This window comes from Beta vulgaris, chromosome 7 (assembly GCF_026745355.1).
Source record: "Beta vulgaris subsp. vulgaris cultivar EL10 chromosome 7, EL10.2, whole genome shotgun sequence".
Taxonomy (NCBI): domain Eukaryota; kingdom Viridiplantae; phylum Streptophyta; class Magnoliopsida; order Caryophyllales; family Amaranthaceae; genus Beta; species Beta vulgaris.
Genome location: NC_079208.1, coordinates 13,135,909 through 13,280,087, shown reverse-complemented (window position 1 = coordinate 13,280,087; position 144,179 = coordinate 13,135,909). Strand labels below are relative to the sequence as shown.

The 144,179-nt window shown below is 35.3% G+C and overlaps 3 protein-coding genes, 4 long non-coding RNA genes and 1 pseudogene across 8 annotated transcripts in view; 4 read left to right on the top strand and 4 right to left on the bottom strand.

Moving 5' to 3' along the window:
• The window catches only part of LOC125499625 (uncharacterized), a 2,671-nt gene extending 918 nt beyond the window's left edge, over positions 1–1,753 (top strand). Inside the window, exon 2 of the long non-coding RNA XR_008970472.1 lies at positions 1–1,753. This exon is cut by the window's left edge and continues 271 nt beyond it. This is a non-coding gene — a long non-coding RNA (uncharacterized LOC125499625).
• A 9,306-nt stretch (positions 1,754–11,059) lies between these two features.
• On the top strand, positions 11,060–13,062 carry LOC104908897 (hypothetical protein). Of its 2 annotated transcripts, XM_010698069.3 has the most exons (4): positions 11,060–11,212; positions 11,705–11,997; positions 12,675–12,748; positions 12,883–13,062. In XM_010698069.3, the coding sequence occupies exons 2-3, from the start codon at positions 11,736–11,738 to the stop codon at positions 12,707–12,709; spliced, it is 297 nt and encodes a 98-aa protein (XP_010696371.1). In that variant the 5' UTR covers positions 11,060–11,212; positions 11,705–11,735; the 3' UTR covers positions 12,710–12,748; positions 12,883–13,062. The 2 variants fall into 2 exon arrangements, with proteins under 2 accessions (XP_010696371.1, XP_010696370.1); XM_010698068.3 differs by lacking the exon at positions 12,883–13,062 and having other exon boundaries at positions 12,675–12,844.
• An 11,294-nt stretch (positions 13,063–24,356) lies between these two features.
• On the top strand, positions 24,357–25,715 carry LOC130589466 (uncharacterized). Its single transcript, XM_057390733.1, has 3 exons — positions 24,357–25,181; positions 25,264–25,407; positions 25,506–25,715. The coding sequence occupies exons 1-3, from the start codon at positions 24,558–24,560 to the stop codon at positions 25,713–25,715; spliced, it is 978 nt and encodes a 325-aa protein (XP_057246716.1). The 5' UTR covers positions 24,357–24,557.
• A 20,803-nt stretch (positions 25,716–46,518) lies between these two features.
• Positions 46,519–54,979, top strand: LOC104908898 (L-ascorbate peroxidase 2, cytosolic). Its single transcript, XM_010698070.3, has 10 exons — positions 46,519–46,664; positions 48,555–48,685; positions 52,875–53,049; positions 53,162–53,227; positions 53,472–53,520; positions 53,636–53,718; positions 53,812–53,891; positions 54,000–54,102; positions 54,296–54,354; positions 54,777–54,979. Exons 2-10 carry the CDS (start codon positions 48,567–48,569, stop codon positions 54,793–54,795), a joined length of 753 nt encoding a protein of 250 aa, XP_010696372.1. The 5' UTR covers positions 46,519–46,664; positions 48,555–48,566; the 3' UTR covers positions 54,796–54,979.
• Positions 54,980–55,207: 228 nt separating this feature from the next.
• On the bottom strand, positions 55,208–57,837 carry LOC130592230 (uncharacterized). The gene is made up of 3 exons (XR_008970493.1): positions 57,360–57,837; positions 56,765–56,822; positions 55,208–55,420 (listed from the first exon to the last, which is right to left on the bottom strand). It is a non-coding gene; the product is annotated as an uncharacterized LOC130592230 (long non-coding RNA).
• Positions 57,838–63,205: 5,368 nt separating this feature from the next.
• LOC130592229 (uncharacterized) lies at positions 63,206–65,599 on the bottom strand. Its single transcript, XR_008970492.1, has 3 exons — positions 65,415–65,599; positions 64,816–64,873; positions 63,206–63,450 (listed from the first exon to the last, which is right to left on the bottom strand). It is a non-coding gene; the product is annotated as an uncharacterized LOC130592229 (long non-coding RNA).
• Positions 65,600–71,174: 5,575 nt separating this feature from the next.
• Positions 71,175–77,902, bottom strand: LOC125491846 (uncharacterized; annotated as a pseudogene).
• Positions 77,903–97,051: 19,149 nt separating this feature from the next.
• On the bottom strand, positions 97,052–113,707 carry LOC125499613 (uncharacterized). The gene is made up of 2 exons (XR_007276563.2): positions 112,238–113,707; positions 97,052–97,452 (listed from the first exon to the last, which is right to left on the bottom strand). It is a non-coding gene; the product is annotated as an uncharacterized LOC125499613 (long non-coding RNA).
• Between the last annotated feature and the right edge of the window lie 30,472 nt (positions 113,708–144,179).

Here is a 144,179-nt window from a genome sequence, read left to right as displayed (position 1 = left end):
ATGGCTATTGGAAGTTATGAAAGTACATTAGTAGTCTGACTTTTCTTTGATTGATTCTATATGAAAACGTGTAAGCTCAATGCTGTCCCTGATTCAACCAATCCTCAAGCTACCAGTTCAAAACTTCAACATGTTTCTTTGATAAAAGAATTCTAACTATTGACTGTGGAGATATAAATATCTGAATATACAAGATATTTGAATGAGAATTGATAGAGAATATACATATTCTCACAAATGATAATATTTAAATATAATACCTAGAAATCTCAGAAGATCTTTTGTCTTCAAAGTTGACTTGGTCTGTTGATCATATTGTTAGACCGAGCTCCTTCTTCCCTACAAAATGATGCAGTAACAGTTCAGATTTTTTTTGTAGTCTCTTACTAGCTATACGATAGTATCATGCTGGTACTGCAGTAAAATTGATTTTTTTTTTCTCTTTAGAGAAACACTTTTACTTGTTTCAAAATAAATTTGGTTCCTAGATCTCCACTTATTACTTGATTATCCATGTTTCTGATGCATCCTTTTTTGACTTTAAATTAACTTTATGCTTATATTTTCTTTTTCCAGAAAAGGGTGGCAGACAACTTCTTAGGTAAGTACTAGTATATGTCACAGCTTCCATATCATAATTTTCTGCTGCTAGCCAACTTTGATCAGTATGAAAACCTGCAATCTCCTTCAATTCTTTCTAAAAACGAGCATAAATCACAGATGTGTATAAAATTATGATGAAAACTAGATTTGGTAGTAACTTCTGTAAGGCGTATCATGTCTCATCATAATTCAATATCATGTGTTCATTGATTGCATTGAAACTCGAAACGTGAAACACCTTGTCCAAATGATGATTCAGCTCTTTTTGTCAATAAAATTCTTGGATCTGATTGAGGGCATGAAAGATCTAATTGTGTTTTATCTGAATTAAAATAATATGCTACCATCTGGTGTAACTTCCTGTGAGAAGATATGTTAAATTCATTAGTAGTTGTTAGATCTGATAAACTTCCCAAATTACCTTCAAGTAAAGCAATGGAAACTAGCTCGATCTGCGACAATCATAAAAAGATAGTGTTGGTCAATACAAGAGATCTTTCTGCCTTTAGGAGAGATTGTTGTGAAGACTACTGGGTTTGTGCCTCTTTGAAGGTGGTATATTATTTCAGTTGCTTTAACTATGTACGTTGGTTCTTTATTGCTTTTCATCAGTAAATACAATATGTTAGGATGAATGAGTAGTGAAAAATTATAGTATCTCTACCTCCTTATAAGTGCTTCTAAAATCAATAGGTGATGAAATTATAATTAGCTAGAAAAGTTGACATAATCTTATATAGCACAAATTAATATTTGTCTAGATATTATAATTGGCTTGAATGCTGCTCGTTTGAGTATTTCATCATGCAAGTTTTCTTGAGTATATTCTGCCTTGGGTGCCTGTGTATTTAGCCTGTTAATTTCTTTGTTTTTGTTGATTTGCAGGGTTATGAGATTTGTGTTTGAGTTCCAGATTTGAAGTTGGTTTCGATCCAAAAACCAGATTTAAAGTCCGTTTTGGTTCCAGATTTTTGTTGTGGAGTTTAAAGTGTACATGTAATTATATGAGATTTGTATTAGATTTTGTTTGAAGTATAATAGAATTTAGTTGTAGATTTTTTTTTTTTCACTTGTAATTACATTTATTATCAATAATAATTGAATTGATTAATTTGTTTGCCTTAATAAAAGAATTATGGTATTTGCATCATTCCATATCTTATTATATTTAATATCAATTAATTAAAAGCAAAAAGCTATTACATTTAATTCTAGTTAACCAAAAGGAAAAAAAAAAAGAAGTGCAAATGTGTATCAAAAACAAAAAAGAAAGTGCAAATGCGAGAAATGTAATAGCTTCTGCCCAGGCTAATTAGCGACTGCCAAGGCTAATTAGCGACGACCCAGGCGGTCGCTAATTAACGTCTACCCAGGCGGTCGCTAATTACGCCCAGGCGGTCGCTAATTAGCGTCAGCAGTTGAAAATGGTCGCTAATTAGCGACTGCTTAGGGAACGGTCGCTAAATATGAAATATCAGACGCTATTTGGAGAATTAGCGACCAAGGGTTTTGCATCAGCCTTTTAGCGTCCGTCGTCGGACGCTAATATATTTAGCGTCCGATTCCGCGTTTTTAGCGTCTGATTGTTGCGGACGCTAAAGGCTGACATTCTTGTTGTGAAACCCCTTGGGGGGTGGTGAAGGCGGTATGTACCCGATCATGCTCTGCCATCGGAATTTGATGATAGCCTGCATTGGCATCCATGAAGCTTAAGAGGGCATGACCAGCCGTAGAATCGACCAGCCTATCAATTTTGGGCAGAGGATGGTTATCTTTCGGACAGGCCTTGTTCAGGTCTGTGAAATCCACACACATGCGCCAAGTCCCACTCGGCTTCTTTACCAGTACAACATTGGCTAACCATTCCGAGTACTGGCATTCTTCAATGAACCCTGCTTCGAGTAGCTTCTTGACCTCGACCGCCGCAGCTTTGCATCTTTCCGGTCCTTGATGCCTTAGCTTTTGTTTGACCGACTTGTACCCCTCCTTGATGTTGAGTTCATGGCACATAATTTTGGGATCAAGACCGGGCATTTCTGAGGCTTCATAGGCGAACACGTCTTGGTATTCCCGGAGCACCTCCACTACCTGTGCTCTTGTTTCTGGGTTTAGGGCCTTGCCCACCCTCACAGTCCGACCGGGTTCCACCCCGATCACTATCTTCTTCGTCTCCCTCAGCTGGCTGAGGTCGTTCGTACTGCTTGGGGTTCTCTGTGATGTATACCCCCAGATTTTTTGGCGAACCTTCTCTTTTCCTCTTCTTCAAGTCCTCTTTGACGTCGACTTCAGTTCTGCTCTTCAAGCTGTTAACATAGCATTCTCGCCCGGCCTGCTGATCCCCTTGTATTTTTCCGACCTTCCCCTCATCTGTTTCGAACTGCATGAGGAGTTGGTAGGTGGAGATAGCAGCCTTTGTTTTGTTCAGAGTGGGTCGTCCCATTATTATGTTGTATGGTAGAGGGATGTCGACCACTAGGAAGTCAATGGGTAGGCTTCTTCCCTTGCCTTTCTCACCCATCCGAGTGGGGAGCTTTATCGACCGACAGGCTGCACGGAGTTACCCCCGAATCTATGAGTGGCTGGTCGAGGGGTGCGACATCCTTCTCACTGTATTTCAGCTTCTTCAGGCATTCCAAGGTGATGATGTCGGCTGACGACCCACTATCAACCAACACGCGCTTTACCCGGGAATTGACTACCTTGAGTTCGATGACCAGGAGGTCATCATGAGGTACACAGACCGACCGGCGGGATTCCCCAAACGTCATTACGGGGCAGTCCGACCGGCTCGGCTTAACTTCCAACACTTGATGCTTAAGGTTTTGGAGGTGCATGGGCTTTCCTAGCCCGGCCGGTTAGGCCTCCTGAGGCGAAGCCACCAACGATGACCCCGATGAAGCCCTCTGTATCCTCACTATTTGTCTGGCCGACCTTTTGCTTCCCTTTCTCTTCGCTAATGTTCTTTAGGTAGCGGTTCAGCTTCCCCTGGTCAGCCAGGTTATCCAGTCCTTTCTTCAGCTCTCTGCAATCTTTTGTGGTATGACCACATTCTCGGTGGTATTCACACCACTAGCTTTTGTCCCGCCGATAGGCTGAGGTCCTGATGGGTGGGGGTGAGGCAGCATGGACCTATGCTTGATATCTAAGTAGATTTCTCTCCGGTTCTTGTTGAAACGAGGGTCGTTTCCATGGTCTGTAAATCTGTCCGACCTACCGCCCGTTTTCTGCTGCTTGGGCTGATCTCTGTTGCTGCCCTCTTCCTTTCTCTTCTTACTTCCTTCTTCCGAGTGACGACAGATGTCCGCCGCTTGGATAAATCTTTGAGCCTTTGCCATGGCCTCGAAAAATGTTTTGACTTCGCTCTCTGCCAATGTCCATCTGAGCCGGCCAGGCTGCAATCCGGACATGAGAGCAGCGAACGCAACTGCATCCTGTAGATCGGACACTTTTAGAGATTCTTCATTGAACCTTTTTATGTAGTCGGCTAGACTTTCGTTCTTCTCTTGTTTGACTCCCATGAGATGCAAGCTTGTCTTCTTTTGCCTCTTTCCGGTCACGAACTGATGGGTAAACATGTCCTCGAGTACCGCGAAATCAGTGATGATTCCGGGCGGTAGTTCTTGGAACCAATTCAGCGTGAGCCCCTTTAGGGTGGTGGGGAAGAACCGACACCATGTGGCCTCGCAGCTGGTCTGCACACTCATCTGAGCCTTGTATTTGGCCATATGATCTTCCAGGTCGGTTAGGCCCACAAATTGCTCGATCAGCGGTGTTTTAACTTTCCCTTGGGTAGGGGTGTCAATGATCTCTCGACCGAACGGGGTCATGAACTTCAAGCTTCCGTTGCCCAGTCTCAGAGGCTTGGACTGCGCCGAGTCGCCTTGTCCTTCTCGCTGAGCTACCTTGCGATCTAAGAACTGACGGGCGTCATACCCCTGACTACGACGCTTCTCGTTAAGAATGTTCCTAGCATCCTCCCGCTTGCGACCATGATTTCCCCTCGGTGACCTGGAGGCGTGAGTCTCTTCTCTTCGGAGGGCAGTTTCCCGATGGGCTGACCTCTCCCCAGGTGGAGGGCGCTCATCTTGCCGGGAGGGTGCCCTTTGAGACCGACAAGGCTCCCGAGCTGCTGACCTTTGCCGGTTTGGCTGGCCATGGTTAGAGCGAGGATTGCGTTCTTCCCTACGAGATTGTCTTTAGACATTGTCATCGCGTTGCTGGAGGTTGAGTTGATTCTGACCTTGTCCCTGTTGGAGGGTAGTCAGCATTTGCATGAGGCTTTGTTGTAGGGTTTGTTGCAGTTGAGCTGCTATGAGTGCTATATCAGCTGTGAGCAAGGGTTGGGGGTCAACGTGTTGTATTTCTCGAGAGGGGGATGGTTGCTGCTCCTGAGAGAGTTCCAGGTTAGGGTCCAGCGTATGAACTGAGGGGGATCGGGTTCGTGCTGATCTCCTCTGTTGTGGTGAGGGTTCTCTCTCGGACCGTTGGGGTTGAGCAGATTGTTTGTTACGGGAGTTCTTGGATGGTGCCATAGCTGAATAGCACTAGGGTCAAGTCCTGCTGAGTAGCGGATGAACTTTTCTAAGTGGTGGCGAAGTAACTTTCTGTACAATCCCCACAGATGGCGCCAAACTGTTTCTGTCTAGAAATTAAGGTTAACGGTCTGTGCTGAGCAAGTTCTCAAGTCTGAGCAGAGCTGGTTATCAGTTCACCGGAATCCTGCAAAACACAGAAAAACTACCCCGAGGGTTGTTCCGGGATCGCCCCTCCGACGCTCAAGTCAGTTGATGATTGAGGTAGAGAGAGAGAGTCTAGAGTGAGAAACTCAGGTTAGTTAGGTGAGAATCCAATACCTTTGCATTGATGTGACAAGAGGTATTTATAGTAGTGGGAATTCCTAGAAAGTGGTGTGCTGGATGGGACAGCTCACCTAGGGATTGGTGATACCTTTTCAAGAATGATTCCTGTGGGACCCATGGATCCCCAAATGCTTGTTAGCCCTGGTGTAGTTGATGGGACCCACGGAGCTTAGGTGGCGGTGCCACATGGCGTAAGACTCTTGGGGGGTTTCATGGGCCCAAACAATGAATAATTGTTGTGCGATTCATTTTTCGTCCGCAATTTGCTCAAAATCTGATGTTCGTTCATCTTGATAGCTTGTTCGTTGGTCTGATTCAGATTACCCATCTGCCTGTACCAAACCCACCTAATCCCTCTCTCTCCTCCACTACCCCACTCCATCACTTTCTCTCTCCTCGACCACCCCCATCTCGCCTGAGTTTTCACCTTCTTTTTACCTATTTTGGACCGAAATCAAGAGAAATGGAGAAGAGAGTTCTTCCAGAATCAAGTGGAAATCAATCAATGGAAAAATAAGTTCTTCGACGCAAAATATGAGAAATGAGCAGTAAGAGAAGATGAGCAGAGAATATTTTCCATTGTTGACCAGTATGAGAAAACGAGTAGCGAAAAACAAAGAAAACTATCATCACGTGAGCTTTTAATGAGCTCATGTGACTAGTAACCTGTTGCAGCAGATTAGGCAACCTACAAGGCCCGATCAAAATTACACCCCTACAAAGTTGGGACCTATACAGATAATCAATAGTTGATACCTTTATAAAATGTTCGGTCTTAGATGGGACCCCTGACGTCAATTTTTCCAAACAACTTTGTTGTTCAAGAACAGGATAAGACTTAAGAGAAATAAGGAAAAAGAAACGGAAAAGAAAATATAAAGAAGAAACATAGGAAAGAATAACTTTTGTAACCCTAACTCTTCAAATTCCAATCTGTAAATCGTGGCGGACCTAGAAGGGGACATGGGGTACCCCAAATTCAAAAAAAAAAAAAAAATCAGTTAAAAAAAATAAATAAAAAAAATAATTCGCGCAGCACTGCTAAGCGTTTCAACTTTCATTTTCACGCTGAAACTCCTCTCTCTTCTCTCTCTTACATAAACGAACGGCCGACGCACGCTGCCTGAGCCAGACGCCGGTGGCCGCCCAAATCGTCTTCTTCGGCAGTTCGGCCAGTTGGCCAGACCGCCAGAATTTGGGGATACTCGAACGAATTTCGAAGCTTGTAACTCATTGTAAGTTTTTAGTTTAAACTTTTGTGTTTTAATTTCATATTTTTCAACTTTTCTAAGTTTATATATTGTTAGATTCTTAATTTAATTGAATATTTAGATGTAAATTGTTGAATTTGAACATTGTTGATTAATTAGTTTGGGTTTACTTATTGAAATTCGAAATTGAATTTTTGACAATTAATTTTATGAATACATTAGGAAATGACAAATGATACACCCAAGTCAAGTAAATCCAAGGAAAAACAAATATTTAGATGTAAATTGTTGAATTTGAACATTGTATGACTATGGATATTTTCGTTGTAAGACTTATGTATTGAACTTTTTTTTATGAAATTTTTTCTACTATTTGTTGTACGTTCGTAACTCCAGATCCCCATATTCAAATTCCTGAGTCCACCACGGTCCATAAATTTGCTGCAATTACAACGGAATCCCATCTCTCTCTACCGACTACAGATTTCGTTGTTTTCTGTCTAATTTCGATATTGAAATTTGTATGCGCAGATATAGTGTAAGTTTTAAGATTTAAAGTTTGTAGTTTAGCATTGAATATCTGAGTAAGAATTTATTTAATTTTATTGACTAGCATGCGAGCTTATAAATATATAATAGAAATCCAGAATATGGGGGTTCAGTTGAATCCACCGCCTTGGATCATAAGGTGTTCGACGAATTGCCTGAATGAGCTCAAAGCATTTTTTTAATTATATGTGACTTTGTTATGTTTATATGATCAAAGCTTTTCTTATTTGTGCCTAAATGATTCTTCTTGATTCGAGCTTATGCAGCCCCGTTTCTGAGATTTTGGAGGCCCAAGGGCGAGCCTACATATTAGGGCCCTGATTAAGTTCAAGTTTTTTGAACGTTTGTCTAGACCAAAAAAATAAACAATTTTTTGGTCCGAAATTTTTGAAAGAGACGTTAAGATAAGGAGGTAAGTACATGCACAATTAAATGATTAATAAAGAAATTTCAAATAAAGTTACAACCATCGAAAGACCAAAGGCGGAAAAATTTAACCTGGACCGAAATAAAGTGATAAAAAATAATTGAAATTTATATTAATAATATCAAAATTTTATTAAAAAAAATTATGGATTAAAGGTCTATTCTTTTAATTAATTTGCTTTGCATTATTTTAATTAAATATTATGAACACTCTAAACTTATTCAGAACAAAAAACAATAGGGATAAAATTAAATTTATCATTTTGTTAATAGTTTAGATTACACTTATTAATTAGAGTAAAAAGACCCGTTTCTCTGTGGATTCGACCCTACTTCCCTACTACTTTAATTAAAGATTTAGGTTATTACTTTTGATTGGGTTATATGACTTTAGCATGTCAGTTAGCAATACTATATTTGCTACATAAACATCTTATTCACGCCGCTTAATGGATTAAATTTTTTATCAACTCATAAGTGAGACAAGTAGGTTGCAGTTGCTTTTTTTATCACTTAACAAAGACAATGGAGGAAGAATATCAGATTGGACAACGTGGAATATTTCTTGTCCAACACAAGTGCATACTCACTCTCTAACTATCTCAATAAATCCACAATCTAGTGGCTGTTTTGGCCTCCATAGATTAAAACTCTATGAGAACTACTCACCAAGTAATGGCTTAAGGAAAACTAATAGTCTAGATATTGCAATTTCACAAATCAATATGCTAACATAAACCTTCTCCATATCAAAATAAGATTCCAACCAAACTCTAAATAAAATACACAATCTGAAGATAAACCCTAAATTATCAACAACAACCCCAGAATTACTTCGAATTATTTATATTATTAAATTAAATGCACAAAACAATACATAAAAACATAAACCAAACCACAGATTTTACAAGAAATTACTTCGAATTTGTGTTTATAACAACCAAATAAACTACTACCAACAATATCAAATCATCATAAACTGCATTTTTGAACAATTTCAACCAAAAATTTCAAGCAAATTAATGTACTTCAATTTAATTAATGTACTTCAAATTCGAACAATTTCACACAAATTCACAACAATTTCGACCCATTTCAACCAAAACACAACATTTTCGAACAATTTCAAGCAAATAAATGTACTTCATTTTCGAACAAATTCAAGCATACATACAACAATTTCGTTCCAACAATTCAATTGGTAAACCCGCACTCACAATTTCGAACCACCAAAATTCACCTTCTTCAGATATAAAGGGTTGCCTGCTTTCCACGACCTACTTCTGAACGCCACTAGCAGCAACGTGCTTCGCCAGCTCATTCTTAAACTAAAGAGATTTTGTTTATAAAACCTTAGTTTTATTGCAAACCATGAGAAAAAACGACTTAGATGATGAAAACAAGAACCTACTCCCAAAGCTCTTATTGGCAAAGCTCTTGCCATGGATAATTTGTTGCATAATAGGCATAAAAGCGAAGTAGCTGAAAGGTGAAGATTAATAGCAAAAGCAAGTTAGAAATAATTGTTTTTTAACAACAATAACAACAACGCCCCAATGCACATGTAAATTATTGTTCATAAACCACCTTTCCCACTCTTAAAAGGGTAGGATGATGCATAGTTTATAGTACTACGTACATCTTTTTTAAGTTGATACTCCTTGCAACTATACAAACGTTGTTCAGTCCGCCTTTTTACGATCTCCAACCCATCATATTATTGTTTTTTATTAGTAATTGATAAGATCTGCAACATAAGAAATACTTAAACAACACATTTGAGTATGGAGGTATTATCACTAGTCTAAACAAAAACTAATAAGAACAGTAGAGGAAAATAGAATCAGATAAAATAAATTGACAAAAATTTAGAAGTTTGCAAATTAATAACTATCATCAATGTTAAAAGGCATACGCACCTAAGGATTGCATCTACCAACTCCATATATCCGCCTAAGATTAGATAAGTAAGGTAAAAAATAAGATAAAAGTCATAAAACTATTTCTAGAACCAAAATTATCTTTTTATGCATCAATCTTATTTATATTGCCTCTCTTTTTTACTCTAACCATTTGACCTTCACCTGGAGCAAATGAGAATCATTGGGATGTCCTTCTATAATACCCTCAGGGGGTGTTTGTTTAGGGGATTACGGGGTGGGAATGAGATATTATATCCCCATGGGTAGATATCCCATGTTTGTTTGAGGGATATCTAAATTACCATGTGAAGGGGAATGAGATTAAAACCCTCTTATCCCACCAATAAGACATGGGAGGGGGCAGGTATTAAGGAGGGAGATTATTTCTAGTTATGCTAAAAGACGAATTTACTCTTCATTAAAATATACTTCACCAATATTGTTTGCTCTTATTTTACTATCCTTCATTAAAATGGGTAAATTTGTAATTTAGCAATATATTCCCTACTTAAGTACCTCATACCAAACATGGGATAATAATATTCCCAACATAATCCCACTAACATACCAAACAAGGGATTGGGATATATTTAATGAATTCCCACCTTCTAACTCCCATTCCCAATCCCATCCCTAATCCCAAACTCCCAATCCCTCATACCAAACGCCCCGTCAGATTCACCAAACTCAGTAAAAAACCAACTCGGAGCCCGTCACAATGGGTTTTCCTTCACAATTCTTCAAAAAAACCTCAAGGATTAGATAACCACCTACAGGAATTACACCCCTTAGCATAGCAAACAACGGAAAATGAGAGGAAAAGGAAAACTAATTTTCATGGAAAATATTTTACATACTACCAAACGGAGCATGAATCCAACTGATTGTAACTGAATTGAAAATAAGATGGAGAGAACAGGCTAGGAATAATAATCCTATCTATATGATAATATTTAGAATTCTAACAGATCATCGATGTACAATACACTATTACTAGTCTTATATGCATAAATTTATGTTAATGTATAAGTTCTTACTTTTTTAATTGTTTGAAATTGCTTTAGTTAGATTAGTTTCATTTTCAATCAAAAATATCTCTTTTAAGCATATTATTTTGGAAAATATTTTATGTGTACATTATATCTTATTATAAATTAAACAATCTTAAGTTTCCTTATTTCTATATTACACATAAATATAGATCAAAAAAGAATTGAATATTTTATAGTTAGCATTTTTTAATAAGTAAAGGGTAGAACAATAATTTTACAAGACGACACCGTAGCTTATCACTTTGCTTATATAATAGAGATAAACTCATCAATTTATGTTACATTTTCGGATGTTGTGCATAAAAAAAAAAAATGAGTTTTGCTATTTGACGCCCTAAATTTTTTACTAACACCCTAAATACATTGTATTTTTATACGGTATTTAGTACTTTACCTTTTCTGTTCCTTACTCGCATATAGTCTTAAACTACATAGGTATATAGCCTATATCCGAGTACGGAGTAACACTCCAAAAACGCTCACGGTGCCGGTGCCCAACTCATAAGCAAATTGAATTCCTTTAGAACCTCTGGAATCTGGAACCTCTCATATGTGATACGCAAAGCTCGAATTGCAGAAGCTCGTTCCAGGTTCTTGTTTTGTTCCTTAGATGAATCTACTTGTTTTGTTGCGGATTTTGGTGTGGAATTGCGATTTTTGAGACCTACTTCATGTGATTATTCATGCGATTGGTTTTATGCTATTTGTTTCATGAATTCAACTTATTTTTTCTTTCTCATACATGCTATCTCATGTTTTAGTGATGATATACATGTTATAAACTTATGACTCGAGCTTCTGGTTTAACTTCTTATCTCATCTTTGTTTCATGGAAGTAAATGATAAGAAAATTTATGTTACAATTTGTAGATGCGCACATTTGTGTTCACTTGTTCTTGTTTAATTTCATGAGATTAATTTTTCTAGTGTTGTGGCTGGAAATCAGTAATGAATGACCTGTCATCCCCGGGCCCAGGGCGGCCGCCCCTCTTGCCCTGGCTCAGGGACGGGCCTGAGCTTATGTTAAATCTTGCAAATTCTAAGTCTAAAGCAAAGTTTGTTGGGATTTATGGTGATTTTAGGTTTAGTTTGAGGCAATTTTGTATTATCATCATGTCTATGGAGGAGGCAAAAGATCCATTGAAAGATGTAGATTGGAAAAATATTAGTGGAGTGAATAATGCTGATAATAAAGTGGAAACCGGCGAAACAATAATCAAAAAGCGGCTTCCGAAGAAAATTAGGCAGATCCCGGAATGTTATTTCCTTCCCAGGAAATCTTTACCCTCTGCAACTGCATTTTATGGCTCTTTTATCTTAGCTGGAGTTGGTGCTGGCATGCTTTTGGAAGTTTGGATTAACAAGAAAGTTAAAGGTTTGCAATATTTTTGTACTACCTTACATAGTTACATTATCTGACTTCATATTCATCTGCATAACAAAAGTAAAATTGGATGTTGTTATGGTTAGTTGTAGCATTATGAGACTATACTCGAATGTGAGTATGGGTTTACTCAATGACTTGCTGTGTTACGATGAAAATCCCTCTTTCGTTTTGGTGAGTGAGATGATATTGTGGTCTATTGTCAATAATATTGGGTGTTGGATTTAAGTTTATGTGCTTATTATATGTTTTGAGTTATGAAGTACCAAAAAGGGTAAGGCTTTTATGTAAATCTAACTTATTGCCTTCTTTATTCCATCTTTGCTTGCTCTTTAGAGGCTTTGGAGTAATGCTATGTAAATCCAGCCTACGGACCCCTGTATCTGATCTTGGGTGGCTCTTTTGAGGCATTGGAGTAATGTTGATGTTGAAGTTTAAGTTGAGGGAATAAGCATGAAGTTTAGCTTAATGAGTTATATTACTAAGTATGCCTTTCTTTGCGGATGCTCTCTAGATATCACTGCATTGTAGACGTCATTTTATAGCTTGACAAACCATGAATGCATAAAGCTGATGATATTGCTCAAACTCATAAAATGCTGCTAGATTATTAGTTACTTTTACAATGACCTTTTCCTGGAGAAGCTAAGTCCTTGAAATGATTGCAGAGGATGGAGGCGTCATCTGGGAGTTTGGCAAATGAAGAAAAAGAAATCCAGAAATCTTTTTTTTTTAACTTCATGTAGGCAATTTCTGAACTTGCTGAAAGGTTTTCCACCTGAAATGCGGTTATATTGTCTTTGATTTTTTCTCTTAAATGTGATCTTGATTTCTTTCATTCTAGTTGATTCTTGATTCTTTGTCTATCAATTACAGAATACCAAAGTTCATAGAGGTTAGTCTCGAGTAGACGTCTGGTTCTATGTCTATGGAGACTATAAATGTACAACTTTCTCCACGTTCAATGCATTAAGCTAGAATTGAGATATTACCTAGCTTGCACCTGTCTTTTTCTCCAAATTGATCAGACCAATTATCTACGCATTTTTTCTACTAGTTTATGATCTTTTAATGTGCTTCCGGATAGAACCACTCTGCAATATTCCAATGACTGGAGCTTCTTGCATCTCTTCTCGAATAAGATACAGTGTCACCATGATTTCCTACTTTGGTTCTTTAAAGTTTTATGCATCATTGCTCTTTGTATGCTTCAATTGGTTTTTGTTTCGATGCTCATATGCAATGGTCAATATGTATCAATATCATAGTTCTCTAAGTTGTCAAATTTAGTGTGTGTAATAGGGAGAGGCCCTCGTTTACCTCTTTCCTTCCTAACTTTTCTATCAGGGACAAAGGGGGTAAGGAAAATGTCTAGGAGACGAGTTTTAATATAGGGGTGTTCTCTTCACTTGAAAAACCTATGAACTTATCTAAACTAAATTTATTATAACTTATTGGACCTAATCGAAATTTATTGGACTTGATTGGAATTTAAGAGAGCTAATTAGACATGATTGAAACTTATTTGAACTTATTAGACCTAAAACTTATTTTCTTTGAGATGAATACAATGCACCCTTAGGGGTTGGGATGAGGATGGGGCTAGAAGGGTTGTAAGTTCGGTTTTCGATTCTATTTTAAGACAAAACCAAATCAAATCGAAACAAATTTGGTTTTAACATTTCAAGTCCAAATCGAAATTCAACTTAAACCAAACCAAACGGAGATTAGAAGATCAAAACCGGGACTGATCCAAACCAAACCTAAATTTGTTTTTGTTCCAAAATCAAATCAAACCGAAATCATAGAGAACACAAATCGTAACTTTAGCTATCATAATTGTAACTTCTTACAAAGATTAAATATTTTGTAACTTTATAATAGTTGTAAGCTCTTGATATTTTTAAATAACGAAATATTTGTACATTTATAACATTGTAAATAACTACAAGAACTAAATTAATTGTACATAATAATGAAAAACGGATGTTTATATATAATTATCTGTTAGATCTTCGATCTTTAAGCGACTGTTGTTGAGCAAACATTCTTCGATTGCTTGTAAGTGTCCCCAGAAATAGATTCAGAATCTGCAAGTTGAGCCTCGTCAGTACCGGCGTAGGCACTCTAAGCAACCAAGGTGGACAAAGTGACCACCGCTGAGAGGAGTGAGAGACAGAGAAATAGAGGAGAAGAATAAATGTAGGAGAGAGAGACACAGAGGAGAGGGAGGAGTGGAGGGGAGAGTAATAGAAGAGAGTGAGAAATGGAGGAGAGAGAGAAACGGCTGACGGAGTAATGACTCTCCTTACGATTTGGCTGTGAGAGTGTGCACAGGGTTGTTTGAAAATCGCCCTAATGTCTTCTTAAAGCATCAAAGGCCTATATCAGTATATCAAATATGTCCTTCGGTTTAGTTTGGTTTTTTATTTTGGGTTTTCAATATAAAAACCGAACCAAACCAAAAACTGAATTAGAATTTTTTTTTAATCCAAACCAAACCAATTTATAAAAAAACAAATCACTAATTCGGTTTTGATCGGTTTGAATAACTTGCACCCCTAGGGGAGAGGAGATTAGTAGTGTTAGTATTTGGTGGAAAAGAGAGGATGATAGATGATGGTGTGAAAACTAACAAATCTATAATACTTTCTATGTTTTCTTATTACTTATAATGTTTGTAGATGACACATGAATCAAGGGAGAAGGAGAGAGAATGAAACATGTTATATATGCTTAGATAGTAAAATGATTTCTTTTTATAATACTTTACCAAAAAGAGAAATGTTGTAAGTAGACATGCCCACAAGCTGGTTCCAGATCGGTTTGTAGGTCGAGCCAGTTTAGCTAGGCATGAACTTGTATTGGACTAGTTAGCTGACCTTTTCAGTCTTTTTCGGGTTGGGGTTTTCTTAAACCTGAATCGGTTCGTGCCCGGTCAAGGACTCGCCCCGATCCAGGTTTGATCCACCGGTTCAATTTTTATGCGTAAATGAAAATGTATTTTGATTTTTAAATTTTAACTACATATGCTCTGCTATGTACAATAAATAAGTGTCAATACCGTCCATACTAGTATTTTTGTTAACTTCACCAAGGATGAAGAATTTTTTTGCATTTTTTCAACTGATTTGACGGTTTGATTTAGGGTTGAGTACGGTTCACGGTGAGGTTCAGAGATGAGTGCGGTTCACGGTCTGGTTCAGGGTCGAGCCTGTTCCTCACTCATCAATTTGGCCCACAAAAACCCTTTTGATTATGCGATTTCGGGTGGGTTCAGGACCGGTCATCTGCTAAACTGGCCAGTTTTCTTGTGGGTCAGTTCCTGACTGGGTTAGGTTAGGCCCGCCTAATGGCCACCTTTAGTTGTAAGTATTGTAAAACATTCTAAAATGGATTATGTGCAAGTGTTAAGACGAATGTGGAAGTATTTTCCATCATGGAAAAAGTGAAAAACTTAGTCTATTCTTAACAAATCAAACAAAAAGAATAGGACAACCACTTTTATGGGATATGTTTTGCTCTTTATCCTAATTATTTTCGTCTTGATCATAACTCTCTTAGGAGCTGTTTGGTATAGAAAACTCTCGTTTAATGCATAAAGTTTTTTTTTTTTTTTTATTTTTATAATTTAAATGCATAAAGTTTGAAATGAGTAAAATTCATACCTAACATTGGTTACATTTTTTAATCTCAACACTCAAAGGCTTAAACCTATTAAGTAGGAGTTTACTATTTACCATCCGTATTTACGAGACACTATCCATATTTCTATAGGTTTTTTGTAGTTCTTTTCTACATCAAAAATATTAATAAACCCAACCAATATTTCGTTTCCACCATCATGTTTTTCGGCTAAAACAAGGTCAAATGGAAGAAAATTTCGGTTCCACCGTGGAGGAATCAAATTTTCTTTCGCTTCCATGAAGAAGTGTGAAAAAATTCAAAATTTTAGAACAGAGGAAAAGGAACAGAGAAAGAGGAAGAAGATGGGGTGGGGCTGCACGTGGGGGATTGCGGAGGGTCTAGCTTACGTGTTGTGACTCTAGTGAATAAAATCTTAAAACTCACAAGTTAACTGATCCAGTTTTTTTAAAACCGGATCCGTTACAAAAAACTGATTCGGTTCCTCAAAAATCGGATCGGTTATTGCCAATTTTTGGGGCGAAAAATATCAAAAATTAAACTAATCCGGTCCACATGAGGAACCAGATCAGTTTTGCTCGCCATATTATATAAGCGTGGGCTCGCGACCCATTTCACCCTTTTCCCCTGACTGGGCTATCTCCTCTCAAATACCCAAACCGACATACCCTAACTCCTCACTCCCATTATCTTTCCCAGTTCCCCTCACTCCTCTTCTGATCTTCTTCCACCTCACACGCCTTTCAACAAACCCTAATTCCCCTCTCCTCCCTCCCATAATCTAGCAACCACGAACGATCACCCATTAGTCCCTCTCTCCTCAGTGACGAATCAACCTCCTCTTTTGCACTGTTTGTTTGTTTGTCGATCTTCACCTCATCATTCATCAGCGAAGACAAACAAAGCCATATCTTCACCTCGTCATTCATCACCTCGTAGATCTTCTCTTAGCCCCTCTACGTTCATTTCGCCAACACTTCTCCTCTCCTCCCTCGTCGTTCATCTTCATCCCTCCACTAGTTCCAGATTTCGAGGTTTTTCGTTTTTAGTTATTGATTTTTTTTTCCGTATTTTAGTCTCGTTGTAATTTTAGATTTAAGTTAATAATTTTCGTTATTTTATTTTCGTTTGTAATTCGCAGATCTAAGTCAAATTTATTTCTTTTTAATTATATTGAAACAATTGATTTTCGTCTAATTTCTCTAGGTTTTTCGTTTGATTTCTTTTTTATTTTCATTTGTATATTCGTTTTCTTGTATTTTCGTTCGATTTAATTTTTGATTGATTTCCGTTTAGATCTGGGCTTTGTAATCTATTTCGATTTTAATTTTTCGATTTTAGGGTTTATGTTTCTTTTTTGTGTAATTTTGTGTGTTTATTGTAATTTATGTAATTTATTTTCTTAATTTATGTAATTTGTGTTTCATTTTCGTTTTTTTGTTCATGTGTTTTGTATAACATATGCTGTTCTGTTTTGATTTTTGTTTTTAATTTACATTTTTCCCCAGGTACCCTGTGGTTTTTCAAAATACATGGGGTACCCCTGGTTTTAAAAAAATGCAACAGGTACCCTTATTATTTGCACAAAATGCATGAAATGCCCTTAATAACTAACGGTGTCAAGTTTCCGTTAGTCATTAGGGTGAATTAATCCTTCTAACTCCTCTAACCCAAATTAAACTATCTATACCTAACCCTAACCCTAACACTAACCCTCTAACACTTCAACCCCACCCTCCCACCCCCGTCCCCCACCCTCCCACCACCCTCGTAGCCGCAGCTCCCACCACCCACAGCCGTCGAATCCCCCCTCCATAACCAAACAGTTGGGCTCATTATCTTCCTCAACAAAATCACTATCTATTAAAGACTTTGAATCATGTAAGATATTAGGTGATTCAAAGGTAATTTTGAAAGGTGAATTGATTGGGTGTTGTGTATGATTTGAAACTATTTTCAGTTTGTTGATGAAGGCATAAAGTTTGCACATTGAGGCTGAAACTAAATTGGCATTGTGTTGCTTGTTATTGTTTTGGGAATTTTAGGTTCAACCTTTTTACAGAATGTAGTCTCTTGATAATCATGAATGTGCGATTGTCAATTCTACGTTCTATATCTATGCTCGAGTGTATGGTTTTTTCAGTTCATGGGATAGGGGTACCAGTTCACAATCTGGTGAAAAAAAATGGGAAGGAAAAAAAATTTCGACCTTCCATGACACTCAAAATTCTACTGCAATTACTACAGGGGGTCGGGGGTTTCGACAGCGGGTGGGGGAGGGTGGGGGAGTTGCGAGTATGGGGGTGGTGGGAGGGTGGGGTGAGTGGAGGGAGGCTGTAGCGTGGGTTAGGGGAGGGGGGATGTCGAGGGTGGTGGTAGGATGGGGTGAGTGGAGGGCGGCTGTTGGGTGGGTTAAGGGAAGGGGGCTGCCGAGGATGGTGGGACGATGGGGGACCGGTGGTGGGAGGGTGGGGCTACTGGGGTGGTGGGAGGATAGGGATGCTTGGGGTGGTGAGAAGGTGGGGGAGGGTTGGTGGACTGGTGGTTAGGTTAGGCTTAGGGTTAGAGTTTAAGGTTAAGTTTAGAGGGTAGGTGTTAGAATTAAGGTTAGGATTAGGGTTTAAAATAGAAAATTAGGGTTAATGACTAACAGAAACTTGACACCGTTAGTCATTAAGGGCATTTCATGCATTTTGTGAAAATAATTAGGGTACCTGATGCTTTTTTTTACAACCAGGGGTACCCCATGAATTTTGAAAAACGACAGGGATACTTGGTGAAAAGACCCTTTAATTTATATGTTTTGTATGATCCACTTCTATTTCTTTATTGTAATTCACATGTTTTTTTTTTACTTTCGGATACTGCGTTTCTGTTTGCATAATGCATTGCAGTGCATTGCAGTTATGTTCGCACAATGCAATGCAAGCCTGCAACTCTAAAGAGTCCAGAGTGCGGTGACTTTTTAAAAAAATTTAAACCAAAGTTAATTGATGCGATCATGTGCACAACCGCAACAATTAACTTTTCTTAACCGCAGCTATCCTAACCGACCCGGTCTATTTTCGAATCAGTTAAGTCCATTTTGACCGGATCGACTAGGGTTTTCTCTACTAGTGTGGGGGCTCGAGGATGGGGCTTGGAGGGAAGGAGGTAGGGGGCAGGGTCGAAAGGAGTGGAGAGGGGGAAGGGAAGGGCAGGAGAGAAGGGGTAAAGGAGGGGGTCGAGGGTAGGTGGGGGGTTGCCACCTGCGGGGGCCAGAGGTTGGGCGGGGGAGGGGGGCTTCTGGTGGGGTGGGCTGCTAGAGGGATGCAGGGGTGAAGGGATGTAGAGGTGGGGTGGGGTGGTGAGGGATATATGCAGTGTCTAGTGGCTTATTCCAACCTTCCTTATATTAGAAGAGAATGAAAGAAAAATTTTAAAGAGAGAGAAAAGAGGGACGATTTTCTAGATTCAGACTTTGATACGCCATCGAAGAAGAAGTTACAATCTTCCTGGTTGCTCCACTTCAACCAAAGACTATTGTCTTAAATTTCCTGTTTTTTTTTATAAAAAGATGTTATGTGTTTATTTATTCAAATATCGTTTTGAAGTTGGTAGTTACGTGTACAAGTCGTGGGGATTTTTGAAAAATTGTTTTAATTAACTAACCGAAAATTGTGAATATAATTACTTTAAACAAAAAAAATTCATTTTTGTTGATCAATCATGTATGAAAAACCTTAGGAGCTAACTTATTTCATGAAGGAAATCGCATTTCCCGCGTCATTGTATTGCTTATTTATCTTGTGATTGATCTGTATATTGGCAAAATGCATATTTTAAATTTGTACACAGATTTTATAATATAAATTTTGTTCAAAATTTTGTCATAACAAGTTAAATGTTAGGCTATGTTTAGTTCACCTGAAATTTTCTGATCTGAATTTATTTAATCTGATCTGAACTTATTTTTTCTGATCTGATCTGAACTTATTTTTTCTGAGCTGATATGATATGAACTTATTTTTTCTGATCTGATCTAATCTGAACTGATCTGATTTACAAGATCTTATCTTTTATAAAATATATTATTACTATTATATTATTACTTTGTAATTCATTATTATGCAATATATTATAAGATCTACTTTATAGTATTACTATTATTATCATTTTCCTAAAAAAAAAAGAATTATTATCATTTTATTTCTATGACAACTTTTACACAACTTTTATTATTAATAATAATAATTATTACTATCATTATTATAAGAACAACAATAATAAGTATAATCATAATAATAATTATTATTACTAAAAATAATTGCATAACTCAAGTCATTAATTTATAAGAGCACTTATACAATGTTTCACACTTTCCCTTAAAAAAAATATTTCACACTTGAGAAGTCGGCAGACTCAACTCTGTTTTTTTTCATATAGAATAAAATAAGATATACAAACAACTATGACTTGCACATAAAAGAAATAAATAGCGTGCAACTTCAAATAGCTAGAGAGATTTGGAATTCGGTAGGAAGAGGTGTACCGAATCTAAATTTATAATTTGTATCTCATACTTAGCTTATTTTGAAATGTAATCCGAACTTAGTAGTTTCGTTGTCATGGATTTGAGCTATCATAATATATATTTCTTATTTTTGCGTCAATCTTATGTTCTTAACACGTGGTTTTTAATTTTCTATTATTTAATAACAACAAAATAACTTATATATAATGATAACAATGACATTTATAATGGTAACAACAAGATTAATAATAATTACCAATATTAATAATTAATAAATACAACAACAATAATAATCCTTTTGAGCAAATGTACTAGTAAATAATAATATTTCCTTTGTATTTTTTTATCTTTCTCACTTAGAATCTTGACACTATTCACAATTCGAGAGAATCTTTTAGATTTTTCTCAATATATAAGAAAAAATATAGTCATGTGGGGTCTTGTTTGATTCGTCTCAATGAGTATTTTATTAATATTCAATTAGTATAATTTTTACTAATATGTAATGAAAGATATTTAATAGTAATAATGAGTTTTTAAATAACGCATGATCTGATCTGAACTGATCAGGTCTGATCTGATCTGATATGAACACATTTTTTCTGATTTAATTTGATTTGATCTGATCTGATCTGATCTGATTAGATCTGAAATAAGCAAAAATAAGGTGAACTGTACATAGCCTTAATATAAATACCCTTTTAGGTCAATTTTTTCCTCAAGGGGTACATGGATGAGAGACTAGTGGAATCCCTATTATCTCAGGGAGAGACCACTAGGAAACTAAAGTTCAAGAAAAAGAAGAAACATAAGATAAATTAAAACAAGTAAAAGTAAAACTAGATGTAGCTTCACAAGGACGTTGTACATATAAGTTTCTCAAAGAAGCTAGCTAAGAGAGAGGATAAAAAAAAAGCATCAAAACAAGATCTAGTTCCTACAAGGAACAACTCGAAGCTTCTCGGAAATGTCGTTGTCCGCCTATCGATCAAAGAATAAGATGGAGCTCCAAATGAGTAAAAATAGCCTTAGGTGTACTATGCACATGGTATACTCGGGTGTTTGATAAAAATTCCAATAGGATGGAAACACTCCGATCTTATGGAGGCGACTTAACACGATGGTGGAGGGGTTAGTTAAGGGGGTGGACGGTGGAGGGATGAAGAAGGAAGGCGGTGGAGGGACGTAGAGACAGGGCGGTGGAGAGGCATGAGGTTTTCTAGAGAGAGGGCTCCCTTTATGAGTTATTTTTAAAAGTTTTAGAAGTTAATTATGGCTTGTTTACTAAAGGTTGCATATTACTTCACTCTTTCAACTTGCAACATCTCTCATTCAAAGAGATTGCATATTACTTGTCATACGAGGATATTGTTTATTAGTTGCAACATTGTCATTTTTGACAATTATTCCATTTATCTCTCTCTAGCAGGCACATGGATTCTTCTTTTACTCTCACCTCTCTTGATTTTTGTGTCATGTTTAGATGTTGCAAGTGAAAAAAAAGTTGAAAATGTTACTTGTGTTCATTAAACAAAATCATTAATGACCGTGAATGGCAATTGTTAAGGGGTAGCCGTGGTAAGAGTGTTGATTGTTACAAGTGTTTTGTGTAAGGTTTCCAAATCCATTACAAGACTTTTCTTGTAAGGTTTTCAAATCCAAACTAGTGTGTAACTCGGGCGATGGCCCGAGTTTTATTTTGAATAATACTTTTTATGTTTTGAGTTTATATTTATTCCAAATGAGTTTGTTCATGTGGAGTAAATAACATATCTAATAGTTGGTTGAGATGGTAAGACTTTTACTTTACAACTTATTGGTTGCATGTGCGAATCTTACTTTATAAAATTTTGTAGTACATATTCCTTGTTAAGCATATGTCATGCGCCTTGTTAAGCATATGCCATGCCGCATGTTTCTAGTTAATGAAGGGTTCATGGTAACATATAATTTTTTAGGAACAACTTTTAATATATTAGTATAGATGATTTAAAGAATAAACGCCAAATATAAAAACGTTCTTCAATATAATCATTTGTGATGTGGTTTTCAATGTATAATCATTTTGTGAAGTGGTTTTCAATTTGGGTCAATAGTTTAGGTTCAATTCAAATTAAACTTAGATTTAATAGTCTGAAAGAATGACATATTTAAATCTTTGTTAAAATTAGCCAAAATTGTCAACAACTACCTAATATATATCACTTTTCATAAAGAACTACCTAATATAAACTTTTTCTTATACAACTACCTAAGTTAATAATTCCGTCAACGTATCACTACCAAAAACGTTAAGTTTTGAAAATTCCGTCACATGTGGCCCACCTTTCCTAATTTCCCACCTTTTACCCTTGTTTACCTTCGTTTGGCTTTTCGCATTCAACCTCTAACTGTAATTCATCCTCTAACTCTTCTCACTCATCATCTTCAATTCTCACCTACCTTGTTCTGCATCTTTCATCATCAATCACCATCTTCCTGAAAAAGCTTCACATTGTCTTTTTTGCTTCTGTCAGCATCGTCTTGTTTTAGAAGTACGTTTGTGGTCCAAAGAGCAGAATAAATGGGAAAAAAGAAGTGGCAAATTGCAAATAAAGCAACAACTGGAGGTTTAGAAAGGTATCTCACTGTTCTCTTACTCTTACTGAAGATGTAAAAATTTGTGGCAATTGTTTATTTGCATTGAAATTTGAGAAACCCTAGTTCAATGATTAACCCAAAAATATATTGAATTAGTTTTCTTTTTGCTTGATAATTTGATGTTTAATGGGCCCTGTTTAAATTAACATAATTCTAGGGTTTGTAATTGCAATGTGGACTGTGTAAATGTGGTTTTTTAATTTTTTTTTCTTGTACTGAATTTTGGGATGCTGAAATTGAGTGAATCTTTTTAATTTTTAGGGTACCGCCACTGTATGTTGATATGAATATCTGGTTTGGGGGCAAATTTGTAGAAATTAATGGGGAAACTCAGTATGTGGTTGTGGAAATTAATGGGGTTAAGAGTATTCCAATTCAGGGAATGAAACTTCACTATTGGACTTCAACCATAACCATTGACAGTTTAAGAGAAGTTGTAGTGAAGCAAATGCACTATGCAGGGCAACATTTGGCCAATTTCAGTATATGGTTTATGCTAAAGGGAAAGACATTGAGTGATGGGAGAGTGAAGATTCAGGTGAGAGGGAAATTAATTTGCTGGTTGATAGTGCAGATAGATGGAATAGGGTAACTGTTTGGGTTTTGGAGGAGCCCAAGGTGAAAGGGCCAAAACCAAGGAGCAAATATGTAGTTGGGCTCCAACTAGAAGGCAGGTTAAGTACTAGCTAGTACCTATCAATACTAAGTCTAACTAACCAGCCACTCAACCAAAAAACAGTTGAAGGAGCCAAACGAGGTAGTTTAAGCCCTATAAGAAGATCAACTAGGCTTAAATCAAGTAGCCCCACTATTGATGATGAGGGGGCTTCGGTTATAACCAAAGCCCAATTTTATTCTAAGGTCAGTAAGTCAAAATCACCCCCAAGATTCCCTGAGGCTGCAACTGGTTCTTCTGCCATCATCTCAACATCTTCTCCAAAACCTAAAAATTCATCTAATCCCTCATCATCAACTGTTGCCTTAGCATTAACTCCCCCAAGTTCATCCTCCCCTCTAAAAAGAAGCACACCTAGAGTGAAAACAGTTGCAACTAAAGGTAGATTGGCCTTAGGAAAAACTGAGAAAAAGTCAGGTCCAAAAAAGAAAAAAGTGGTCAAACCTAAACCAAAAAAGACCACTTTATCAGAAGAGGAAGGGGAAGGCTCTAGTGATAGTGAGTTCTCAGATTTAGATGTCCACTTTGAACCTGAAGAAGAGGATGAGGAGGTTGGGGAGGTGTTCACAACAGCACTAGGTGGATATAACTAAGGAAGTTGCAGCAGCAGTGGGTGGTGTTAAGACAAGAAGTCAAGCAGCTTTGGAAATTAATAAGTCCAAGGAGGGTGAGCCTGTTGATAGAGGTGTTTGGGAGTAAGACTGTTGAGGAAGAGTGTGACATAAGCTTAATTGAGGAGCATGAGTATGATTCTGATGAGCTGAGGAGTTTCAAGGGTCTGATGATGAAGTGGATCCATACCCTACATTCAACAAGAAGTTGACTTCAAGAAGAGAATCAACTTGACAAAGGGGCTGAAGTTCAGGGATGTGTATGTATTGAGAAAAGCACTTAGGTTTCATGCTATTGAGAACACTTATGACTACTATTTGCTTCACAATTCATCTAAGAGACTGACAGCTCATTGCAAGTATAAGTGTAGACCATGGGACAAGCAGCATGGGAAGATTGTGAAGTGTGTGTGATGATGAAAGTAAGTGTAAGTTTAAGGTGTATGCAGTGAGTTTGCCAAGGGAGATGACAATGCAAATAAAAACTCTAGACCTTGAGCATACTTGTGGTCATGTTGATGCAAATAGTAAAGTGTCATCTGAGTGGTTGGCAGAGAAGTATATAAATTACTTCAGAGATGACCAAGGTGAAAGGCTAAAAAAATTCATACATAAGGTGTTCACTGACACAGGGGTGACAATTGGGTACCATAGAGCTTGGTTTGCAAGGGTTAGGGCTAAGCTAAGCATATATGGTGATGCATCTGATCAGTACAAAAGGGTGTATGATTATGCTAGTGCAATCCTGAAATACAACCCAGGATCATCAGCCCTTGTATCAGTGACTGGAGCACAAAATCCACCTCCAACATTTCAGAGAATGTATGTGTGCATGGAGGCTTGTAAGGTAGGATTTACAGAGGGTTGCAGACCTCTTATTGGTATTGATGGATGTCATCTCAAGGGAGCATACCCTGGCATGATATTGGCAGCAGTGGCTAAGGATGGCAATAACAACATATTCCCAGTGGCATGGGCTGTTGTTGAGGTTGAAGATAAGCAAAGTTGGAGATGGTTCTTGGAGCTTTTGATTAATGACATAGGATTCCACAATGGAGAGGGCTTGACTGTTATGTCTGACAGACAAAAGGTGAGCAATTAAACTTCTTTATTTTAAAAAAAAGTTGTACTTTGTATATGTTGCTGACCTATTTCTAAATTATTGTTGCAAGGGATTAATTGATGCTGTTGAAACAGTTTGCCCAAAAGCTGAGGTCAGATTTTGTGTAAGACACATTTGGGCAAACTTCAAGCTTCAATTTTCTGGTACAGCATTCAAAGAGTCATTTTGGAGAGCAGTTAGGACAAGTTCAAGGGTTAGTCTTTATGTGTTAAATGTAGTTCATAGTATATTTATTCTTGATAATTGTATTGATTAAGTTTCTGTTGGTTGAATGTTGTTGGTTGTTGTTAGTTTACTTTCATAGCTGAGATGGCAGCTATCAAGTTCCTCTCCCAAGATGCATATAACTACTTAGCTGCAATTCCTCCCAAATATTGGGCTAGACATGCCTTCCTTACTAGGTCAAAGTCAAATTTGTTGCTTAACAACCTCTGTGAGACTTTTAACTCAGTAATCAAGGAAGCAAGGGATAAACCAATCATCCATGCCTTGAATGGATAAGAAGGTATGTGATGAAAAGAAATACAGAGAAATGGGATGGGGTTCAAACCTATACTGGGAGGTTTATGCCTTTTGTTGATAAGGTTTTCAGTTGGGTGAAAGAAGAAGCTAAGCAGTGTGTGATGGTGCCTTCCAGAGTGGGGGAGTGGGAAGTTGATTACCAGCATGATAGATTTGTAGTTAACTTAAGAGATAGGTCTTGTTCATGTAATAAGTGGGATATGACAGGGATTCCTTGCATACATGCATATGCTTGCATACTCAGAATTAGGGGGAAACCAGAGGACTATGTGGATCCCTTTTTAGAGAGAGAAATATATGCAAGCATATGGTCCTTATATAAAACCTATGCCTGGAATGAATCAATGGGAAGCCACTGAATTCCCTCATCCATTACCTCCACCAATCAGAAAGATGCCAGGCAGACCTTCTCTTAAGAAAAGAAAAAAAGAAGCTGATGAAAAACAAGACAAGCAAAGCACTTATGTTAAGAGGCCTAAGAGGCAGAACCAATGTGGTAATTGTGGTCAGTTGGGCCACTACAGGACCAAGTGCAACAACCCTCCAGCTCCTCCAAAGGAAAAATCCAAGGGAGCAGACCATTTAACATGGATCCTTGGACAGTTGCTCAAAGGGGTAGAAAGGAGGCCAGAGTAACAAGGAAGGTAATATACTTGTCCTATGAATGTGTTTTTATAGAAACTTGAACTTTTCAGTTTGTGTTTGATATGTTTAGCTATTGTGTTAGGTTTATGAAATGAATGCATTAGTAACCCCATGGGCATGGAACATCATGGTGGCCCAAGTAGCCCAGTTCAACCAAACATCAAGGTGGCCCAAGTAGCCCAGTCCATCCCACCTTGGACACAAAGCAGCCAAGGATCAAATCAAGTACAAGGTGGACAGCAGAGGGTGAAGAAGCAGCCAAGTAAAGAGAAGAACAAGATGAAAAATCCTCACAAGTTTCTGCCAAAAAGGGAGCTGTCAAGAAGCCAAAAAAAGAAAAAATTGTAAAGGGGCCTGCTAAAAAGCCTGCTTGGCAAGTGTAATTTGCAAAGATTACTGAAACAATTTATTTTGGCTATTTGTGCCATTTGTTTTGGCTACTGTTGGACTAAGAACACAACTTAATGTAATGTATGTTAAGAGCAATTTTTAGCATTAACAATTAAAGCTTCTTATCCTATTGTATTGTTGGATTTTTTTTGAGTAATCTAATGTGCACAACAATGCAAATTCACAATTAAATCTTTTCACACAAACTACTACTTAGTACTTCTCATTGAAGAAAAAGAAACCATTACAGTTGATTAACCATTCCAAGTTCACAACAGTTGATAAAATGCCTAGTACAACAGTTGATTAATCCTACCTAATTTGCTACATCAAACTTCTTCATCATAATCCATAGCAAATTACAGATTACAAAACAAACAAATCCATAGAAAATGTTAATCCTTCCACTCTCACTTCCTCTCTTCTCCCTGCTACCTGCCTTCAGTTTCTTCACCAATCTCTCATTCTCCTTAGCAAGCTTCATCCTTTGTTGTTCCAGTTTATGAACCTCAGCTTTCAGTACTTCAACATCACTACCAAGCAGCTTCTTTTCCAACAACAGTTGATTAATCAGCACCCTTTGCCATTCCTCTTGATGTTCATCAACCCACTCCCACACATCACAGCCATGCCTGATTTTTCTAATGCGATCATAGAACTTGCAAGTTATAAATTTCCTCCCAGGATTATCGCTGGTCCATGATGTCAGAGTTGCCACACCAATCTTACATTTGCAAATTTTGGGAAGAACTCTATTGGACAAACCTGTTGATGTGCTACCCATTCCTTTAATCCAACAAATTAAAAAATAATTAGCCAAAAAAACAGAAATTTATCATAATTAACAATCCCCAATTTATAAAAACCCTAATTTCAAATCAGTACAATTCCCCAATTATATCAACAATGACATTCAATTTTTGACCACAAACACAATTCCATAAACCCTAATATCAAAAGGTAAAGGAACGAAGGGAAACTTACCTGAAAATTATAATCCTTCAGTGAATAAAGGAAGGGGATCTTGAATTTTCGCCCACTGTTGACAACAATCTCAGATTTTCGAGGTTTTATAATGCCTTAGATAGTTTTAGGAGGGAAAAACAAGGGTAAAAGGTGGGAAATTAGGAAAGGTGGGCCACATGTGACGGAATTTTCAAAACTTAACGTTTTTGGTAGTGATACGTTGACGGAATTATTAACTTAGGTAGTTGTATAAGAAAAAGTTTATATTAGGTAGTTGTTTATGAAAAGTGATATATATTAGGTAGTTGTTGACAATTTTGGCTTAAAATTATTATTTTAATTTGTTAACTGGCAACTCACTCTTCAATGTTATGAAAACCAATAAAGTTATTGTATACTTGTATATCTTCATGTGATCATACTTCGATGTGTATATGTTTATAGTTTTATAGTTGTAACACCTCGAAATTTATACTTTATTATTAAGTTAATTAATCAAACATTAGCAGCGGAATCTAAAAAGTAGGTATGATACTGTTGTATTTTCCGTTTAGTATATACAAGGCAAACATGATTACATATTTAAGCATATTATTACAAAGTAGGACTATAACAACAGGTTAAATGTGTTGGCAAAGATCCATTAAATGTTGTCATAGACCTATAGCAGCAGTTTATGTGGTGTTGCCAATAGGTGGCAATGCTACAACTCTATAACAACAGTTATGATGCCTTAGGCAATAACTTTATAAAACTGATGTCATAGTTATTATTAGTAACGCTTTTCTTAGGCAACGATTTTCAACTTTTGTCAACAATTTTATTATATCTAAGGCAACAATTATTAAGTTTTAGTAACAATTATTCCGGATTTAAAGCAACATTTTTAGTGTTTAGGCTAACACTTTTAAAATCTATAGCAGCACTATCAACAGTCTATGACAACATTAATTGCTCTAATACTACAACACTTTTATAATCTATAGAAACATTTCTTGATACAACTATTGTGACACTTTTACATGAGTCTATAACAATTTTTCTCGCTACACTATTGCGACATTTTATGTGCGTATATAGCAACTTTTCTTGATACAACTATTGGGATACTTTAATATATAGCTAATATTATCAATAATTTCATATGCGATTATTTAGTAGCTCATTAAAATAAAAATATTCTACCAAAATATCCAACTACTACAAAAAGAAAACATTTATTTCAAATTAATTTTTACTTAATATAAAAATGAAATATCCATAACAATCATTCTAATAACAAAAACCAATGTTATGATATGAATACATCAATTCGAAAAACTAATGGATCTCCAAAAAGAACTAATAGTTCAAGAAATCAAGAACCTATATAGTATTAAATTTAAATTTATTTGTCCAAAATCAGTCTAAAAGAACTTCAATCTATCTCCTTCCTGTCATGCTTACCATCTTGTAAACAAAAAAAATAATAGTCTGTTACTATCATTTTAAGATGATGGTTAACATATATTACAGTACATTGTATTAAGCTCCAAAGGGTTTAATGTTTATGTTAAAATGGAAGCGCAATCACAACGAAAGTCAAAGACCATAAGTCCATAAAAGAAAGTCAACAACATCAAGAATCAAATGGAAGGTTCAGGAGATAGAGGTTAAACCACTACAAAGACGGGGGAATCAATAATCAGATCATGGGGTAAGTTACGTAGGCGTAAAGACGTGGTCATTCCAGCGCCAAAAAAGGCAGTTATAATTTGAATCATAGATGATTCATATCATTTCCTTCCAAAGATGCATGGAAGTTACATATAATGATGAAGTATAGATACAAGTGGAACGATCAAGTGAAAGACAACAAACACAACACACAACAACGTGCAATTTACTTTCTTTCTAGCGTAACCTTAGCATAGCCTAGCTAACCCCTTACGGGGTTATTGTTTAGTTCTTAGACCTAGAGCATGTACTAAGTGACGAAGTTTGTTCATCTCCAGTTTTAGCCGGATCTCATGGAGGTAGTTATCTTCGTGTTTTCCCTTTAATTGTCCAACCTCGATTATCTTTATGTGTGTTATAAAAAGTCTTTCTAGAAGTTTGTGATTTGAGTGGGAATGTTCAGCTCTAATTAATAGATTAATTATTGCATCTTTTGTATTTAATACTTATCGCCTGAATTTATTAGGCATTGTAGTTTAATTAATTAGATGACAACAAAGTACGTTAGCAAGGTTTTATCCAATTTAGGGACTAAGACTCATGTGGCGCTCAATATCTAACTATTGGGTGTTCATTGACTTGTTTGCAAAGTCAATCAACTGATTTTGCACCAACAAGTTTTTTGCGACCATAGTGGGAGGAGAAAGATTCATAATCAAGTTGTGAAATTTCTTCTTCAATAACTTTTACAATTTAACTGTTTTCCAAAAAGCTATTGTTATTTTTTTTTTTATATGTCGTACACATGTTCTCGAAGGAATAAGAAAGGTCCTAGAGTTGAATTAGTCTCCCGAAAAATGAAAGATAATGATTCGATACGTTCAGAGTCTAGGGTGTCTGAGGATAGTGGTGAACCAATTCATCATGTCTCAGGAGAGTCATAAGGAGAAACTCCCCAAAGGAAAACTTCGTCTCCAACTATGTAGCACTGGCCGTGGATTTGTACATCAATTGTATGGAAAAATTCTTAGAAATAATAAAACAATTATTATTGGAAGACAGGGAGAGTCAAAGGCAACAATTTAATTATAACTACAGAACTCTAGCCCATGAGTCAGCCAGAGTCTTCAATGATATCCTTCAAAGGATAAGTGAGGAGAATAGGGATATTAACTCTAGGCAAATTGACCAAATACTTGTAGATATCAACGATACTATGAGTGCAACTTTTACGACAATATCAACATCTCTTGCTACTGAAATAGTTACTTACCTAGAACATCTAGTTGAAAGACACTACCAACTAAATGGAAACTGCTTAAGGCTTTGGAAGAGATCCCACTGAATAGAACACAAGGAGATCGTGGAATAACGCCAGATCCTCCAATAGCTTATCCACCAAGGGTACATTTTTCCCACGTAGAAAATAGAGATCCACTAGTCTCAAATGATCCACAAACTTCCTCCCATGAGCTCCAAACAACGGCAAGTCCCTTGAGCCTTAGAGAGAATGCTCATGGGAATTTTAGGAGAAGTGATAAAATGGCAGCGAGCGTGGAGCCAGGTTGGCACCAGGCGTCAGGACGTCACCAACCTTCTTTTTCCATGAGTGGTGGACAGTTTGGGGATAACACACACCAATCTGGACCATCATATAAAGGACAAAGGCAAGGTACTTTTGTTGCAAACAACAACAGTTCACCTCATGCATATGTGCCTCTTAATCAACCAACTATGACTGGGGACCCTTCATATTCTACTTATATGCCTTACCAACCACCTATCATTGGGACGTCTCATTATGGGAATTCTCCGGGTTATGGTCATAATCAAGTTCCATTTGCTCAAGCAATTAGAGCTCATCAACAGGGGGTACCCACCAATGGGCACATGTTTCAGCCACCAATGGCACAAGGAACAAATAATCCTAACTATGTGCATCGCCAGGATGTTCCTATGGGAGGTTATCAAAATCAATCTTTCAATCCTAACCCTAATCCTATGTATGATCAATCAGAAAATATGGAGAATGGGAATATGGGATATTCGGAGAGAAACCAAGATCCCTTAGCAGCACAACTTGAGGCACTAGTCCAAAGATTAGTGGGAGATAACTATAGGAGGGGTCATAGGCAGATAGGTCAAAAGCCTTACCCTGAATAGATTGACAGAACCAACCCATTTCCTAAGATACATGACTTTACTTAATTCTCAAGCAATGATAGAGTATCGGCTGAGGAACATCTAGTTAGGTTCAATTGTCAGTGTAGGGAAGCAATTGACAATGAGTTTTTTAAATTAAGAATATTTTCCATATCTCTAACTGAGACAGCTTTTTGGTGGTACATAATTTACCACCCAATTCTATTTACTCACGGCAGGACATGCAGGTGCAATTTACAAATCATGTTGCACGCACTTAACCTGGAGTGACTTTGAGTGACTTTGCTAGAATCCAACAAAAGTTAGGAGAGTCTGTAGAAGACTACTTAGCTAGATTGAAAACGGCTACGATTAGATGTCATGTTAACATCCCTAAAAGAGAATTCATACAAATGGTTCAAGAGGGAATGCTGATTCAGTTTTGTAAAAGGTTTGATGGTAATTCCTTTGGTGATTCTATTGAGTTTGCAGAATTGGCCGTAAGGTATGAAAGAAACCTACAAGCTGAGGGTGCAATAAACACTAGAGTTTCTTTGCTCAGATTGAAAAGCCCTTCCACTTTGAAACTGCACAAGAAGTGGACGTTGCTGAAATCATTCAGGGAGTACCTTATAAGTGTTCTCCCCTTGAGAAGAAAGAGTTCTCAACGCCAAAAGACTTGAAGTCTGGACAAAAGAGAACATACACTTTTGATGCTAAAAAATCTAATGCCATCTTTGATTGGTTGTTATCTAATAAAAAGATAAAACTAGTAAGGAGGCATAAATTAAACATCGCTGATGAAGTTAAGGGTAAAAGGTACTGCAAATGGCATAATGCAGTAACCTATGATACTTCTGAATGTATTGTGTTTAGAAACAAAATTCATGATGAAATTGATAAGAAAAATATCATGTTCCCTGATGAAGAAGATGTTAACATGATTGGAATGGGAGAACCATTCGAATGATTCTGTAATATGGTAGATATTAATAATAATTTTACTGTTACTCTACAGAGCATCTCAAGCGACTGAAATTGGTAATCAGCTCATCAACAGACTGCTTGATGAAGGAGTTTTAATTATGCCAAAGATAGCTAACGAAGAGGGACTATAATACATGTGCAGATGGCATATGAACGGGTCGCATACAACAGACTAATGCAAAGTCTTCAGACGGTTCCTTACTAGGCAACTTAGTCTGAAAAGACTAGTTGTCTCATAGGTAGGGCATCAGGCCATGGAGCTAGAAGCATACAAGATCATCTTAGCCAAAGCTAAAGCCCCTACCAATGCTAAATCAACTCAAAGTCTGGCGATGCCTCAGGAAAAAGCTAAAACTTACAAAGAAGCCGCTTAGAAATTCCCGTTGCAAACCAGGGTAATAAAGGGATTAAAGGCTCTAAGGGGAGGTATGTGCTCATCATGTTAAGACAGATTAAGTTTTGAAATGATTATAACACAGGTCATACAAAATAATCCTACATACATACCTGCTTACCAGCACCCATTCCAGAAAAGGTCCATAAGTCAAGGACCAAGGAAAAACAATGGACATGGGTCGTACTTTTTCTCAAAAGAAAAAGATCTAAGTCAAACTCCCATGCCTAAGATTCTTAAAAGGAAGGAATATTCCAAAAGGAATCAAGGAGATACAGGGCTTAAGTAAGTGGTAAGGATAGCATCACCACCAGATGATCAAAACCTGCATAAGAGCAGGTCATCAAGGATGAAAGAATTAAGCCTCAGGGCTGTTGCAGCTAGAGCTCAAATTAGCACTTAAAATGTGCAAGAGTCTCATATAGCAAATTTCAGAATTGACGAAGAAGCTCTTCAGGCCGGTATCACAAGGTTGTTGCCTACACAAGAAAACCAACCCAGTTCATCATCTCTAAAGATGAATGGCCAGCAGCGTCAGGAACAAGATTCTCTTATGAAAGAAGCTTTGGAAAATGGTACTAATGAAGAGTATGATTCAGATTTTGGATCCGAAGATTTGGATTTGTTGGTATTAGACACTCAGGGTGGCGTTAATGAGAGTCAGGATATGCATTGCAATGTAGTCATGTTACTAACGAAATTCAAGAAATCAGAGGACAAGTCAGGGTACCAATCCACTGCAGAATCATGGGCGGATGAAGTTGATAAGGAAGAGAAAGCAGGTAAATTCAAAGTTACTTCTTCTCAAAGTTTATCTTTTTACTTGAATACACCACAAAAAAATACGTAGTAAAACATCTTTAAAAGCTGATCTATAGAAGCTAATCATAAACAAAATCTTCAAACCAGACGATGTTGATAATAAGCATACTAAGGCTTTATTCTTAAACGTGGACATTGAGGGGATTCGTTTAGGCAAGGTATTGGTATATACTAGAGCCACTGTTAATATTATGCCACTTTTTGTATTTGAGAAGTTAGGGAAAACTAGAAAATATTTGCATAATACAAAAATCAAAATAATAGTTTTTTTCGGTCTATCGGAAAAGGTTGAAGGAATGGCTATTTTCAAAATCAGAGTAGGCACTAAAACTACCTTTACTAGTTTCTTCATAGTAGAAAATATTACCCATTTTAACGCCGTACTAGGAAGGGATTGGTTACATTATGTCGTTATTCCATCATCACTCCATCAGATGTTAATTCTATGGAATGGTGACGCTTTTGAAATTGTACAAGCAGATGAAGAAGTTTGCCTAATCACATCTCCTGATTCTATTTTTATCAGGGACTCTTTAAAGTCAGTTCCCAGCATCAGGATTGAGGTTGCTCTACAACTTGAGTCACAAACTCACCAAGAGATAGAAGACTCAAGTGCAATTCTCATTCAAGAAATTTAAGACGTCTAAGAATTTGAAGATATTCAATCGAAATATGAATTTATTCAACAGGCGTCAAGTTATGATCAATCACTAGCTTTAAGTAGTTTGTAGAGTTAGATTGTATTTTTGTAAGTTTATCATGTCTATAGACCAGGAAGAATATTGTAATGGGTTTACCCCTATTTTGCTGATCAAGTTATGAAAGATTTAGTTTTTAGAAAATGTCAAGAAGATTTTCTCCTAAATTATACTACGTGTTGCTCAACCATACATGAATCTGAATCTTTAGAAGAAGAAGATGATAAAGTATGGGCTAAAAGTGTGGATATAAAATAGGAAGTTCATGATCCACTAGAAAAAGTAAATTTAAGGGATAGCGAAAACCCACATTTCACTTATTTAAGTAAGCTACTCATTAATCAAGAGAAACATGAAATAATTAAAATTCTATAGGAGTTTAAAGATTATTTTGCTTGGGAGCATCATGAAATGCATGGTATTGATTGGGACAATAATAGAACATAAATTACCTATCAAAGAAGGATATAAGCCTGTGGCCCAAAGTCCTAGAAGACTGGCGCCAAAACTAACAAAACCTATACAAGAGGAGATAAACAAACTCCTTAAGGCAATGTTCATAAGGCCTTGCCAATATATTGACTGTATTTCTAATATAGTCCCAATAGTTAAGAAAAATGGCAAGATAAGAATCTGCATTGACTTTAGGGATTTAAATAAGGCAACACCTAAAGATCAGTATCCTATGCATGTAGCTGATCTTCTAATAGATGCAGCGTCAAGATATAAATACATATCTTCAATGGATGGATATGCAGAATATCACCAATTAAGGATTGCTCAAGATTATGGAAGTTTATGTGGATGACATACTCGTAAAATCAAATGATTTTCTAAGACATAAAGAACATTTGGTTAGGTCATTCACAAGAATAAGAGAATATCACCTAAAAATGACTCTACTTAAGTGTGCATTCAGAGTTAAGACTAGTAACATGTTAGGATTTCTCATCCATAACAAAGGAATGGAAGTTGACCAAAATAAGGCAAAATCAGTATTGGCAACTAAGCCACCTGTTAACAAGAAGGAACTGTAGAGGTTTCTTGGACAAGTCAATTATGTTAGAAGATTCATGGCTAATCTAGCTGGGAAAACTAAAAAGTTTTCACCCCTATTGAGATTAAAACATGAACCAAAGTTCAAATGGAATAAGGAGCATCAAAAGTCTTTTGATCAAATTAAACAAGATTTGGCAAGTCCTCCCGCATTGATCCCTCCAAGGCAAAATGGAAAACATTAAGGTTGTATCTATCAGCATGTGAAGATTCCATTAATAGTCTCCTTACTCAAGAAAATGAGAAGGGACATGAGTAGCCATTTTCTATCTAAGTAGAATCCTTCATGATACAGAGCGAAGGTATATCATGGCAGAAAAATGGTGTTGTGCTTGTATGATGCATCCATCAAGCTCATACACTATTTTATGGCCTTTACAGTGGAAGTGGTATCTCCAACAGATGTCATAAAATATTTGATATCCCAACCTTTCATAAAAGGTAGGTGAAGTAAGTGGAGTCTACATTTACTGCAATTTGAATTAGTATATGTGCCTCAAAAGGCAGTAAAAGGTCAAGCTCTAGCTAACTTCTTAGCAACCCATTCTTGCTGTGAATCTGGAATCATTAATGAGGGCATCCTTCCATGTGTATTGTTCTTTGATGGATCTAATACCTGAGAGACAACATGAGCTGGAATATATATTCTATCTCTTGATGGAATTCCAACCGAGTTAGCAATAACCCTAAAGGGTCCATGCTGCACAAATAATAGAGCAGCATACGAAGCTCTATTGTTTGGGTTGGAATAGTTATTAGAAAGACTGGCTAAAAAGCCAAGGTATATAGAGATTCTCAGCCGGTCATTTATCAAATGATTGAGGAATTAAAATGTATATCATCTGTGTCACAGGAGTGTAGCATAAAAGCACAAGAATTGTCAAAACAATTTAAGAATATTACATTCATACATATTCCTAGAGAAGAAAATGGAATAGCAGATCAGCTATCCCAAATAGCTTTTGCTAGAGAAGAGATATTTTCACCAAATGAAGATATTATTCTTCAGGAAAGGATCATGGATCCTCTTAATGGAACTGATAAAGAAATATCAGAAAATATATTGGAAGTCTATAGATTTTTTATATTAAGAGAGGATGAGGATTGGAGAAATGAAATTATTCAATATCTCAGAATCCAACTAAGATGAAAGTGCCAAATAGAATTAAGGTTGCAACTAGATTTTGCATGCCATTCGGTGAGTTACACAGAAAGGATCCAGAAGGATTACTTTTGAAATGTGTAGATGCTGGAGAAGCTTTAACTCTTATGGCAGAAAATCATCAAGGATTATGTGGTGCCCATCAAAACGGTCTAAAAATGAGATGACTTTTGCATGAACATGGTTATTATTGGCCTACTATGAGAAAGGATTGTGTTAGTCTTGGACGAACACTTAAGCAACTACAAGGGGGGGGGTGAATTGTAGTTGGAGAGATTTTCAAACTTTTTGCGGAAATAAAAGAATGAATAAGTAAGAAGGAACTAATTGCATGAATAAAGAAAGAACTAGGAACACGGGATTTTAACAAGGAAAGCTTCCTAGGCCCAATAGGAAGAAAAACCTTGACCACTAGGGATTTTGACTCAATTCTCTTTAATCACTTTTAGGCCAAAAGACTCTCTTTTGTACAACCTAAACTCGGACCAACTCTGTTCCTGTAGGAACTTGTTCCCTGTCAGCCTGTTCCCCCTGAACAGTTGACTTCTCCCTTGACTTCACTCGAAGTCTTTTCTCTTTCTCTCTTCTCTTTCTCTTTCTCTTTTTCTCTCAAGAATGATTACAGATTTTGATTCTCTCAACCCAATCTATAATACATCGATGTCTAAGAAGAAGAAAAACCGAGCAAACTTTCACTAAGAATATTACATAAAAATTCTGAAAGTTATCCTAACAGATCCGTTACAAACATCTATTTGTAGAGACTTATTTACTCGAATTCTTCTCCACGATCTTCTCCATGTTCTTCTCCATGAACACACGTACTCTCAGCCACTTCTCCATTTTGTCCGTTGTAATCTTTCCGTTGGCAGTTGAGTTAGTTGGGCTTCCTCGATCTTCTCCATGATCTCAACCACTTCTCCATGATCACACGCCTCACATATAGCTAGGTTGTTGTGTTCCTAAATTCTAGGAACTACCTCAACGTTCACTTTGTTGGCGCGATAGCTTAGGTTAATGTTTGGCGGCTCCTTATTTCTAGGGAAACACCAATGCTGCGCATACATCTCACTAAACAAAATATTATGGAATCTTCATATATTTCTTTTGTTATAACCATAATATAAATCGGATAACACAAATAAATAATAAATAATTTTAAACTTGATTAAACACTTAATCAAACCTTCATAAAGAATTACCATTTTATTTGTGAACCTTAAAGACTTTTAACCGTATTAAAACTAGATAAATAAAATAAACAAAACCAAAACAAACTAGAAAACTAGAACTAAGACATAAACAAGTTACTTCTAACAAGGAAACTAAAAACCGAATTAAACTAATAAAATATAAACATTAATTATATGTCATTATCAAAATAGTGAAATAACAATATTCCCCCTTTTTTATTATGACAATTAATTAAAAAAAATTTTAAGGTTTTTGTTTTTGTTTTTGAAAAACAACTCTAAACTACATAGAAAAAGTAAACTACACAAACTAACCTAGTGTAAACAACTCTACAGTCTGGGAACAGGAGCAACATAGGTAGGAACAGAGACAAGCAAAATATACAAGGAACTATGATAAAATTTTTGTTTTGTGTACACACACAATCTCTTCCCCCTTTGTCATTATCAAAACCAAATATTGTACCTGCAGCACTAGAGAGTCAACAGTCTAGGCACCAAGCAAGTTGCTCAAACAGATATCTCATAATATTAGCCATCCAAACACACAAGCATAATAGGCAAGCAGAAAGAAGCATTAGGGACAGCAAGAATTAATCAATATGAAGAGTAATGAGAAAGAAAAAGAAGAAAGCAAAGAAAATATTAAAGGTACTTCATATGTCTCAGAAGGACATAAGAAGTAGAATCCAAAAGAGTGTTTAATAAGTACATCCCAAAAAGAATTGTTCAAAGTAGCCAAAGATAAGATAAGTTAGGATTTGGTTCGTTTGAAAAGAGAGGAGACTACCGAATCTATCTTGGAAAGCACACCATCCACCTTGTTCCTGATCCCAGTATCAGCATTCTTGAGTGCAAGTAGTTGAGGATGTGCAGTAGATGCCATAGGGGAAATTAATCCTGCATCTTCAAGAAGCATTCATATATCGTAGTAGTGACTGATTATTTTACTAAATGGGTTGAGGCTCAGGTTTTACCAAGATCAATACACAGGTTGTGATAAATTTCGTGGAAGAAATTTTTTTTACAGGATTTAGGATTCGAGAAACCATAACTTTTGATCAAGCCACACTGTTTAGAAACCCTGATTTATTGGATTATCTTACTCAATTTGGGATTATTTAGTTGTATTCAACACCTTACTATGCTCAGACAAATGGTCAAGCTGAAGCTACCAATAAGATCATAGTGAAAAGGATCTCAAAGATGTAGATAATATTAAGTCTCTAAAAGATTTGAAATTTAAGGATGGATTTTACTCGCCTATCCATGTTTCGCCAAACTGCTCCAGCATATGTACCATATCCCTTAAAGTGTCCAAATCATCATAAGGCATTGGATGTCATATCTGGAGATAAGGATGAATTCATGAAGAAATAATCCATTAAGTGGAATTCCTCTATCAATAAATGTTTTGGCAATAATCCTATTACACAAAAGGATCTGAACCATATAGATAGATCTAAGACCTTTCAAATAGGATCAGATTTAGATTTAATGCAAGAGTGGATATTTCCAAAACTTGACAAAAGTGAACAAGTCACTTCCTTATTGGTATGAAAAGCATGGGGTAAGACCATAATGTAAGAAATTTGGCAACCTGATATGCCTTGGAGGTATCTAAAAAGGCTTTTTCTTAAAGGAAGTACAAAAAGCATAAAAGTATTTAGAATGGTGGATGGATCATCTTCAAGAGATGTGGTACAATACACATGCGCATGTAAATATGGCACAATCTCATGATTCATGATGTAGATCCTTATTGTATATTATAAAATTATCCTATAGGACCACGTCCTAAACAAACCTTCTTGATGGACTTTACAATGGCTAGAAGAGAAAGGGAAAGAATACAGGATAGGCTGTTCTTTTCAACTAAATTTAGTCATCCTAAAGAAAGATATGTTGATCACCATAAAATAATGGAAGAAGCCACCTTCAGAATATTATTAAATAATATTGGCTATAACCATCAAGCATGACTCTTTGCTAATAATTTGTGGGTTCTGAGCAAATCACCTCACAAATCAAGGGGGCAATTTGTTACTACCATTTTTAGATGATGGTTTACATTTATTACAATTTATTGTATTAAGCCCCAAAGGGTTTAATGTTTATGTTAAAATGGAAGCTCAATCACATTAGGAGGCCCATGAGAGAAAGTCAACGAAATTTAAAGACCAAAAGCCCATAAAAGAAAGTCAACAAAGTCAAGAATCAAATGGAAGTTTCAGGAGATAGAGGTTAAACCACTAGATAGATGTGGGGAGTCAATAATCAGATCATGGGGCAAGTTAAATGGGCGTAAAGATGTGGTCATTCTAGCGCCAAAAAAGGCAGTTATGATTTGAATCATAGAAGATTCAAAACATTACCCTCCAAAGATGCATGGAAGTTACTTATAATGATGACGTATAAATACAAGTGGAAGGATCAAGTGAAAGATAACAAACACAACATACAACAACGTGCAATTTACTTTCTTTCTAGTGTAGCCTTAGCCTAGCCTAGCTAACCCCCTTTCGAGGTTATAGTTTAGTTCTTAGACCTAGAGCATGTACTAAGTGACAAAGTTTGTTCATCTCCAGTTTTAGCCGGATCTCATGGAGGTAATTATTTTCGTGTTTTCCCTTTAAGTGTCCAACATGGATTATCTTTACGTGTGTTATAAAAAGTCTTTCTAGATGTTTGTGATTTGAGTGGGAATGTTCAGCTCTAATTAATAGATTAATTATTGTGTCTTTTGTTCTATTTAATACTTATCGCCTGAATTTATTAGGCCGGTGTTGTAGTTTAATTAATTAGATTAGTTAGTAAGGTTTTATCCAATTTAGGGACTAAGACTCATGTGGTGCATTGACTTGTTGGCAAAGTCAACCAACTGATTTTGCACCAACATAGTCAATATAATAGGAAAATTAATGCATGTAATCAAACACCAAAAGCTCACAATTATCAAATACCATAACTTTACAAGCACTAAAGATCATAAGTCTAAATCTATATATGACAAAATAATTAAAGAAGCTTTATAACCATGACAATAGAGAAACTGGTGTCTAGAAATTATTTATGCATCACTTGAAACTGTAAATACTAGAACTGCTGCAATCATTTATGCATTCAAGCTAGGATCCTTTTTTCGTAGTCATCCAAGTGAAGCAGCAATTGAACCAAGAGTTTCATGTTCTTCTTGAGGTTCCTTCCTCATAATTTGTAATTTTGTTTGGTTGTTTGTTCATTATAATGATTCCCTTTACCCCCAAAGTCCTCAATTCTCATTCCCCCATCCCAAAGGTTTTATTTACCCTTTCTTTGACTCATCATTGACCATCTCCCTTGACCATTCAAGCACCACCTGACCCAACTACTCAACCACTACACACCTAAGTACCCAACCACCACCACCACCAGCACCGCAACCTCATGCAAACACCCACCACCACTTGACCCCTCCATCACAAGAAATAGCAGTGTCGATCTAGCCACCACATTCACCCATCAAAGTGACCCAACCATTGAAAACAACCCACTAACCACGAAATCGCCATTACCACTCACTACCAAACCACCACTCACCCACAAATCCTTGAATTTTTCTGAAAAAATGGAAGAATGGGGAGGGGAGGGCAGGCGACGCACTGGGGAGGAGAAGGGCACAACAAGTGGAATACAAGGAAGGGGAGGTCTTGACGGCGACGGGCAACCTACAGGGAAGGGGAGTGTTGAGTGGCATCATACAGGGAAGGGGAGCGAGTGGCGATTTTGAACGGGGAGGGGATGGCGGCAGCATCATACGAAGTGGGGAGGAGTGGTGTAAAGGGGGGAGGAGTGGCGTAAAGGGTGGAGAATGATAGTATATAGTGGGGCTATGGTGGAAGAATTACAAGAAGAGGAAGAATGATGGTCTGACCATGTACAACCAAAAGGTTTCACTTTCCTTTCCCCCTCTACCCCTTTCTTGGTTCCATTCCCTTTACTCCATGGTAACCAAAATCCCCCTGATTACTTTAAATTGAAGCTTGGACTACCATGCATGCACTAGGTTTTGTTGATTCCCATCCAACTCATAATACTTTCCCATACCTCTGGGGAAATCTTGCATTGAAGAAATAAATGATCTCTTGATTCGACACCATCATTACATATAAAACATAGGGTATCACAAGTTACTCCTATCTTTTGAAGCTTATCATAAGTTGATAGCCATCCCTAAATAGTAAGTAATGAACGTGCATTTTGGGGGAGTTCGATTGTTACAAAGAATTCTCTTCCTGTAATGCTCCGTATTTTTGGAGTTATTCTTTATAAATAAGAAAATATAAAAAATATAATTGATAGGTATTTTAGTATTATTTACCAAAATAATAATAATAAAAAAACAGTTTGAGTACGCTTACAACTATAACATAATTCTATTATCGTTCGGTTTATTTTAATTTCGTAATAAATGAAATGAACCAAGTCCTACTAGACTTAGGATTGCCACACTATAAATAGGAGAAAATAAAAGGAAAAGAATTTTGTTTCTTCAGAAAAGCCTAATCTCTCATTCTCTCTTCTTCAACCATTTTCTCTCTCTTTCCCTCTCTCTCTCCCTCTCAGCCATTTCTCTCTCTAATCCTCTCTCCTCTTTCTCCTTCTCCCTCGCCGTGTTCTTTCTCGGAACCTCGTCGAAGGCGTGCGAGCGAGTGTGTGAGTGTCGGACTGTGACACGGTGGTGTGCGAGGGTGTATGTCGTCGTGTGCGAATGTGTGTGAGATGTTCGAGGGATGCGCGAGGTGCGACGAGGATTGTGCGAGCGACGAATCTCGAGGGTTGTGGGAATCTGCGTGGTACGACAAGCGATGAAACGTCCCTGCTATGGTGCGAATTGTCGACGGGTCGAGGCGAGCGAGGAGTGTGGTGTGCGAGTCGCGCGAGGGCCGAGACTTGTGGTGTGTCGTGCGTACGGTGCGCGAGTGCGGTGCGTGACTAGTCGGAGTTCGGTTGTCGGTGTTTAATGCCGGCGAGATTAAGTGGTATAAAAATAATAATATGTATAATATGCTATTATGTTAGTTTTAATATTGTAAATCTGTTTTTCTATTATATTAAGTTGTAAGGTAATTAATTTGTAATTAGAGTAAATTATTAATTGATTAAGTTTGTAAAATTAATTTAAGTTGTTAATCTGATTTAAGGTTTTGTAAATAAGTAAGGTGTAAAGTTAAGAAATTAGATCATTGATTATAGTTGGAACGTCATAATGACCTTGCTATTCAAATCCGATTTTAGTAGTATTGGACATAAGGATTGAAATGAAGTTGGCAAATGTATTATGTTATTAAACTAACTAAAATCAGCTTGGCTCACTAATATTGGCTCTTAAAAGACGCTAAGTTCAATAGAGTTAGGAAAGAAAAGAAATTTAATAAACAACGAGATTAGTTATTATTTATACTTCGAAATACTAAGTTGATATAGTTAGTCATGTGTTATTTGATAATAATATCTAGGATGTAGCACTAAAGTACTTCCTTACTTTAGGTCCCAATTTCATAAGCGGAACGTTTGATTAGGCAGCGAAAATTCTTCGTTACAAGGTACGTACGCATACTGGTTCAGTTACAGTTATTAGTGTCATGTTAGGTTGTGAATTATTCTATCGGAACCTAGAATCATAATAGGGAATAATTGTGATTGCTGAGATTGTTTGGTAACATGATTATGATTGGAAATCGATATGTGGCATTGTAATGCGTAATTCTATCGTATCATAAGCATCATTATTGGATTTGTATTCTTTGATCCATGGTGTAACAAGAATGTTACAAGAAGTAAAGATTTGAGTATTGTATCTAAGAAAGAATGTTAAATGATTCTATGTTTATTGTGGTAGGAAGGGACAATACTAATAGGAACGGACTTTGGTAATAAACTTGTAGTCAGACTCCCTACAAGTGATGAACAATGGGGGGAGTGTGGGACTTGTTCTACACTCCTACGTAGGCCTATTGTAACGACGGTAGTGTCCATATAAATTTTGATAACTCAAGTAGGCGGAAGGTTCCGTACGATCTTGGGGGTATGCATACTAAGGTGATTGATGTGAGGCGGAATGAAACCGTATTTGCATTTCATCTAATTGACCAAGTTGTCTATTAAGGATTAAGTAGCCCGTATGATTCTAGTAAGATGATGGTGCCCGTTCGCTGCCAACTAAATAAAAAGTAACGAATGTAATGCTATTGTAGCATCATGTCTAGGAATGATCCTTATTGCTTTGTTTATGCTTGTATGCACTCAATGCTTTAGTATGTACTCAGCATAGCTGATTGTGTGTTATTGTGTTGTTTGTTGACCTGTGATGAGCCATTGACGCTACAATGAGGAGTAGACTAGGTGTGCTGGTGTTGCTGCATGATGTTGAGCATACGGGGGATAGTTCTTAGTCTTGAAACTTTAAAGCGTTTTAATTAAGCATTATAAGACTAATATGATTTACTTAATTAGTTTGTGGTTTGGATAAAATGGATCGTTGATGATTCCCGAGTTGTAGTTACATTTTTATTTCCGTTGCATTTCAGTTTTCGTGACAATGCTTTGAGTTAACATTTCTTTTCAACAAGCCTTGCATTTCACCGCGGCGGTAACACTCCCAAAGTCGATGCGACGTAGTTGCAGACGTGTATGGATTTTGCGGGTGTTACACTTCCACTCTACCTTCTCAATGGATCCCCAGAGAAGCATATGCATTATGTTGGTAGAGAAGGTTGTAGTATGCAACATGTTACAACCCCATTAGTATGCTCAAACCACTTTAATGCACCTAAAATCTTCCTTACAATCCAAGAGGTCCGTTTTGGTTCCTCTAGATTTATAAAGTTCCTCTAGATTCTCTTCTACTCTACCTTCTAAATTTCCAAACTATAAAATTAACGGTTGAATTCTAATATTAAACTCATAGGGAAAAAAAACTATGCATTAAGTTTTTTTTTATAAAATAGGTCTTCTCAATCACACTCGTAATTTCCTCTAGATAAATCATGTGTATTCCTCTTATCAGAAAAAGCATGAATGCATGATATCAGAACTCAACAGTACTAACTTTCGCTTATAAATAAGTTCAACAAGTTTGCTTTCACATTTGTCACAACTTTAACCATTAATATCTCTAAATATGTATTTGTAAAAGTTATGAGAATATAATCAAAATTTATGACGCCTACCTAATCTAGGACTTTTTAACTAGAATAATACACACTTTTGTTTGTTCTCTCGCAATAATACAATCTTTTGATTATTTTTAAATAATAAAAACTTTTGCCCAAAATTCCAATGTGGGTCAATACCGATTGTAACTTGTTGTAGCAAGTCATTATGACACGTGTTATTATTTTATTGGTTGTTTTATAATTTTTTATTTTAATTTGAAAAAAAACCCAACATTTTTTTTTCTTTCTTCTGTTGGTCCCCTCCACTCTTTTTCTCTCTCCCCCACCCCACCTCACCCCTCTCCTGACCAGACACAACAATCATGTCACCACCTCCTTCACTTCTTCAAACAATTGAAATTCTCTCTCCTCTTTTACTAATCACACTTCCACTTTCCTCAATTTCAAGAAACACCTAGTTTCTATCTCCTCTTCTCGCTCTCTCTCTTCTTCCACTTCTTCGTCTTACTCGCGTTTCGACGGCGCCGTATGTGATGTATTTGATAGAATTGGATTCGTTTGAGATGTATTTGATTAAATGCGTTGTCGCGGCGAGGCAGGAGCATGTGATTAACAATGGAGTGGAGGAGGTGGAGGGGGAAGGAGTTACCTTTTTGCTGTTGGTTGCGATTGGTGGTTTTCAGAGGTGAGGGAGTGGAAAGGGGTGGTTTTCCGAGGGGGGGTGCGGGTTTGGTGTATTTCAGGGGTGGGTTTGTTGTATTTCGGGGGTGAGGGAGTGAAGAGTAGTGATATTCGAGGTTGAGGTGGCTGGGACTGGTGGGTTTCGGAGGTGGGATGATTGAGTTTTGTGGATTTTGGGATGAAGGAGTGGAGAGGGTGGTTTTCAGGGGTGAAGGAGTGGTGGGGGTGGTTTTCGGGGGTTGGGCAAGTGAGATGTGGTGTTTTCGCGGGTATAGGAATGGAGCAGTGGTGTTTACTAGGATTGAGGAGGGGAAATGTGGTGTTGTCGGTGCTTGGGAGGGAGGTTTCGTGGTGGGGGAAGGGGGGTGAAGGTGGAGTGGTGGTTTTGTACGTGGGGAGGGGTGGGGGTTTCAATTAGTAGGGGAGGGGAGGAGAGAGAACGATTTTGGATTTTTAAATTTTTTTACCTGTTTTATAGATTGAAGGTCACATTGACCTACTGGAGAAGTTTTGGAATATTATTTAAAAATAAACAAAAATTTAAATTATCGCAAGAGAACAAACAAAAGTTTATATTATTCTTAATCAAAAATCTCCTAATCTAAATCTTTTTCATTTTTCAAAACTATAATCCGAAACATGACATAGGTCAAAAACTAGAAATTCGGGTACTTCGTGATTCTTCTAATAATCATATTTGAGCAGACAATGGGGCCACGAAGCCACCAACGTGCTATGAAATTATCGGTTGGGTAAAGGTCTAAATGGGAGCCCACAACATCCTATTCCTGTCAAAGCCAGAACCTTCTTGATCTCTCTTATTTAAAAATTTAAAATTACCCTCTTCTTTTATGATTCTCCTCTTTTCAAATTTCAGCTAAGTTATAAAGTACTTCACTCATTCGTATTAAGTATATAATTACATTGAACTTTTTCAGATTTTCTGTCTTCATCTGCAGCTCTAGAGCTTATTATTAAGGTATGTGATCCATACTTAGGTTTTGATGTTCATTCTTTTTCATTTAATTTTCAATTTTCTCTTGCTTAAAACACTAGTTCTACTACGTATTATTATGATCATGATCTTGAGGGGTTTGGACAATGCCTTGAGTTGTCATATAGTATTGAATTCTTCACTCATGACCATGAGAAATCTATAATTATAAATAATTATAAAAAATTGAAAAGTTTTGAAATAATAAGAATGATACAATTAGGGTTGGAAATGGATCACACCCATCATTAGCTTAACCCAATTTTGGTGAAAATTCGAAATAAACGGATAAAAAGTGGGTGGCGGGTGAAATGGGTGATGGATGCAGGTAAAATGTTGGCGAAAATTTTTCATCCGTTACCCGATTTATCACCCACTTATCATCCACCCATCATCCATTTTGTCAATTACACATGTTGATCTACTTATTTTATTAAATTTTTAGTTGAGAATTTTTAAAAATATCTATCTTATGACATAACTTTTTATAAAAATTATTATGTATCTCCTAACCTGTTAACCACCCGTTGACCCGGTAGATGACGGATGGATGGATGCGGGTGATGGCTTAGCAGGTGATGGATGGATGTGGGTGGAGCGGATGGATGCGGGCGACATATGTGGATGATGCTCCACCCACCCCGTGACCCCGAACCCAAACTATTTCCATCCCTAGATACAATCTTTAAGTGACTAAGATTAATAAAAGAATACATTCTTGAATCTTGATGTATCATATGGACTTAGGCATTGTCCATTTAGTTTTCAGTTTTTCAGTTAGCGCAACTTAATTTTGTTTATTATTATTATTATTATTATCATTTTTGTATATTGATTATATAGCTGATATTAAATTTATTACTATTATTGTTGTTGTTGTTGTTGTTTGCTATTTTCAGTTACTTCAGTTTAACCATTTTCAGTCCAAAAATTAGGGACTTAATATTTTGGTATTACTCACTTCGGTTTTTTTTGGTTTACCCATTTTTTTTAGGCACAAAGCTGTTAGGAGAAATAAGTATGTATGTCATAGGAGGAAAGCGGAATTATTAATTTTATTAGCATATTATAATGAAGTCAATGTTATGGATTATGAAAAAGTAGAATGAGAATAAGGTAAAATAGTAAAAATAATAACAAAGAATTAGTTTAACGATTTCAAAAACAGAAAAAAAGTGAGTAAACTGGTAAGGAATAACTCAAAAAAAGAGGGATAAACTAATAAATACTAAGGAATATAAAATATGAAGTGGTAGTCTAGAACATTATATTTAGATTGATATCTATACTCCTTTTAAACTAGTTATTAGGTCCGGGCTATTCCCCAGGTTATTTATTAATATAATACTTTATGATAATAACACTCTATATAATTTGGCCTACTGGTTAAGACATTAGTATATGTACTTGAGGTTTTGGGATCAAACCCTATACTGTTTAATTGCTAAATTTTTTTATTATACATAGATTACATGAACTAAAACTCCCTAGGGAGAGTGCCACGTGGCACAGTTTCTTGTTTATACATGTTTTTTAATATATTTGTATAGATTTATTAGAGACTTTTCATCCAATTTTAATTATTATAAATATTGACATGGAATTTTATTAGTAAGGTAAAAGGATATAAATTAATGATATAAGCAAAGGTACTTATGGGTAACTCTATAGATGTACTAAGGTCTCATTTTTTAGACTGAGAAAAACTAAACCGAATTAAATTGAATTGTAAAGAAAAATTGAATTGACCTGATCTGATCTTACCTGAATAGAGGTTGAGTGCGTAGCTACTGACTAGCAAAACAAACTTTATTTTCTCATACATGATTGAAGTTTTGATAATTTCATGTATTGACTGATCATGTTCGGGTATAGGGAAAGGGAAGAATGGGGAAGAGTTACCCAAGTGTTAGCAAGGAATACAAGGAAGCAGTAGACAAATGTAAAAGAAAGCTTAGAGCTCTCATCCAAGAGAAGCACTGTGCTCCCATCATTCTTCGTTTGGCGTAAGTTATCATCATCTCTTAGACTCTTTTTTTTTTTCTTACTTTTTACCCTTTTTGGGTTCATTTTGTAGCTTTATCATATTTTGTAGTGTTTGTGTTGGAGAATAGTTTCGCTTTATAAACAACCTACTTCCCTATTTTAAAAAGAATTTATCAAGAACAATTATGACAAGTATTTTCATAAGTTATATTTTCAACTATAGATATTCCAACTCTGGAGGTTATTTCTCAAAATTAAATTAGTGTAAAAAATGTTTTCAACTATGGGATATCTTTTTACTATGATCTAGTGACTTTTAATATACTAGTTTAAACTGTTCGTTAGAACAAGGAAACTCACCTTGGACCACAAACCACTAGATTAAGGTGAATTACGGTTAAGGGCCTATTCAGAAAAGTTGTTGTAATAGTCGTTAGGTGTTCGAGTAGCGGTTAGCTATCTACTAGTAGCTGTAGAAAGTAGCTATTAAATTATATTTACCAAAACGTATCTAAACACTACTTGAAACTCTAACCACTATTCCAAATTTGTGCTTTTGAACACTATAAATTGTACGTAACAATTATGAAAAGCTATTTAAACACTATTTTGAAACTCTATCTATTATTTCAATCTTTACCATGCTAAACACTTAATTAATGTTGACTTTGTCAAAATATTAAAAGCTAGTTCGAAACTTGTTGCCAAACAGGCTTTAAGTCGCAAAATAAACCAAACCGAGAACCAGGGATAAAGAAAATATGTTTTGAAATAGAGATAGATATCTATAGTTTCTTTCTTGTCATTTATTCTAGTTTTGAGTGCCTAAAAGTTTATCTAGTTGAGGATCTAAGGTAGTGGTAGTTCATTTTCCTGATTTTTGTATAGTTAAGGATCAATGTTTATCTAGTTGAGGATCTAAGGTAGTGTTAGTTCATTTACCTAATTATATATATATAGTTAGATATCTATATATAGCTTCTGTTTTTGCCATTTATTCTAGTTTTGATTGCCTAGATGTTTATCTTAGTTGAGGATCTAATGTAGTGTTAATTCATTTTCCTACATTTTTTATCGAAGAAAAATACTTATAATATATCTATACAAATATATTAAAAGACGTGGCGTTCTCCCTAGGGAGTTTTAGTTCATGAAATCCATGTACAATAAAAAATTTAGAAATTGTATAGTATAGGATTTGATCCCGAGACCTCAAGTACATATACTAAACTCTTAACCACTAGGCAAAGTTGTATTTAGTGGTATTATCATAAAGTATTATATTAATAAATGAAAGTGTTTCTTACCCAGGACATATCTCGGGCCTAATTACTAGTTTTTAGTAAAAAAAGAAGCTTGAACCGCAAAATGCACTACTGTACCAAATTGTTTCTTCCGGTGTAGTTTGGTGTGCTTTGTCCCAAAATTTGGTCCAATTTGGTTTTGGGAAAATGCCAAACAAAATTTTCACCGTTTGGTTTAGGTTATGTCCCAAACTGCTAAGTTTATGATCGAGAAGAGAGAAATAATATGATTTTATTAAGGTGTGTTTAGTAATGAACCATGACTACTATATATATAGGAGTACATAGGAACTCCTACCTGGAAACAATCTCTAGAATATATATTATTCTTAATACTTATCTAACACTTATTGGAAATAAATAATAAGATAATATTATATCATAACTAATAATATATCCTACAGATATTTATCGTATTTTTAGTATCCTACTTTATCTCTAACACCCTCCTGCAATCGCAACGGCAGTAATAAGAACGTTGCAATTGGAAATTCTTCTCTTTGTTGAAGTCGAGATGCACGAATCTAGTGATGCCGCCTTCAAAAACATTTATCCTTTTTTTTTAATGATGAGAACGTGCATCTTTTTAGAACCCATCAATCATCAATCAAACAAGAACGTCATTTTTTTTCGAACCTGCAAATATAACATTACAACGAGAATGTCTCTTTTCTCGAACTCGTCGTATTTTGGTTTTTCCTGAGCAAAACCGTGGTCCAATCAAATATTGGTTTTTCAGAGCAAACCACACTCAAATCAATTAAAAACCTTGTCATATCTCAAGGTACAAGGAGAATCCACAAACCATGTCTCACGAGACACACGGAGAGCCGTTAAAGTATCATTAAACCTCATCTCAAGGTACAAGGAGCACCCATAAACCCGTGTCTCATGACACACAGAGAGCCAAAACATGTCTCACAATCTGTGTTAAAATAGGTCTGAAATTGAGACGAACAAAGTAACAATTTTTTTTTGTTTGATGGAATGAACATTATCAAGAAATGAACTGTCAAATTTTGTGATGGAATGAACATCATCACATAAACAAACTGTTCAAATTTTCGTGATGGAATGAACATCATCACATAAACAATCTTTTTAAATTTTGTGATGGAATGAACATCATCACAGAAACAAACTTTAAACAAACTTTCAAAGGATTTTCTTTTGGTGAAAGGAAAGAAAAAAAAACAAAGTGGCCAAGAGATTCAAATAGAAGAATGCAGCGTAATATTCGGCAGGTGGGGGTAATAAACCAGACATCCACCCCCACCGATAAGAGAATTTTTTTCGAGAAACCCCAAGAACTTAACCTGCTCTTGATACCATGCTAAGTTTATGAGAAAGAGAAAAATTTTGATTTTATTTAGGTGTGTTTAATAATGAACAATGACTACAATATATATAGGAGTACAGAGGAGCTCCTACTCGGAAACAACCTCTAGAAGATATATATTATTCTCATACTTATCTAACACTTATTCGAAATAAATCATATGATAATATTTGCCTAAGATATATTATATCCTAACTACTAATATATTATACAGATATTTGTCATATCTTTAGTATCCCACTTTATCTCTAACACAAACCGTACCAAACCAATCTGTGAACATCTTACATCAACTTAGTTTTTTCACGATCTTTTTATTGTATTCATCACAGAATCCCTTATTTGCAAATCCAACTCATTGTTGCATAAACTGTGCTTTCTTGATATAACTATTGTAATTCTAAATAAAATAATATGAACCCGGTGCACACAAATTAGTGTGCACCCGATTCATATCACGTGTGTTTAGGATAGTGTATATTGATATGATATAGTGTATGTTAAAATGATATAGTATATGTTAAAATGATATAGTGTATGTTAAAATGATATAGTGTACCTATGTATAATATAGTATATCTATTTTTGATATAGTATATCTATTTTTGATATGGTGTATCTATTTTTAATATAGTGTATATTTCTGTAATGCATTTAAGTAAATATTTTCCTATAGGATATAGTGTACCTAGTTATGATATAATGTTCCTATAGGATATAGTATACCTCTAATTATGATATAGTGTACCTATGTATGATATAGTTTACGTAGTTATGATATAGTGTATCTATTTTTGATATAGTGTACCTATGTATCATATAGTGTATCTATTTTTGATATAGTGTATCTATTTTTGGTAATTAAAAGTGAGTATTTCTTAACCGGTCACGTGCCTGGGCCTGGTCCACACTATTTTCAGTGTGAACCGGGTCCATGCAAGAAGGATTGTTGTAATTGATGTGAGTTACTCTTTTTTGGGAATGGTCAATTTTATCCATAGAAAAAAGTAAGGCTAAGTTTAGTTGACCTAAAATTGACTTATATTAGACCACTTCAAATCAGATAAGAAAAGATAAATTCAAAATAGATCAGCTTAGAAAAAAAAGTTTCAATCAATTTAGACTTATATTTAGAGAGCTTGGTGCAAATAATTGTTATTCATATTATTACTACTATTACTATTACTATGATTAGTATTTTCGTGGTTGTAATTATTATTATTGTTGCTATTGTTTTCCATAGTGGTGATGATGATGATAGAGTAACAATAGCATATTATAATGTGATCAAATCAAATCAGTAGAAAAATTCAAACTAAATATGGCCTAGGTGTACACATGGTCAAGTAAAAATGAGCCCTCCTATATTCACGACACGAATCGAAAAACATTTGGCTAATTGTCAAAAGACCAACTCAACAAAAAGCTTAAGCCGATGGTTGCAATCCCAGGAATAGTTTAATACTCTATCGCTAATCATCATTTTTGATATAAGCGTAGAATAGTTTGATTTTTCATCTTATAATGGTTCATATTGATTACTAAAAATGGATTGGGAAACCATAGATGGCACGCAGCTGGGACATTTGACGTTCAGTCAAAAACGGGTGGTCCATTTGGGACAATAAAGAACCCACAGGAGCTGGCACATGTTGCAAATAATGGCTTGGATATTGCTGTTAGACTACTGGAACCAATCAAAGAGCAGTTCCCAATCCTAAGCTATGCTGACTTCTATCAGGTATTACTACATTCATCAATTTGATATCATAACCAAGATCTTGATTTCGTGGTTGTTGCATGAATACATACTTATTGCAAGTTCGTAATTGATGTACTTTTACGTTTTGAAGTTGGCTGGAGTGGTTGCAGTAGAAATTACAGGGGGGCCTGAGATCTTGTTTCACCCTGGAAGACCTGTAAGTGGACATTAGATTGAGTTGTTCGACAATTTGATATAAGTAATAAACTATGATTTGGTTAGAGTTTTGTGATCTTCCTTCTTGCTTTCTTATTCCAAAGTTTCTTGAATTTTAGAGAAAATTTTGTATGATATCGTACAAAGATAATTTTGCCTCTTACCTTTAATTATATCAACGTACAAGACCTTTTCATACTAGTAGACTTTACCAATAGTCTAATGCTCTCTATATTGATTTTCAGGATAAAACTGAATCGCCGCCAGAGGGTCGCTTACCTGATGCGAAGAAAGGTTAGTTTTGTGTGTTTCTGAATTATTGTAGTTCAGTTTCTTTTTCATTTGTGAATTGTACATGTTTTTGTCACAACTTTTCTCTTTCTTTTACCATATATGCTTATCATGGTAGGTTCTGACCATTTGAGGGAAGTATTTTACCGTATGGGTTTGTCTGACAAGGATATTGTTGCTCTATCTGGTGCTCATACCTTGGTAATCATCATAATGAGTTACTGATTTTCCTTTCTTATGACAGTTAAACATTGTAACATTGTGCTACAACTTTTCTCCTATAATACTCTGCAGGGAATGTGTCATAAGGAGAGATCGGGCTATCAGGGAGCTTGGACTAACAATCCTTTGATCTTCGATAACTCGTATTTCAGGCACTTTTCTGTCTTTGCCTCTTTGGTTAATGGTGTATTTCCATAGAGAAAATAGTGAAACTAGTTATTCAATCTTGATGAAAATTGTTAGCTTTGATATCTTAACAGAGAGCTTCTTACGGGAGATAAAGAAGGTTTCATTCAGCTGCCATCGGACAAAGCACTCCTTGAGGATGTAGCATTTCGTCCCTATGTTGAAAAATATGCACAGGTCTACATTGTTGGTTTTGGTTGTTTGTGATTAGGAATATTTCTGAATTCTGATAGAGTATAAAATTATTCCTGAGACTCCAACCATCAACTTAAGCGTTTGGTTGAATTGATCCTTTGACAATGTCCTAATCTTCTAGTATTCGTGCTTTCTATTCTTAAATTATTTAGTTTATCCTCTGATGATATTGTAGGACGAGGAAGCTTTTTTTGCGGATTATGCTGAAGCACATTTGAAGCTTTCTGAGCTTGGGTGGGTGATAGCATTATTTATTGCATTCTAGTTAACAAGTTAAGGCTATGTTTAGTTCACCTGAAATTTTCTGATCTGAACTTATCTGATCTGATCTGAACTTATTTTTTCTGATCTGATCTGATCTGAACTGATCTGATTACAAGATCTTATCTTTTAGATTTTTCTTAATATATAAGAAAAAATATAGTCATGTGTGGGTCTTGTTTGATTCGTCTCAATGAGTACTTTATTAATATTCAATTTATTATAATTTTTACTAATATGTAATGAAAGATATAATGATTTTTAAATATAAGCATGATTTTTTCTGATCTGATCTGATCTGATCTGATTAGATATGAAATAAATAAGGTGAACTGAACATAGCCTAAGTATGACTCATCATTTGGGTATTAAATTGAACTTTCGTTGTATTTCAGATTTGCAGACGAGGTATGAGAACACTCAAAGGTGGAGTGCTAGTTTCGTCGACGATAATGATGCATCATACTCATATCTCCTATGCCTTGGTTGAAGTTATTCTACTTTGTTGAACTAGACCCCCAACTATCATCTAACTATGTGTGTTATAATGTATTACCTCTGTTTCTAAATAATAATTATACTTTGACTTTTGATACTATTTACATCACGTGTTCTATAATATTCGCTAATCTTTTCATTGTGGGAAGTTTCACATTACTTGCTATACTTTCTTCTTGGGCAATTGTAACACCCCCACGACTCCTCCTTTTATAAATTAGGAGAAACTGCGGGAGTTGTTATGCCACGCATGATAATACGTAAGGCTAATCAGATAATACAGCGGAAGTCTTTTAAAATAAACTAAAATACTTTAATACAAGGAAATAAGAAAGTATGTAAATGAATTACAAACTCCGAGACTATCCCATACTAGTCCTATCTTCAAAAGTCAAACCTTGACCCCATTGGTCAAGTAAAGTCAAATATAAAATTCAAGATAGTTTAAATAATAAAGTACTCGTGTACGAAAACTCCCATCCGGATGCTTATGATTTCCATGCACATCAAGAACTTGTACCTGCAACTTCTTCTCTAAACTCTGCTCACCAAATGGATCATCACAGGGTTGTTGAGGAAAAACAACAACCAAAAGAAACAAAGAAACACATACATCAGCAACGCTGAGTACATAACACAACTAACTAATGCGAATAATAATGCATGCAATCCTCAATCACTTCGGCTTGCTCTTCTTACGACTCTACATGCGACAAGCATATAACTGAACTTACTAAATACTTTTTTTATTATTATTTGGCAATGAACGGGCACCGTCCTCCTCTTGGAGTCATACGGGCTACTATTCTTGTGTAAGAGATCCCACACCTCTTACTAAAGTTCCATGAACTTTAAATAACTTGACTCGAGAAATTTAAGCTTGTTAGTAATGAACGAGGGTGAGAGTGAGCCTCTAGACTCAACATCTCAGAGATAAAGAATACGAGTGACACCTAGTCCACTCAAAGATCTTGATAATTGGAATTCCATAAACTTGCTTGATAAAATAAAAGCATTACATCGTCATGCTAAGCTATATGCAGGAGTATAGTTTCACACTAACTCCCCCCTTATGTTCAATACTCAGGGGGATCCATCCCAAGAGTTTTATTGCCAAAGCCCATTATGTGAGACACAATCACAATAATACATCTAGCAAATAAATTAATTTCTTATCTTTCTTTAACAAGTGAATGCAACAAACACCACAATATAACTCAATTCTAAATTCTTTGAGACCTTGCTCATCTTATTACTTTAATGACTCCATGAGTCCTTTTTCTTACTTTCTTAAGGATCCATGATCCAATCAATTGAGTCTTGCTCAATGATTCAACTACTTGTGAGCCTTGCTCAATAACTTTAACTTGTGAGACCTTGCTCAATAACTTGAAACTTGTGAGACCTTGCTCAACAAAATATAATTCTCATGAGACCTTGCTCAATAATATATAAACTTAATGAGACCATGCTCAATAAATATATAAACTTCTAATGAGACCATGCTCAATAAAATATATAAACTTCTATGAGACCATGCTCAATAAATATATAACCTCAAATGAGACCATGCTCAATAAAATATATAATTCATTAGACCATGTCAATAAATATATACCTCAAATGAGACCATGCTCAATAAAATATTCATAGGCAAGCCATAACTTCAAGATAACTTTAATAACTTTAATCATGCTCAAAAGCAATAATCATCAATCACATGCTTTTCAAATATATAATAATCAAAAGTTCCATTCCTAATCTCCTTTCTAAGTTCTCAACATATACTCAAACATTTCAAGGCATAACCTCTCCTTACTCCTCATGCTCAATAAAATATATATATCCTTTGAAACTACTAAAGTCAAGGTCAAAGTGTATGTACATTGATTACACAAAAATCAACAGTCAAAAGTTTGACTGGCTTTAATTATTCTTGAAACCTGCCAACAATAAAGTACTATCAATTAGTACTTCCAACAACAATTCAAAGCTACTTAATAATTAAAATCAGCATTTTAAATATACTAATAAAGCTGATTTTTCCTTACAAATGCTTTAAAAACTATTTTAAAGTCATAACTTGAAAACCTTTACTAGTAGGCAAAACCCACTATAAACTAGTACTTAAAACCTCATAAAAATAATTATTTAACAACTTAAATGCTGCTGTAATTTAATTAAAATAATAACAGAATTTTTTTTTTTTTTTTTTACAAGTGGTTCAAAAACCACAAATCTCAAAAACTAACCCAACCGGCGCCACCACAAGCACACCCGCACCACCACTGACGCGACGGTGGCAGCGGCGCTCGTGCCCAGTCGCCGGTCACTTACTGCTGGCCGGCAGTGGCCGCTACTCCCGACGGAGCTCGCCGGCGAAGCACCACCGTGGTGGCCGGAATTCGCAAGCAAAGAGAGGGGCGAGAAGAGAGAGAAAAATATGGAAGAAAACCCCAAAATTTCAGAAAAATCATTACCTCTTTACTTCCCTTTGATAATTGCAAGATCTTCTCCTTTTTGAGAAATGGTGGCTAGTGAAGAAGATGGAAAATGATGGGAAACTTTAGGTTTTCCCCTTTTTATAGTGGTAGTCAATTTGGGTAAAAGACTAAAATGCCCTTACTCATCAAATTGCCAAAATACATTTGATGATAAATTTCCAAAATAATCTTCCTACTAATATTAACAAAATACTTTCTTGAAAATACTAAAATATTTCTTTGTGTAAATACTCAAGTACTCTTTTGGTAAAATGACCAAAATACCCTTCTGCTCTTAAATACCGAAATTAAATAGCTTTAATAATTAAAAATGATTAAAACTATTTAATTTAATATCTTAAAAATATGGGGGATTACAGTCTACCCCCCTTAAAAGAAGTTTCGTCCCGAAACTTAAACAAAACCCTTCCTTCTAATCCAACTTTCAACTTTGAAAATATTATGAACATTACGCCCTAATATAATTCTTTCTTAAGAAGTAGCCAAATAATACGCTACTAAGTAAAACAAGCAGCCAAATAATACGCTACTGAGTAAAACAAGTAGCAAAATAATACGCTACTGAGTAAAACAAGTAGCCAAATAATACGCTACTGAATAAAACTTTTACCTTGAATATTCAAACTATGAAATGCTTACTTTGCTTGAAAAGTTTTCCTTGAAAACTCTAAAAATAGTGCACAAATGCAACAAATTCTTACTAATTTCTAGCAAAATGCGCGCACGCACTCTACCCCCCTTAAAGGAGTTACGTCCCGGAACTCAACTCACCTAGTCGAAGAGCTCAGGATACTTCTTTCTCATCTCGTCTTCAGCCTCCCAGGTAGCCTCTTCGGTACGCTGTTAGACCACAAAACCTTGAGTATCTTTATATCTTTATTTCTTGTACTCCTCACCTTAGAGTCCAAGATCTTTACTGGTTTCTCTTCAAAAGAAAGCGTCTCATCCACTTCTATAATCTCGGGATCTAATACGTGAGACTTATCGGGCACATATCTCTTTAGTTGGGATACATGGAACACATTATGCACCTTTCCCAAGTTATTTGGCAAATCTAAACGATAAGCCAATCTTCCAATTCTTTCAATGATGTCATACGGACCTATAAACTTCGGGCTAAGCTTTCCTTTTTGCCCAAAACGCATCACCCCTTTCATAGGTGACACCTTTAGTAAGACTTTCTCGCCTACTTGATATTCGCTATCTCTTCTATTCTGATCTGCATAGGCCTTTTGACGATCCTGGGCCGCCCTCATCTTCTCACGAATATATCTTACTTGATTCACGGTATCTTCAATCATTTGCGGTCCCAAAGTAACCGTCTCGCTAATATCATTCCAGCACAATGGACTACGACATTTTCGACCATATAGAGCTTCAAAAGGAGCCATCTTAATGCTAGAATGGTAGCTATTGTTGTATGAGAATTCTATTAAAGCCAACATCTCATCCCAAGTCTTAGGGTAATCTAAGGCACACGCCCTCAACATATCCTCGAGAGTCTGAATGGTTCTTTCCGATTGACCATCAGTTGCTGGATGAAAAGCTGTACTCTTAAGCACATCGGTCCCAAAAGCTTTCTGTAATGCCTCCCAAAAATGAGATAAGAATCTTGAATCTCTATCAGACACAATAGTGGAAGGAACTCCATGATGCCTCACCACTTGGTCACATATACTTTACCACACTGTTCCATCGACCAATTGTCCTTCATTGGAACAAATTTTGCTACCTTAGTTAGCCTATCTACTATCACCCACACTTTGGTGAATCCTTTCGCTGTCTTAGGGAGACCTACAACGAAATCCATTGCTATGTCATCCCATTTCCACTCAGGCACTGGTAACGGTTGAATCGTCCCTTGAGGTCTCTTGTGTTCGCTCTTCACCTTCTGACAAGTCAAACACCTAGCAACAAATTCAGCTACTTCTCTTTTCATATTGTTCCACCAGAACATTAGCTTCAAGTCCTTATATAATTTATCCCCTCCAGGGTGGATAGAATAAGTCGTGTTGTGCCCTTCTTTCATCACTTTTTCTTTCAACTCGGTGCAACTCGACGGTATGCACCATCTTCCATTGAATCGGACACTTCCATCATCATGGATACTAAACTCCTTTGTCTTTTTCTCCTCGATGAGCTTCTTTATCTTCTCCATTTCCTCATTCCCTTCTTGAGCCTTTAAAATTTCTTCATTCAATTCTGACTGGATTGAAATGGCATTTAAGCATGCTTCCACTCCACTACTCCCAACAACTTCAATGTTGAGCTTCCTAAACTCGTCACACAACTTCTCTGGAAGTACCAAAGTACTTAAACTATGGCTAGACTTACGACTTAACGCGTCGGCAACGACGTTTGCCTTTCCTTCATGGTATAAGATCTCAATGTCATAGTCATTCACCAACTCTAACCATCTTCTCTGCTCATATTCAAATCTTTCTGAGTATACAAATACTTCAGACTCTTGTGATCTGTATACAACTTCACCTTCACTCCATATAAGTAGTGTCGCCAAATCTTCAAAGCAAACACTATTGCGGCTAATTCTAGATCATGGGTTGGGTAATTCACTTCGTACGGTTTCAATTGCCTAGAAGCGTAGGCTATAACCTTTCGATTTTGCATCATACACACCCTAAACCATTTTTCGAAGCGTCACTATATACCTCCAACTCAGCATTCTCCTCTGGTAACGTCAAAATCGGAGCTGTAGTCAACAACTCCTTAAGCTTCTTAAAGGCTTTCTCACACTCCTCGGTCCATATGAACTTCGTATCCTTCTTCATAAGACTAGTCATTGGTTTAGCTACCCTCGAAAAGTCCTTCACAAAACGTCTATAGTAGCCAGCTAGACCCAAGAAACTCCTTATATCAGTAACATTCCTAGGTGTAGACCATTCGCTCACTGCGGTTATCTTCGACGGATCTACGGAAATTCCCTTTTTGACACAATGTGGCCAAGAAAGCCACTTCTTCCATCCAAAATTACACTTCGAGAACTTTGCGTAAAGCTGATTCTCCCTTAGTGTAGACAATACTGACTCAAGTGCTCTTCATGCTCCCCTTGTTCTTCGAGTAGATAAGGATATCATCGATGAATACGACTACAAATTTGTCCAAATACTCTCGAAACACTCTATTCATGAGGTCCATAAACATCGCTGGTGCATTGGTTAAACCAAATGGCATCACGGTGAACTCATAGTGACCATACCTCGTCCTAAAGGCAGTCTTTGGTATGTCCTTCTCCCCAATCTGCAGTTGGTGATACCCTGACCTCAAGTCTATCTTCAAAATATTCCTGCTCCTCTTAATTGATCGAATAGGTCATCAATCCTCGGTAGCGGATACTTATTCTTAATAGTCACCTTGTTGAGATCTCTATAATCAATGCATAGCCTCAAGCTTCCATCCTTCTTTTACGAATAAAACAGGCGCTCCCCATGGGGAATAACTAGGTCTAATGTACCCTTTCTCGAGTAATTCCTCTAGTTGCTTTTGAGCTCCTTCATCTCTGCTGGAGCCATTCTATAGGGTGCTTTTGATATAGGGGCAGTTCCAGGAACTAAGTCTATGGTGAATTCTAACTCCCTCTGAGGTGGCATTCCCGGTATATCTTCCGGAAATACGTCTGGAAACTCATTCACCACCTTCACATGCTCTATCTTAAGCTTCTCTTCTTCCAACCTCTGCACATACACAAGAATAACGGAGCTCCCTTCTCACTTGCTTACCAAACTTAAGGCTGAAATGATCTTAATTCTACCTTCTTGTGGTTTAGTCTTGAAAGTCACCTTTTTCCCATTCTTATTCCTCAATCTCACTTTTTGTTCTCCACAAAAATCTCGGCTTTATACTCCTTAAGCCAATCCATCCCTAAAATATCTCCAAGTCTTCCAATGGAAACTCTATGAGGTTGGTTTCAAAGTCTACATCCCCAATTCTCACAAGGACGTTTCATATACTCTTGAGCAAGTTACTACTTCCCCGATGGTAACATAATAGGAATCAATCCTAGGGTTTCTAAGCCATATTTTAAAACTAACTTTGAAACAAACGAACGTTCGGCTCCTGAATCAAATAAAGCTTTAACAAAAGTGGAATTAATAGAAACATTACCCGTAACTACGTCCTTGACGTCTCAGCTTCCTAGCACTTATGACATTCAACCTTGCCACTGCAGGCACACTAGGACCAGCTCCACTCGAAACGGTCTTGTTGTTCCCATTTTGCTTTTCCCACCTTGATAGTTGTTGCCTCCTGATGGTTTCGATTCCCTGACCAAACTGGTTTCCGTCTTGCCTTGTCAGTCTTCAACTCAGGGTTCTTGGAGAAGCACTCATACTCTCGGTGACCCAATTTGTGACAGTAGTTACACTCCACCAGCTTTCCTTCACAATCCTTTCCAGGATGATTGTATGGGCACCTCTTGCAGAAATACACACGTTCGTCTCCTTTCTTTCCCTTATTAGAACCATTTCCACCCTTCTGTGGTTGATACTGGCCTCCATTCCTTTGGCCATTAGATTGTCCTCCTTGGTGAAAGTTATTTTGAGGCTTGAACTTCTTGTCGTTCCTCTGGAAATTCTGACTAGGATTCCCGTTCCTCTTGTTGTTTGAGCTCTCAACTCCAGCTTGTTTCAAATAGGAACCTAAATGAGCAGCTCTATCATACACTTCCTCTAAGGTCCTGAAAGTTGAACCTCCTAGCCCAAGCTTCACCTCAAGACTAAGTCCAGTCTCGAACCTAATTGCCTTTCTTTCCTCAGTAGGTACTAACTCTGGAGCAAATTCATCAATCCTACAAACTTCTCATAGTACTGCTCCACAGTCATGTCACCTTGCTTCAACTCATCAAACTCAGTGGCCTTTTGCCTCCTCAAGAAATTGGGATAAAATTTCTCCTTCATAGCTACTCCCGAAAGCCTTCACATAAGTCAGGCCTTGCCATTAACGTCTCCTTATGCTGCGACCACCAAAATCAGCTTCCTCCTTGAGGTAATATGCAGCTATAGCTACTTTCCTATTATCTGGACATTGGATAGCATCGAATAGCTTCTCAAAATCCCTAACCCAGTTCTCAAGCTTAACAGGATCACCCTTCCCATCATAAGAAGGCGGTTTACTATCACTAACCCTCTTAAACCAATCAACAGACTTCTTCTTCGAAGGACCTCTTCTAGCTAAATTCGTAGTCACTCGGACTAAATTCCTCAACTGAGCATCAATTCTAGCGTTTCTATCGGCCATTGATCTGCCAAAGAAAAAAAATTGAATCAAAAATCGCTTATTGACCCTCAATATAGGTCAAAAATACTAAGAAATGCACGCTGACATTTAATTCACAATCTCCTTCTAAGGAACTTTTATACTAACTCTCTTACTAGAGTAGTAGATTAAAGCAAAACTAGCACTTTTTCGTAGTCATACTACACCTTTCAGTCCAAACTGGACTCCATGCAAGTAGAAAATGCCAATCACGTTGCAATCAAACACTTAGTCACATAAAACACATCAAAAGTGCTACTAGAACTTAGAGCACTTACTAATCTAAGACACATAAAGACTTAGTGACTAATGCGACGCAATGTACATATGCATATGCAATTCCCTTCCCTTTTTGCAATTCGACTTTGAAATACTTTTAAGTTCGAAAACTTTTGTAAAATAAGGTAATATAAATCTTGGAGCTCTTATACCACTTTGTAACACCCCCCACGACTCCTCCTTTTATAAACTAGGAGAAATTGCGGGAGTTGTTATGCCACGCATGATAATACGTAAGGCTAATCAGATAATACAGAGGAAGTCTTTTAAAATAAACTGAAAATACTTTAATACAACGGAAATAAGAAAGTATGTAAATGAATTACAAACTCCGAGACTATCCCATACTAGTCCCATCTTCAAAAGTCAAACCTTGACCCCATTGGTCAAGTAAAGTCAAATATAAAATTCAAGATAGTTTAAATAATAAAGTACTCGTGTACTGAAAACTCCCATCCGGATGCTTATGATTTCCATGCACATCAAGAACTGGTACCTGCAACTTCTTCTCTAAACTCTGCTCACCAAATGGATCATCACAGGGTTGTTGAGGAAAAACAACAACCAAAAGAAACAAAGAACACATACATCAGCAACGCTGAGTACATAACACAACTAACTAATGCAAATGATAATGCATGCAATCCTCAATCACTTCAGCTTGCTCTTCTTACGACTCTACATGCGACAAGCATATAACTGAACTTACTAAATCTTTCTTTTATTATTATTTGGCAATGAACGGGCACCGTCCTCCTCTTGGAGTCATACGGGCTACTATTACTTGTGTAAGAGATCCCACACCTCTTACTAAAGTTCCATGAACTTTAAATAACTTGACTCGAGAAATTTAAGCTTGTTAGTAATGAACGAGGGTGAGAGTGAGCCTCTAGACTCAACATCTCAGAGATAAAGAATACGAGTGACACCTAGTCCACTCAAAGATCTTGATAATTGGAATTCCATAAACTTGCTTGATAAAATAAAAGCATAAGCATCGTCATGCTAAGCTATATGCAGGAGTATAGTTTCACACTAACTCCCCCCTTATGTTCAATACTCATGGGGATCCATCCCAAGAGTTTTATTGCCAAAGCCCATTATGTGAGACACAATCACAATAATACATCTAGCAAATAAATTAATTTCTTATCTTTCTTTAACAAGTGAATGCAACAAACACCACAATTAACTCAATTCTAAATTCTTTGAGACCTTGCTCATCTTATTACTTTAATGACTCCATGAGTCATTTTTCTTACTTTCTTAAGGATCCATGATCCAATCAATTGAGTCATTGCTCAATGATTCAACTACTTGTGAGTCCTTGCTCAATAACTTTAACTTGTGAGACCTTGCTCAATAACTTGAAACTTGTGAGACCTTGCTCAACAAAATATAATTTCTCATGAGACCTTGCTCAATAATATATATAAACTTCTAATGAGACCATGCTCAATAAAATATATAAACTTCTAATGAGACCATGCTCAATAAAATATATAAACTTCTATTGAGACCATGCTCAATACAATATATAACCTCAAATGAGACCATGCTCAATAAAATATATAAACTTCTATTGAGACCATGCTCAATACAATATATAACCTCAAATGAGACCATGCTTAATAAATATTCATAGGCAAGCCATAACTTCAAGAGTAACTTTAATAACTTTAATCATGCTCAAAAGCAATAATCATCAATCACATGCTTTTCAAATATAGGAATAACTCAAAAGTTCCATTCCTAATCTCCTTTCTAAGTTCTCAACATATACTCAAACAATTTCAAGGCATAAGCCTCTCCTTACTCCTCATGCTCAATAAAATATATATATCCTTTGAAACTACTAAAGTCAAGGTCAAAGTGTATGTACCTTGATTACACAAAAATCAACAGTCAAAAGTTTGACTGGCTTTAATTATTCTTGAAACCTACCAACAATAAAGTACTATCAATTAGTACTTCCAACAACAATTCAAAGCTACTTAATAATTAAAATCAGCATTTTAAATATACTAATAAAGCTGATTTTTTTCCTTACAAATGCTTTAAAAACTATTTTAAAGTCATAACTTGAAAACCTTTACTAGTAGGCAAAACCCACTATAAACTAGTACTTAAAACCTCATAAAAATAATTATTTAACAACTTAAATGCTGCTGTAATTTAATTAAAATAATAACAGAATTTTTTTTTTTTTTTTTTTACAAGTGGTTCAAAAACCACAAATCTCAAAAACTAACCCAACCGGCGCCACCACAAGCACCACCCGCACCACCACTGACGCCACGGTGGCAGCGGCGCTCGTGCCCAATCGCCGGTCACTTACTGTTGGCCGGCAGTGGCCGCTACTCCCGACGGAGCTCGCCGGCGAAGCACCACCGTGGTGGCCGGAATTCGCAAGCAAAGAGAGGGGCGAGAAGAGAGAGAAAAATATGGAAGAAAACCCCAAAATTTCAGAAAAATCATTACCTCTTTACTTCCCTTTGATAATTGCAAGATCTTCTCCTTTTTGAGAAATGGTGGCTAGTGAAGAAGATGGAAAATGATGGGAAACTTTAGGTTTTCCCCCTTTTTATAGTGGTAGTCAATTTGGGTAAAAGACTAAAATGCCCTTACTCATCAAATTGCCAAAATACATTTGATGATAAATTTCCAAAATAATCTTCCTACTAATACTAACAAAATACTTTCTTGAAAATACTAAAATACTTCTTTGTGGAAATACTCAAGTACTCTTTTGGTAAAATGATCAAAATACCCTTCTGCGCTTAAATACTGAAATTAAATAGCTTTAATAATTAAAAATGATTAAAACTATTTAATTTAATATCTTAAAAATATGGGGGATTACAGCAATAAACTCTCTCTATCTCTCTCCTCTCACATGGGTCCCTTTTCTTTTTACTTTCTACCTCTTTCTTCTCCAAAAATTGCTTAAGAATCCGTGAATTGAGAAACGTAGCGAGTAATACGAGAGGAATTACAAATTTTAATTTGGTTATAATTTGTGCTTTATCGGTAAGAGAAATTATAGCCATGTTATAAATGTCGTTTTGGTTTCTTGTTCACTTCTCAAAAGTTGCAAACTTTGCAATCGTTATCATCAATTTCTCAATCAACAAATTTTTATCACCTTTTTGTTCAATCGTTGATGCCTTGTGTTTTTTGATAAGTTGAGTCCTTGACGAAATTTGTCCAAAATAGAAAGCAACAATGGTTCTACAGTTGAGATCCTATTATTAATTGTTTTAGAACTTACAAAGTGGGTCGAGAGGTTCTCTCTCTAAAAGTTTTCTCTCTCTAAAAGTTTCTATCTAAGAACCTTTGGCAATCTTCATCACTGCAACACGTTCTTTTTTTTCAAGAATAAAAACTATATAATAATTAAAACATAAGCATTAACAACTTTAATTACTCTCAACACCCCAAAGTTTCTCGATTCTAAAAGTACTTATGAGCCTTTAATAAACTTGCTTTAACGGATACAAACATGGATCGAAGCAACATTAATAAATCAATGCAGAGGAACTGGTTTCACAGAAAAAGGGTCCATGTATCAAGGCCCCAAGAGAACTCATGGATGCTAGCAAGGGAAAATTTAACTCCATGGTAGTAGGGAAATTCTTAAACTCCAGAGAGTTCGAAGTGGAAGAGATTCAAGATAGGGTCGATTCCTGGGTCACGAAAGCTAGGATAGAAGTTCGTAAAGAAGGTAAATACATCCTCTTCTTCTGTCAAAATCTGGAAGATAGTGAGGACCTAATGGCTTTATACAACACGATAAATTTCAATAGTGCCCTACTAGTCCTGAAACCATGGAGATTGGAGGCTTCCTTTCGATCGTTTAATTTCTCTGAAGCAGCAATGTGGGTCAAAGTAGAAGGCATTCCAGTTGCGCTAAGTTCATCCAGTTTTGCAGAACAACTCTTGAAAAAGTTGGGAAAGGTGATGTTGTTTGATGATAAGTCAAATGCTCCAGGTCCGAAACGTTTTCTTAGGGTGTTACTATGGCTTCGCCTTAAGGCCCCCTTCATTCCAGGAGCTTTCATTGAGTTACACCAAGGAAAAACAATCTGGGTTGATTTTAGGTATGAGGGAGTCTTCAATTTTTGCAAAAGATGTGGGCGCATAGGGCATAAGCAACGCTGGTGTATTAAGCCCTGGGAGATAGCTCAACAAGATGTTGAATGTGCCATTGTTACTGCATGCAACCAGGAGGCATGTCTTATGCTGGGCCCAAACAGTGCACCTCTTTACTCGTCGAAGATCTATGGGCTTCCTTTCATCCCCATGTTCACAACTACTACAGTTCGTCTAGATAGGTGGAGAACGTTGTCGGAAATTATATCGTCCAGCAGTAGCTCTCATTCTACTGATGGGGATGACAAGGATGAGTATGATAGTAAAGATGACATGGATCACGATGAAAAGGAGGAGGACAATGATAGATGATGAAAATGGAGGCGATGGCGATGCAATGATGAAGGAGACGTAGCATACTGATAATGGGAGTAATAATCGAGAAGGGAGGCAATATGGCAATAATCATCTGCCGCCTTCATATGCAGGTTCTTGGGGCAATAAAAGGAGTTTTTTTGAAAAAGGAGAGTGTAGTAAGTGAAAGCGGATTTCGAGGAGGTTTCACCAGAAGGAAAGAATAAACATGAATCTAGGGGGACGTGACCTGCTTCAGTGTGTTAATGGGAGAGGAAAACAAATCAGAAAGGCAAAGAATAGGTGGAGTTCAATAATTAAAGGAAAGTACCCAGCATCTGAGAGGAAAATAAAGGACGGGGAGGAAAAAATGAGAATCTCCAAACTAGGGAAACGTGCGAAAAAATTAAGCGGGGAAATTGGTAGTATGAGTAGGAAAGAAAGTAAGCATGACAAGTGTCCCCCTAGGATCCGCTCCCTGGCTAAGAGGGACAAATGGGTGAAAATCAGTCAGTCAATGCATGGAAGGGAGGAGTTCTTTGGGTCTATAAATAGTAATTTCCCTCCACTTTGTATTTTTCCAAATCAAACTTTATCCAATATACTCGTGGAATGCAAAACAAATAAACCTTGCCAACCCCAACCCCCTTAAACATCGTGGAGAGCAACCTTTAACTACCATGAACACCTCAGCCAACTTCTCCACAAACCCACCCCCTTTTAACGCGGATATGCCCATTCACCACTCTTTTTATGAGGGGCCCAGGGACCAGATAACCCATGAATTTTAGCTTCGAGGACCACCATCTCATTAATGGGTCTATTCCTCTTTTGAAGACCAAGGAAACAAATCTTTCGGGTCGGGCGTCTCAACTGAACCAATGTATCTAAACTACCGCCAACAATCTCAATCTTCCCCTTTTAACACATCTGGCATGGAAAGTGTTTGGGCCCACTCCTTTGATTCCAACCCAATCAATGGGGTCATTAATTGGCCAGCCTTTTGAGACTCATACTGGCAAGAGGGAGTGAATATAAGGAGGAATTCTCCCCAAACCCCTCTTGGGTACCCAAGTTATAATTCCTCTCTCCAATCATAATCCTCAAGCTCTTTTCATTCTCCTACCCCAAACGTCCCTGCAGACCAATTTTCGCACCTTCAAATCTTCCACCTCATGAGAACCCCTGAAAAGTTGTCGAACCTAGGAGAAAACTCTGCACCATGTATGGGAAATAAGCCATCGAAGATAGGCTGTGAAAGTGCCGCAAAAAGGATGACCCTCCCCCCCTCACGGGAGAATTGATGAATTGGATGGAGGAGAAACAACCGGAGTAGCCTGTAGACGGGAAGAAGCTTCAACCTATGGATCAGACAGACAACAGAGCTACCATGGTGCAAACTGCAGCAGGAAAAGTTGAGATCAAAAAAAGAATGGTGAGCTTTGAAGATCCCTAAGATGAGTTTCCTTTCAAAAAAAACCTAGAGTGTCTGGAATTTCAAGACAGCCGAGAAACAAATTCGTGGTTGTTCAAGCTTTGGGATCTCCAAATAGAAGAACTATTAAGGAAATAATACCCAAAATGGAGGGATTAATGAATGATTTCGACAATAAATACAAAGGATGGGCTGAAGATCAAAGAAGGTTGATGGCTTCAAAGTTGGAAGAGCTCAAAGAACTCAAACTGCAGATCGAAATAAGGGGTCGTGAAGCTGGGCTTGAACAGCCTCGCCAGGACCCATGAAGACTTTGTTTTGGAACTATAGGGGTTAAACTCAGCGGACTCCCTTACAATTCTGTATCTGTGCTGGATAGTCCGTAAATTTTCTCCCGATATTCTATTTCTTATGGAAATCAAAGCGGATAGTAGTTTAGTTGCTAAGTTATCTAGGGTATTAGATTTTATGTCCTTTGAAGTTTGTAATGCGGTTGGATTAGCAGGAGGGCTAGCTTTGTTTTGGAATGGCTCGATGAGCCTCAATATTTTCTATACCTCTTTGAATCTCATTGCTTGTAAAATAGTGGATGTATAAGAAGAGCAGAATTATGAATGGAAGTTTCTTTTCTTGTATGGATCGCCCTATTTAAATTACAAGCATGAAGTCTCGGAGAAGGTTGTAGGCATGGTAGACATCACAAGGGACGATTTTGTCATTTATAATGACTTTAACCAAGTTGAGTATTTAGAGCAAAAATGGGGAGGTCTCAACTCCATCCCATGAAGTGAAGAATTCTCGAGTTGGAGAATGAGACTTGGGATTACGGAACTTTCGTCTATAGGACCCAGATTCACTTGGTGTAATAATAGAACAGGGAATGACAAAATCTATCAACGACTAGATAGAGTGTATGGTTCGAAGGAATGGATACACAAACATCCAAAAGCAACCTCACTGAACCTCCTGATCATGGTTTCATATCATAGCCCTGTTCTTTTTATAACTAACCCAGTCAGACCGAAAAAGAAAAGCTTGATAAAAATGGAATCTTGGTGCCTTGACTTCCCAGAAATAAAAGAGATGATTAAGGAGTGCTGGAAAAGGAACATAGAGGGTTCACCTATGTTTCGAGTTACCAGGCAGTTAAGGTCTACAAGATTTCAACTTTTCAAATGGTGCAGAGACTATAGGAGTAAAATAGGCATAATGTGGGATGAAATCCCCGGGCAATGTGAAGCAGCTCAGTAGGAGGATCAGGATTAGATGTATGGAGTTAGAGAAGGAGACAACCAACTACAATATTGGAGGCAACGAGCAAAACGGAAATGTATAGCTCTCGAGGATACAAATAGCAAGACGTTCTTCAAAAAAGCTAGAGCAAGGAAACAAAAGAATGAAATCTTGATGCTCAAAAATAACAAGGGAGAATGGATCACTGATAGGAAGGGGATTCAAGACATCATTCTCCATTTCATTAGAGACATTTTTCAGAAGGATTAACTTAGTCAAAATGAATCTCAATAGGAAGCGCCTCATGACATTGCAAGCCTATTACCAAAGGTACCAATCCCTCAAGCTGAGACCTTACAGCAAGGAGTCACTAGAGATGAGATTCATAACGCAATAATGCAAATGGATCCTTTGAAGGCCCCTGGTTCAGATGGTGTCCCAGCGGTATTCTGTCAAAAACACCGGGAAACAGTGGGACCGTATATTATGAAGGCAGTACAACACTTCTTTGAGAATAGATTTCTTCTTCATGAGTGGAATACTACACTGATATGCTTAATACCAAAGGTGATTAAGCCGGAGGAAGCCAGCCAATTCAGACCTATTAGCCTGTGTAATGTTATTTACAAGATCATTGCAAAGGTTTTGGTGAATAGGATGAAGCCCATACTCTAAGAACTAGTGCCTCCATTCAAGAACGCATTTGTCCCTCGAAGACTTATGTCGGACAACTGTCTAATTGCGCATAAACTAATAAGTAGGATTAAGAAATTGAAGAGGGTCAAGGACTTCATAGCAGCACTGAAGATTGATATGTACAAAGCTTATGACAAAGTCAGTTGGTAGTGCCTAGAGTGGGTGCTCGGGCAAATGAACTTCCCTCCGATGTTCAGACACTGGATTATGCAATGCATTACCATGGTTTCCTATTCTATCCTGATCAATGGGGAACCATCCCAAAGTTTCAAACCTTCGTGCGGACTTAGGCAAGGAGATCCTCTTTCCCTTTACCTGTTCACATTTATCATGGAAGCCTTCTCGCGTATGATTATACATGAGGTCTCCTTAAAGGTATTAAGATTTCTCGATCTAGACCTTCTATTTCTCACCTCTTTTTTACAGATGATTCACTTCTCTTCTTCAGAGCGAACCCTCAATCCTGTGCAATGATTAGAAGCTTAATCGAGAAATTTAGCAAGTGCTCAGGGGAAGTCATTAATTTCTAAAAATCTGTCATCATGTTCAGCCCCAATACCCTGCAAAAATTTAAAAGGTTTCTAAGGAGTATCATTGGTACCTCGTCAGCTGAAACACTTGGGAAGTATTTGGGTAATAATGTAAAGGTTGATGGCAGAAGCTCAGCAAAGTACCATAAAATGGTTGAAAAAATTCAGAAGAAGGTTGGGGAATGGGGAAGCCTGGCATTGTCTCATGCTGGACGCATACTATTCATAAATGCAATCCTCGCTTCGATGTGTCAACATGTGTTTTCTGTTTTCCTGCTTCCCAATTGAATTACAGAAACTATAAACAAAATTTTTGCAAGATTCTTGTGGAGGAACAACTCAGGGAAACAACCAATTTTTTGGAAGAAAAGGGATGTGCTAGAGTTGCCCAAGGGAATGGGAGGTCTGGGCGAAACATGAGAGCATATAATCTGGCGCTTCAGGCCAAGCAGGCCATGAGAATACATGAAAGGAAGGACTCACTGATCTCACGAGTCCTGTTCTCTAAATATAAAGTCTCACTAGTCACCCAAGGACTAAAAGGAACAAAGATTGTAGGAGCTCCTAGGGATATCAAGGGATGTGCAAGGCAGTTTACGAATGTCGGAAAGGCTTTAGCAAGGTGATCGAAAATTTAGCAAGTACTAGAATCATAGAGGACAGATGGGGGGAAGGTAAGTCTATGAAGCTTAAGCAAGGAATATCCCTTGATAGATTAAATCTCATAAATGTTAAGGATCTGATGAGTGTTGAAACAAACAATTGGAACACCTCGCTGGTTTGGAGACGATTCAAGCCGGAATCGGCAAATAGAATCCTAGGAACCTATATAACTCAAGATAAGGATAAGGAGGATGAACTAGTTTGGAGTAGAAATAAAACCGGAAGGATATCATCCAAAGATGCTTATTCCTTACTCCTAAGTGATTGTAAAACCCGCGAGAACGCTAGTATAAGTAGAAAATTCTGGGGGCATTTATGGAGCATGCATATTAAACCCAAGTGGAAAATATTCATCTAAAGACTATCCAATAAGGCTCTGACCCTTCAATCTAATTTGGAAAAACTCTAGGAAAATGTCAACTCCGCCATGATTACACGGAAAATGAGGAACATTTGTTCAGAGATTGAAATATTGCATTAAGGATGTGGATGGGATCATGCCTGGGTATTCAATCGCTAGGAAGCACGTACATTCCCTTGGTGGAATGGATAGCCATAATTCTGATGAAATTCTGGAAGGAGGATGGTAGAGATAGTGAGTGTGGGATATGGTTTTGTGCAATTCGATGGTCGATTTGGATTCATCGTAATCACGGTATTTTCCGAGATCTTAAACTAAATCCATGTCAAATTTTGCATATGGCAGATGAGCTAGTACGTGAAGAAACCCAAAGAAATGAGGATCTAAAGAAGAGTACTCTCAATCATCTGCATATTGAAAATAAATACAAGGAAGCTCTGAAAATTTTCTCATGGAAACTCACTTGGAAGACAATGCTTCATTGTGGTAGAGATAGTGAGCGTGGGATATGGTTTTGTGCAATTCTATGGTCGATTTGGATTCAACGTAATCACGGTATTTTCTGATATCTTAAACCAAATCCATGTCAAATTCTGCATATATATGGCAGAAGAGCTAGTACGTGAAGAAACCCAAAGAAATGAGGATCAAAAGAAGAGTACTCTCAATCATCTGCATATAGAAAATAATACAAGGAAGCTCCGAAATTTTCTCATGGAAGACAATGCTTCGTGGAGATTGTGTTCAGCGGGAATGATCTTATCTAGGCAAACTCAGCACTGCAATGTGAGGGTCTTGCGGTCTTCAGAGCAGTAACGGAAGCTCAGAAAAGTGGCAAGGATAATGTTAGAATATTAACTGATTCAGAGGTCTTGATCAGCTCCCTTAGTAAGAAATCTTCTCCCCTACAACTCTTTAATATTTGTAACGACATTCAAAAATGCGGTGAATCTCTAATTAGTTGTGAGATAGTTAAGGTAGACATGAATAGAGTTAAAGGAAGCCATGAGCTGGCAATTAAGGCCAAACAAGGCATCCTAGTATAATAAGGTGTTTTTTTTCTTTCTTGCTTGTTCTTGCTGCCAAAAAAAAAAAAATAACAACAGTCCTACAAGAACTAGAATGATGATATTCGAAACAAAAAAAAGTACTAACTCCTTCCAACATTCTACCTTCGTTCCTATGGTAAAAAAGATATTTATATGGAAAATTTGCGAGAAACTACCTTTTAATATTTTTTTGGCATTTTACAACCTTAACCAAATTTTTTTTTACGAGATCAAACTTGAAGACTATTTTTTTACTTTAATTTTCAATCACAAGCCATGGTTAAGGCATTGAACACATTTAAGTGCGGGGATTTCATATAAAAAAACGCCTTGATCAATGCTTGGAAATGATAATCGATGTTGGAGAAAAGCCTTGATGTCTGATATCGCAAAAAAAAAAAAAAAAAATTAAGGCTGCTAAATGCCAAAAAAATAAAAATAAAGGTTGTTTCTAAAACAAAAACGAAGGGAGTACTACACAGTTTTGAGTGGTTGTATGTGGGTGTATCATGTCATTAGGCTTTTTTCACCACCACTTATTCCTCCTCTTTACCATTAATCACTCTGTCTCGATCACCTTCCGTTCATTCTTCGCTAAACTTACAAGGATTTACGTTAATTTTCATGTCTCCCAATATGCAACTTTGAGAGTAATAACATTGATTATATGTTTGTAAAAATTATAAGTATTGAAGTAAACCATAACCAACAAAGGAGTACTGAGTTTTTCCATTAGTAGCATAGTCAAAATATGTAAAGAACTCAAGTTCACTAGCTCCAATATCAATCCATTACTCTAAATTAGATAAAATTCATCTAAAAAATGAAAAAGTAAAAGGAGTAGAGTAGTAATTATTAACATAAAACCGAAAAACATAGTAATATTATTTACACAGAAGTGTTTGTCAAGGCCAAAGCATCATCTTAGACAAGACTGGCATTGGACACCTTGCCAGCCAAGACATGGAAGCTGTCGAACTTGGTAATCAGTTGAACTCACCTGGTGCGTCATATACCATGGGCTTGAGACCTAAACGATAAAGGATGTCTTCACGTAGATGAGAAGCACCAAAAGTAAAATTTTCAGGCCCATAATCTATACGGCGAAGAGCACTCAATGAACATAGCTGTCCATTTTCTCCAAATTCAACAAGCGCAGTAGCGTTATTAAATCCTAATCGCTTCTCCACAGAAGCTGAGTGAGTAGGATCAAAAGGGTATAACAGCCATTCAGGCATTATGCGACATAGATCAGAATTGTTAATCTCTATATCACCTGAATAATTAGATCGACAGACAAATACTACTACAAAATTTGGATTGTTTTTTTCAACTGCTCATACCATAGTAATTGTTGAGGAAAAATGCAGACATCACCAGGATACTCAAGATAAAGAAGTATGTTCTTGCCCTTGAGATCTGATAGAAATTTCTTATCTGTGCCCTGGTAAAAGAAGTCCTTGGGCCCAGAAGCAAACAACGACTCAAATGTCACATCCTTCAACCTGTTCAATTCTCTTTCGATAAGGTGCTCTCCGAAGAATGGATATGCATTAATTCCGTGCTTTTTCATCACCTTTTCTCCAAAAGGTTCAACGAATTCATCATGGGCTCCTACGATGATGAGCCTATCACGATATCGTGGGAAGGTAAGTCGATGCAGCCTGCAGGTTACAGAGTTGTTGTAGGGCAAACGCCACCAAGATGAGGTTATCTTATGCTTCTGCAGCAATGTGTTAACATTCTCCATCCAAGCCTGTGGGGTAATAGGTTGATCAAAGGGCAAGTACACCAGCACAATTTCAAATGCCATATTTTGAGTTTTGCATTTTTGATAGATATCACTAGGGGTGATAATGAGCCTGACAAGCTCGCGAGCAGCTCGGGCTCGGCTCGGTCAAAGCTCGGTCAAAGCTCGGCTCGTTGAAGCTCGGCTCGAGCTCGGGCTCGGCTCGAGACTTAAACGAGCCGAGCCGAGCTAGGCAAAGCTCGGCTCGTAAAGCTCGTGAGCAGCTCGTTTATTATTTTATATTAAAAAAATATTCTTATTAAAAAAATATTTTATATTAAAAAAATTTAATACTAATTTATATTTTAATTTAGATTACAAATTATATATTTTAATTTGTGATCCAACTTCACCTCTACTCCACTAGGCACTAAAGTCCCACATTGGTTAAGAAAACAAGGATCAACCTTATTTTCTTTATAAATAGCTACTATTCCTTACTTCAACTTAAAGTTTAATTTTGTATCTCCTTGGTTGGGAAACAAAAACTATACTTTATTTTCTTCATAGAGGGAATGAAGTATAATTTTAAATAGTTGATTATTTAATCCTTAAAATATTTGATAATTTTTTCTTTAGCAAAACATGGAGTCCCACATTGAAATTTTAACAATGCTAGGAGGGATTCCAAGTTATAAAAGCATATGTAAACAAAACAAGGGTATAATGAGTTTGTTTTCTTAACAAAACATGGAGTCCCACATTGAAATTTTAGCAATGCTAAGAGGGATTCCAAGTTATATAAGCATATGTAGAATGAGTTTGTTTATCTTAAACAAAACATAAAGTTCCACATTGAAATGGGGATAGTGAGTTTGTTTTTCTTTAACAAACCATGAAGTCCCACATTGAAATCTTAGCAATGCTAAGAGGGAAATCAAGTTATAAAAGCATATGATGGGTGAGTGAACAAGCTCACCTACTTCGAGCCAAGCCGAGCTCATGAGCCTAAACGAGCTCGTGAGCTGAGCCTAAGCGAGCTCGCGAGGCGAGCCTAAGCGAGCTCGCGAGGCGAGCCTAAGCGAGCTCGTGAGGCGAGCCTAAGCGAGCTCGCGAGCCGAGCCTAAACGAGCTCGCGAGCCGAGCTCGAGCCCCAAATTTCCATCACGAACCGAGCTCGAGCTCGGCTCTCCCAAGCTCGGCGAGCTCACGAGCCGAGCCGAGCCTGGGAAAGTATAAACGAGCTCGAGCCGAGCCCAGTGCTATTCGGGCTCGGCTCGCTCGATAAGCACCCCTAGATATCACAAAGCATGGCAAGATAATCTCCTTTCGCACACAAGTACAAGCCAACATTTTTCTTGTTGAGTTCTGAGATAGTCGTCACCTCCTCACTGCTTCCTGCTGGATTTGGACTAATCTTTTCAAGAACGTCATAAGCATTGCATCCCAAAAGTCCCACAAGCGTGGATGTTGAGACAGATTCCCATCTTGGTGTGTCGTTTGCAATAACTTCCTTCAGTTTCTCATAACTAAAAGGGAAGGCATCGGCTCCATGATAACGAGCGAAGCGAATCTCTCCAAAGCGTAAAATATCCCTCTTGATATCCATGTCGTTACCCATATCCATGCTGTTATCCACATTAAAAAGAACACATTGAATATGTCTATGACTAAGGAGGTCAAGATACCTGCAAATAAAGTCACGACGCTCCAAGTCCTCGAATGGTACTACAAGACACGAAGGGGGGAAACCTGATAGGAAATGATCGAAAACCACCTTGTAATTGGCACAATTATTCATCTTTGCAACCACTACCATCTCAAAATCCTTTCTCGTCGAATACAAATCGCAGCATGTAGTTATTAGAGCCGTGAGATAACGTAATTCAAAATAATCACGGAGGATAGGCACGTGAAAACAACAAACCATAATGTATTTGCCCCTAAATGTAGTCTTGTCAAGTGCAACTCGACCTCCATTAATTCGATCCAGGTAACTCTTCCCATCACCCTTACCACCAGACAACAATAATGTAACATTGAAAGTCTTATCAGTCTCAGCCACAATGGGAAATAATTTTTTTGATTCAGAAACCATGTTACATATATCATCAGGATATTCCGGTATCACACCACCAAATTTATCGAGAATAGGACATGGTCTTGCTTCCCAGGGAATCTGCATCTCTTCACGCGGCAGAGGCCATATAGACGGTTGAAGCTTTCGAAAAGAGCGTTCTAAGTCCATTTCACTTTCTCTTACAAGTTCCTGCAGTCGCTGAGAAACATTAGTATCCCCCTTTACCATAATGCCCCGCTTCACATTCACAAGGAGACAATGAAAAGAGGCAGGAGCATCAGCTTCATGGCATTTGCATATATGGCAATGGAGCTTGCGCTCCTTGAATGGTAATAGAAGACACCACAATGGAACGCGACGCAAGAAAGGTTCATGAACCGTCTTGGAATTGGTTTCTTCATCCATCATTCTAACAAGTAGCAGCATTTCAAAATCATCTCTTGCTATATACAACTCAGAGCATGCCTCTATGAGATATTCGGGAACCAGTGTATCAAAGGTGTCATGTTCAAAGTAGTCATTCAAGTGAATACAAAGAAACAGAACGTAATTGTTACGAAGAGTGTCCTCATCAAGTTCAACTTGTCTATCAAATCGAACAAGGGGATTTATCTTAGCAATACTGGAGAACAAGGTTGTTATTTCATCAAAATCAGAAGAATTGTCAATAATCTCAGATGATAATGATGAATCTTCTTGAAACGAAACAACAGAATCCAATTCGCTAACCCTTGTAGCGTCATCCATCTATCTCTGGAAAATTTTCCTAGTAAAAACGAACCTGGATTGGCAAAATATTTAAACAAAAACGAACACAAATCAAGATAAAACGAACACAGAACATTTATTTACCAATCTTCAAACCTTTAGTCCAAACGTATTGATCAAACATATTCAAATCAATCACAAATAGTATTATAATAACAGAAATTCAACAAGAGATTACATAAATACTAGTGAGGGTCCCTAACCTTTAATCCAAGTTGCGAGAGTGATCGAAAAGAACGTGAAAGAGAATATGGGCGCCAGCCGCCAGGTGTGCAAGGAGAGAGAAAATTGAATGTGGTAAAATAATTAGGTTTAAAATATTTATAATTTGGTTTTTCCTTTTGGGTTTAGAAAAAGAAAATTTGGTTTGAAATGAGTTTTTTTATGATGGATATGATTGGTGATTTAGAATTTCTAACATCAATAGAAATACTTTTTCTAATCCATTTGTAATTTGGGTTCCTCAAGTCCATTTAAACTTCTTTTTCAAATCCAATTAGTATTTTAAATATTTTTCAAAGCATACCTTAACAAAATATTTTACTTCCTTAAATCCTTAAAATAGTTTCTTTAACTTTCAAAATGGTCAACCTTCTTTAAATAAATAAATCATTTTAAACTAACTTATTTCTAAATATAAATATATAAATACTAAAATATATTTATAAAATCCATAAAATTACGAAAAACTCACACATTTTCAAAAGTTTTGAAACTCATCTTTCAATTGAGAAATATTGTGCCACTCAAGGTGAATGAAAACTGGTTCCTAGAGGAACTAAGTGAGGATTAATTTATAATAAGTTGTAATAACTATTATAAATAAAAGAGCAAGGTTTCTTCCTAAAGAATTGAGGAAGAGAACCTTGTTAAAACGATCTTCTTGTGTTCTTCCTTATTGTCTTTTCTCTTCATTAGCTTTCAAGTTTTATTATCCGCAAAAAGTTCGAAAATCTCTACAACTACAATTCACCCCCCTCTTGTAGTTGATCTAGTGTTTTTACTAGACTAACACTGAGGATATGCCTATAGTTAGAGAGTTCCAGGATGTTTTTCTTGAAAAAATATCTAGTATGCCTCCAAAGAGAAATGTAGAGTTTACTGTTGACCTAGTATCTGGAACTTAACCTATCTCCAAAGCTCCATACCGAATGGCTCCATCAGAAATGAACGAGTCGAAAAACCAATTGGAAGAACTACTAAAGAAAGGGTATAATAGACCTAGTATGTCACCATGGGAAGCCCCTATCTTATTTGTGAAGAAGAAGGATGATAGTTTGAGGTTGTGTATATACTACCGTGAGTTGAACAATGTCACTGTGAAAAACAAATATCTATTACCTAGGATAGATGACTTGTTTGAACAACTTCAGGGTCACTAGTAGAATAAATATTTATTGTTGCGGTCATTAAGTCGCTATTGCGGCGATTTTGGGTGCGCATCAATTAAGGGTGCAGCAATAGGTAATTAATATATTGATGCGATTTCTAACCGCAACAATATTGGAACATGTTGCTCCGATTTTTATGCAAAACCGCAACAATATATATTTTTATATTAAAAAAGTGAAACGTATTGCGGCGCTTTTGGCTAGAAACCGCAGCAATAACTTGGTCTATTGCTGCGGTTGTTGCCCAAACCCGCAGCAATAGGTCCTGGTACAAGTAAAAAAAAAAAATTTTTTTGCATTTCGTAATTAAATTTGAAAGAGTAAAACCATACTCAACCCCCAAATGTATAGCAAATGAGTTTGATATTGATAATACTACTGTAAAGAAAAAATACTCAACCACAAATTTCCAAGAGGCAAATAATACTGTAAAATGTAAATCATACTCAACCCCCAAATGTATAGCAAATGAACCTGATATTGATTAAATAACTGAATAATAAATTAAAAAAATATAATTACAGATCTAACAAAAAATAATAAAAAACAACAGTTATAGTTAAACGATTAATTACATAAAATATAATCAAAACAAAAAGTATATTAAAAAAAAAAGAAACTGAAAATAAAAAAAATCCTTAAACATAAAATTTACAGATCTAAAAAAAGAAAAAAAAATAAAAAAGAGGTAAAAAAAAAAAATCTGGCTGGCCCTTCCCTCTCGCCAAGTGAATGACGACGCTTCAAGTTTTGAGTGAACGACATATGTGAAAGGCGTTTCAAATTAAGTGAACGAACGGCCGACGAGGACGAACGACGAATTTGAGTTTTAGGACGTAGGACGAAAGGTTTTGAGTTCAGATTAAGTGAACGAACGTCGGTTTTGAGTTCGTCGGTTTTGAGTTTCAGTGAAAAAGAACGAACAGCGGTTTTGAGTTCGTCGGTTTTGAGTTTCAGTGAAAAAGAACGACGGCCGACCGACGAAAAGGAAGGACGAACGAAGGATGAAGGAAGGACGAACGAAAAGGAAGAGGAGAGGGTCGGAGTTGTCAAGGCGACCGGAGTTTTACACGAGAGAGAGGAGATTTCCTTGAGTGAGATGTGAGGGAGAGGGAAGAGAGAGATCGGCTGGGAGGCAGATTTGAGAGGGAGAAATGGGATAGAAGGAGGCGCCCCATTTAGGTTATATTTAGGGTTTCTATTTTTTGTTGGATATATTGTTGTGGACACTGACAAGAACTGCATAAATATATTAAAGTAATATTATTTTAATATATTGTTGCAGTTCTTGTTAGAAACCGCAGCAACATCTCAGGTCAAATGTCAACTTTTTTTTCAAGTTTTTTTCCGTTGAAACCATATTGTTGCGGTTTCTGTCAAAAACCGCAGCAATATGGTTATTTTATATTTTATCTTTTTTTTAACGTGATATACTGTTGCGTGTGGGTAAAACAGCAGCAATAAACAATTATTCTACTAGTGGGTGCAGGAATGTTCTCCAAAGTAGGCTTAAGGTTAGTTTACCATCAATTGAGGATTGCTGATCAAGATATACCTAAGACTGACTTCAGGACTATGTATGGGCACTATGAGTTTACCGTCATGCCTTTTGGGTTAACAATGCACCTGCTGTTTTCATGGACCTCATGAATAGAATATTTCGACCCTACCTCGATAAATTCTTAGTCATGTTCATAGACGATATATTGACCTATTCAAGGAGTAAGGAGGAACGTGAGGGTCATTTGAGGCTTATTTTACATACATTAAGGGACAACCAACTATATGCAAAGTTTTTGAAGTGTGAATTTTGGTTAGAAAGAGTGTCATTTTTGGTCATTTTGTCTCTAAGGAGGGTGTGTCAATAGATCCTGCAAAGATAAAAGTTGTGAGTCAATGACCTACACCAAAGAATGTCACAGATATAAGAAGTTTATTGGGTTTAGCCGGTTATTATAGGAGGCTTGTGAAAAACTTTTCAAAAATAGCAAAGCCCGTGACTAACTTAATGAAGAAAGATTGTAAGTTTAACTAAAATGAAGACAGTGAGAAAGCCTTTCAAACGCTCAAAGAGGGATTAACTTCAGCACTTGTCCAGACCTTACCTAATGGGAATGAGGGTTATGCATGATGTCTATAGTGATGCATCAAAGAATGGGTTGGGTTGTGCTCTTACACAACATGGGAAAGTCATAGCTTATGCGTCCCGTTAATTGAAACCATATGAACTTAACTACCCAACACATGAACTAGAGCGGGCCGTAATTGTTTGTGCCTTAAAAATCTGGAGACATTACCTTTACAGGGTGACCTATCGAATTTTCACCGATCACAAAAGCCTCAAATATATCTTCACCCAGAATGACCTTAATATGAGACAACGTAGGTGGTTAGAGCTCATTAAGGACTATTGACTTAGACAAACAATACCATGAGGGTAAAGCAAATATTGTTGTTGATGCATTGAGTCGCAAATCTAGCCATAGCGTGAACATCTTGATAGTTGCCAACAAACTTTTTGAGGAATTTTCTAAACTCCAAATAGAAGTGGTTCATGAAGGAGAAGTAGAAAAGCTATAGAGTTCTCTAACCATCCAACCTAACTTCCTAGATGAAATAAGATAGGGTCAGTCTGGGGATATAAAACTTGAGCGAGTCAAAGCAAAACTTAAGGAGGGCAAAGCAAAAAGGTTTGAAATCCATGAAAGATGGTAGTATACGCTACAAGGGTCGGTGGTGTGTACCGCAAAAATGTGAGGAGTTGAAGCAAAAGATAATGCGTGAAGGTCATAACACGAACTATTCCGTCCACCAAGGGGGGATAAGTTATATGATGACCTCAAAAAGATGTTCTGGTGGCCTGGGATGAAGAAGCCATAGTTGAGTTTGTTTCTAAATGCCTAACGTGTCAGAAGGTTAAGAGTGAACACAAGAGACCTCTAAAATCCATCCTCTAGAAATTTCAATATGGAAGTGGGATTTGATATCCATGAACTTTGTCGTAGCCTTACCTAAGAGTCGGGGAGACAATAAGACAATATGGGTAATAGTGGACAGATTAACCAAGACTGCGAGGTTCATACCCATGAAAGACACGTGGAGTATGGAAGCCCTAGCCAAAGCATAAGTTAAACATGTCATTCGATTGCATGGAGTACCCACGAGTATATTGTCGGATATGGATTCGCGGTTCCTTTCGAATTTCAGGAACAAGGTCCAGGTTGCATTTGGTAGAGCGCTATTGATGAGTACAACCTTTCACCCAGCTACAGACGATGAAATAGAAACAACGATTTAGACCTTGGAAGATATGTTAAGAGTATGTGCCTTAGAATACCAGAGATCTTGGGAAGACCATTTAGACCTCATAGAGTTCTCCTACAACGACAATTATCATGCTAGTATTAAAATGGCTCCATTTAAAGTATGGAATGCGAGAAAGTGTCGTAAATTCTTGTGTTGGAACGACATTAGTGACACTGTGATGCTAGGTCCTGAATTTATTCAAGAGACAGTAAATCAATAGCAATTCATTCCATAAAAGATTAGGGTTGCACAAGATAGGCAAAAATCCTATGCGTATCAGAAGCGAAGGGAAGAGTGTAAGACCCCGATAATTCTCTCTTTTCCAAAAATACTTTTCAAATATAATACTAAAGAATCACAAAAGCATTATCGCCCGTGTGATAACGTATCGGCTTATTCAGAATTTTACAGCGGAAAACATATAACTATCTTAAGAATGGAATTTAATAAATAATAAAGATAACTTTAAAACCAACCAACGTTAACATTAACTTCAAACCAAACTAAATATAAATTGTATCAACTAAAGTACGATAAATTATCAACAAGCTACACAAGCTCTCCATTCCCGAACCCCCATGATGCATCATCTTCAAACCTGTAAATGACAATGCACTAGAAAATCTGCTCACCAAAAATGGATCATCACAGGATCAATAAGGCAAAGCCATGATCAACACATACAAATAAAGCATGTAATCAGCAAAGCTGAGTACTATATAATAAATAAATAAACATTCCTAACATGATACTAATAAATAGTAAGCAGGTATTAAATAACCACATAATAACTTGCACATAACTTTTACTAAACTAAACTTTAACAATATTTTTATTACTTTAAATAGAATAGTCACTGGACCGAGTTGTCTAACTAAAAACCAGCCTTCCCTTTGGAAGACAAAATACGGGCGCGACTCCGTATTCCCATGACCTACGATATCGAGGAACCTTTAAAATAAAAATAGGAACAGTGATCAATCCGAACCCAGAAAAAGCCATGGCATGCTCACCATGTACCCCAACTCCTAATTGTCCAACTTCAGTCGTACACCAGTCTAAAGCTTATTATTATCCAAGTTTCACTTTACATGATTTATCATTTATTACTTGTTATGACACATAAGCAACACAGATAATATATAATCAAACATTTACAACTTCATTTTTATCTTAGGATTAAATAAGTGATCACACAACTTACAACCCAAGATTAATTCCTTCATTAATCCAATCTTCCTTATTTGTTGAACCTAGCCAACAAGCAACTTACCTTTCAAAGGTATAAAATATCAAATTACCAAATAAGGCCATCGGTCCTCATAGAGTAGTGAAATAATAATAAAAGGGAACAACATGATTCATACCAATAAATATATTAATTCCCCCATGTGAATTAATAAAATAAGTTCTCAACCAACATTCTTGCATCAATCTTCCATACAAATAATATATAAATCTCATAATCAAATCTCATACTTAACATGTTTGTTCGCACACAAGCATTAAACATGCAAAATCTGACATAATAGCAATCATATATGAACTCACAAAGTTCCTATACATGATACTACATAATTTTTCTTCCTAAGATCATGATACTACATCAATCAACACATAGGTATGTATGTACCTTGTGTAGACAAATTGATAGGCTACTTTAACAACCTTAGAAGCCACCTAGAGAGAATTCTCCGCCTAAAACAACCAATAAAAATTTATAATCAATACACAATAAATTCTAGCAACGTTAAAATATTTTAAACCTCCTTTAAAAAAATTTAAAAGTTATTTCTATCATTAAAACTTCAATTACTAATACTTCCTAGCATAGTACTACTATACTATTTATTAAAATCCTTAAAACTCCGTTAATAACATCCTTTATAAAATTCTATCAACATATAATTTACTAAAACTCCTTTTAAAAATACTTAAACTTATAAGTATATTCAATTCCATAGTTTATAACATACTATTATGATTTTCCAATCTTTAACACCCGAAAAATCTATTGAAAATCCAATTTAAACATAATAATTAAATTTAAATTCTTATTTCTTCAATATGTAAATTATATAATCATAAATTCATAATTAGTTCATCAAATTAAAGCTTCTAAAAATAATTAAACTACAAACAAATCTTAAAACATAATCTTCAAAATAAAACTTGAGGAGAAAGAAAGGTAATCAAACCAAAACAAAGGAAGAAAAGGCAAAGGGGCGCCGTCTATGGGACGTGGCAGCAGGGCAGCAGCACGCACGATGGACGGTGGTGGTTTGAATTAAGGGAGGAAAGTTTCTTGTTGAGGAAAAAATCGTTTATTGGAAGAGAACAAAGGAAGAAAGGAAGAAAACATGAGAGAGGAAGAGAGAATAGGGCCGCCGGCTTCTTGGGTGTGTGGAGTGAGGAGAGAGAAAATTATGTGTGGGGAATGATTTGGATTTATATATGTGTTTTCCTTTTTGGGCTTAGGAAAAGACAATTGGGCTTTAAATAGAGTTTAATGATGAGTAGGATTGATAATTGAAACTCCTAACACCACTAGAAGTCCTTTTCCTAATCTAATTATTATTTGGATTCCTCAAACCCATTTAAACTCCTTTTTCAAATCCAAAAAGTTCTTTTTAAATGTGTTTCAAAGCATGCCTTAACAAAATATTTTAACTTCCTTAAATCCTTAAAATAATTCCTTTTACTTTCAAATAGTCAACCTTTTAAATAAATAAATTATTTTAAACTAAATTATATTTATATATATATATATATATATATATATATATATATATAGCAAAATATATAGCAAAATATATTTATAAAATCCATAAATTTACGGGAATTACAAACAGAATTATGAAGTTGGCGATAAACCGAGAAAAAAAAGATAAGAGAGAAAAAGTTAGAGAGAGAGTCTAACTCCAAAGGAAAATCAAGGATGATATAGACTATCTTGAAATGGGGAATAATTGGATTTTAATCAGGTTTTCAAATCCTCAGGATTTGTCTCTGGTTTGGAGTGAAAGACCCTGGCTTATCTAGGGTGATCTCTTTGTCATTTATCCATGGAAGCCATCCTTTGATCCCTATTTGGAGGAGATCAAATGGGTGTACCTATGGGTGAGGGTCCCTCGGCTCCCAACTGAGCTCATGAATTTTGACTCTAATGCTAACCTGTTTGCTGCCAATGATAGTGGTGCTTTGATAAAGTTAGATCAGAGATCCTTGTTAAGAAACAAAATCCGGTTTGCAAGGGCTTGTATCAGGGTCGATATTCAAAGTCCTCTTCTTGAGTTTGCTGAGGTAAGTCGAAGTGGTGATTTAGTTCATGGTTATGTGGTTTGGTATGAGGATTTTTCCTCTGGTTGCTCTTTCTGTGGTGATTCTGTTCACCTTATTGATAGTTGTCCTCTTTTGAACTCTCCCAAGAAAGATATTACTGTTAAGCTAGTCAAAAACCCAAAGCGAAAAAGTTTATATTAAACTCTTGCCAAGGCTGTTGGACAAGATCTGCATGTTTCCACTATTGAGCCAGCCCAACTGGTTCATGCCCAGTCTAAACACCTTGGTAAGAAAGTCCCAAATACTGCCCCATTCAAGAAAAGGTTTAATACTTCTGAGAAAGGTCTCCTTGCTACCCCTAATAATAAAGGTATTGTGATTCAGGAGCCTTCCCTGAAAGGCTCTACTGCTGCCCTAAAGAACAAAGTTGATGCTGCTCCAGTTCATGGCAAAGGTAAGGGGAAGTTGTTGGTTGCCTCTCCCTTATTAGAATCTGACCCCTCTACTGATGATGATGGAAATGCTACTCCTCTAGTCTCCCCTTTTGTTAAGCACCTTGAGGCTGATAAGGCTCCTGGAAATGAACTCAGGTCTGATCTCTCTTCTCTTGGCCCTCTGAAAGTTTTCTCCACTAAGGAACTGGTTGACCCCTCTCAGTACATGCCTCTGAACTATGGGGTTGACCAATTTTTGTTATTGGAGTCTACTGAGGTTTTTGATGCTGCTGCCTTAACTGTTGCGATTGATCCAAGTGATCAAAATGAGGAATTTATTTCCTTAGCTGAGCATTCTTTTCACTCTCTTAATTCTGATAACTCTCTAATTCACCACATTGAGAACATGGGTATGGATCCGGCCCTTCTTGTTGAGCTTTCTTCCCAGACCAGCTCAGCAAAAAAAAGGGTTGTAGACATGGAGGACGATGATGCATCCTCCAACCTGAAGAGGAAACGTTTCTAAATTAGTCCCCCCCCCCCCAGACAACTATCATTTTGATGTGTAGTTTAAATAATTTATGTTAGCCTTTTGGAACATTAGGGGTTGCTTAGTTGTGTCAAAATTTGTATGTTATGTGAAGTCAAATCTCAAACTCCCTCGTCTCTAGCATGTATTAGGAAATGCGGGTTCCAATATTTTGATTTTATCCCTGTTGTTGGTTTGTCAAGGGGATTATGGCTCATGTGGAAAGATTGCAATCAAAATCCTTTTAAGCTATGTGTTATGTTTAAAGGACAACGATTTATTGTAGTTGAAATTGAGCTTTTAAATTTACAATTCAAATTTATGGCAATTTTTTTGTATGCTCCTGCCCAAGCGTCTCACAAAGCTGAATTCTGGGAGGAGATAATAGTGTATGCAAATGGCTTGTCCCTCCCTTTTATTATGTTGGGAGACTTTAACGAAATATCTAGTACTCAAGATAAGCAGGGGGTGCTCCTTTCCATCGTCATAGATTGCATATTATGGATAACCTCTTTAATCAAGTGAATTGTAGCGGAGGTTCCCTTTGTTGGGCCTCGGTTTACTTGGCGTCGAAGCGTGTCTTCGTCTAATAATTTGTATGAACGATTAGATAAAGGGGTGGCTAGCATTGATTGGTTGGCTAAATTTCCCCAAGCAAGTGTTAAGCATAATATTTTCAGATCTTCAGACCATTGTTAAGTGTTGCTGCATTTTTTACCTACGAATGTTAATAAAGCTCAACCTTTTCGTTTCGAAAAAATGTGGTGCACGAGAAAGGACTTTGATAATTTAGTTAAAAAAAACCTGGTGCACCCACTTCTCGGGCTCCAATATGTTTTGTTTGGTTAGTAAATGTAAAGCCTTAAAGGCTAAAATAAAAATTTGGAATCAAACCCAATTTGGTAACATATTTCGACAGTTAAGAGCAGTTGACTCCCAACTACAAAGAGTTCAACAACAACTTCTCACTAATGCAAACTTACCAAATCTCCAAAGTAGACAAAAACTTTTACTTAAGAAACGCCTGAAAACTACTTGCCTACTCTGATGATTACTGGAAACAAAAAAGCAAAACTTCTTATCTCATCCAAGGTGACGCTAATACAAAGTATTATCATGTTCATGCTATTATTAGGCGTAGTCGGAATCAAATTCGTAACTTCACTAAGGGCTCTGGTGAGCACATCTCTCGGCCGTCTCATATTGTGGTGGCCATATCAGAGGAATTTAGGCAACGTTTCATCTCGAATAGAATGTGTCAGTTTCAAGATTCGGACTTTCATTTCCTTTCCCCAGTCGTCTCTTCGGAGGAAAATGATTTTTTAACTAGAGAAGTGTCTGGTGAGGAGATTAAGGGGGCGGTTTTTTATATGCCTCCTGATAAATCTCCGGACTCGGATGGCTTTCCTCCTTTCTTTTTTCAAAAATACTGGACTCTTGTAAGCAATTATGTGATCAGGGCAGTTAAAGCCTTTTTTCGCTCTGGTAATATGCTGTGTGAAATTAATCATACCTTTCTAGCTCTACTTCCAAAGATTGAAAATCCTTCCACAGCTAATCACTTTTGCGCAATAAGTCTTTGTTCCACTATTTATAAAGTGATCTCTAAAGTGATCACGAATAGGCTAAAAACTGTTTTAGGTCGCATTATTCACCCTCTGCAGGGGGAGTTTGTGCCAGATAGACTGATTCAAGACAATATCTTGCTTGCTCATGAGGTTTTTCATTCTTTTCGGAAGAAAACCGATCGTGAAGTGTGGATAACTATCAAGTTATATATGGAAAAAGCTTACGATAAACTAGAATGGGGCTATATTCTTGAAACATTATCTAAATTAGGCTTTTGCTCTACGTGGATTCACTGGATTAATCAGTGCATCTCTTCTCCCTCCTTTTCAGTCTTAGTAAATGGTGTTTCGAGTGATCGATTTTTCCCCACCCGGGTATTAGGCAAGGGGATCCTCTATCTCCAGTACCTTTTTATCCTTTGTGCTGAACTCCTCGTCAGGGAATTGGCGGCGGCCAGTGGGCCCAAGGATGGGAACCTGGGAGTTTTTCATAGGAAAATCTGGTGTTCGTATTCCTTTTTTAACCTTTGTGGATGATACTATGATTTTTGCCAAAGCTAATGATGCAAGTTGTAAACTAATCGGGAAATTTTAGACAAATATTGTTCCATGTCAGGTCAACTTGTTAATTTCCATAAGTCGGCCTTTCAGGTCACTAAGAATGTGTCAGCTATTGACAAAGCTAACTTCAGCTTGATTTTAGCCATGTCAGAGTCCTTATCATTAGGAGATTACTTGGGGTGCCTATTATTGATTCTAGGGTCACTAAAGAAACGTTTAGTGGGGTGCTAACTAATACAATTAATCAACTTCCTAAATGGAAGGCCAACTCTCTCTCCCAAGCCGGAAGGGCGGTCCTCATTCAAGCTAATTTAGCTACTAAAGCAAATTTCCAGATGCAAAGCTTTTCTCTGCCAAAGTCGATCCTCTCGGGGCTAGACAAAACGTACCGGAATTTTTTCTAGAACAAAGTTGTGGATAGTAAAAGTGCTAATCTTATTAGTTGCGACCGCATTTGTTGTTCTAAATCCAAAGGTGGTCTTGAGTTTCGGAGGACGGAGCCCAACAATATGGCTCTGTAGATGAAACTCCTTTGGAAGTTGGTTAAAGGCCATCCTAGCCTATGGGTGGACCTTGTGAAGAAAAAATACTACAAATAGTCAAATGTTTGATCTCATAAGGTTTCGGCTGGGGCATCCTGGCAATGGAATCTCTTATGCATCTCCGCCTAGTCTTTTCTAAAGGTTTGTGTTGGCAGGTGGGTAATGGTAGATCTATTCTCTTCTAGCAAGATAACTGGGTATTACCCTACCCAATTTGTTCGGAAAATCCAAGCGCCTGGTGATTCCCTCAGTCTGAAGGTTGCGGATATTATGATCAATGGTGCCTCCTGGAATAAGGTTAGGCTTGCGGAGCTTGTTCCTTCCCATATGGTGGACTCCATTTGCACTTTGTTTATCCCGTGTTCAAATATGGAGGATGAACTCTTTTAGAGTCTCACTCCTAATGGTGAGTATTTTGTCAAATCAGGGGTTCGTCTACTCCAAGGTGAGTATAATTATCCTCATTCAGATGTGGAGTACCATTGGATTTGGAACCTTGATATTCCTCCAAAAATTAAAAATTTCTTATGGAAGGCTTGTAATGATGGTCTTCCTACAAAGGAAAGATTGGAAAAAATTTGTATTTTCCTCCCTCAACAGTGTGTTTTCTGTAATTTTCATTCTGAGTCGGCCACTCACCTGTTTTTTGAGTCCCCATTTTCCCAAGATGTGTTTCAAACTCTTCATCAAGATTTCAATTGGCCTTCTCTTCCTTCTAATTTGTCTGTAGCAAATTTGACGTTTCGTCATTCTTTGAACCTGTGCCTCCAAAGATCTTCGCAAGATTTCATTCAGTATTCAGCCATGATCTGGTGGTTTATTTGGTTTTTTAGGAATAAGGTTATCTTTAATAGCGAGTCTATTACTTTCAGAAAAACTGCCTTTGCGATTGCTAAATTTCATGATAATTGGGTTAAAGCTCGGAGTTCTGCTGCCCTAGGCAACGGTGCTATTAGTGCTGCGCCCCGTCCCTCTAGTGCGAGGAGTGGGTCTAATCTTGTTTGGTCTCCCCCTCCTGAAGAGTTTTCAAAGCTTAATTTTGATGGGCTCTAAATTATCAAATGGCAATGCTGCTTGTGGGTTTGTCATTAGGGATTCTGGTGGTAAGGTTTTGCTTGCTGGTGCCAAAAACTTGGGTCCTAATGTATTCGTGTTGCAGGCTGAAGCTTGGGGGCTTTTAGAAGGGCTCAGAGGTGCGACTTCCATTAGTTTATCTCGTTTGTGTGTTGAGGGAGACAACCTCTCTGTTTTTTAATGTTGTTAACAAACTTTGGAGTAAGCCTTGGGAAATTTCTAACTTGCTTTCTGATGTAGGCTTGCTGATGTCGGAGTTAGAGGTTTACAAGATTCATCATTGTTTCCGGGAGGCTAACCATGCGGCGGACTTCATGGTTAATAAAGGCCATAGTTATCCCTCCTTATTGTATTGGTTCCCCCCTATTGTATCGATTTCTCCCTTATCATCCGCAAGGATGTTTTAGGTTGGCCTCCTGATTAAGGGGGGATTGCCTAAGTTTGTTTTCCTTATCAAAAAATAAATGAAGTTGGTGATAAGGTGTTGCTTAAGGTGTCCCCAATGAAAGGAGTGATATAATTTGGGAAAAAAGGAGTTAAGCCCTAAATTCATAGGACCATATGCGATTTTGGCACGAGTAGGCAAAATGACTAATCGCTTGGAATTGCCCAACGAGTTAGAAAGGGTCCATAACGTGTTTCACATATCCCAACTCCGAAAATACGTACCTGACGAGTCACATATCCTAGCTAAAACCTGAAAACGTCGAGTTAAAAGAAACATTGTCCTATGAAGAGAAATCCATCAAGATCCTAGACCACAAGGTGTGTAGTACGAGAAATAAGGACGTCAAAATTGTGAAGGTGTTGTGGAGAAATCAAAAATACTGAAGAAGCCACATGGGAAGCAGAAGATGCAATGCGTCTGAAATACCTTGAGTTTTTCCAAGAGGTAGGTGAGTTACAGGGACGTAACTTTTCCTTTAAGGGGGAAAGAATGCGATAGAATTTTGCGCTTCCACCCTAAAGTTTGCTAAGGTTTGTTAAGTCTGTTATTTATGTGAATTTATTGCTTATGTGACGTACGAAAGTTCGAAAATGCTTGTGAAATATTGGGACTTGGAAGTGCAAAAGATCGTCGTTAAGAGTGGCTACCTCAAAGTTTCGGGATGAAACTTCCTTTAAGGGGGAATCCTGTAATACTCCGTATTTTTGGGAGTTAGTTTTTATAAATAAGAAAATATAAAGAATATAATTAAAAGTATGTTTAATATTTTTTGCAGAAAAATATAGTTTGGTTAAGCCTACAGTTATACCTTAAATATACAACCTACTTTTATACCTAATTATATTATAATTCGATTTGGTCTTATTTTCCAAAAAAAAAAATTAGATAAGAATATAAATCTGATTTGGAAAGAAATCCTATGACACCTAGGTTACTCATTTTATAAAAAGGAGAGAAGAAAGAAAGAAAAAATAAAAAATAATAAGAAACCCTAACTTTTCCCTCAGCCGTTTTCTTTCCTTCTCCCTCAAAGTTTTCTCTATCCTCCCTTCTTCCCCTTCGTCACTCTTCTCCTCCCTCCCCCAAAGCTTCATTGGCCTTCGTGAGGGTCGAGCTGTTGTGTGTGCGCTAGCGAGTCGAGGGTGCGAGCATCGGGCTGTGCGTGGTGTATGCAAGTCGAGCGACAAGTTGTCGTTGCTACTGCCGAGAGTGCAAACGCTTGAAGTCGAGCGTCGTGCTTTATGCGCGAAGTGTGGTCGAGGCAAGCCGAGGGTTCAAGGGTCGAGTGTCGTGCTTTGTGTGCAAAGTGTGGTCGAGGCAAGTCGAGGGTTTGATGGTTTGTGCGACACTACTGTGCGAGGCAACGGACGTGTGCGTTGTGTGCGTGTGAGGCGAGGCTAGGTGTCAAGTTGTGCGAGGCGATAGTCGTGCGTGTGTGCAACGAGTAGCGCGGTGTTGTGCGAGCGATGTGTGAGTTCGATGATGTGTGGCTAGTGTGCTGCCGAAATTCCGTCGCCAATAATTGTCGCCGATGAGTCACTTTGGTATAGAGAAAATAAAATTCTTCTTTTCTTCCTTAAAGTAATGTATATAATCTGATTTTGTATTTCTAATGTATCTTTGATCAAGTTGTAATTTGATTAAGGTTGTAAATTGATTAAGTTTGTAATTTGATTAAGTTTGTAATTATAAGGAAAGTATAAAATAAGTAAAAGAAATCAAATTTATAGTTATATTTGTAGTTCTTATAATGATTCTGTTATTCAAATATGATTTTTGGTAATACTTGTGTATAATGGTTTAAGTTGGATTTGTAAATAAGGTATAGAAAAAGTTAAAGAAATTCAGATTCTTGATTATACTAGTAGTTCTTACTTGTTAGAATGATTTCCATTCGCAATTCTGATTTTTATTGCACCCATGTATAATATAAGTTACCAAAAATCATATTTGCAAGCATATTATTATTAGTTCCTAAAGATGTTAGTTTTAATAAAGTTTATGAAAAAGAAGCTTGAACAATAAGATTGGTTATTTTTATATATCGAAACACTAAGTTTTACATAATTAGTTAAGCTAATATTTATTTTTATAATATCAAGGACTTAGTACTGAAATATTTTAATATTCTATTAGGTCCCAATTTCATAAGCGGAACGATTAAGTATCCAGCAAAGATTCTTCGTATAATACCCCATATATTTAGTATTTATTTAAATAAATATTTATTTTATATTTATTTTCTGAAATAAATATTTTAAGCAAAGGGTATTTTAGTGTTTCACTAGTTTTAAATTATTTTAACGGGAATATGGCGCCAAAATTGAATTTGTTAAGCTTTTGGTATTAAATCCTAGTCAAAAAAATTCAGAAAACCAAAAAAAAATTATATATTTCTACTAGATTTTATGGTGATTGGAGATAGTTTTGTTTTCCTATAACTTTCAAATTTATGATGGAGGCTACAAATCTTGGTTGATATGGTGAAAGTTACAAACTATTTATTTTGGAAATTAAGTACTAGCTATTGTACTCCTATATATACCATATACCTTAAGCCATCTTTTCCACACAAAAACTTTGAAGAATCCATACTCTCTTACTTCAAAGTTCTTCTTCTCTTTCTATCTATTCTAATTTTATATTCATTATTCAAGTTTCAATTTTCTTTGGTTTAAGAAAAAAATATTTTCATATTTCTTAATCAAAAATATTATGCTCTTGATAGGTCATTCATGTTTAAATTCATGATTAAGTTCATGTATAAATTACATATTGGTTGGTTATGAGAAAGCTCAAGCATAAGAATAAGTGAATATACTAGTATACTTTTTGTGCAAGATCAAGGTACGTTATGTAGCTAGATCTTTTGAAATATGGTTTTATGTGACAAAATTATTTATTGATTTGATGGTTGGATTTGTTTAGAAATTTGGTTTTAAATAGTTATAATATTTTATTATTCACTCTTGGAAGTGAAAATAAGGAATGATTTTATCAATCATTTTTATATGTAGAAGTTTTGTTATCCTTTTTGGAAAATTAAATTATTTTTACAAGGTTGATTGATTTTTATGAACTTTGAATGTTCAAAAAGTTGTTTATGAGAAAAGGAGGTTTATTCATGACTTACAAGTCATATTATTATTATTTCCGTTTGATAAACATCAAGAGATTCAAAGTCTACTTGTTGGCAATTATAGTTACCCCTTGATATAACTACATGATGGGATGACTATCTTGAGGGGTGTGCATACTTAGCAAAATAGAAGGGAAGATATGAAGAGGAATTGTTTTCGACATTATTTTTAATCCAAGTTGTTTGGAAAGAGTTTGTTCTTAAAAGGTTATTCTTGAATTATTATTCAAGTGTTTGGAAAGAGTTTGTTCTTAAAAGGATATTCTTGAATTATTACTCAAGTGTTTGGAAATAGTTTGTCCTTAAAAGGTTATTCTTGAATTATTAGTGATGGAGTTTTCGGAAAAAAAAATGTTGCGAACTAACAAATGTGTTACTTATCTAGTATATTTCGTACTCAGTTTTATACTGACGCGTATTTTTTTCCTATTTGGCTTTCCCTATTTACCTTTTTGGTAAGCAGTTTTGCAGGTGAATTCTGGATGTGCATGGGGGCATACTAGAAAGGGGATCTTTACCTAGATTAGAGTGTCTTATTATATTGAGTTTTGACAAAATATTTACTTTTATTAATAAAGAAATATTATTATTTTTGGTTAAAGTCTTCCGCTGCAAGTTACGCTCTCCGTTTCCTAAAGATCTTCCCTCTTTCCGTTTAAGTGTGTTTCCAAAAGATCTTCCCTCTTTTACTTTATTCCTTATTTGGAATTTTTTTTCCCTTTTACCCTTTCAGGTCCCTATCATATGGTCCACCATTACACAAATATTATTTACTAAATTATTTATTCAAAAGCGAGTGATCTGGGGGTGTTACAAAGTGGTATCAGTTTTTCAAGTCTTGAAAAGATAAATGTTGAACATTAAAATTTATGGGTAGACATAAGATAGGCATATAGAGTTTTGCATTTGCATTCTAAATTGTTTTTGTTAAGCTTAATTGTTTTCTTTTTTGACGATTTGTATAAATGCATTTTACTAGTGCCACAAAAAGGTATATATATCTATATTTTTTGTTTGGAAGTATGAAGTGTGTTGATATGTTGGGGTGACAAACTCTGGCTATGATTAGGAAGGCTCTCCCCGATGCTGTGGGTAACTTTCTTACCTGGGAGCTATAATCACCTTGGCTACTCTATATCTTAAAATCAAGTATACTTTAAGATTTTTAAATAAATATTTTAAGCCATAGTGGTGCATTTAGTACAAATTTTGGACCATATATCTTTTTTAGTTAACATATATTAATATTACTTTTATGATGTTGTTCTTGTAATATTTCAATTCTTTTTGCTTTTATATGATTGTTGTTGGAAGTTGAGAAAAAAGTTTATGTTATTTCCTATGTATGGGATAAGCAAGGAGTCATGTTGCATTGGCGAGCAAATAGTAGTATTATGTGTGTTTTTTTTTACCTCTCGAAAATACTCAGGCCAGTCTGATTATATGGCCATTGATGAGCTGGAGAATATTATTGAGACAGACTACATTCCAGAGTTTGAAGTCTTCAGTAACCTAGACATATATAGTTTTGGTTTGGCCATGAAGCGGCTGAATTATCTTAAGAATATTTTGATACACTCGAATATTTTAGTAGTTGTTATGTATAAGGCCTAATATTTGGCCATATACGAAGTATGTGATTGCTATGTTTTCAACTAGTTATACTTACATGTTTATTGAATTGTTTGATAATTACACAACTATTCTATGAATGTTGGTTGAGATTTATCCTCAAACACCCTTATCTCTAGCAGAATGGCAGAAAGAAGGAGAAGGAATATAAGTTCTATGGTTAGTAGGCTAGTGAAAATAACTTAAAACATCACTCAAGTGATAGCTAATCTGAGGATGGGGACTATGTCTGTTAATGATTACACTACCACATAATTGACATTAAGTAACACCCAAAAAGTGTTACTTAAAGTGCTAATAGTGTTACATTAGATAATAGGTAACACTTTTTTGGGTGTTACATCTGCCCGTGTTACCTATGCTTTTAGATAACACTTTTGAAAACCTATAGTAACACTTAAACAAATGTTACTTTAAATTCGTTTATGTAACACTATTAATACCTATTGTTACACTTTTAAAGTGTTACCAAAATAATTTATGCATCACTTTTTATGTCATTAGTAACATCTTATAGTGTTACCATTAATATATGGTAACACTTTATCCAACATTACGTATCACTTTGTATCATCTAATGAAGCATGTCCTGCGTATTAGGGAACACTTTTTGGCATCTCTTGTAGCACATTGTGGGTAATTAAGTAACACTTTTCATCTTAGGATATACATCTACTAGCCTTTATATGCACGCGATGCGTGCGTTAATTTTAAAATTTGTTATTCTATTAGATACTTCATTCGTACTTTATTTATGATTAAACTTAAATGTGAAAAATTCAACAGTTAGATGAATTTAGATATATTAATTCGCCAATGTAAAAAAATAAAAAAGGTTGTGAGTGATTGTTAACATTAATTTTTTGTGAACGAATATTGAATATAAAGAACAAAAATAATGAGTTGGTTTAACTGAATTAAAGAGTATCAAAGGTAGTGAATGTTCAGACTTTTCATGTGCACGTTATATATGCCATCTTTTTTTATAAGGTATAAATATTTTGTCCATTTAATTTTTGATTGAAGCATTTGATGCATATACCATTTTAAACTTGTTTTAAATGGCAAGTTGCAATGAGAATTTTTAAATGATTTGCTTTTGTAATTTTTTTCATTCCATTAATTAGATCATTAAGGATATTTTAGTCACTTCAAAAGAGGACACCACACCTCCTCCCTTGACTTATATAATAGAGATATTAAAAATAAAAATACTAATATGAAAATACAAAATTGATATATAAATTGGCAATTATATTATAATGATGATATAATTTTATACAAGTATTCGTGCTATTTTCATAGATAAACTAATGAAAAATAATATTATGCTCAATACAAAATCTAAATCATCCAACAAGCAACATAGTCATGATAATCTAAAGCTAGATCTAATAGTGGTATATCTCTTCGCCATCTTCCATCATCTCGCCATATGCATGCATTTTCCTAGCAGCCTCAATTTGAATTTCCCTTGCAAATCCTGCTCTACATGTTCCGTTTTCGAGCTTGGATGACGTACCTTCACTAGACTTGCTATTGGTGTTTGAGAGATACTTGCACTATCTTTAAGCATGGCAGGAATTTTGTGCTGAAATCTATAAAACTGAAAACTACAACAAACTACAAAAAATTCCAAGTTAATCTATACTATTATCTAAAACAGAAGAAAAAAGCTGACGTGTCAAGCTCACATTAACCGAGCAATTCTAGAGCTTCTCAAACTAAAACTCTCAATAAGAGTGTCCACGTGGCATTTCGGAATATAATGGCCGAAATTTTAATGAAAAATGCAAAAGAAATCGAAATTTAAGTTGATTGGTTTTTTAAGTTAGGCAAGTAATTTCATGATATCATATGAGATTTCCAGAAATCAAGGATATTCCATTTATATATTAATGTGATTGATGTTAATTATGGGTACAATTACGTAATTCAAAATTCAAATTAATATTAGGTTGGCCGAAAATTTTAATTGCCATATTGGGTATTTACGAAAATTTTACTAACCAGCTAAATACGGGAAGTAATTTAAATTATCAATCAATCTTAATTATTGTCTTCCTTAATGGTAATTGTCAATCAATCAGTTAATTTAAATTGATATTATCCGAAATTCTTAAAAAATTATTAACATGGTAATAAAATTAAGTTATCAATCAATCAATCAATATTTATTCTAATTGTCAATCAACAATAATTTTGGATTACGTGATTTTAGGGATTGATTCACTCCACATGGAAACAAGCAATTACAATCTTCAATCATATGCAAGTTGATCGCCTAAATCAAAATCATTCCTAATTTGGATGACATGATTTTAGGGATTGATTCAATGAAGCTTTATTATGGAAATTCGTAATTTAATGATATTTTATTAATTTTCTTATAAAAAATCGAGTAAAAAACAACCTTTAATTTGCACTATAAATACCCTAATCATATTTGCATTTCACTACAACATCAAAATTCATAATCCCTAAACACGTTTTCATACATCATTTGAGAAAAAAATATGACAAGCATCATTCACGGTTTGCAACAACATCCAATTTTCTGTAGAAGATGATCAATTCACTCGCAACATCAAATGGGAAGATCAATTCGTTATTTATGGCTTGCGTGAATGAACTATTGTATCATATGTCACGTCATTGCTTAACATTTTTGCATGGGATTGCATTAGAGTTTTTTGTAACAATATTATTTGTCATCTTTATTTTTGTCGTGATTGTAACACAATTTGTCATTAGTTTCATTAGTTTACTCTATATCATTTTTTTTTATATATATAAAATATATTATGGTCATAGTTTTATTTTTTGCAAAGATATTATGGTCATAGTTAATTTGTATGTAATAATGTAAACGACATACGAGGAAGCTAAGGAATTCACCTTTTTTTTTATTATTATTACATTTCCAAAATTGTTGTAAAAAGGAAGAGGGTATATTGTTGATTCATTATCCTCTACAAATAGCGTATTTAGTTCATTAATTGATGTATTAGAGTTTCTTTAGAGATATAATTGCCTGATTTATATGATCCGTCCATATTATGAATATGCATATAGTTTACATGTAATTTTGTGAGAAGTATTGATCTATGGTTCTGTATTGAGGTGGATATCTTTGAGTTAAAAATACTAACTAATGTTAAGAGAATTATTGCTATCAATCGTATAGGTTGTCAACATGAATTTTAGCATCATTTGCCATCTAATGTAAATTCAAGAAACATTACTTCTAGAATTTATCCATCAATTTCCAATTTCGATCACTAAACCACTTATACATACACCTACACATACATAAATGACACCATGTTCCATATCACAAATTACACATATTAATATTGAAAAAAATAACATGAAATTTGAAACTTAATTAATTTTGTTTATGTGTCCCATTCTATGTCGAGAAACTAAACACAAAAATGTCCATGAAATTGGAATTATACAAGATCTTGGTGTGAATTGGCCTATATGACGGGTGTGTTATTAAGATATGACTTTATATCATTGTTTGCTAGGTGAAATATAAAGAAGTTAAAAGGATTAAGTTTAAATATTGGGGATGTTGCTTATCTTACCCATCAATTAAGTGAGTATTTGAGTAATAATTATTAGGAACAAAATTTATATAATTTTTCATGATAAGTATCCAAAATTATATTTTGTATATAACTCTTAGGCTGTCTTTTTTTTTTTCTTATCAGTAACAAAAATTAATAACAATAAAAACTTGCTATTGTTTTACGCTTATTCAAGTGTGACTTCAGTATCGCTACCTAAGTAAAAAAAGTACTTACATCCTTTTAAGTTCTATTAGTAAGATATCTTTTCGGTGAATTACTCCTAAGAGATTGTAATTAGATGGCAATGGATTTAAATTATCAATCAATCTTAATTATTGCCAATGTTAATGATAGTTTTCAATCAATCACTTAATTTAAAATTGATAGTATCCAAATTCTTACAATCACCTAAATCTGTCAAGTTGATCACCTAAATCAAATCATTCCTAAATTGAATTACGTGATTTTAGGGATTGATTCAATCAAGCTTTAATATGGAAATTATCAATTAATGATATTTGTTTACAATTACATAATCAACTTAGGACAATAATCACGTGATTGATATCATATATATATCAAACTTTGCATAAATTAGGGAAGTAATTCAAGCAAGTTTTCAAATTCAAAATCAAAAGACCGGTGAATATTATTATAATACACGTTTATGTGGTGTTATCTCCCTCCGGTCTTTATTAGTTGACCGGTTTTTTTTGCACAAAGTTTTAGGAAAAACTAACAATGTTGTAGGACATAGAAAGAAAGAGAATCTATTATTTTATGTTAAAGTTGAATGTATGTGTGATGGAAAGTAACTGGTCTCATTCCGAAAATAGAAACAAAAGAAATAGGTAAACTAATAAGAGACGTCCCTAAAAAAGAATACGGGTAAACAATAATGACCCGGAGGTAGTATATTATAATTCACGGAAAATCATGAAAAAATATCATGAAAGATGTCCATATAATTTTCACTTCAAGAGTTAATATTTTGGAGAGAGAAAACACTTCAAGAGTTAGTATATCTATCTTATACTATTAAACAAAACCGTGTAGATTTTAGAATATTTTCAATATGTTCACTACATGACGAACTCAAGTTATTACAAATCAAATGATTCGAGATGATAAGTGAACGTTCAAATTTGTGAAGCATTTCCATTGTTTGTCTTTGACAAATGATTTCAAGGACATGTTGAGAGAAATTACAACTATATACGAGAACATTTATTAGTACAGTGTATCTCAAAAAATCTGCTAAATATATAGTCATTACCACAAATTTCAGCTGATTTCAGTGAACCTTAATTTTGTCAAGAATATATTTATAAAATTACAATTAGTATTGGATGCATCTGATGTATAATAAATTATTATTAGTAAAATATTCACTTTAAGTCAAAATGGATCACTTTTAAGTCAATATAGGTCACTTTTTAGGTTAATATTGGTATTTTTAAGTCAATAAGTAATCTTCAGACAAGTATTTTATGCGGTAAATTGCATGACTATTGAAACATATTGGACAAGCTATAAAATTATAGGTAAATGCTATAAAATTATATGATTAAAATATTATTTTAAAAATATCTTTTAAGGCTATGTTTGGCAAAACTGACTGAAATGGAGCTGAAATTGTTAAAGGTTGCTGAAACTATTAGGTAGCAGCTGAAACTATTAAGGTGTTTGAAATGATAAGCTAGCTGATTGCGTAACCTGTTTGGTAATATAATTTATGACTGTAGCCGAAATATCTTTTTAGACTTAAAAAAATAAAATAAAATTATTCTTTTTAGGCTTAAAAAGATAAAAAGAAATAATAAAAAAAAAATTCAGCACTGTTCTCAGAAGCTATATTTTACTCCAACTCAATTTTAGTCAAATTTTGGACTTAAATTTTATTTAAGTTCCTCCATCAAACACTACTAATCATATAAGGTGACTTAAAATTGTAGCACCTTATCATTTAAGTCACATGAAATGCTTCTGCAAACATAGCCTAAGTCTTTTAAAAACAGGGGTGAATATTAAATGTTGAACAAAACGTGAGGGTTAATTTAGTTTAACTGAAACTTATGGCTCTACATTGGAAAATTGGTTACCAAAATGTGAGAATTCAACTTGCCGCATAAAGATGATCATGTTTTTTCTTGGCAAAAGTTACAACTAGGACAAACAAAGCAAATGGAAAACTTTCAATATATGATTCATTATCTTATAGTTTATCAACTTTTGACGAAATCAGAAATATGTGTATGTATTCAATATTGTTAAAATATAAAATATTTTAAATTAAACAAAAAGTTTCACGTGTAAGTTCAAAAGTTGCGTGAATAGTTGAAGAGATTTCTGTCTATTTGCTTTGATTGTTTGGTTTTGTGTAAGTTTTTTTTATTGTTTTGATTGATGAAATGAGAATGATATGAGATATATAGAGGTGGCAAAGAAATAAGGGAGTAACAAGGAGTAGAGGAGAATAGAACACATGATAATTGATTAGAAGCTATACTGATGAGGTATCATTTTATTGATATTTAATATCAATTCTACAGTTTAAAGTTTTGATGTTTACTATAATTGTGATTAAACTGAGAGAAGAGTTGAAGAGAGAGGATGAACGAGAAAGAGAATAGCAAAGAAGATGATAATCACCATTAATTTCAAACTATTCTGGTATGTTATAGGCTTTTAGCTCACGTCAAACACAATCTCATTTTTTTTTATGTTTTAGGGTCAAGGAAAGTTAGTTAGTTTTGTGAATCAATAATGCATAATGAAAGAGTTTGGAGAGTTACATATCGTCATTGATTACCACAGCTTATATAGTATATCAGTAGGAGTAGTTTACAACAAAGGATATAGTTTCCCATAAAAAAAAAGGATATAGTTTACAAAAGGATGAAAGTCAATTATGAGAAGATAAACTAATTAAGAAGATATATGCGCTGAGATATCTAACTAATCTACTGAACAAGATCAGTACAACTATTATTAAGATACAAATAACAATATGATATTGTTTGACATTTGGCTAAGACTTTGGGCTTTACTCATGTGGTGTTGTAAGGAGATGCACGATCTGCAACTCTATTTATAAGGTCTGGATGGTGCTGCTTTTATTTTCCTAAGTTTGTGATGAAAATTAGATCTGTTATGTTAATCATGTATCTCTCTAGATCAGTTTTCATTGAGGGTGAGTTTTATGTAGTCATTTCTAGAGTAACAAATAGACGAGGCCTCATCATTCTAGAACATATAATATCACGATTAATGTTGTATATAAGGAAGTGTTCCAAAACTTATGATTTAGTTTTACTATCTGTAAAAATCGAAAAATATATGGGTATGGGTGAGTTAGTGTAATCTTTTATGTAAAAACTTATCGATAATATAAAAATCGAAATTGTCAAATAAATTATAAAATTTTTTTCCTATTTGCAATCTTCTTATGTATATGGGTGAATTACTGTATGTATGTTAAGATAAATATATTACTTACTAAATCTAGGCCTAAATAACTTAATAGATTTTAAAATTCAAAGTCATTTAAGCCCATATTCATTCTTTTAAAAAAAAGGAATTGTCAAATAAGTTATAGAAAATTTTTCAAATTTTGTAATCTTTTTATATAGGTGCATTATTAAGGATATCTATTTTAAGATATTGTTCTAAATTTTATATGAATTTGAAGATTTAAAAAATCTATTACTAATTATATCGTTATTCAATAACTCAATAAATTTTTGTAAGAGAAAGTTGTTTAAGTCTATATATTCAAAATTTCTTTTAACAGTTAACTAATTATTTAAACAAAACTCATACTTGGTTTCAAAGTGAATTGAAGTCATTGATAAATGATAATACCACAATCAACTTAGCTCACAACTGATCTAAATTCTTTTTCAGTAATAGATTGAATTCTGCTTTATACCTTCATTAGCACCAAGAATGCTAAAATAAAAAATGAGTGGAATGAGAAATCTAAAGCATGCTAAATAATAGCAACATGCAACACAAATAGCAGCTAAAGAATTCACTATTAACACAACCAAACACGACGGATAGAGGAGGAGCAGTGGGGGGAGAAAACCACCAGCAATCGTGAAACTTTTCTTAACTTCTATTTACTTTTTTAAAGTTTTTTATAGCTAATATAAATTGTTCTTGAATTTTTTTCTTGATATTCTAAAAAGAAAATGATGAACTTTTTTATTATTCCTATTCTCATATCAAATTTTTTATCTATTTACTTAAAGTAAATACATTCGAAATGTGTCATATTTGAAAATGTCATGTGTCACATAGATAATAATGTCATTATAAGTTGATAATATGAAAAATAATCATCAGATAAATGTTTGTTCCATATATAGATTTGTAAACATAGATGTAGTTAGTTTTGCCTCCATAGATTTACAAAGTTATAATACAATAAGGATTGCAAAAGGTATAAGGGCCTGTTTAATTTGGTTCGTTAAGTTGGAATGGTATGGATATTCATACCAAGTTGGTATGGATTGAAATCCCCATACCAATGTAAAATTGTTTGGTTCAATTTTGGGATGGATACTATATTCATTTATGTTGTTTGGTTCACTTTTGGAATAGATTACATCATTATAGGTTAAGTTTTGATATTTGATTACTCATAATTTATACAAATATCTTTTGAATTATAGAACAATTGCAACTTTTTATCCTCTTTTAAAAATTTTGGTATATGTAATTTTTTTAAAGGTTGTTATGTGTAAACTAATACAAAAAAAACAATGAAATAAATTACGTGTAAACTAATAAAAAAAAACAATGAAATAAAAAAACTATATTAACCTTTGAAGCAAAATATGGGAAACAAAATCTGTAAAAAGAATATATTTTCAAAAAGAAAAATCTGGGAAACAAAATCTGTAAAAAAAACCGTTTTTAAATAAATAAATAAATACTAGAAAACCAATTTTATCAACATAAAACAACCAAAAGCAAAAATGACGAGAAGATGAATGAGAGAAATCAAGTCTGCTAAAAGATGACAAGGTAGTCCAATATCACCAGAAAATACAAAAGGAAGACGACTACGTTTGAAAGCTTTTCTTTCTTTTCTCTCCTAATTAGGGTTTGAAACTTGAGGGGAATGGAGTTAGAAAACTTAGGAGGGGAGAGATTGAGATTCTAGGGGGATGGGGTGGAGATAGATACCCTTGGGTATGAGACTCTACCTAAATATGCCCAACCAAACAATATAATGGATTTCATTCCATTCCATTCCATTAAAAATATCCCAACCAAACACCCTCTAAATGTTAGTTCAATAACAATTAATTATCAGGAATATCTTCTATTTAGATAACACGCGTGATGTTCAATCAATGAAGTGTACACCAACACCATATGGAATAATTAATTTGCTACATCACAAAGGAGAGGGGTTGAGTGAGACTATAAAAATTTGGGAGTGGAAATAGTTGCATGAAGGAGTGACAGTAATAGTGCATAAGTATCATTTTATTTGAACATCTAAATGAAGCAATGTGTTAAGTGAATACTTTTTCATTGGATAGGGTTGAACTATAGTGTTAGAGACTTTTCATAGTATTTTCTTTGTATATCTTGCTTATGTACAATTTTTTGGTTACGGTAAATATGTAAAAGAAATTAATTAATTTGTATAGATTTTGAATTAGACTCCTTTTTACATTATTTTTTTAGGTTTAAATTACCTAAACTATGTACTATGCTTTACCTTACAAGGGTTTAAACCTTCTAGAATTTTTTATTGTTCAATCTATTATATAAGGTGATGTAATTACACCATAATATAATTAGTTAAGCAAAAACTTGAATAAAATTAAACTGAAAAATTGCTTTCAAACCGTCAAAAACGACCTACAAGTAAAGAGCTTTGAGCATTCTGAGAATCACATCAAGTGATATTAGTGAAGACATTTTAATTAGTAAGCAATGCAATAGCCAATAAGTATTGATTTACTTATTGTTCTTAGGCTGGTGTTCATAAATTGATATTTTTTTGGGCCCAAATTCCAAACTTGATGTGTTGAATTTCTTAAATATAATAATTAGATTTATAAAGTTATAATACAACAGGGATTGCAAAAGCTATAAGTGTTAGTTCAACAAAAATTAATTTTCAAGAATATCTTTTATTTTAGATAACTCGCACGGTGTTCAATCAATTAAGTATACACCAACATTAGATGAGTTAATTGATGCTATATCATAAAAGAGAGGGGTTGAGTAATAATAGAAATTCAAGAGCAAAATGGTTGCATGAAGGAGTGCCAGTAGTAGTGAAAATTGTCATTTTATCTGAACCTTTGAATGAAGCAATGAGTTTAAGCGAATATTTTTCATTAGATATATAGGTTGAATTATATTTTAGAGAATCTAATAAATGATTCTACAAAATTAAATAAAAGAACAACCAAAGTGGTACACTATACTATAGGGTACCATTCTATTTTTTTTATTGCTTATTAATAACAAAAAAAATTAATAAATTCAGTCAAATTCATATAAGTTCACATAAAATCTAATAAAAATTAATAAGTCTGGGTAAGTTCAGCAAAAATAAGTAAAAAATAAAGTTTGACGTACTCATAAAATAAGGTCTAATCAATTCGGATAATTTTGTTCAAATAAATTCGATTAAGATTGAGTGCATGTAATAGTGCAAGTTGTCATTTTATCTAAACCTCGGTCCTCAACTCTTAATGAAGCAATGGGTTAAGCCAGTATTTTTTCATTAGATAGGTTGAACTATAGTGTTAGAGAATCTAATAAATGGTTCGACATAATATTAACCATAAACTTTTCTCTTCTTGCAGCATTATGTGTAGAAATAAATGAGGTATTGTCAAAATAAATATCTCAATGCATACTAGGAAAAAAGGAAGCTTATATTGACAAAATAACGTGAAAGGTTTTCAGATTTCTTTGATTGACAGCAAGGAAGGAACAATTTACCACATATATGTCAGTTTTCGTACAGATATTCTATGTGTTCGTATAGTTATAGAGATTGGCAGAAACTGTAGATAAAGTAAGAGAGACATAAAGAGATCATTTGGATAAATTATTTGTATTACATATGAACTCAAAATAATTATTTTGAAGTCATGAAAAATAATGTAAAAACAATTTAGTATAATTTAATCGGTACATTCTATACGATTTTTTATGATATTTATCATTTTTTCATAAATAAAGTATAATAATATTTTAAAATTAGGAGCAAAATTGATAATAAATTGGCCTTTATCCATATGAGGCATTAGGAAAGCATATAACTTCTACTTATGTGATTATAAACTAAATCTAACAAAAATTATAATTATGATTATATTATTGCACACGCGATCTTGCCTTTTTAGTACCAAGGATTTTATATTATCCAAAATTATGTTATAATTTATATGATGATTGGAACGTAACATATTAGTTAATAATAAATTTTACAATAATGTTCGAAAATAAAATATACTACTTAATGGGAGAATTCAACTCTAGAAGGATGTATATACGAAGTTCAATCTATATGATACAATGAACAAAGCCAAGGAAGGATGTATTATCATATAGATTGAACTTCGTTTATTGAGAAAAGCCAAGTTCCAAATTATGCAAAAAATAATAATCATAACTTGCTTATGCAGCTCCTATCAATCAAGAAAAAATTTGCATACATGATATAATTCACGTATTGCTTATTGACTAAAAAGAAAATAATAGTAAGATAATATAATTTATGTATGTGTTTTAGGGAGTTGAGGTTTACATATCAACATTTATTTTTGAAAATATAACTTATACTTTCTGAATAATTCATTTACCGGAATTAAAACTTATAAGGATCTATCATATGTTGATACGTGATCACGAGCCATTTTGCCAAAAAAAAAAAAAAAGACATTCTTTATGCAGCTTGATTTCTTTGCCACATATATGGCATGTCAGTTAAACAATATTATTAGGAAACTCTTGGAATCTCAACAAGAGAAAATATACGCAACAATTAAGCTAAATAAAGTTAGGAGCTAATTAGGTGATCAGTTAAATAAGTATATATTAAGAAAATAATATGAGAGAGTATTATACTTATTATTCGAAATAAGTCATAACTCAAAATCGATATAACACATTTAGTGGCGGATCCAGGATTTTACAGCTGGTGAATCACCACCGTCCACAACAAAATGTCAATTAATAATCAATACATGAATTCAAAACTTCATAAAAAGGTTCACTCTAAAGAATACCCCGATCCACTTTTTCGAGATTTAAACCATATTCATAAAAAAAATGTGTTTTTATTTAAAAAACCATAATAAAATTAAAGTCGGACTAATACAAGATACTCAAAACACGAGTTTTCAAATATAAACTACAGATTAGCTAATTTCAAGCCAATGGGTATATTGTTCCATAACTTTTCTAATTTTATCAATTAAACTCAGTAGAATACATTACCTCCTTGCAAATTAACAAAAACCCATCAACAAATCTCAAAATCAACAGAAAAAAATGTATGCAAAATGAATGGAAAAAAGGCAAATGCAGATTATTGCAAACAATGGTGTCCAATGGATGGCCTATTGCAATGGTGGTGCAAGACAGCAAGATATGGAGGTGAGAGGGATTGTAGGTAACGGGAACAAAAGTGGCTTAATGGTTGAGTACGAGATATGGTCAAATTGTGTGATCTAATCTATCCTTTAGATAAAGTAGTACTCCCTCCATTTCCTAAAGATATTCCCTCTTTCCGTTTAAGTGCGTTTCCAAAATATCTTCCCTTTTTTACTTTATTCCTTATTTGGAATTTTTTTCTCCTTTTTACCCTCTCATATCCCTATCATATGGTCCACCATTACATTATTAATTCAATTTTACTTCCTTTCTCTCTCCTACTTTAACCCATTTTTATTTATTTATTTATCTTAACCCTTTTCTCTCTCATACTTTACCCACCCCACACTCCACACAAGTGGATCCTCCTTGGTATATGTATGAACAGTAAAAAGGAATATCTTTAGGAAATTGAGGGAGTAGGCCATAAGCGAAAAAAATCAATCAATTTTTTTTATAAGATTAATAATGGGTCACGTGATCCACAATGATATTAACTACATCAACTGCTAAACACATGGGTCATAAGCCATTTTCAAGGTAAATAAATACATGATTATAAGAACTTTAAATCACAAGATACTATTTCTACAATGATTTAGGAAAAACAACATAAAATCTTAAATTATTTGGAACAAAATTTCCCGTAAATTTGCATAGGTCTAATAGCAAATTAAAATTAAAATTTATGTATATACTTATTTTTTATTCCTAACTAACTTTTATATCATCTATTTGATAGATGAACGAGTTAAATATTTTCACTCTGATTTTAGGGGAAATAACATAAAATCTTAAATTTATAAAAATAAAAAAATTCCCATGCAGTTGAACCTGTAAAAATTTAAAATCATGACTAAGTGGGCAACTACAAGTGGGTGGCTAAATATGATGCATCTATGGCGCAAGAGGTAGAATAAGACTTTCATAAGTGGTTGTTGAAACCGGCGTATGGCTAAGTGTTATTGGTGGTGCGAATTGTGATTTTATTTAGACTCTATGGGAAGTAATAGACAGAGCAAATACAATTTCTATCAACTTTTTTTTAAAAAAAAGGTGGGTCATGTGATCCACTATGGCATTAATACATCAGCCTAAAGACACGGGTTATAAGTCAGTTTCTAAAATAATCTCAATACATGATTATGAAATCTTAAATCACAAGTTAATATTCCCCACCATGACTTTAGGAGAAACTTCTTAAAATTTTCAATTTATAAGAAAAATATTTCCCGTGCAGTATGCACGATGCACGGGAAGTTACTATTATTTCGGAAGCAATGCCGGAGAAAATAATATTTATCCCAAGAATGACACTAATCCCGTTTGACTTCGCTAAATTTTCTATCAGTTATCAGAGATGAAATTTCCTTTAATTAATGATTTTTTTTACTATGACCAAAAATAAAAGTCAAGGACAAACTCTGTCTCATGTAGGCCTGTATCTTTGGATACCTGTTTTAGCCATGGACAATTTTATATTGTCGTTTCTAGAGCTACAAGCAAAAAGGGTCTCAAGATCCTTTTGTTGGATGAAAAACATTGTTTGCGTGCAAATACGCCAAATGTAATTTACAAGGAAGTGTTCGCAAACATATATATATAAATTGATTTGGGAATTTCATTTGTAATTTTTGTTCATCACCACTCATACTTTATGTTTTATGATTTTGTGTAATAATATGAGAAGTTAAGTCAATGTTATTATGTGACTTTCTTTAAACATGTAATAAAACAATAAATACTCCCGTGCGTTATGCATGGGTCCTAAAATTAGTTAAATACTAATTCACAAACTGAATATCAACCTTTCTAGAATGACACCTCAATGTTATGCATTTTTCCTTTCTCATCGCCGATAGTGGACTAGTTGTTCACAATCTTGAACTATTCATTCATAGTTAACCGACTTCTGGAACTATTCTTACTCTTGGATGTTTGTTTTTTGCCCTTCATTGATTGAATGATTTCATAAGCCATAGAATCAACCCCCATTTCTTACATTTTTAGTTTATTTTCTGCTATATCCTCATTTGTTTATATTTCTCATAATTCGTCATCTAGATCTTATACAAAAATATATATAAACTTATGCACACTACAAGTAGAGACATGTGAGGAAAAAGAACAACTCTACATGAGCATATGATACTCAAAGACTGAACATTACCTTTAGTGGAAATTGAAGGTTACTCCAAGAGTGTCTTAAGAAACAAAAAATATTGCAGTAAGGTTATACAATATTCACCACAAAAAAAGAGTAGGGAATCTAAAAAAAGGAGGAACCACACAAAGTATATCACTGTCAAACTGCTCATACAACTACTTTTCACATCTTTCATATCTCGTTTCAGACCAATTACATAAATCATAACAGAATTTAGATCTTACTTTTAATTCACATCATAAAAGTTTATGTATGTGCTAAAATCTTATTTGTAAACCTTAGTTCAGATTCATCAAAAATTCAGGCAATGACAAACTGGATTCTATACAAATAAGATATCTCTCTATCTCTATCCCTATTCTGGTTTCACTTGAGTTCATTAAATAAAATTGCTTGTTGCTAGCTGCTGCATTCATTTTAAATTGTGCCACACAAGCACAACAATCTATAGTACATCCATACACCAAGCCACCTATCAAGCTAACTTATGAGAGAAAGCAACTAATGGGTAACATGATCATTGTGGACAGTGGAGCTAATACTAGTGGTGTATGTAGAAAATATATTATCTGGAGGCACCAATTGGTTGGTATAATTAAGATTCGTCTATATATTTGATATGATGTGAATCCAATTACATTAAGGTAGTGTTTGGAAACTTGTATTTCATTTCAAATAATGGAATTGAAATCTGGAATTTAAAGTTTGTATTTCAATTCCTAATCACTGTTTTGTAAAGGGGGTTTGATAGAGGAGAGACAAATAGAGGTTTAATGGAGGAGAGAGAAAAAGTGTGGGTTTACTAAAAGAGAGAGAAATAAATATTAGAAAGTGTGGGTTTACTAAAAGAGAGAGAAATAAATATTAGAAAGTGTGGGTTTACTCATGGAGTTAGGATATGTATGAGGAGAGAATTTCAAATGACAAGGTAATAGCTTGAATTTGAAATTCTACTAATATAAGCTTTTGATAGGAATTTGGACAAATTCCATAATTTCAAATTCCATGCCATCCAAACAATAGATTTCATCCAAATTCAGGATTTGAAATGAAATCTTGATATCCAAACATAGCATAAAACTACTTGTAGATTACGTATCTCCAGTTTACCAACCACCGGCCAATACTCTAGAGGGAAGGAGTCTCAATGATTTTTGGAGCTTCAATGGTATATAATACAGATAATAAAGTTGGCTAAGATGCATTGATTTTCAACAGTAAAAACCATAGAAATATTTAACAATAGACAATATAATAGTGTCATTCCAATAAACCCCGCATTAGTAGCTGTTTAAGGATTTAGGATGATCCAAATAATTAGGAAAAAAAAAATTAGCAATGATCATCTCCACCAGTTTATTCTCCCAAAAAAGAAAAAATACAAACAAAAGAGAAAAAAATACCTCTAGCAAGAGCTAAAAGTTCAAATAGGAAGCAAAACCATATACAAGGTTGCTTTTACAAGAACAGTGACAGGGCCTCTATCAAATCAGCCATGTTAGCTACCAAAATTGTGAAAAATTGAGCTTGCATTTGTAACTCTATCAAGAATCTTGGCACATAATTGTTCTTCCTCTCCAAAAGTCATCAATTATATGAAGATTATATATAATTCATAGTCTAGTTCTAGTTCTTGATTTTAAAGAAGAAACAAGTAGTATGCCACGAACCATAAAAGAAATATTTTTGGTAATTTGCTCTGTGGTCATTAAGAGCACCTCTTATGGATTTTAGACTATGCAGACATCTCAATTATAATAATCTTTTCTCTTTTGGGTTTATTGGATTGCATTGTTTTTTTAGGATCAGAACCCCACTAATCACTATCACTATAACTTAGGTACTTAATGATACAAAGTCAATACATAATATTTACGATCATTTATTTCATAATCTATCACCAACAAGAGTTAAACTTGACAAAGTACACCAACAATTAACAATACTAACAATTAAAGCACTCAGTTAATCAAAAACAATCAATTAAAATTAGGTCAAAATTAAGTTAAGGTTAAGAGCTTACTTGATTTCGAAAATCGAAGAATAGGTGAGAGGGCGAAAAATAACCACTGGTGGACGACGGTTGTTTCTATGGTGGGTGCACTGTGCTAGTGTTGGCCCGTGGTCGGATGTGCGCCTCAATTTTCACTTACATTTTGATTTCCGAGAAATTGAGACCTCATAATCATTAAACTGGCTTTGTGTCTCATAGAAACCAGCAAATTCATCAATGTCTTCTTCTTCATCATGTAGTGAAAGTTGAACAGCAGATAAATTAAGAATAGCAGGGTTTTGCTCTTCATTTTCTTCATCAACAATTTCCTTTTGCTGTTTAAACGCTTCCTTAAGGAGTTTATCGCTCAAACTGTTGGAAATCATCTGCAAAAAGTTTCCCAAAATTTCAAATTAAACCCAATTAAAATTAGAACTCATCCAAATACAATAAAAACATCAATCACTACAACAACAACGATAGAAGCGTTAAGTCCAAAAAATAAACTCATTTATTAAACGACGCCCTAAATTTTCCTACTAACGCCCTAAATACAGTATTTTTATACTGTATTTTTATATTTTGTATTTTTTTCTCTCTCCTCCCCTTAACCCCTCCCCCACCTTGTCATTCTCTTTTTTAGATACAAGGCAGTGATGATTTTTTTTACCCTGCCTCACCACTCCGTCCACCTTGCCACACCACCACCACCACCACCACCACCTTACCCCTGGCAGACCACCACCAGCAGCACCACCACCTCATTTCCGACAGACACCACCTTCTTCTCTCTACCTTCTCTTTGTTTTTTCTCCCTTTTTTTGAAATTTTTTTTTTAAAAAAAAAAGAGGAGGCGTCCTTGGCAGGCGCTCCACCACATGGTGAGGCGCCTGCCAAGGACGCCGCCACCGGTGGTGGGGCGTCCTTGGTGGACGCCTCCTCTTTTTTTAAAAAAAAAAATTCAAAAAAATAAGGCGGCGCCCACTAAGGACGCCCCACCACCGGTAGCGGCGTCCTTGGCAGGCGCCCACTAAGGACGCCCCACCACCGGTGGCGGCGTCCTTGGCAGGCGCCTCACCATGTGGTGGAGCGCCTGCCAAGGACGCCTCCACCGGTGGTGGAGGCGTCCTTGGTGGGCGCCTCCCTTAAAAGAAATTCAGAAAAGTTTAAGAAAAAACAGAGAGAAAAGGTAATTTGTTCAGTAATTTTCAGTTAAATTATGAAGAAAATTGATTACTTAGTTTGTAATTATTATTTTTGATGAGATTGACAATATGTACCCATCTTGTAAAAGGGTCTTGGATGTAGAAGAAGATGATAGAAAAGCAGTTAGTCTTTTGTCTTCCATGGATTTTGGTTTGGAGTTCCTGGAAGGAATTAAGGGTTCTGTGAATGAAGCAGACACTCACATCAATAATGATGAATTTGAAGCTTCTCAGTATGAGATAGAGAGTGCAGATGAAACTTTCAGAAAAAAATTTCAGAATGAAGTCCTTGGTGCAGATAGAGAGTGCAGATAGAGAGGGCAGATAAAACTAATCTGAAGCTTCTCTGTCATGAAGATGATGACAGAGAAGTTCATTTTTTGAGAGGAGAGAGAAAATAAATGCAAAATATATACATACAGTATAAAAATACTGTATTTAGGGCGTTAGTAGGAATTTTTAGGGCGTTGTTTAGCAAAGCCCATAATAAATTAGAACTCATCCAAAAATAAAAATTGAAGATTTAGAGAGAGAGGAAAAATGCCTGTTCTTGATGTTGGTGGAGGTTGGGAGGTTTAGAGGGTGTTTGGTATAGAGTAATTTGATGTAGGAAACGGATTCAAGGTATGAGTGTTAAGTAACAAATGTCGTTTCCGGAGGGAAACACAATCCCCCTATTTGTTACCCTTATCAAACTAGTGGAAACAGATCACGTTTCCTTCCTCAATCATAAACCTCTCAATTGTTTCCATTCCACTAGGATACCAAACAAGTATTAAAGGTAACAATTATTATTTCCGTTTCTCCTCCTTATCCAAACCCTTTCCATTCCGTTTCCATTAATCTTACCAAACACCCCCTTAGTGCGGTTTTTGGAAACAGCGGTGGGTTGTTCAGCGAGAAGAGGTTGTGGATTGAGAGTGTCCTTGCCAAGACGACGCCGTCGAATCTGAAGGAGTTGTGCTGTCGCCTTTGCTCTTGGTGCTGGCCAAACTTGGAAACTGATAACAGTTAGCAGAAATTCCAATCTAAGGCAAATTAAGATTATAATTTACAAGAGCATTGGAATTACAATACACAATACTAGAACAAGAATTAGAAATTTTGCAGAAGAAATTGAAATTAAGAAGTTGAAGTTCTGAATAATACCAGTTATATTGTTGAGCAAAAGTTTCGTTAATGGCGGAACTTCGCCGTCGTGATTTGAGAGGTGCGCTGCTACAACGCTCTCTACCTCAATTGAGAAATAGTTTCTCATATATACCTCATATGCTGGCTTTCTTTTCTCTTATAATTTGTTTTCAATTCAGCGAATTTATTGTATGACATCCCAACCCAAACGACTGAATTTTGGATATTTAGAAGTATTTGAGATTGCGTTTTCATCAACTAGATTTAAATGCACACCATGCGTACTTTGAGTTATTAAAAAAATATAATAGTTGTAGTATATCAACATTAGATTTTAAATACGAAAAAAATAAATATACTTTAGGTATTTTAGGTGGACATCAAATTCCTCAAGAGTTAGCTTATATAATAGAGATAAGGGTTTTTGTTTAGGTACTTTGGGCTTCTTAAACGAGGCAACTATAATTATAAGTTCGGTGATACAAGAAAGATAGAGAACGAGTGTTCTAACCATTTTTCTAAATTCTCATTTAACACCATCATCTACCATACCTCTTATTATGCAACTTGTGCAGCTCTTGTCTCCAAACTCCAATAGGCGTTGCAAGAGATCTTGGGATTTGTATTTTTCACACAATTAAAAACCTTTAAAAGTAAATTAGTTAGTGAGGTTATTTTCGGACCTAATTCCGATTGTAAAAAAAGGGTTTTGGACAATTAATATTTTGTAAAGGTATCTCAAAAGACTATAATTGCTAGTATAGATATTAAACAACCATGTAATATCCTAAAACGTACGTTAAATAAAAGACTAGATGTGTTTCTTATAAAAAAGTGTATAGCAATTTTTTAGAGTTAATGAGGTTCACACCTGAGATATTACCATCTGAGACTTTGAAGGCCCAGATGTTTGAGCAAGGGTTAACCTTAATACTCCAAAGTAAGATAGGAGGTGTAACTTTTGAGACTCTCTTGATGAAATTTATGGTAGAGCTGCTCACTTATATGAGATTAAAGAAACAGAGCTTGAAGGGACATTCTCTGGGGAAAAGAGGAAGTATAACAACAATGAGAACCAAGAAAGTGGAGATAAGAAGCCTAAGCTCAATGGTGAATTTAACCAAATTGAGAAAGACAATAGGTACCCTAGTCGGAAGCCTAATGGGAACCAAGGGAATGGGAAGAAAATTGAGAAAACCTTTTTCTGCAAAAGGTGTGATACATACCACCCTGGAAAGGATTGTGAGGGCAACTTGGTGACATGCCATTATTGTCAAAAATTAGGGCACCGGGAGTATGAGTGCTTTAGAAAAGCTGGTGGAGAACCTGCAGTCAAACCTGAGCCGAGTAGTAAGGCCCCTCAGAATGATCAACTGAAGTTAGCTTCTTCCAATGCTGGTGTTAGACCAGGGATGGGGAATCAGTATAAAGGCAGAATTTTCGTCATGAACTGCCGTGAGGCTAAGAATGTTTCTGAGGTTGTAGTTGGAACCTTTTCTATTCCCTGTCTGTCAAAGTGTTATTATTTAGGAGCATCTCATCATTTAGTTCTAGCACTTTAGTAGAAAAGCTCCAATTAAGCAGTACAATGTCTATTTCATTAGAAATTGCATTTCCATCAGGGGAGATGTTTAATTGTAATAGGTTGCATAGGCAAGTTCCTTTAGTGATAGTTAGGTGAACTTTCCATCCGACTTAGTTGAGTTTGACTTATCAGACCTCGATGTAGTTTTGGGGATGAATTGGTTGGGAAGATTCAAGGCTCGGATTGATTGTGAGGCCAAAAGGCATCCTTAGTAGGCCCTAAGAAATAAAGGGTGACTTATAGGAAGATTGGGAAGGAGAATGGAGTGAAGCTAATATCTGCGATGAGAATTCAATGTTATGTGAAGAAGGAGTATCCGTTATTCTTATGTGGAGTTCAGAAGGTTGAAAAGGAAGATGAGAATAGGAAGATTCCGATTCTGTATGAGTTTTCTGCTGTGTTTCCTGAAGAGATATGGGTGTGCCACCTGTTAGGGATCTTGAGTTCAACATAAACTTAATGTCAGGAACCAGACCTATTTCAAAGGCTCTGTATAGAATAGATCTAGCTGAGATGAAAGAGTTAAAAGTTCAGTTGAAGGAGTTATTGGAAAAAGGGTATATAAGACCTAGTTCGTCTCCTTGGGGTGCACTTGTATTGTTCGTGAGAAAGAAAGATGGTAGTTTGAGGTTATGCATTAATTACCTGGATTTAAACAATGTGACGATCAAGAATAAGTATTCGCTTCCGAGAATAGATGATTTATTTGATCAGATGATAAAAGCAGGGATTTTTTCGAAGATAGATTTGAGGTCAGGTTATCACCAATTGAAGATTGTTGAGGGTGATATTCCTAAGACTACATTTAGGATGCGTTCTGGTCATTATGAGTTCACAGTGATGCCGTTTGGTCTGGTCAACGCACCTGCGCTGTTCATGGATTTAATCCATATGATTTTCAGGCGATACTTAGATAAATTTGTGGTTATATTTATAGATGATATTTTGATATATTCAAAGGATAGGAGCAGTCATGAGCTGCATTTGAGGGAAGTTTTTTCCACCTTGAGAGAGAATAAGTTATACGCCAAAGCTCTCTAAGTGTGAGTTTTTAGTTGGATAAGAGTGCATTTTTAGGACATGTTATCTCAAAGGAAGGAGTTTCGGTGAATCCTGCTAAGATTCAAGCAGTGTATGAGTGGCCAACACCGAAGACGATGTCTGATGTAAGGAGTTTTTTTGGGTTAGCTGGTTACTATCGAAGATTTGTGAAGGATATTCTCGAAGATCTCAAGACTAATGACTAGCCTGATGAAGACAGAATGTAAGTTTGTTTAAACTCTAGAGTGTTAGAAATTTTTTTCGGTGTTGGAGGAAAGTTTGACTACAACACATACATGTTTTGGCTCTACCTGATAAGTTAGTAGTATGATGTTTATAATGATGCTTCGAAATTTGGGTTAGGGTGCGTATTGGTGCAGAACCGGAAGGTCATCACTTATGCTTCTAGGTAGCTAAAATCATATAAGGTGAATTATCCAACCCACGATTTTGAATTAGCCGCAATAGTGTTTACTTTGAAGATATGGCGACACTACTTGTATGGGGCAACGTGTAAGTTGTACACGGATCAGAAGAGCTTAAAGTATATTTTCACTCAGAAAGAGTTGAACATGAGGCAAAGTAGGTGGTTGGAGTTGATCAAGGATTATGATTTAGAAATTCAGTATCATGAAGGGAAAGCTAATGTTGTTGCTGATGCATTGAGTCGAAAGTCAATTCATTCGGTTAATTCAATGGTGCTGCCGAGTCAGTTATGTGTAGATTTTGAGAAAATGTCGTTCGAAGTACTGGAAGAAGGAGATGTTGAAGAATTGTTGGGTTCTTTGTCAGTAACCCTTGATCTATGATGAGATTAAGGATGGTCAATCAAAGGATGAAAAGTTAGAAAATATTCAAGAGAAGATCCAGAATGGCTAGGTGTCAAATTTCCAGATAGTTGATGATGGAAATATCCGGTTCAAGGGGAGGTGGTGTATACCAAGTAATAGAGAAGAGTTGAAGCGAAAATTAATGGAAGAAGCTCATAGCTCATCGTATTCAGTACACCCAGGTGGTGATAAGTTGTATAAGGACAAGAAGCAAACGTCCTGGTGGCCAAACATGAAGCGAGAGGTAGCAGAGTTCGTGGCTAAGTATCTCACATGTATAAAGGTCACATTTGAGGACAAAAGGCCGCGAGGGAAGGTTCAACCTCTGAATATTCCAAGTTGGAAATAGAATTATATATCAATGGATTTTGTGTTTGCATTACCAAGAACTTAAGCTATAAATGATACAATTTGGATGGTGGTCAAACGTTTAATTAAATCGCAACTTTCATACCTATGAAGAATGCTTGCTCGATGGATCAATTGGCTAAAGCATATATGAAGTGGTGGTGAAATATCATGGTGTTCCTAAGGACATTGTTTCCGATCGTGATTCATGGTTCTTGTCCAACTTTTGGCAGAGTTTGTAGAAGGCTTTGGGTACTAATTTGTTAATGAGTACAACTTTTCAACCGGCTACACATGGGGAAACAGAACGAACAACTCAGACTTTAGAAGATATGTTGCGATCTTGTATTATGGAGTATCAGGTTTGTGGGAGGATTTCTTGGATTTGATAGAATTTTCCTATAACAACAGTCATCATGCAAGTATTGGTGTGGCTCCGTTTGAGGCTTTATATGGTCGAAAGTGTAGAAGTCCAGTCTGCTGGAATGATATTAGTAAAACCGTGGTGCTTAGGCCCGAGTTCCTCGAAGAGACGGTGAAGTAGGTAAAAGTGATTCAGGAAAAGATCAAGGCAGCTCAAGATTACAGAGGAGTTATGCTGATTTGAAGGGAAGGGATGAAGAGTTTCAGGTTAGGGAGAAGGTATTGTTGAAAAAATATCTCCAATGAAAGGGCTGATGCGATTTGGCAAGAAGGGAAAGTTAAGCTCAAAAGTATATGAGGCCATATGAGGTGTTAAAGAAGACCGAAAAAGTGGCATATAAGTTGGATTTTCCAAATGATTTAAGTCGAGTCATGATGCAATCCATATATCCCAGTCAAGGAAGTATATTTCGGATGTGTCTCATGTGCTGCAACCTGAGACCATTGAATTAGATGATAGTTTGACTTGCGAGGAAAGACCTGTAAGAATCCTTGATAGTAAAGTTAGAAGTACTCGTACTTAGGATGTAAGATTAGTCAAAGTATTATGGTCAAACCATCAGACTGATGAAGCAACATAGGAAGCTGAAGCAGATATGCGCATGAAATATTCGGCGTTGTTTTCCGAGGTTGTCGTCGAGTTACGGGGTTGTAACTCCTTTTAAGGGGGGTAAAATATGATAGAGTTTCGCGCTTTTACTGTAGTTATTGTATTTTAACATATTTTTGAGTCATTATATGCATTTTAGACATGAGCATTTGAGTCTGAAACTGCAATTTTGAATTTTAATCCGTTTTTGGAAAGTGATTATGACTTTTTGTCTTAAGTTTCGAGGTCAAAACTTCTTTTAAGAGAGGTAGACTATAATACCTCATATTTTTAGTATTTATTTAAATAATTAAATATTTATTTTCTAAAATAAATATTTTAAGCAAAGGGTATTTTAGTATTTTAATGGTTTTAAATTATTTTGGTGGCGATATGGCGCCAAAATTGGATTTGTTAAGCTTTTGGTATTAAATCCTAGTCAAAAAAATTCAGAAAACCAAAAAAAATAAAAAATTGGGGGGGGGGGGTCATATATTTCTACGGGATTTTATGGTGATTGGAGAGAGTTTTGTTTTCCTATAACTTCCAAATTTATGATGGAGGTTACAAATCTTGGTTTAATCTCCTAATTTATGTTGAAGGTTACAAACTATTTAATTTTGGAAATTAAGTACTACCTATTCTATTCCTATAAATACCCTCATACCTTAAGCCATCTTTTCCACATAAAAATTTGAAGAATTTCTACTTTATTACTTCAAAGTTCTTATTTCTCTTCCTATCTATCCTAGTTTTATATTTCTTATTCAAGTTCTAATTTTCTTTGATTTAAGAAAAATATTTTCATATTTCTTACTCAATAATATTATGTTCATGATAGGTCATTCATGTGTAAATTCATGATTAGATTCATGTGATAAATTACTTATTGGTTGGTTATGAGAAAGCTCAAGCATAAGAATAAGTGAAAATACTAGTATATTTTTTGTGCAAGATCAAGGTACGTTATATAGATAGATCTTTTGATGTGGTTTTGTTTGGCAAAATTGTTTATTGATTTGATGGTTGGATTTATTTAGAAATTTGGTTTTAAATGGTTACTATGTTTTATTATTCACTCTTGGAAGTGAAAAGAAGGAATGATTTTATCTATCATTTTTATATGTAGAAGTTTTGTTATCCTTTTTGAAAAGTTAAATTATTTTTACAAGGAAAGGTTGATTGATTTTATAAACTTTGAATGTTTAAGAAGTTGTTTATGAAGAAAGGGGGTTTATTCATGACTTACAAGTCATATTATATTATTTCCGCTTGATTAACATTAAGAGATCCAAAGTCCACTTGTTGGCAATTATAGTTACCCCTTGATATAACTCCGTGAATCCGTGATGGGATGACTAGCTGGGGGGTGCACACTTAGCAAAATAGAAAGGGAGATAAGAAGAGGAATTGTTTTCAAGATTATTTTTAATCCAAGTTGTTTGGAAAGAGTTTGTTCTTAAAAGGTTATTCTTGAATTATTATTCAAGTGTTAGGAAAGAGTTTGTTCTTAAAAGGTTATTCTTGAATTATTATTCAAGTGTTTAGACAAAAGGTTATTCTTGAATTATTATTAAAGTGTTTGAAAATAATTTATTCTTAAAGAGTTATTCTTGAATTATTAGTGATGGAGTTTTTGAAAAAAAAATATTGCGAACTAACAAATGTGTTACTTATCTAGTAATACATTTCGTACTCAATTTTATACTGACGCATATTTTCTTTTTTCTATTTGGCTTTGCCCTGTTTACCTTTTTGGTAAGTAGTTTTGCAGGCGAATTTTGGATGTGCATGGGAGTATACTAGGAAGGGGATCTTCACCTAGGTTAGGATATTTTATTATAATTTTGCGACAATATTTACTTTTATAATAAAGAAGTATTATTATTTTCGGGTAAAGTATTCGGCTGCAAGTTATTTTGTTAGTTAGTAGTTGGTTGCCGAAAGTGTTTTAGTCACGTGGCGATAATACTCCTAAATTATACAAATATTATTTACTAAATTATTTATTTAAAAGCGAGTAATTTGGGGGTGTTACACTTTGTAACAAGGTACGTACGCGTACTAGTTCATATGGATATGTTAGTATTATGGTAGATTACGAATTCTTTTATTGGAACCTAGAATCATGATAGGGAACAATTACATGATTATGATTAATGAGTTATTTGGTAACATGAAATCGATTGGAAATTTGTATGTATTTCCTGGTTGTATGACTTGTGAATTGGATTGCTTTATTATTGGAATGTGTAATTCTGTCGTGTCACAAGCATGAAATGTATTGGATTAAAATACTATGATTTAATGTTATAGCAAGGATGTTACAAGAACTAAAGAATTGAGCAGTGTATCTAAGAAGGAAAATTAAATGATTATATGTTTAATGTTATGTGAATGAATAACACTAAGAAGGATTTTTGGCGGTAAACTTGTAGTTGGAATCCCTACGAGTAATGAACAATGCGGAGAGTGTGGGATTTGTTCCTACACTCCTATGTAGGCCTACTATAACGACAATAATGTCCTTATAAATTTTGATAACTCAAGTAGGCGGAAGGTTCCGTACGATCTTGGAGGTATGCATACTAAGGTGCTGGATGTGGGACGGGACGGGACGGGACGGAACGAAACCATATTTACATTTGTAATCCCCCGTAAATTTATGGATTTTATAAATATATTTTAGTATATATATATATTTATATTTCAATATAATTTAGTTTAAAATAATTTAATTATTTAAAAGGTTGACTGTAGAGATGGCAATGGATCTTGGACCCATCCCAAATCCGTGGATCCAGATCCGTTTTGAAAGATCTGGATCTTAGCATTTTCGATCCTGCGGATCTAGGTCGGATCCGGATCCCACACAAAAAATAGATCTGGATCTGGATCTTATGGAGAGGATCCAGATCCGACCCGTAGATCCGTTTTTTTAGTTTGAATATTTTAATTTTTAATTAGTAACTTAAGGCTAATGTTTATCTAATTCTCATACATGATTGAATATCTTAAATGTTGGGATATTGCTATATTGTAGTTTGGTGAATGTTATAATAATTATATCATTTAGTGATAAAATATTAGTAATTGTTTCAACAACTTTTGGGGTAACAGTCAGATCCAGATCCGTAGAACCGTGGATCCGAATTTGGGTATTTCCTTTTGAGATTCGTAGGATCCGGTCCGTATCTGGATCTAGGCTCAAAAAACGGATTCAGATCTGGTACCACCACGAACCAGTCCAGATCCGGCCCGTTGTCATCCCTAGTTGACTATTTTGAAAGTCAAAGCAATTGGTTTAAGGATTTAAGGAAGTTAAAATATTTTGTTAAGGCATGCTTTGAAAAATATTCGAAATACTATTTGTATTTGAAAAAGGAGTTTAAATGGGCTTGAGGAACCCAAATACTAATTGGACTAGAAGAAGAACTTCTAGTGATGTTAGAATTTTAAATCATCAATTATATTCATCATTCAATCCTACTCGAAACCTAATTGCATTTTTCTAAGCCCAAAAGGAAAACTTACTTATAAATACACTAAACACAAATATTTTATCCACACAAATTTTCTAATCTCCTTCTCCGCGTTTTTTTCTCTTCTTCTTCTTTTCTTCTCTTTTAAGAAACACTTTCTTCTTCACTAAGAAATACACCACCGCCACCATCATCGCTGACCACCAATGGCTGTGAGCGTGCTGCTGTCCATGGTCGGCACTCCTCCTCTTGTTCCTCTTTCTTGTGTTGGTTTGATTACTTTTCTTCTTTCTCAAGTTTTGATTAAATAATATGTTTTTATGTTTTGTTTTAGTAAAAATTATGATTGGAAGCTTTAATTTACTATTTTAGTGATGAATCTATGATTATATAAATTATGTATTGAAAGAATACAAATTTAGATTTGATTATTATTGTCAAATTGGATTTTTAATTATCAAAGCATGGATTTTTAGGGTGTTAGAGATTGGAAAATCATAGAAGCATGTTATAATCTATGAAGTTGATTGAACTTATGAATTTTAAGCATGTTTAAGTATGTTTAAAGGGAGTTTTAATAAATTATAAGTTGCTGAAATTTTAGAAACGTTGGTTGTTTTAGGTGGACATTTCTCTGTAGACGACTTCTAAAGTTGTTAAAAGTGGTATATCAATTTGTCTACACAAGGTACGTACATACCTGTGTGTTGTTTGATGCAGTATCATGATTTTAGGAAGGAAAAGTTATGTAGTATCATGTGTAGGAACTATGTGAGTTCATATATTATTGCTATTATAATTGATTTTACGTGTTGTATGCCTGCGTGCGAACATGTTAAGTATGAGATTTAATCATGAGATTAATATCGTTTTTGTATGAAATATTGATGCAAGCATGTTGGTTGGGAACTTTATTTATTAATTCACATAGGAGAATTAATATATTTATTAGTTGGATCATGATTGAATCATGTGTTCCCTTATATTATTATTTTCACTACTATATGAGGACTGTGAACCTTATTCGGTAAGTTGATATTTTATACCTTTGAAAGATAAGTTGGTTGTTGGTTATGTTCAACAAATAAGGAAGATTGGATTAATAAAGGAATCAATCTTGGGTTGTAAGTTGTATGATCACTTATTTAATCCTAAGATAAAAGACATAAAGTTGTGAATGTTTGCTTATATATTATCTGTGCTGCTTGTGTGTCATAACAAGTAATAGTTGGTAAATCATGTAAAGTGATACTTGGATAGTGATAAAGTTTAGACTAGTGCACGTTTGAAGTTGGACAATCAGGAGTTGGGGTACATGGTGAGCGTGTCATGGCTTTTTCTGGGATTGAGATTGATCACAGTTCCTATTTTAATTTAAAAGGTTTCTCGATATCGTAGGTCATTATGGAATACAAAGTCACGCCTGTATTTCGTCTTCAATTCCTAGGTGAAGGTTGGTTTTTAGTTAGACAACTTGGTCCAATGACTATTCCATTAAAGTAATAAAAAGGTTGTTAAAGTTTAGTTCAGTAAATATTATCTGCAGATTGTTATTAATCCCTGCTTAATATTTTATTGGAAAAATTCACAAGAAAGAGCTCAACTATTCCCCATTTTCTTTTATAAGTCCCAACTATTGATTATTCACTGCAGGTCCCAAGTATGACCTCTTGTGATTTTCATAAGGCTCAACAGGTAACCAACCTGCTACAACAGGTTAAATATCACGTGAGTGAATTAATTAAGCACATGTTTCTCCTCTGCGATTTTTTTTCTCACCTTTGGATCTCTCATCTACTATTTTCAGTCCATTTTCATCTCTCTTTTCTCCCTCTCTCTTGAGGTGCATTAATGGTGTCTGATATACCTAAGCAACAAACAGAGTAATTATTAGGTACACACAACAAAATTCATTTATATACCTACGAATTGAAGCTCAATCTAGAAATAATTATGATTATTGAAATCAAACATTTCATATGTACTTTAAAGAAATCGATTTAAACACCCAAAATTGTTTGATTGGAAGAGATAAGGTAGGGAGGGAGAGATAGAGGAGAGAAAAACTGAAACCACCACCATTAAGCTCGATTAATGCACCATTAGGCTCAATTAACGCACCATTAGACTTGAACCACATCCTCACTACCATTGTAACAACTATCTCACACCACCCAATATAATGGTCAGAATTGAGGAGAGAGAGAGTGTTCGATTTCAGGGGTCATGGCCGGTGGGTCGCGACGAATCTAGGTTCTGGTGGGTCGCGATTTAGGGTCGTGGTGTAGTATGGTTGTGTGCATAGCCTGGGTCGCAATATCGGGGTGTTGCAGTGGTGGCGGTGGTTACCAAATCCAGTTTCAAGGGTGCTTGACGGGTTGGGTGGTTTCCGATCTTGAGGGGTGGTCGTTGTGTGTGTGTTTTTAAAGGAGGAAGAAGATTGCAGTGGAGGTGGGAGTACAGTCATAGAGAGAGATGGGTTGACTTGTGCGAGGGAGAAGGAGAGAGAATGAGGGTGGAGGAGAGAGAATGAGGGGAGAGAGATGTTGGGTGAGAGTGGATAGAGAAATGCAGAGGAGGAGAAGTGAAGAAGGAGAAGAGGTGGATCCCACATTTAAAAAAATTTAACCTTCTTAACTGGTTCTAAGTAAATAAGGACTTATAAAAATCACAAACTGTAAAACATGGGACCTTCAGTGAATAATCAATAGTTGGGACTTATGAAAGAAAATGGGGAATAGTTGAGCTCTTTCTTGTGAATTTTTCCTATTTTTTATTAGTATCATGTTAGGAATGTTTATTTATTATTATGTAGTACTCAGCTTTGCTAATTACGTGCTTTGTTTGTATGTGTTGATCATGGCTTTGTCTTATTGATCCTGTGATGACTCATTCTTGGTGAGCAGTTTCTCTAGTGCATAAACATCTACAGGTGTGCAGATGATGCATCATGGGGTTTCGAGAGCTTGTGTAGCATATTGATATATTTATTGTTTTAGTAGATACATTTATATTTAAGTTTGGTATAAAGTTAAAGTTAATAATCTTGTTCGGTTTTAAAGTTACTTTTTGTTATTTATTAGGAAAATTGGATTTTAATAATCCAACCTTTAGGCGGTCTTCTTAAAACAGTCCTACTTATCAGTTATTTTTGAATAATCCAACCTTTTGGTAATATCTTCTCATAATGATCCCAATGACTTATGACCTGAACTTCAGGTAATTTTTACCCCTTCCTCCTACTCATTTCTCTCTCTTCCCCCTTCACCTCCTTGTATAGTTTGACCCCCTCCCATCTCTTCCACCGGCCCCCGCGCTATCGACGCTGATTTTCTCTCCGTCGCCGATTTTCTCTTTCTCTAGTCTCTCTCCTCAAATTGTGTTGTATTCGTTGTCCTCGTTAACAGTAGCGAAGGTTGTGTGTAGTGGTTGTGGTCGGCGAATAAGGGAAACGGAGGCATAAGGGAAGGGAAAAGGGGGAAGGGTGGGCTACCGGCTAGGTGTGGGGGGGATTACAGGGGGTTTGTTACAGGGGTGGGAATCGGGTGGAGAGATCGGGTGGGGTGGAGTTTAGGGTTTGCAGCGGGCTGGGGTTAGGCCGCAGTAGGCTGGGTAGTGGGGTTGGGCTGCATCGAACTGAGGTGGGTTTGCAGCGGATTGGGGGTGGGATGGGGTTGCAGCGAATTGGGGTGTGGTGGGACTGTAGGGGCTTGGGTTGCAGTGGACTGGGGTGGGGGTGGGGCTGCAAGGGGCTTCTGTTGGGGGTCGGTTGTGGTGGGATGGGATAGGGTGGGGGTGGGGGTAGTGCTGCAAGGGGGAGGGGTAGGGTGGTGGTAATGGTGGTGGTTGTGTAGAAAAAGTAGAGGAGGGAGAAAATGTTCTGATCAACGAGAGGGTGACATGTGTCACACTTGACCTATTATACCAGTGACAACAGGTCAAGGACCATTATGAGAAGATATTACCAAAAGGTTGGAGTATTCAAAAATAACTGATAAGTGGGACTGTTTTAAGAAGACCGCCTAAAGGTTGGATTATTAAAATCCAATTTTCCTATTTATTATATTTCAATTCTAAAGTTTAGTTATATGTTTTCCACTGCAAAATTCTGAATAAGTCGATACATTATCACACGGGCAATAATGCTTTGATGATTCTCTAGTTTTATATTTGAAAAGTATTTTTGGAAAAGAGAGAATTATCGGGGTGCTACAACATTGCATCTAATAGACCAAGTTGTCTATTAAGGATTAAGTAGCCTGTATGATTCTAGTAAGATGATGGTGGCCGTTCGGTGCCAACTAAATTATAAAAGTAATAAACGTAATACTGTCGCAGTATCATGTCTAGAAATGTTTGTTACTGTTTTGTTTATGCTTAGTATATTAGTTCATTGTTCAAGTACGTACTCAGCATAGCTGATTGTTTGTTATTTGTGTTTGTTTGTTGACCTGTGATGAACCATTGATATTCAATGGGGAGCAGATTAGGTATGATGTGAATGTTGCATGAGTTCGGAAATACAAGGGATACTCTTTGGTTTTCTGAACTTTTAAAGTGTTTTTATTGTACCTTTTAGAGATTATTTATGAAGTACTTGGTTAATGGTTTTAAATAAAAGGCGTCAATAATGATTTGCGAGTTGTAGTCTAACATTTTATTTCCGCTGCAGTTTAGTTTTCATAATAATGTTTTAAGTTAATGTCTTTATTTCAATAAACCTTGCATTTCACTGTAGCGGTAACACTTCCAAAGTCGATGCGAAGTAATTTAGACGTGTATGAATTTTAGGGGTGTTACAGATTTGCATACAACTAAAAGTTAAAATATCGACTAATATAAAAATGTCTTATTCTAAATTGTCGAATATATTAGTAAAGTAGACATATATCGATGTCACTTTCATACACGTTTTTGGAAAATACCACCATTTTTTTCGAGGCAAGTGCAGGACTACACTTATTAGCCACGTTAATTTTAACCGAACTCGGAAAAATATTTTGCCAAAACCAGAATTAAAGTTCCAGTTTTTCCGAACAAATGCAAGAATATGACTAACTTTTATCTGAACCGATGCGATTATTATCGAGCTTATGTAATTTCCGACAATAACTGAAATAAACTGAAACAAAACTGAAAAATAACTGCAACGTGATTTAAGTGCTATGAATTCAACCGTTGTTTGGGGTAAAGACGATTTAAACTGCAATTGAAAATAACATAATTAAAATGAGCTGAAAAGTTTTGTTAACTAAACTGAATTGAATTGTTTTTTTTTTTGACGGAAAGAAAATGAATTTCATTAATATTTCGCCAAACGGCACTTACAAGCCATTTCTGAAAAACATAAAATTCTAATAGAAATACATATCACCCTAGAAATGTAAACGTCGCAGATTTGACTTAATTTTTGCCTTAATAATAATCTTCATCTGAAGCAATGCAATCTGTGAGTTCGCTCTGGTTCGGCATACGATCTACAGATGCGGAAATTTTGGGATGAACATATTCCAATAGTCTTCTATAATTTTACAGAAGTTGTGAAACCCTAATTCTTCAAAATCCAACACAATCAACATAGTAGAAAAAATCACCATCTAAAAGATGGGAACTTTATTGAAAGCAAATAAATAGGATTTTTCGGGGCTTACCACTGGTTAAGACACCAGTGGTAGCCCCTAAGAAAAGAATGAAGGAAGAAGAAGAGGAAGAAGGAAGGAAGGAGAAAGCTTTAAAAATGTGAAAACCCTAGGCTAGGAAGGAACCCTCCCAAGGAAAAACCTAGAGGGAAAAAACTCTCTCTAGAAAACTAGAGAGAGAACCAGTTAGTTTAGACCCTTGAATTGTTAATAATTTAACAGTTGTAAACTAAACTGATATGAACTAAACTATTTGGATATAACCATAACTAAACTGTTTGAGATATAAACATAACTGAAGTGTTTGGATAACCCTAACTGAACTGTTGAACTGAATTGACACTTCTAATTGGGCTAACAACTAGTTTCTATTAAAATATCACTCAAACCAGCTAGTGGTGTCAGAAACAGATATGATCGCTGGGTCAACCTAATTCTAACCTGACTTGAACCTAAGTTCGACCTGTGAGGGTTAATCCCCATATCTAACTGAAACCTGACCTGGGATTACCCAGACCTGACCGGCACCTGGCAAGATTATATATTAACCGTACCAGACAGACCTGCTTTCAAACTCAAATCCGACCGTACTCAATCAGATATTACTAAAATTCAATTATTTTTTATATCTATAAAATCATTTAAATATATTAATTTATAAATTACATTTAATAATTAATTAAATAAAAAATTAAATTACATTTAATTTAAGGGTTAAACTTTGAATATCATGTACTTGTTTATATTTTCATTTAATTACCCAATGTTCCCATTTTCAAATAATATTTAAAAAAATCTGGTTAAACCATATACTCCAAATTTATTATCCCATTTTAATATTCTACCAAAATTTCCCCATTTTTTCTACCAAATATTCTACCAAATTATCCCATTTTAATATTCTACCAATTAATATCTTAAATTCTCGTAACCCTATACTACACAACAACATATGAGCTCGTAATCAGATATGAAATTCATTCTTACTGAAATATCCCAAAACATATTAAAGAAGAAATTGGTAGAACAAAAAATCTGCAATTATGATAAGTCACACAGAAAATTCAAGATTTAGTGAATTTACATAAAAATTACACAAAAAGATATAAATGTGGAATTATATGAAATTACACAAAAATCAATCAATCTGAATGACGAAATTGAACGATATTACACAAAAACAAAATTAATCAACACAAAAAGTAATTCGTGGGTGGTGGCGTTGGTGTTTGTGGGTGAGGAGGTGAGTGAAATTGCATACCATTAACAAAAACATTACTCACAACAAAAAAAAAAAGAAATTGATGCCTTTGTTATACCAAATTAATTCATCATAAAACTACAACAATCTTAATCAAGTGAATGAAGTTGAAGTAAGGATAAAAAATGTTCAGAAAATTAAAATAAATTAAGAATATATAAACTAATATATCAAAAAGAAACAAGATTGTAATGAGTAATGACAAAAATAATTCAAGGGAAAAATCACAACATTATACATTTGTTAGATCTAACAAAAAAAACTACAAAAATAATTAAAATCGTAGTTGAACGATGGCGAAGACGAGAGGGTGTTGGTGCGAAAATATAGCGGCTTTAGGTTGAGAGGAACATGGTTCCAGCGAGATCTTTATGATATCCGGCAAGATCTTTACGCTTTTTGGCGAGATCTTTACGTTTTCCGGTGAGATTTTTACGTTTGTCGCGAGATCTTTACGTTTTCGACGAGAAAGAGAGAGATGAAACCAGTGAGAACTCAAGAATAGAAAATACATTCCGACGAGATCTATGTGTTTTCCGGCGAGAGAGTAAAGGAATGAAGCAGTGAGAGGGCTCGCTAATGAGAGAGAATAAAGGAATGAAGAATTGAAGACTGAGCAGTGATGAGAGGCGTCACTAATGAGAGAGAGAAGAGAGTGAAGGGACGAAGAATTGAAGACTTAGAGGCGCCGTTGTGAGATGAAGTAAAAATGAGATGAGAGAAATCAGAAATGAGAGTTAGTCTTAGGGTTTCATTTTAGGATTTAGTTTTATAGGGGGTTCTTTGGGGTTGTTTTAACCGTTGGATTAGATCTAACGGTTATGATAGAAAGAGAAAAGAGATGAGGGTTTCTGAAAAAAGAAGGGGGGATTGGATCATTTTAGGCCATTGGATCAACAAGGTATTTTCAACTTTTACAGATCAAAGGCTAAAATTTGAGATCCATGTGTTTGTTCTTTTGCCCAATGAGATTTGAGAAATGATAATTATTATGGATTATGGCAAAATTTTTATTTTGTTTTTGTTGTTATTGTTGTTGTTGTTGATCGTATATTCGTAGTTAATATATAATTCTCGTTATATTATTGATAGTTATACTATCAGAGCATATTAATTAAGAGTCGATACTTGTTATAATCAATCATGTATTAGTTAGAATGGTTCCAATATTGTTATCGTACTAATATATTTAAGCCTACTGATAATATATATATATATATTTATATATATATATATATCTATATATATATATATATATATCTATATATATATATATGAGGGCTCTTGTGAGAACACTTTTTCATGTGAGAACAAATCTGGATCTTTGGATCTAATCTAATCTAACCATTCTAAATACACTTATGAGTAATGGCATTTTCATAATTTAGTTTAACCCTTACCCCCCTTTTTTTCCCACCCCTTTCACGCTACTTTTTTTCTCACTCTATCTTCTCTTTCTCTCTCCTCTGTATCGTCGTTCATGGAGTTGGTTACTATGATACAACAGAGGATCACTATGATATAGCAGAGGGTTGTGTTGGCTACTATGATACAGCAGAGGGTCACTATGATATAGCAGAGGGTCACCATGATATGGAAATAGTAAATATTATTTTTTCTTGACCAATTTCTTTAAACATGTGATAGATGGGTTATTATGATATAACACATGGTCACTATGATATTTTCTCATAGTTTTGCAGGCTTAGTTGCTCAATGTCATTTTCTTGATTCTCTTGGTAATTTTCTTCAATTTCAGCTTTAATGGGAAAAAAAACAGCTCGAACACATATGACATATAGTGACCGTTATACATATATAGTCACCCTTCAAACATAGTTTTTTATGTAATCCTAGAATGTCGTGATTTCCAAAGAAGAAGTTCAACGCGTGAGAGAGAGAAAAAGTTGTTTGATACAACAGAGGGTCACTATGATATAGCAGAGAGTCACCATGATATGGAAATAGTAAAAAAAAAAATTCTTGACTAATTTCTTTAAACATGTGTGTAATACCCCATATTTTTAGTATTTATTTAAATAATAAAATATTTATTTTATATTTATTTTCTAGAATAAATATTTTAAGCAAAGGGTATTTTAGTATTTTCAATGATTTTTAATTATTTTGGCGGGAATATGGCGCGAAAATTGAATTTGTTAAGTTTTGGTATTAAATCCTAGTCAAAAAATTTCAGAAAACCAAAAAAAAAAAAAAAAAAAGAAAAAAATTTTTTTGTTAGGGGCCATATATTCCTACGGGATTTATGGTGAATGGAGGGAGTTTTGTTTTCCTATAACTTCCAAATTTATGATGGATGTTACAAATCTTGGTTTAATCCCCTAATTTATGGTGAAGGTTACAAACTATTTAATTTTTGAAATTAAGTACTACCTATTCTACTCCTATAAATACCCCATACCTTAAGCCATCTTTTCCACACAACTTTGAAGAATTCATATTCTCTTACTTCAAAAATATTATGCTCATGATAGATCATTCATGTTTAAATTCATGATTAAGTTCATGTGGTAGATTGCTTGTTGGTTGGCTATGAGAAAGCTCAAGTATAAGAATAAGTGAAGATACTAGTATTAGTTTGTGCAAGATCAAGGTACGTTATGTAGCTAGATCTTTTAAAATGTGGTTTATATGATAAAGTTGTTTATTGATTTTATAATGGTTGGATTGGTTTAGAAATTTGTTTAGAAATTTGGTTTGAAATGGTTACTATTTATTATTTACTCTTGGAAGTGAAAAGAAGGAATGATTTTATCAATCATTTTTATATAGAAGTTTTGTTATCCTTTTTGGAAAATTAGATTATTTTTACAAGGAAAGGTTGATTGGTTTTTATGAACTTTGAATGTTCAAAAAGTTGTTTATGAGGAAAGGAGGTTTATTCATGACTTACAAGTCATATTATTATTATTTCCGCTTGATTAATATCAAGAGATTCAAAGTCCACTTGTTGGCAATTATAGTTACCCCTTGATATAGCTCCGTGATGGGATGACTAGCTTGGGGGGTGTGCACACTTAGCAAAATAGAAGGGGTGATAAGAAGAGGAATTGTTTTCAGTATGATTTTTAATCCAAGTTGTTTGGAAAGAGTTTGTTCTTAAAAGGTTGTTCTTGAATTATATTCAAGTGTTGGAAGAGTTGTTCTTAAAAGTTATTCTTGAATTATTATTCAAGTGTTTAAAAGAGTTTGTTTCTTAAAAGGTTATTCTTGAATTATTATTCAAGTGTTTGGAAAGAGTTTGTTCTTAAAATGTTGTTCTTGAATTATTATTAAGTGTTTGAGAATAGTTTATTCTTAAAGAGTTATTCTTGAATTATTGGTGATGGATTTTCAAAATGAAAAATTGTTATGAACTAACAAATGTGTTACTTATCTAGTACATTTCGTACTCAATTTTATACTGATGCGTATTTCCTTTTTCCTATTTGGCTTTGCCCTGTTTACCTTTTTGGTAAGCAATTTTGCAGGTGAATTTTGGATGTGCATGGGAGCATACTAGGAAGGGATCTTCACCTAGATTAGGGTTTTTATTTATTTTGAGTATTGAGACAATATTTACTTTTATTAATAAAGAAGTATTATTATTTTTGGTTAAAGTCTTCCGCTGCAAGTTATTTTGGTTAGTTAGTAGTTGGTTGCCGAAAGCGTGTTAGTCACGTGGCGGTAATACTCCTAAATTACTCATATATTATTATTTATTTAAAAGTGAGTAATTTGGGGGTGTTACAAAGTGGTATCAGTTTTTTCAGGATTTGAAAAGATAAAAGTTGAATATTAAAATTGATGGGTAGACATAGGACGGGTAGATAAGAGTTTCGCATTTGCATTCTAAATTTTTTGTTAAGCTTAATTGTTTTCTTTTTGACGATTTGTATAGATGCATCTTGCTAGTACCACAAAAAGGTTATATATATTTATATTATTTTATTTTGAAAGATGAAGGGTGTAGATATGTTGGGGTGACAAGCTCTGTCTAGGATTAGGAAGGCTCTCCCCGACGCTGTGGGTAACTTCCTTACCTGGGAGCTATAATCACCTTGGCTATTCTATATCTTGAAATCAAGTACACTTTAAAATTTTTGAAATAAATATTTTAAGCCATAGTGGTGCATCTAGTACAAATCTTGAACTATATTTAGTTATCATATATTAGTATTACTTTTATGATGATGTACTTGTAATATTTCAATTCTTTTTGCTTTTATATGATCGTTGTTGGAAGTTAAGGAAAAAGTTTATGTTATTCCCTATGTATGGGATAAGCAAGAAGTCATGCTGCATTGGCGAGCAAATAGTAGTACTATGTGTATTTTTTTTACCTTTCGAAAATACTCAGGCCAGTCTGATTATATGGCCATTGATGAGTTGGAGAATGTTATTTAGACAGACTACGTACCAGAGTTTAAAGTTTTCAGATCGTAGACATATATAGTTTTGTTTTGGTCATGAAACGTTCTAGTTGTCTTAAGAATTTTTGATATGCTCAAATCTTTAGTATTGTTATATAAGGCTTCATATTTGGCCGTGATATATGAAATATGTGATTGCTATGTTTTGAACTATTATACCGCATGGTTATTTATTAATTTTTTTGGTAGTTACACAACTATTATATGAATGTTTGTTGAGATTTATCCTCAAACACCCTTATATCTAGTAGAATGGCAGAAAGAAGGAGAAGAAGTATAAGTTCTATGGTTAGAAGGCTAGCAAAGATAACTGAAAACATCACTCAAGTGATAGCTAATCAAGAACCAAGCAGAGTGAGACCGATAGTTTTGGTGAGGTCTTTAGAGAGGTAGCACTGTCAAACCTCCGACTTACCATGGGAAAGAGGACCCATCTAGTTTAGAAAACTGATCTGAGAATTTGATAAGCTTTTTGATGTCATAGTGTGCCTGAAAACTTAGAGTTAATAATGTTGTTATTATTTGAGAGATGAGGCAGACCTATTGTGGAAACAAAGGAAAGATGATCCTTTAGAGGATCCGAATTTGGGTGGAACGAGTTTAAAGAGCCTTGAGACTAAGTTTTATCCTTCGTACTTAGGAAGCAAAAAGGCTATGGAGTTCACCAATCTGGTATGGGGACTATGTTTGTTAATGAGTATTATAGCAAATTTTTGGAGTTAATAGGTTTGCGCCTGAGATAGTACATTTGAGACTTTGAAGGCCCAAAAGGGTTTGACCTTAACCCTCCAAAAAAGTTGGAGGAGTAACTTTGAAACTCTTGATGAAATTTATGGTAGAGCTGCTCACTTTTATGGGATTAAAGTAAGAGAGCTTGAGGGACTTCTTTGGAGAAAAGAGGATGCATAAAACAATGGGAAACCAACAAAGTGAGATAAGAAGCCTAAGCCTAATGGTGGATTTAACCAAACTGAGAATACAATAGGTATCTAGTCGGAAGCCTAATGGGAATCAAGGTAATGGGAAGAAAGCTGAGAACTTTTTTTTCTGCAAAAGGTGTGATGAGAAATACACTAGAAAGATTGTCAAGGCAACTTGGTGACATGCCATTATTGTCAAAATTAGGCACCGTGAGTATGAGTGCTTTAGAAAAGCTGGTGGAGAACCTGCATTCAAACCTGACCCGAGTAGTAAGGCCCCTTAGAGATGATCAACAAAAGTTAGCTTCTTTCAATGCTGTGATTAAACCAGAGATGAGGAATTAGTCTAAAGATAGAGTTTTGTCATGAACCGCCGTGAGGCTCAGAATGTTTCTGAGTAGTAGTTGAACCTTTTCATTAATTCCTGTCTGTCAAAGTTTATTTGATTCAGAAGCATCTCATTCATTTATTTCTAGCACTTTAGTAGACAGCTCCAGTTAAGCAGTCCAGTGTCTATTTCTTGGAAATTGCTTGCCATCAGGGAAATGTTTAATTGTACTAGTTGCATAGTCAAGTACCTTTAGTGATAGTTGGGTGAATTTCATCCGACTTAGTTGAGTTTGCTTGTCAGACCTCGATGTAGTTTTGGGGATGAGATGTTGGGAAGATTAAGGCTCAGATTGATTGTGAGGCCCAGAAGGTGTCCTTAGTCGGTCCCAAGAAAGAAAGGGTGACTTATAGGAAGCTTGGGAAGGAGAAGGGAATGAAGATAGTGTCTGCGATGAGAATTCAATCTTATGTGAAGAAGGGGTGTCCTTATTCTTATGTGGAGTTCAGAGGATTGAAAAGGAAGATGAGAATAGGGAGATCCCGATCGTATCTGAGTTTCCTGATGTGTTTCCTGAAGAGATACCGAGTGTGCCACCGGTTAGGGATCTTGAGTTCATCGTAGACTTGATGCCAGGAACCGGACCTATTTCAAAGGCTCCTATAGAATGGCCCAGCTGAGATGAAAGAGTTAAAAGTTCAGTTGGAGGAGTTATTGGAAAAAGGGTATATAAGACCTAGTTCGTCTCCTTGGGATGCACCTGTATTGTTTGTGAAAAAGAAGGATGGTAGTTTGAGGTTGTGCATTGATTATCGGGAGTTGAACAATGTGACGATCAAGAATAAGTATCCACTTCCGAGAATAGATGATTTATTTGATCAGTTGAAAGGAGTGGGGATTTTCTCGAAGATAGATTTGAGGTTAGGTTATCACCAATTGAGGATTGCTGAGGGTGATATTTCTAAGACTGCATTTAGGACGCGTCATGGTCACTATGAGTTCACAGTGATGCCATTTGGTCTGAATAACGCACCTGCAATGTTCATGGATTTGATGCATAGGATTTTCAGGCCATGCTTGATAAATATGTGGTTGTGTTATAGATGATATTTTGATATATTCGAAGGTTAGGAGCAGTCATGAACTGCATTTGAGGGAAGTTTTGTCCACCCTAAGAGAGCATAAGTTGTACGCCAAGTTCTCTAAGTGTGAGTTTTTGGTTGGATAAGGTTGCATTTTTAGGACATGTTATCTTAAAGGAGGAGTTTCAGTGGATCCTGCTAAGATTCAAGCGGTGCGCGAGTGGCCATACCAAAGATAGTGTGTGATATAAGGAGTTTCCTTGGGTTAGCTGGTTACTATCGAAGATTTGTAAAGGATTTCTCGAATATCTCGAGACCAATGACTAGCCTGATGAAGGAAGAATGTAAGTTTGTTAGGAATCCAGAGTGTGAGGAAGTTTTTTTTTGGTGTTGAAGGAAAGGTTGACTACAACACCTGTTTTGGCTCTACCTGATGAAAGCAGCAGTATGATGTTTATAGTGATGCTTCGAAATTTGGTTAGGGTGTGTATTGATGCAGAACCGGAAGGTCATTGCTTATGCTTCTAGGCAGTTAAAACATAGAGGTGAATTATCCAACCCATGATCTTGAATTAGCTGGAATAGTGTTTGCTTTGAAGATATGGCGACACTACTTGTATGGGGCAACGTGTAAGTTGTACACGGATCATAAGAGCTTAAAGTATATTCTCACTCAGAAGGAGTTGAACATGAGGCAGAGGAGGTGGTTGGAGTTGATCAAGTATAATGATCTAGAGATCCAGTATCATGAAGGGAAAGCTAATGTTGTTGCTGATGCATTAAGTCGAAAGTCGAGTCATTCAGTTAATGCAATAGTGTTGCCAAGTCAGTTATGTGTCGAGTTTCTAGAAAATGTCATTGGAAGTAATAGAAGAAGGTGTTGAAGAATTATTGGGTTCTTTGTCGATTCAACCCTCAATCTATGATGAGATTAGGGAGGTCAATCAAAGGATGAAAAGTTAGAAAAGATTCGAGAGAAGATCCAGGATGTCAGGTATCGATTTCCAATAGCCGATGATGGAAGTATTCGGTTCAAAGGAGGTGGTGTATACCAATAATAGAGATGAGTTGAAGCGGAAATTAATGGAAGAAGCTCATAGCTCACCTTATTCAGTACACCAGGTGGTGATAAGTTGTATAAGGACATGAAGCAAATGTTTGGTGGCCAAACATGAAGCGAGAGGTAGCAGAGTTCGTGGCTAAGTGTCTCACATGCTAAAAGGTCAAGTTTGAGCACAAGAGATCGAAAGGAAGGTTCACCCTGGATATTCCGAGATGGAAATGGGAATTCTATATCAATGGATTTTGTGTCTGCATTACCAAGAATTAAGGCTGAAAATGATACAATTTGGTAGTGGTAGATCGTTTAGCTAATCAGCAACTTTCATTCCTATGAAGAATACTTGGTATGGATCAATTGGCTAAAGCATATGTGAATGGGTGGTGAAAGTATCATGGTGTGCCTAAGGACATTGTTTTTGATCGTGATTCACGGTTCTTATTTCAATTTTGGTAGAGTTTGTAGAAGGCTTTGGGAACTTATTTATTATTGAGTAAAGCTTTTCATCTGGCTACAGATGGACAAACGAACGAACAATTCAGATTTAAAAATATGTTGCGATCTTGTGTTATGGAGTATCAGGGTTCGTGGGAGGATTTCTTGGATTTGATAGAATTTTCCTATAACAAACAGTCATCATGCAAGTATATTGGTATGGCTCTGTTTGAGGCTTTATATGGTCGGAAGTGTAGACGTCCAGTCTGCTGGAATGATATTAGTGAAACTGTGGTGCTTGGAGCCGAATTCCTCAAAGAGACGGCGAAAGAGGTGAAAGTGATTCAAGAAAAGATCAAGGTTTAAGAGTTATGCTGATTTGAAGCGAAGGGATGAAGAGTTTCAGGTTGGGGAGAAGGTATTGTTGAAAATATCTCCAATGAAAGGGGTGATGCGATTTGGGAAGAAGCGAAAGTTAAGTCCAAAGTATATCGGGCCATATGAGGTGTTAAAGAAGTTCGAAAAAGTGGCATATAAGTTGATTTGCCAAATGTTTTAAGTCGAGTCGATGATGTTTTCATATATCTTAGTTAAGGAAGTATATTTCGGATGTGTCTCATGTGCTGCAACCTGAGGCCATTGAATTAAATGATAGTTTGACTTACGAGGAAAGACTGTAAGAATCCTTGATAGTAAAGTTAGAAGTACTCAGACTTAGGATGTAAGATTAGTCAAAGTATTATGGTTAAACCATCATATTGAGGAAGCAACATGGGAAGTTAAGCGGATATGCGCAAAAATATCCGGCGTTGTTTTTCGAGGTTAGTTGTCGAGTTACGGGGTCGTAACTCCTTTTAAGGGGGTAGAATGCGATAGAGTTTCGCGCTTCTACTATAGTTATGCATTTTAGCATATTTTTGAGTCATATATGCATTTTAGACATGAGCATTTGAGTCAGAAACTACAATTTTGAATTTTAATCCGTTTTTGGAAAGTTTTTATGACTTTTTGTCTTAAGTTTCGAGGTTGAAACTTCTTTTAAGGGGGTAGACTGTAATACCCCATATTTTTAGTATTTATTTAAATAATAAAATATTATTTTATATTTATTTTCTAAAATAAATATTTTAAGCAAAGGGTATTTTAGTATTTTCAATGATTTTTAATTATTTTGGCGGGAATATGGCGCCAAAATTGAATTTGTTAAGCTTTTGGTATTAAATCCTAGTCAAAAAATTCAGAAAACCAAAAAAAAAAAAAAAAAAAAAAATTTTTTTTTAGGGGCCATATATTCCTACGGGATTTATGGTGAATGGAGGGAGTTTTGTTTTCCTATAACTTCCAAATTTATGATGGAGTTACAAATCTTGGTTTAATCCCTAATTTATGGTGAAGGTTACAAACTATTTAATTTTTGAAATTAAGTACTACCTATTCTACTCCTATAAATACCCCATACCTTAAGCCATCTTTTCCACACAACAACTTTGAAGAATCATATTCTCTTACTTCAAAGTTCTTCTTTCTCTTCCTATTATAGTTTATATTTCTTATTCAAGTTTCAATTTTCTTTTGTTAAGAAAAATATTTTCATATTCTTACTCAAAAATATTATGCTCATGATAGTCATTCATGTTTAAATTCATGATTAAGTTCATGTGGTAGATTGCTTGTTGGTTGGCTATGAGAAAGCTCAAGTATAAGAATAAGTGAAGATACTAGTATTATTTGTGCAAGATCAAGGTACGTTATGTAGCTAGATCTTTTAAAATGTGGTTTATTATGATAAAGTTGTTTATTGATTATTAATGGTTGGATTGGTTTAGAAATTTGGTTTGAAATGGTTACAATATTTTATTATTCACTCTTGAAGTGAAAAGAAGAATGATTTTATCAATCATTTTTATATAGAAGTTTTGTTATCCTTTTTGGAAAATTAAATTATTTTTACAAGGAAAGGTTGATTGGTTTTTATGAACTTTGAATGTTCAAAAAGTTGTTTATGAGGAAAGGAGGTTTATTCATGACTTACAAGTCATATTATTATTATTTCCGCTTGATTAATATCAAGAGATTCAAAGTCCACTTGTTGGCAATTATAGTTACCCCTTGATATAGCTCCGTGATGGGATGACTAGCTTGGGGGGTGTGCACACTTAGCAAAATAGAAGGGGGGATAAGAAGAGGAATTGTTTTCAGGATGATTTTTAATCCAAGTTGTTTGGAAAGAGTTGTTCTTAAAAGTTGTTCTTGAATATTATTCAAGGTTTGGAAAGAGTTTGTTCTTAAAAGTTATTCTTGAATTATTATTCAAGTGTTTAAAGAGTTTGTTCTTAAAAGGTTATTCTTGAATTATTATTCAAGTGTTTGGAAAGAGTTTGTTCTTAAAATGTTGTTCTGAATTATTATTAAGTGTTTGAGAATAGTTTATTCTTAAAGAGTTATTCTTAAATTATTGGTGATGGAATTTTCAAAATGAAAAATTGTTATGAACTAACAAATGTGTTACTTATCTAGTACATTTCATACTCGGTTTTATACTGACGCGTATTTCCTTTTTCCTATTTGGCTTTGCCCTGTTTACCTTTTTGGTAAGCAGTTTTACAGGTGAATTTTGGATGCGCATGGGAGCATACTAGGAAGGGATCTTCACCTAGATTAGGGTTTTTATTTATATTGAGTTTTGAGACAATATTTACTTTTATTAATAAAGAAGTATTATTATTTTTGGTTAAAGTCTTCCGCTGCAAGTTATTTTGGTTAGTTAGTAGTTGGTTGCCGAAAGCGTGTTAGTCACGTGGCGGTAATACTCCTAAATTACTCAAATATTATTTATTAAATTATTTATTTAAAAGTGAGTAATTTGGGGGTGTTACAATGTGATAGATGGGTTATTATGATATAACACATGGTCACTATGATATTTTCTCATAGTTTTACACGCTTAATTGCTCAATGTCGTTTTATTGATTCTCTTGGTAACCTACGGATGAGATTCATTCTCACATAAAAAAGTGTTCTCACATAGGGATCTATTCTCATCGGATCCCAACCCTATATATATATATATATATATATAGGGGTAGGATCCGCTGAAAACAACTCTTAGTCTGAAAACTGAAAACGGGGTAACTTTTACCACTTTTAGGGTAACTTTATATATTTTAAGGGTAACTTTTATTAGTTTTGGGGTAACTTCATTATATTAAGGGTAGTTTTATACTCTCAAGGACAACTTTATCTATTATAAGAGCAACTTTTACTACTTTAATGGGTAACTTGATTATGTTAAGGGTAACTTTATATTTTTTAAGAGTAGCTTTGATTTTTATGGGTAACTTTAAGTGTAATAAGAGTAACTTTAACTAGTATTAGAGTAACTTTAGCTTTTGATATTTTTTTTCCAAATACTGCCACCTTCTTCTTCCTTAGCTTTTTCATTCCCAAACTTTGTGTTTCAACAGCTATGGCGATGAAACTCAAATTTTCCCATCACGTCATCAATAACCTCTTATCTTCTCTTCTTAATGTAAATTATCTATGCCCGACTTCGAAATTCAATATAAATCAACATATATTATCCTAATTGTTTTGATGTAGAATAAGCAACAACAGCAGAATCCTTATGACTGCAAGGCTGCGAGCTAAAAGCCTCTTATAAGATGGAGCGTAGACTGTGATTAGATCTTTGGTCGAAGATGGAGGTGTCGACGATGGTGGCGCTTCGGTGTTTTCTGCCATTGTTGAAGGAGGAGAGAGAAAATAAGGAAAGGGTTAAATGTGGGATTGGATTGTTAGAGGAGAGAGAAGAGAAAGAGATGGAGTTTTATGATGAGAGTAATAAGTGGGGGTAACACAGGGGAAAAATCACAGAAATGGGAGATAGATGGAGAATTGAGAATATTGACCGCATGATCAAAAATCAACCGCCCTGATATCTTGTTTTCAATTTTCATATTAAGTGTTGTTTTCACAAGATCTTGTTCCTATATATATATATATATATATATATATATATATATATATATATATATATAATATATATATATATATTTGTTTAGATGTTACACTTTCTATTTTAGGAAGTTTTAAATTAGATGTTACACTTTTATTTTGGGTAATAACTTCTCTCTATCTCTCTCCTCTCCAAAAATTACCTAGGAGCCCGTGATTTGAAAAGTGTAACATCTAAAAAAACGGAGGAAAATATATATATATATATATATATATATATATATATATATATATATATATCACAATTATTCACAAAGACTACCTAATTATAACATTTTAATTAGGCAGCCCAAGCCCACATTAAATCAAACACAACCCATCCAATTCCTATAGCCCACATTTATACTCCTTTTGTCATGTCAGCATTATATAAACCTAATATCTACCTAAGAATCAGAAAACCACCATTTAATATCTCTCTCACTCTCTCTCTCTTCTCTCTCTCTCTCGAAATGACAATGGTCTCGTCCTCTCTAGACTCCACGCTTCTTCATCGCTTAACATTCTGAAATTGCATCTTTTGCACAAAATTTCTTTGCAAATGATCGATTATTGCTCAATTGGTGATCGAAATTTTTTCTCGATCGAATTTCATTACATATGATTGAAGTGAGCTGCAAGCCTTCAACAATGGTGACATGCAATTGTGTTTCCAGATCTTGAATCACGTGTTCGATCTCCTCAAAATATGAATGATTTGTAATTCTACATCAATTTTAGGGTCAACATTCTCTCCATTTAGTTTTCTGCTGTATTGCGTATGTTTTTTATATTACACTAAGTTTTTGGAACCATTTTAAAGTAGAGACTTATAAGAGAGATATATTCAATTTATAATTTTTTTGTTCAATTTTACTGAAAATTTGGACCGACACCCCAAATTTTCTTCAATTTCAGTCGAATTTTGACTTTTTTTTTAAAATCCTTACAAAAATGCGAAAATGGAGCAATTGTTAGTGTTTGTTGTTTTGTAGATAGATTCAATATATGAGGGTTTTGTATCATTTTCATTCAAGTGCGCATGATGAAATACAGACTGCTGATTCAATTTCTTCATAATGCACTATTGTTTCAACTGATGTGATTGTAGACTTTATTTCTTTATACTGGTCACTTTTTGTTTATGTTGGTCACTATTTGCTTTATACTAGTGTCTTTTGATTGTTGCTCATTTCTTTTGAGTATGTTTGCAGTAAGTTCCTTACTATGTTATCATATTTCATTATTATTATCTCACCATTTGTGACAAAAGAACAAAAGCTCGTGGAAGTTTTCGTAAACGTATCAAAGCTTTAGCGGATAAACTTGTTGATATGAAGAAAAAAGCTGTTAATGAAGGAAATTTGCATCAAAAGCAAAAAAAAAAAAAAACGCAAGAAAGAAGGAATCCACCATCTAGACCCGTCCAAAATAATTGCTCAGATAAACACTAAAAAGCCAATTGAGCAACCAATTAGAGAACAAGATAAGGAGCAAGAAGGTCGACAAATGACACGAGAATTCTCTTAGTGCTGCTTCCAATGCACCAAAGGAATCTGGTTCTTACACTCTCCCTGCAAGATTATCTTGACTTCTATCCTCCACGACTCGAGTGACTCTCTCGTTGTCTATAGTGGTCACCAAATGGCTTATAGTGGTTATTAAATAGATTAAACTAGTCACCAAATGAATTATTTTAATTTTGACTCATATTAGTGTTCATTTTCTGTAAATGGTGTTCCATACACCTTAGTAGTATTCTTTAATAGTTTAATTATCTGAATAATAATCTTCAATTTTGTTATGAATATTTCATTCATGCGAATTATATTCTATTTAATGATATTAGTTTGTCATGGTCAATTTTCATATAATAATTATTAAATTGGTCAAGTTCTAGCTTTAGAACTTCATAAAGGTAAATTTCATAATCTTATAATGTCAAGTTTGAAAGTGGTGACTTATTATATTAAGTTAGTCACTTATAAGTTTTAAGTGGTGACATTTTGAATTAAAACTCAAAAAATAATTTAAATATTTGAATCTTATATATTATTATAAAATGGTCATTTTGTAACTTTAGTTAAAAATGACAATAACAAAGTATCATGACAAGTTTTCAAAGCGTTGAAATGTTTCAATAGGAAAAAGCCTAATAGGGTCACTAACTAACATAAAATAGTCACT

What these genes read in the sequence shown, in the direction of transcription:
- LOC104908897 (XM_010698069.3), top strand. Translation starts at nt 11,736, where the DNA reads ATGTCTATGGAGGAGGCAAAAGATCCATTGAAAGATGTAGATTGGAAA. An exon ending in GATTAACAAGAAAGTTAAAG is followed by an intron (nt 11,998 to 12,674) that starts GTTTGCAATATT and finishes AAATGATTGCAG; the next exon opens with AGGATGGAGGCGTCATCTGG.
- LOC130589466 (XM_057390733.1), top strand. Translation starts at nt 24,558, where the DNA reads ATGACAATGCAAATAAAAACTCTAGACCTTGAGCATACTTGTGGTCAT. An exon ending in TTATGTCTGACAGACAAAAG is followed by an intron (nt 25,182 to 25,263) that starts GTGAGCAATTAA and finishes TATTGTTGCAAG; the next exon opens with GGATTAATTGATGCTGTTGA. An exon ending in CAGTTAGGACAAGTTCAAGG is followed by an intron (nt 25,408 to 25,505) that starts GTTAGTCTTTAT and finishes GGTTGTTGTTAG; the next exon opens with TTTACTTTCATAGCTGAGAT.
- LOC104908898 (XM_010698070.3), top strand. Translation starts at nt 48,567, where the DNA reads ATGGGGAAGAGTTACCCAAGTGTTAGCAAGGAATACAAGGAAGCAGTA. An exon ending in CCCATCATTCTTCGTTTGGC is followed by an intron (nt 48,686 to 52,874) that starts GTAAGTTATCAT and finishes GGGAAACCATAG; the next exon opens with ATGGCACGCAGCTGGGACAT. An exon ending in ATGTTGAAAAATATGCACAG is followed by an intron (nt 54,103 to 54,295) that starts GTCTACATTGTT and finishes ATGATATTGTAG; the next exon opens with GACGAGGAAGCTTTTTTTGC.